Source organism: Eschrichtius robustus, chromosome 4 (genome assembly GCF_028021215.1).
Source record: "Eschrichtius robustus isolate mEscRob2 chromosome 4, mEscRob2.pri, whole genome shotgun sequence".
Lineage (NCBI taxonomy): Eukaryota > Metazoa > Chordata > Mammalia > Artiodactyla > Eschrichtiidae > Eschrichtius > Eschrichtius robustus.
In genome coordinates this window covers 129910469-130049607 of record NC_090827.1, presented here as the reverse complement: position 1 = coordinate 130049607, position 139139 = coordinate 129910469, and the positions used below count along the sequence as shown (strand labels likewise).

Here is a 139139-nt window from a genome sequence, read left to right as displayed (position 1 = left end):
CACTGATGGCCTTATTGAATGAAGTCTGTGTTTCTTTTATCACTTTGCGTTATTACTCTGTTTCACAATTATTATCTTTTTGCACTTGACCAGGTGGAGTTATTTGTTTACTTCAACTACCCCCACTTAAAGGTGGGCAGTGGCCCACCTTTATCAGAGCAGTGGCCTTGCCTTTCATATTCACCACATCTCAAACATCAAGCACATAGGGGTCATTCAAATACTATTTATTAAATGTTTAATATTTCCTTTTTTTTTTTGAGTATTCGACTACTGGTACATTCAGTATGTCCTCAAAAAGGACTATTTATAATATAATGTTTTTAATTAATTACAGAAACAAAGAAGGTGAGTTCTGGTTTCTGATAATTTCAACTCATGCTATCTACCACTAAGTCATGTCCTTTATTCATGTTTCATGAAGTAAATTAAAAATGTAGAACAATATATAACTCAAACATATCTTGATTCTAACTGCAAGACAGGATACTGTTATTGTGTTTCACAAGTTTCAGAAACCATGGAAATTTTTATCCTTTGACTTCACCAGTAATTCTGTGATTTAACCTAGGCAAGTCTGAACAGGTCTTTACGGCTTAGTGTCTTGCTGTGTTAAAAGGATATAACACAAGCTTACCTCATCAAGATGCTATGTAAAACAGTTTCTATTTATTCCAAGTACTGTATGATTTTGTGTCTATATTTGTGTGGAACAGCACGTTTATTACACAATGGCGTCAAAAGAGTTATGCCACAAAGGATGCCACATTCTTAGAGATACTAGTGGGATTATATTACATCTGTTAAGTTAATTTTGGAGATTGTGTTGCAGTTAAATCTAAAGATAAATTTGGAATTTAGCTAGGCTGAAAAATTGTCTCGGATCATTTTAACTTGTGTTTTTAGAATAAGACTCTTAGATATCTCAGGATAGCCTCAAAACTTTAGTAGAAAATCAGTGAAATATATCTTATAAACTTATAATTTTATAAAGTTTATGTGTGTGTTTATTATATAATTAGAACATTGAAGACACATTCCTTATTTTGAAATGGAAAAACTTTCTGATATTATTAGTATTCATTTACTTGAAACCCTGTGGAACTCAACACAATAATAGAACACAGGGATAGAAAAAAAAACTGTCAACTTATCCAAGATGTAAGTCTGATTCTGAAAGGACTTTCAAAGAAACTGAAACTTGAAATATACTCTACAGTTTCATAAAATGCATTGTGTAGAGTTTTTAAAAGAATTTTAAAATGTCAAGAGTCTTTTAGTCACCTTAATATAACTAGCAGTAATATTGTAATAGAATTCAGCAAAATAACAAATGTAATTTAATCTATAAAATTAGAATTTTTATTTATAAATGTAAAGTAGGCTTTTTTTAATTAATTAATTAATTAATTTATTTATTTATTTATGGCTGTGTTGGGTCTTCGTTTCTGTGCGAGGGCTTTCTCTAGTTGTGGCAAGTGGGGGCCACTCTTCATCGCGGTGCGCGGGCCTCTCACTATCGTGGCCTCTCCTGTTGCGGAGCACAGGCTCCAGACGCGCAGGCTCAGTAATTGTGGCTCATGGGCCCAGCTGCTCTGCGGCATGTGGGATCCTCCCAGACAAGGGCTTGAACCCGTGTCCCCTGCATTAGCAGGCAGACTCTCAACCACTGCACCACCAGGGAAGCCCTAAAGTAGGCTTTTAAAATTCTGGAGCCATGAAGATGAACTAGCTTTATGACTTGGATCAAGTGATCTAACCATTTTGTATCCCAGGTTCCTCAACTGTAATTCAAAGGGAATGAAATAATTCAGTGGTTCTCAAAGATTTTGGTCAAGGATCCCTTTACTCTCTTAAAACTGAGGACCTTAATGAGCTCAATTTATGTTTGTGAGGATTATATCAATCATTATTTACAATATTAGAAATTAAGACAGAAAAACTTAAGAATTTTAAAATAACTATTTCACTATATGTTAGCATAAACAATATATTTTATGAAAAATAACTATATTTTCCAAAAGAAAAGATTTTTTTGAGAAGAGTGGCATTGTTTGACATTATAGAAAAATTGTTTAATGTCTGACTTAATAAAGAATGGCTGGATTCTTATATTTTTTCCTGCATTAATTTTGCTGTCATATGTTGTTTTGGTTAAAGTATATGAAGAAAATCTGGCCTCATGCAGGTATTTGGAAAGGGATTTAAGCCTTTAAAACTTTAATATTCTTTTAAGATAACTATGGATATTTTTCTTCATACTGCATGGAAACTTGACATGTGATCATTTTTTAAAGCCTAGTTGCTATGTGAAATCTGAAATCATAGCAATGAATTTTTCATATCAAAGAGTAATAATAACTTTTTGGAGAATGGCTTGAAAAATGAATAGAAATTATGCCACCCTTTAGCATACCACTGAAGAGTGATGTGATGAGAGCTTTTTATTCCTTTATCTTTATTTGACTACTTTTCATTATTGAATATTCTTTCATTGTTTTAAAAAATATTTATTTTTGGTGAATTTTCTTAAGGCTAGATAATAGTTAAATAATCTCTCTGTATAGATGGGTAGTTAAATAGGTAACACAGTAAAATGACAAATACTGAATATCATTAATTTAATCAGAAATTCTGTGAGTCTCTCTCAACTGAAAGATAGAAGTAGATTGGTGGGAGAGGAGAGAAGGTAGAACAGTGTTAGTGGCTAAGTACAGTCACAGTAATAGTAATAATAGAATAATTCTCTGATTCAATTCTACCAGCAGAATCAAGGGAACCTAACTCCTAAATCTTTTGTTCAGGATCGAGAAGTGCCCAAAATGTCTCTTAGATCTATTTACAATCTGAGTCTTCTTAGTCTTCTCTTAGCAGCCTCCCTTTCTGCTGCTGATAATGGCCTCATGGGTCCTATATCACCAGATCTCTGATCATCTGTTCTTCCCTGAATTGAAGACACACCCTGCTCCTCATCTGTCTGTGCCATTAGGACAGACATAATGTAACTCTCCTCAAAATGGCTTTATTCCATTCTTCGTTTTATTTTGAGAGTTTCTTTCCATCTGACACTCTGGGTGAGAGGTTAAAGATTAGATCCTGTTCTCTAATGATTTAGGGACCTTATACCTGAGCCAGGGAACAGCTACCAAAAGTAGCTAAGCCAGCCATTACCCTTCTCATGAATTTTACAGTTCTTCAAGGAAATAGACCCAGCAAGTCCACCTGCTTTCACCATAAAAGTAGCTGGTGGATACACAAGTGGTACATGCTTTGGACCTCATTCTGGGAAACTTCCTACCCAGAATTTTGGTCTACCTTGCTCTCTCTCTTGATTTAATTTTCTCTCAGTCTCAGATACTCCTGTGCCTGCATTCTCTCACTCTCTCTAGCCCAATTATTACTTGCTTAATCATGAGCAAATAAATTTGATCCATGCTCCAAAGGTTTAAATACTTCTCTGTGTCTAAGAATCATCTGAGGATATTTACAAAAGTTTTATTCTAAGGCTGTGTCTACCTCTTTTGAGATACAAAGGCTGTGTGTATGTGTCTGGAAGAGGAAGGAGGTGATGACAGGGAATGGTGACCTACAGATGAAGAGAGCTAGGCATTAGGAATGGAAGTTGGTTGGAGGAAAAGTTGCCCTTTTCTCTCTCCTACATTGTTCTGGCCAATTATTCCCCATCCCATTGCCTCTTCAGGGCCTGAAAACAGTGGCATCAGCTCAGGGCCAGCCCAGGGTAATGACGTGGTAGCATATAACAGCTAATGCAGGCAAGCTGGCTATGCCCTGAGCATTCATTCTACCCCTTCATCCCCTTCACCCCAACTCTTTGGCCAGATAATTACAGCTGAAGGAAACAGTTGCTGGAAAGAGCAGTGACCAGGTTGGTAAAGGTGTTAGAAGGTCTCCTAAGGGATAGGATTACCTGGTAGATCATGGAAAGGGTGGGGATGGGGAGTGGTCAATCCACATTGCAACATCAAAGACAAAGAAAACATTTTAGAAGATTTCTGACAGACAATGCATATCACCTATAAAGAAACAAAAATCAGATTGACATCAACCTTTCATTAGCAACTCTAGATGCAGGAAGATAATGTAGTAATATTTTCTTTCAAAGGATTTTAGCAAAACAACTTTTAGCCTAGATTTTCACTTCTAGGTAAACTACATTTTGTTTGGTTGGTTTTTCCCGAGTTTTTTTTTTTTTAACGTCTTTATTGGGGTATAATTGCTTTACAATGTTGTGTTAGTTTCTGCTGTACAATGTAGGTAAACTACATTTGTGTGTAAGGGCTTGATAATACAAGGAGGCAAAAGTGTATCCCTCAAAATTCTTCTTTGAGAGCACTGTTGGAATACTCCATCAAGAGAGAAATAAATCCTAGAGAAAACAACTATATATTTATATTTATATTTAAAGTTGAACAATTAAGTTGATTAAGCATTGACTCAAGGAAAAGAACACAAAATAAACACTTAAAAGATATTCATATCAATTCGGAACAAAAATGCTAGATGGCACCAATATGGCCTGGTGAAGGGCTGGGGAAGAACAGAAAGAAATGGGCTGATGCTAAGGTCCTTATCTTGTTTGAGGCAAGACATACTTATTGATAAGCTTAACCGATTTATAGGAAAAATTGATTCTAACCCTTTGGGTTTTAGGCAGAGATAATAAAGAACAAAAATAACACAATACATAACTTTTAAATTAGCAAAAGATAGTATGCATTATCCTACGGGAAGTAGGAAAGGAAGAAAAGGATATGGCAATTGCAAAACTCTAAATAAGGGATCAGAAAAGATTCCAAATATTACAATAATTTAAATCAATGTCAGTGGGTTAAATTTACAGATTACAAGGCAGAAATGTTCAGATTGGATTAAAAATATAACAATTTCTGAAAAAAAAATATATTTCCTAAAAGAGACTCTTTTTTTTCTCAGAGAGATACATGGGTGAGCTTTGTATCCTCATTGGAATCTGCAGTACTGTCCTCCCTCATTACTGGACATCAAGAACCTACAGCCAGATCTTCACCATATCTGTTGTCAAGATCATTGCCAAAGCTTCCTAGAAAGCTTGGTGTTGAGGTTAAGCTTTATATCAGAAAATTTCTCTTCAGAGCTCTTCTAATAGCATGTCAATCAGTGTATATAAGGCCCTCAAGCTCTGGGAAACAATGAGGAAAAGTGCCACAAAAGCTGTCAAACACATCAATGAAACTATTGGGACTGCCTAGTAAATGAGGGACTGAGTGTTATGAATAGGAGATTGACAAACTGATGACAAATTGGCACTGAAAAGGAACTTAAATAGAAAAATTGTCAAAGTAGGCATTCCCCTTGCTGTCAAGGCTGAAACTGCTGAAAAAGGGGCTCCCTCTCCTATCTCATTACCAACTAATCTGGCCATTCAGATGTCATCTAGTCAGTTCCAGTTTTCAGTGTGCTCAAGAATGGATCTTACACCAGCAACAAGCTCACAATGCAGCATTTCATAATCCTTCCCTATCGGTGCTGCAAACTTCAGATAATCCACATGCACCAGGGCTGAGGTCTAACAAAACAAAAGAATGTCATCAAGGGGGAATAAGGAAAGATGCTGCCAATTTGGGGCATGAGGGGTTTTTCTCTAAATGTCCTAGAGAATAATGAAACCCTGGAGCTGCTAAAGAATATCATTGGAAAGGCTGCATACATGGATAAAGTTGTTGACATAGATGAAAGTACCTCTGGTTCTTCCAGAGTTGGAAATATGACCTGGATTTCAAGTCCTCTGTTAACTCTAGCTGGCATATCATATCTGACTAGCTATCAAACATGTACAAGTTTTTCATCAAGGATGATTTGGTGGTGTAGTGCTGTTATGTATTTAACATCCTTTTGACAAGGATGACTGGTAAACTTGAAAGAAGTTCCCCAGCATAAAGTGGTAAGGGTTGATCTCATAGTGACCAACCCAAAGCAAATTTCCAAGGTTATGATGAGAAGTCATGCCGTTGCATTTTTTAAAAAAATAAATTTATTTATTTATTTTTGGCTGCCTTGGGTCTTCATTGCTGTGCGTGGGCTTTTCTCTAGTTGCAGCGAGGGGGGCTACTCTTGGTTGCAGTGCACGGGCTTCTCACTGCGGTGGCTTCTCTTGTTGTGGAGCACGGGCTCTAGGCGTGAGGGCTTCAGTAGTTGTGGCACACGGGCTCAGTAGTTGTGGCCATGGGCTTAGTTGTTCCACGGCATGTGGAATCTTCCCAGACCAGGGCTCAAACCCATGTCCCTGCATTGGCAGGCGTATTCTTAACCACTGCGCCACCAGGGAAGCCCCATGCCATTGCCTTCTGCTCACAGTGAGCCAGATCAGCTCTGCAACTGAGTCTTTTCAGGTGTGGTATCTGGTTCAGTCCAAAAGGTAAATTCTCACTGTTTCCCATAATTCTATAGATACTGAGATGTTATTATTGTCAACATGGACAAAACAAGACCATCCCTGTTCCAATCTAAGTGCTTGGCCAAGTACAATCAGGCAACAAAGAAACCAAAAATTCCTTAGACAAGCATTACTGAGCTGAGGAGGACCTCTGCTCCTATTCTAAAAGCAGGCAGCCCAAGATAGTATAAATACCTCTTTTGCCCATTTACCTTTTGATATGCCCACTGCTAAACTGGAAACTAAGCTTGCATCTGGAACATGTTAGAAGAATGTAGATTTTGTGTCTGGCTCAGAATTATCATGTAATCTCATCTTTCTCTATGAAGCTGTATACTTACAATGTAGACCTTAAGGTGTTTGTAAGCAAGACCTCCTGTGGCTTTATGTGGTGGGAATAAATTCAGTAACATACCTGAAATATTTTATAAAGGTCATATGTTAAGGGATAGAAAAAGAGATATCAGGTAAATATGAACAAATCTCTTTAAAGAAGCCATGATAGCAAAATAGAATTTAAGGCTAAAATTAATCTTTAAATAATCATATACCAGTAAACTATAATGATACGAATATATTAGCAACAAACAATATGGCTTTGAATTATATAAGGAAGCAGAAAGTACTACTGAGAGAAATTCATAAGTCAATTTAAGCTGGAGATTTTGTCATCCCTCTAAAAAAACTGATTGAAGAAGCTTTCAAAAAAATCAAAATTATACAAAATTATAACATGATTTATAAACTGAAATGAAGAAATGAAGATGTAGAATCTTACACTCAACAGAGTATACATATTATTTTCAAATACATATGGAACACCCACAAAAATTAACCAGGAATTAAGTCATAAAGATAGCTTTATATATTTCAAAGAATCCATGGAATATAGATTATTTTCTTTCATCATTTAACAATTTAATTAAGAATAAATACTAATAAGATGTCTGGAAAAAAGTCCTATAAGTCTAGAAACTAAAAATGATTAATAGCCCCTGGATTAAAAAGAAGAGGAAAAAATTTAAAGGAAATTTAAAAACTCTTTTAGGGAATGAATAACTTTAAATACATTTATCAGAAAACAAGAAAGATTGAGAAAAATAAAGCAAGAATTAAGCTCAAAGAACTGGAAAAGGAAACAATAGAAAACATACAGAAATAAGGGAGGAGATAATACAAATGAGGAAAAATCAATAAGAAAGAAACAAATCAATAGAGATGACAAACAATCAAAACCTATTTCTTTGAAGAGATAAAGTACAAATATCTGACAAAGCTGATCAACCAAATAAAAGAGAGTATAAATTAAATTTAACCCCCCAAAGAGAATTAATTATAGAAATAATAGAGATTTTAAAAACAACAAAAACTATGAACTATACAACAATAATATCAAAAATCTAAATTAAAAAAATAATTTTCAGGAAATAAAGTTTCCTGAGAAGAAATAGAAAACTTGGATAATGCGCTAACCATGAAAGAGATTTCTAATCATTCACCAGGACTCCAGTCTAAGTAAAATTTATGGTCAAGCTTCTTAATTTTAGTTAAGCAAATACACTGTAGCTAATATACTCTGTAAAGGGTTTATTAAAGAATGTATAAATCACAGAATTGTTGGAAAGACTGAAGTAACAGACTATGGCTGAGCTTTCAAGAATGATCTCCAAAACCCAGCAGAACTGAGCCACCAGAAGAACTCTGGCCACTATTATGATCGGGAATTTGTTGCCAGCACTGCTGGTTTTAGTCTAGTACCACCACTGCCAAAATTTATACCATAAAAGTAAATGTACAAAATTACAGCTATAAGATAAAATAAGTACTAGGGACATAATGTACAACATGATAAACATAATTAACACTGCTATATGTTATATATGAAAATTGTTAAGAGAATAAATCCTGACTTATCACAAGGAAAAAAAAGTTTTTTCTATTTCTTTAATTTTGTATCTGTATGAGATGATGGGTGTCACTAAACTTATTGTGGTCATCATTTCATGATGTATTTAAGTTGAATCATTATGCTGTATACCTTAAACTTACAGTGCTGTATGTCAATTATATCCCAGCAAAACTGGAAGAAAAAGAAATGAATGCACTGTACCCTGTTTCCACGTGACTCAATCTTGAATCAAAATCTCCCACGAGTGAATCTTATTGCCAGACCTTAAATCACATTCAGAATTCTGTCAGGGAATTTGAAACATGTAGATTTTACTTTCAGTTTCTGCATGTTATAAAAGGGTTAGAATGAGATTGAAAAATTAATCCATAGGATCATATAATTTTTTGAGTTCTTCAAAACTTTAAAAGTAAAAATAATTCCAACTGATATAAAGTGTTCCAGAAAAAAGAAAATGAGGGAAAGCTGTGCAACTCATTTTAGGTCTCAATTCAAATTAACTTATTAATTATAATCTTCGACCAATACTAGATTAGGTCAGTACAAGAAAATAATCTATTAGCCCATTTCACTTATGAACAAAATGTGAAATCCTAAATAAATATTAGTTGAGTTCAACAGTGTTTTAATAAATAAAACATGGTGATGTAAATTTCATTCTAGAAATGTAAGGATGTTCATCACCAGAAAAGATAGCAATACAATTTAGCACATTAATGACCTAAAGGGGAAAAAATTACTTCAACATATGCAGAAAGAATATTTGGTAAAGTTTAAAACTTATTTATGATATTTTTAAGTGTTAAAAAATTAGGGGGGCTTCCCTGGTGGCGCAGTGGTTGAGAATCTGCCTGCTAGTGCAGGGGACACGGGTTCGAGCCCTGGTCTGGGAAGATCCCACATGCCGCAGAGCAACTAGGCCCGTGAGCCACAACTACTGAGCCTGCGCGTCTGGAGCCTGTGCTCCGCAGCAAGAGAGGCCACGATGGTGAGAGGCCAGCGCACCGTGATGAAGAGTGGCCCCCGCTTGCCGCAATTGGAGAAAGCCCTAGCACAGAAACGAAGACCCAACATAGCAATCAATCAATCAATCAATAAATAAATCTTAAAAAAAAAAAAAATTAGGAATGAAGGATACTTTCTTTAACTTGATAAAAGCTTTTAACAAAAACCTATGAAAAGATTATGACACATTATGAACAGGGAAGAAAGGCTTGTTATCACAGCTCCCATAGTGAGGAGTTCTTAGCCAATACAATAAGACGAGAAAAAAGTAGGATGTATAAGGATAGGATAGAATGGATAACTGTCACTGCAGATTATGGGGTGATCTTCTATTAGAAGACCTAACTGAATCAATAGACAAACTATTAGAACTAATAGGAGAGGGACTTCCCTGGTGGCACAGTGGTTGGGAATCCACCTGCCAATGCAGGGGACACAGGTTCGAGTCCTGGTCTGGGAAGATCCCACATGCCACAGAGCAACTAAGCCCATGCGCCACAAATACTGAGCCTGCGCTCTACAGCCCGTGGGCCACAACTACTGAGCCCGTGTGCCACAACTACTGAAGCCCACTCTGCTAGAGCCTGTGCTCTGCAACAAGAGAAGCCACCTCAATGAGAAGCCCGTGCACTGCAACGAAGAGTAGCCCCCACTCGATGCAATTAGAGAAAGCCTGCGTGCAGCAACGAAGATCCAATGCAACCAAAAATAAATAAATTAATTAATTAATTAAAATTTATAAAAAAAAAGAAATAATAGAGTTCAGAAAGATTGTGCAGTTGCAGGATCAATAATAGGCAACAACAATAATAATAGCAAATACTAAGTAACATGTAAGCACTTACTAAGTACTATATAAGAAACTTTATAAATATTTTACTTATACTAATTTATTTAGGTTTCATGTAAATATCAAAACAGTCTTCTGTATCAGCAGCACCCAACTAGAAATAAGTATGGAGAATATGGCTTCACTCACATTAGCAACAAAAACTGCAAAGTACATAAGATATAACCTAATGAAGAAGTACTAATCCTTTACAAAGTACTTTTCAAATTGTATTAAATGACATAAAATAAGATTTGGGTAAAAAGAGAAAAGTAACATGTTCATGGATGGGAAAAACTACACTGTAAAAATATCATTCTCCATAAATGAACTTATAAATTCAATGCAGTTTTGATGAAAATTTTAGCAGGGTTTTGTGAGGAACTAGAAAAATAGTTTCCGTGCATGGAAGAATAATGGACTAAAGAAAGGGAACTTGTCTTATTGGATATATTAAGACATCTTATAAAACCATAGCAATAAAAACAGTATTGTACTGGTATAGGAACAGATAAAAAAAAATAGATGCAACAGAATACAAAAGCAATGAACAGCACCTGTTATATATGAGGATGTGGAATGTAGCAGAAATTAGCATCACAAATCAGAGGGGAAAAGAGGAATTATTTAGTATATGGCTCAATATATAGGGAAAAGTAAATTTAGATTCTTACCTCACTCCAAATACAGAAATAAATTCCAAATAGATTAAAAACCTAATTATAAAAGGCAGTATATAAAGTAATAAAATATATGAGGCTATGTTTGTGAACTTAGGATGGGAAAGGATGTTTAAAGACTAAAAAAGTATAAACTTTAAGGGTGGGTGGTAGAAATTGATGGATGTGTTCATATTAAGATTAAGTATTTCTATACGAAGAGGACATGATAGACATACTTAACTGGCTGGTGGCAGATTAAAAGATGTTTTCAAAATTTAAATCTGAAAACTGATTATTAACAAATAGAGTACATAAGGAACTACTAAAATCTACAGGGCAGGGAAACAAAAATTGGACAGGAGTAAAAATAGACAATTCATGGAAGAGGAATTCTAAATAGCCAAAATGTGTATGAAGAGATGCTCAACTTCACATGAAGTCAGAGAAATTCAAATTAAATCAACATAGTATTGGGAAAAATTTTAAAGTCAGCTAATACCAAGTGTTGGCTAGAATGAGGAGGCATGAGAAACTTTATGCACTATTGGTGGGAGAGCAAACTCATAACACTGAGTGAAATTAATTAGCCATATATTTTGTATACATCATTCCTTCCTCTGGGTTTATATTATGTACAAGTTTTTAAGGGGACATTTATGAGGTTAATATCATTGCATTATTTGTGTTATCAAGAAGTTACAAGAAGCCTTGATATCTGTCCCTAGAGAAATGAATAACCAGAATGTGTGGTGTATACATGCAATGGAATACAATACAGCAATAAGAAGTAGTTAATCATTTTAAGGTATAGCAATATAGATAGATCTTAGAAATATAGAATGAATTCTATAGGGCAAAACAATTTATGTACATTCAAAACATACATGCATAGAAAATAATATATTATTTCTCAGGGTTATATTTTCAGATGCCTAAGGACATATATTGAATATACTATTGTAAACATCTCTGATGGGAAGGACAATGTAAATGAGAATGGGTAGGACAAAGGGGAAAGAATAATGAAATAAAATGAGAAGGGTGTTGCATGGACTTATAATAGCAGAAAATGAAATCTGTGTATTTGAGAGCCATATGACTCATGGATAATTAGCATGTTTGTCCTAATTTGGGAGAGGAATAAGTAATGTTCCCAGCAAAAGGATGCACATGTTTAAAAACAGATTCTTGGAAGATTTGTATGGTCTTATGTGGAAGACAGCTGGATATCTGATTAGTATAAATTCTTGCTTTAAATATATTCCTCCATCAAAAGTGTTAGAAATTAATCTGAAATTTGCCTCCAGCAATCAATCTGGGAAAGGAGTGGAAATTTGAACATGTGATTTTTTAGTATTCAAAGAGCATTGCTCTGTAAACTGGAAAATGCAAAATACTCTGTAAAAAGTTTGCCTTTTGTTGAGTTTCATGTAATCTGTCAGGTAGTTTAAAAAGCATCAGTTTGTTTTCTTCTGATGGTATTATCTCATTCCACATACTCATTGACTAAACCTTTTATCCATCAATAAAATTTTCCCTATCATTTATTCTTGTGTGAACAATATACTACAAATTATAGCTTGTAGATGCTGCTCTGTCATGCTTAGCATATTGCATTATTCAATTGCTTTGGTATTCTTGGTATTAATCTTGGACTCTTTAATGTCTTCTGGGTATAGTGTCACTTCTGTCCACATTGTACTTAATAAATCATAGCCATGTCCTCTATATAATGAAATGAAGGTTAAATTCTATGGACTGTAATATTCAAAGAGCTCTACTTTTTGATAGTCCAACCTCATTTAGAAGCTTTCATGGATGTTTTTCTTGGTTAAATAGAAAGTGTTCAATATAACCATCTTTTCCTATGACTCTTTCACATTTTAGAAATAATATGATTTTCATTATTAATATTTTAAACAATATTCTTTAATCATAGTTAAATATCTCTACTAAAATGTCTTGGAGCTTGTCAAAAATATTCCTAATAATGTTATATATATATATTTCTTATTGTTTCAGAATTTTGTGATTCTTATTCAAGATTTCATGTTCTTTTCTAGATCACTGAAAAGTGGGTCAGTGTACAAATGTTCTGAGCATATTAATGTTCTTCTTTCCAATGTTTTTCATGCCATGGCAACATAAAATATGATAATATTTATAAAACACCCAGAGAAAGCCCTGTGAAGCTGCTTGTAGCCAGAGGTAACTGCCCTGCCCTGTAGGTCTTGCCCCACCACACTGAAGCTGAAGGGGGAGCTATTTCCTACACACTTAACACCTATTTGTGCTCCAGCAACCCAATTGGAAAGCTCTGAATTAATGCTTTGAAATTTTTCAAAAGAAAGAACTTCTTTTCCAGCTTCCAGAGGTAAGATTAGTTCTAGAGGGCTTCCCTGGTGGCGCAGTGGTTAAGAATCCGCCTGCCAATGCAGGGAACACGGGTTCGAGCCCTGGTCCGGGAAGATCCCACATGCCGCGGAGCAACTAAGCCCGTGCGCCACAACTACTGAGTCTGCACTTTAGAGTCCATGAGCCACAACTGCTGAGCCTGCATGCCACAACTACTGAAGCCCATGCGCCCTAGAGCCCGTGCTCTGCAACAACAGAAGCCACCGCGATGAGAAGCCCATGCACCACAACAAAGAGTAGCCCCCGCTCACCACAACTAGAGAAAGCCTGCACAGCAATGAAGACCCAATGCAGCCAAAAATAAATAAATAAATTTATTTAAAAAAGAAAAAAAGATTACTTCTAGAACATAGTGAGACCTACTCTTTTATACAGAAAGGAGGAATAAAAGATGATAAGTTGTATGGCCCCTCAAAGAGTAGGGAAGACTCAGGGAAAATCTCTGGAGACTACTTACTAGCAGTAGTAGTAGTAGTAGTAGTAGTAGTAGTAGTAGTAGTAGTAGTAATGATTTATATTTGGAATCATGACATCAATGTCTGTCTAGATTTATTAGTATTTAATGGATGCTAGTAATGGGGCAGGCATAGAAAGGTGACAGGCAAGCAGGAGAGGACACTTGGAGTAACAATGGGGTGGACAAAAGGAGACTACGTTGCAGGTGAGACAAGGTTATTTGAGAACAATGATCCACAAACTGCTCAATCTTTTAATGTCCAAGATAATCGGATGAAACCCTGAGTAGGTAATGATTGGACTGTCTGCATTTCCCAAACTGGATGCTGCAGGATATCTTTGTGAGATATTCAGAAGTGTTTGGAGGTGGAAAAAGATGAATCTCTTTATCAAATAAATGTGAGAAGTTCTGAAATAACAAAGTTACACTTGATGCTTGATTTCTGAGTCTTTAATATGCTGCCATTATTTGTATGCTTCTAGGAAGAAACAGTAATAAATACCCTTTCTCAGATGAGCAAACTACAATATAAAGCCTTTCTCAAATGTGTTTGGCCATGTGCACTTTATTTTTTCTCAGACATATTATTAACCCCTTCAGAACACTAGGGTTTTTTCTAAGATAAGAGTAGACCTATCTTACTGCCTTAAAGTGTGTTATTAGGAACAGTATGTACCAATTTTGAAGACTAAACTGGTGGTAGTAACCTGTACTTCAGTTGGATCAATAGAAGTGTTCTTCTTTTCTTACCTTTGTCTTCTATATCTAGTCAATATCTTTTAATAAACACTGTTGTAATATAAATCGATCTGTGACACATTTCTCAATTTGTATAGCTGATTTCATCCAATCAATCTTTCAAGTAGTTGCAATTTTTCCCTACTCCGGAAAAATGTGAGGGAAAGTTATACATGGCTTTTATAGCCTTTTAGTATTAATTTTACATGCAATATTAATTTTTTTCTAATATGGTTAACAAAATGTAGAAAATTAGACATTAATAAAACTGATTAGGTTAATTTTAGTTTATAGTAAATTTTATTTCAGTCATTAACCCAATTGTTTTGTTTTTTTTTGAATTTTTGAATTTTATTTTATTTATTTTTTTATACAGCAGGTTCTTATTAGTTATCCATTTTATACATATCAGTGTATATATGTCAATCCCAATCTCCCAATTGATCACACCACCCCCAACTCCCCCACCACTTTCCCCCCGTGGTGTCCATACGTTTGTTCTCTACATCTGTGTCTCAATTTCTGCCCTGCACACCGGTTCATCTGTACCATTTTTCTAGGTTCCACATATATGCGTTAATATACGATATTTGTTTTTCTCTTTCTGACTTACTTCACTCTGTATCACAGTCTCTAGATCCATCCACGTCTCTACAAATGACCCAATTTTGTTCCTTTTTATGGTTGAGTAATATTCCATTGTATATATGTACCACGTCTTCTTTATCCATTCATCTGTCGATGGGCATTTAGGTTGCTTCCATGACCTGGCTATTGTAAATAGTGCTGCAATGAACATTGGGGTGCATGTGTCTTTTTGAATTATGGTTTTCTCTGGGTATATGCCCAGTAGTGGGATTGCTGGGTCGTATGGTAGTTCTATTTTTAGTTTTTTAAGGAACCTCCATACTGTTCTCCATAGTGGTTGTATCAAATTACATTCTCACCAACAGTGCAAGAGGGTTCCCTTTTCTCCACACCCTCTCCAGCATTTGTTGTTTGTAGATTTTCTGATGATGCCCATTCTAACTGGTGTGAGGTGATACCTCATTGTAGTTTTGATTTGCATTAATTTAATCCATTTACATTTAAGGTAGTTATCAATATGTATGTTCCTATTACCATTTTCTTAAATGTTTTGAGTTTGTTATTGTAAGTCTTTTCCTTCTCTTGTGTTTCCTGCCTAGAGAAGTTCCTTTAGCATTTGTTGTAGAGCTGGTTTGGTGGTGCAGAATTCTCTTAGTTTTTGCTTGCCTGTAAAGTTTTCATTTCTCTGTAGAATCTGAATGAGATCCTTGCTGGGTAGAGTAATCTTGGTTGTAGGTTTTTCCCTTTCATCACTTTAAATATGTCCTACCACTCCCTTCTGGCTTGCAGAGTTTCTGCTGAAAGATCAGCTGTTAACCTTATGGGGATTCCCTTGTATGTTAATTGTTGCTTTTCCCTTGCTGCTTTTAATATTTTTTCTTTGTATTTCATTTTTGATAGTTTGATTAATATGTGTCTTGGCGTGTTTCTCCTTGGATTTATCCTGTATGGGACCCTCTGTGCTTCCTGGACTTGATTGACTATTCCTTTTCCCTTATTAGGGAAGCTTTCAACTATAATCTCTTCAAATATTTTCTCAGTCCCTTTTTTTTTTCTCTTCTTCTTCTGGGACCCCTATAATTCAAACATTCGTGTGTTTAATGTTGTCCCAGAGATCTCTGAAGCTGTCCTCAATTCTTTTCATTCTTTTTTCTTTATTCTGCTCTGTGGTAGTTGTTTCCACTATTTTATCTTCCAGGTCATTTATCCGTTCTTCTGCCTCAATTATTCTGCTATTGATTCCTTCTAGAGAGTTTCTAATTGCATTTATTGTGTTGTTCATCATTGTTTGTTTGCTCTTTAGTTCTTCTACGTCCTTGTTAAACGTTTCTTGTATTTTCTCCATTCTATTTCCAAGATTTTGGATCATCTTTACTGTCATTATTCTGAATTCTTTTTCAGGTAGACTGCCTATTTCCTCTTCATTTGTTAGGTCTGGTGAGTTTTTGCCTTGCTCCTTCATCTGCTGTGTGTTTCTCTGTCTTCTCATTTTGCTTAACTTACTGTGTTTGGGGTCTCCTTTTCACAGGCTTCAGGTTCGTAGTTCCCGTTGTTTTTGGTGTCTGCTCCCAGTGGGTAAGGTTGGTTCAGTGGGTTGTGTAGGCTTCCTGGTAGAGGGGACTGGTGCCTGTGTTCTGGTGGATGAGGCTGGATCTTGCCTTTCTGGTGGGCAAGACCACGTCCGGTGGTGTGTTTTGGGGTGTCTGTGAACTTATTATGATTTTAGGCAGCCTCTCTGCTAATGGGTGGGGTTGTGTTCCTGTCTTGCTAGTTGTTTGGCATAGGGTGTCCAGCATTGTAGCTTGCTGGTCGTTGAATGGAGCTGGGTCTTAGCATTGAGATGGAGATCTCTGGGAGAGCTTTTGCTGTTAGATATTATGTGGGGCCAGGAGGTCTCTGGTGGACCAATGTCCTGAACTCGGCTCTCCCACCTCAGAGGGCCTCAGGCCTGACACCTGGCCAGAGCACCAAGACCCTGTCAGCCACATGGCTCAGAAGAAAAGGGAGGGAAAAAAAAAAGAAGGAAAGAAAGAAGAAAAAAATAAAATAAAATAAATAACGTTACTAAAATAAAAAAAATTTTAATTATTAAAAATTAAAAAAATAAAAAAGAAAGAAAGAAGAGAGCAACCAAACCAAAAAACAAATCCACCAGTGATGACAAGTGCTAAAAACTGTACAAAACAAAACACAACGGACAGACAGAAACCCAGGACAAATGGCAAAAGCAAAGCTATACAGACAAAATCACACAAAGAAGCATACACACACACTCTCACAAAAAGAGAAAACGGAAAAAAATTTACATATATTAAAAAAAAAAGGAAGAGAGTGACCAAATCAGTAAACAAATCTACCAATGATAGTAAGCTCTAAATACTAAACTAAGATAAACATAAAACCAGAAGCAAACTAGAGGCAGAAAGCAAACCCCAAGTCTACAGTTGCTCCCAAAGTCCACCATCTCAATTTTGGGATGATTCGTTGTCTCTTCAGGTATTCCAGAGATTCAGGGTACGCCAATTTGATCGTGGAGATCTAATCTGCTGCTCCTGAGGCTGCTGGGAGAGATTTCCCTTTCTCTTCTTTGTTTGCACAGCTCCTGGGGTTCAGCTTTGGATCTGGCCCCGCCTCTGCATGTAGGTCGCCTGAGGGCGTCTGTTCTTCACTCAGACAGGAGGGGGTTAAAGGAGCAGCTGATTAGGGGGCTCTGGCTTGCTCAGGCCAGGGGGAGGGAGTGATACGGAATGCGGGGCGAGCCTGTGGCGGCAGAGGCCAGAGTGACATTGCAACAGCCTGAGGCGCACCATGTGTTCTCCCAGGGAAGTTGTCCCTGGATCACGGGACCCTGGCAGTGACGGGCTGCACAGGCTCTCGGGAGGGAAAGTGTGGATGGTGACCTGTGCTTGCACACAGGCTTCTTGGTGGTGGCAGCAGCAGCCTTAGCGTCTCATGCCTGTCTCTGGGGTCCGCGCTGATAGCCGCGACTCACACTCGTCTCTGGAGCTCATTTAGGCGGTGCTCTGAATCTCCCTTCCTCGCACACCCCGAAACAATGGTCTCTTGCCTCTTAGGCAGGTCCAGACTTTTTCCCAGACTGTCTCCTGGCTAGCTGTGGTGCACTAGCCCCCTTCAGGCTGTGTTCACTCAGCCAACCCCAGTCCTCTCCCTGGGGTCTGACCTCCGAAGCCCGAGCCTCAGCTCCCAGCCCCGCCTGCCCCTGTGGTGGAGCAGACAAGCCTCTCGGGCTGGTGAGTGCTGGTTGGCACTGATCCTCTGTGCAGGAATCTCTCTGCTTTGCCCTCCGCACCCCTGTTGCTGTGCTCTCCTCCGTGGCTCCCCAGCTCCGCCACCTGCAGTCTCCGGCCGCGAAGGGGCTTCCTAGTGTGTGGAAACCTTTCCTCCTTCACAGCTCCCTCCCACTGGTTCAGGTCCCGTCCCTATTTTTTTGTCTCTGTTTTTCCTCTTTTCTTTTGCCCTATGCAGGTACGTGGGGAGTTTCTTGCCTTTTGGGAAGTCTGTGGTCTTTTTTTTTTTTTTTTTTTTTAATTTTTATTTATTTATTTATGGCTGTGTTGGGTCTTCGTTTCTGTGCAAGGGCTTTCTCTAGTTGCGGCAAGTGGGGGCCACTCTTCATCGCGGTGCGCGGGCCTCTCACTGTCGCGGCCTCTCTTGTTGTGGAGCACAGGCTCCAGACGCGCAGGCTCAGTAATTGTGGCTCACCAGCCTAGTTGCTCTACGGCATGTGGGATCTTCCCAGACCAGGGCTCGAACCCGTGTCCCCTGCATTGGCAGGCAGATTCTCAACCTCTGCGCCACCAGGGAAGCCCATCTGAGGTCTTCTGCCAGCATTCAGTAGGTGTTCTGCAGGAGTTGTTCCACATGTTGATATATTTTTGATGTATTTGTGGGTGGGAAGGTGATCTCCACATCTTACTCCTCCACCATCTTGAAGGTCTAGGGTATTGTTTTTAATCGTGAAAGGGTGTTGAATTTTGTCAAATGCTTTCTTTTGCATATATTGAGATGATCATGTGGTTTTTTTCCTTCACTCTGTTAATGTGGTGTATTACATTGATTGATTTGTTGAACTAGCCTTACATTCTAGGAATAAATCCCACTTGGTCATGGTGTAAAATCTTTTTCATATGCTGCTGAATTCTGTTTGCTTGTATTTTGTTGAGGATTTTTGCATCAGTGCTCATAAGGGATATTGGTCTGTAGTTTTCTTTTCTTGCTGTGTCTTTGGCTTTGGTAGTGCTGGCCTGATAGAATGAGTTAGAAAGTGTTCCATCCTCTTCAATTTCTTGGAAGTGTTTGAGAAGCAGTGGTGTTAGTTCTTTAAATGTTTGTTAGAATTCTCCAGTGAAGCTATGGTCCAGGGCTTTTCTTTGTCAGGAGAACTTTGATTGCTGATTCAATCTCGTTACCAGTTAGTGGTCACTTCAGATCTTCTATTTCTTTCTTATATTTCAGCCTTGGTAGGTTTTGTGTTTCTAGGAATTTATCCATTTCATCTAAGTTATCTAATTTGTTGGCATACAATTGTTCATAGAACTCTCATAATCCTTTTTATTTCTGTAGAATTGGTAGTAATGGTCCCATTTTTATTTATTTTAGTTATGTTTTTTCTCTGCTTTTTCCTTTGTCAATCTAGCTTCAGATTTGTCAATTTTGCTCTTTTCAAAGATCCTACTTTTGGTTTTGTTTATTTTCTCTATTGTTTTTCTAGTCTCTATTTTATTTATCTCTGCTCTAATCTTTATTATTTTCCTTCTTTCACTGTTGAGTGTGCCAACCTTATCCCCAATTGAAATCCTTTACACTAGTTTTTGTTTTTTTGGCTTAAGATACTCTTCACCAGGTATTTTCTGACTAGCCCTTTCTTTTCTTTAGGACTCAATTCCTCTGGAATCCTTTATTGGCCACCCAATCTAAAGTAGCTTACAGCTATTTTCTATTACAGCATCATTTATTCTTCACAGCCCTTGTTACTCTATGATATTTTCTTCTTTGTGTTTTTGTTTGCCCTACCACCACACATGCATGCACACGCACATATGCATATGTACATACCGATGCATGCACACTCCTTAGAATATAAGTTCTCTAAAGGGAGACATTTTCTTTGTCTTGTTTAACCACTGCATCCCCACCACCTAGAACAGTCTCTGGCCCAACAGGAAAAGATGTTCAGTAAATATTATTGACTCCTCTAAGATGTTACAAAGGCTATTATTTTGAAAACGAGTGATTGATTTAAAAACTTGTTACCTCTTGCTCCTAGAAGATTACTGAAACACAAGAAATTTATAAAGTAGTTTTAAATTTTAAGATGGCCATAACCCAAATCATTGCTATCTAATGTACTTTACTAACATAGTTGGTTTGATTAGGTAAATAACCATGTTTTATATGCTATCTTTATAATATATCAGCATCTAGTTATTCATCTATTCTTCCATTTATTTTTGAGGCTAATGGATTTTTGGAATATAAATTATACACTACTCATTCAGGGAGTCAGTACGTGGCACTGAAATGAGCATCAAACTGGGAGTCTGGTATCTTGGTTTCTAGCTCCATCATTGCCACTATATAATTGTATAGCTTTGGAAAGAATCATTTAACTTGTTTGTACCTCAGTTTTTTCATTTGTAAAATAAGGGAATTAAGTTAGATACACTGACAAAGTCCCTTCCAAGAATCAAATCATAATTCCATAATTTAGGGTCCAACTTTACTGGTTTAACATGTTTACAAATGTTACATATTCATAACACATTTTTCTTTAAAATGCTAAGTTCTTTAATATAACTTAAGTTATAACATTGTAACCCCCAATTTGATCATGCAGACTCCTCTACGGATTTCCACTTTAAAATGGAGTTTCTAGAACTGAAGTATATGAAGTTTTCCCTACTCAAGGCAAGATGTGTAGCTGGCTCTCAGTAAATTTTGTTGAATTTTTATGTTGAGTCTGATAAAGATAAAGGAAAGATAATATAGCAATGATTGATTTCTAAAAAAAAAATAAATAAAGCTGGATATATAGTAGAGTAAAAGGAAATGATTTTGAAAGGTAAATAATTAGGTCAATTTAAAACTGCTATGTTTAATTAGGAGTTAACCAAGTGTCTAAAATATACAAATCAACCTCATTGTTTATGCTGAACGTTGTCAATGATCCTGCTGCTGCTCAGAGTTTGGATGTTATTAATTACACTCCAAAAGTATGTAACACTTTAAGTCAAGGCATCACAACTAAAATTATAAGTTAAAATACGTCATAGTTTAATGAGAAGATGAAATATTTTCAGACACTATGCTATCTATAAAATAAATTTTATCTAAATTGGCAATTGCCTTTAAACATAAAAGACATGAATCCTGGTATAAAAAGTAATATCAAAAGGACAATGTTGGGCTTCCCTGGTGGCGCAGTGGTCGAGAATCTGCCTGCTAATGCAGGGGACACGGGTTCGTGCCCTGGTCTGGGAAGATCCCACATGCCGCGGAGCAACTGGGCCCGTGAGCCGCAATTACTGAGCCTGCGCGTCTGGAGCCCGTGCTCCCCAACAAGAGAGGCCACGATAATGAGAGGCCCGCACAATGCGATGAAGAGTGGCCCCCGCTTGCCACAACTAGAGAAAGCCCTCGCACAGAAACGAAGACCCAACACAGCCATAAATAAATAAATAAATACATACATACATACATACATAAATTAAAAAATAAAAAAAAAAGGACAATGTTGATTTCTTCTCATAAACTTTGGGATCTTGAATGTAAACATCCGTCATATGTTAGAGGAAATAGATCTTAGAAGTTAAGGTAAGTTTACTTTTCCAGCTTCCTGACCCATTCCTGGACTGTCACACCTCTTCTCTCTCTCTCTCCCTCTCTCACACACCACACAAGTAAAAATATTTTGGATATATTTAAAGTAAAAGTTTTAGAAAATGTAGTAGTAAATTGTTAGTGGGCTAACAATGAACATTTCATGTCTTCAGAGATTCAAAGTAGGAGGACTAGCTATAAAGACCCAAAAGGCAGCCCTGCTCATTAAGAAAACAGTGAGTTGTGAGGCTTCCCTGGTGGCTCAGTGGTTAAGAATCTGCTTGCCAATGCAGGGGACATGGGTTCAAGCCCTAGTCCAGGAAGATCCCACATGCTGCGGAGCAACTAAGCCCATGCGCCACAACTACTGAGCCTGCTCTCTAGAGCCCGCAAGCCACAACTACTGAGCCCATGCAACAGAACTACTGAAGACCGCGTGCCTAGAGCCCGTGCTCCGCAACAATGAGAAGCCTGCACACCGCAACCAAGAGTAGCCCCCGCTCTCCGCAACTAGAGAAAGCCCGTGCACAGCAATGAAGACCCAACTCAGCCAAAAATTAATTAATTAATTAATTAATTAATTAAAAAAAGAAAATAGTCAGTTGTGACTCTGAGGTAAAAAGCTTTATTTCACCTAAGTTGCCATTTAGGGACACTTGAGTGATTGTAAAATGCCTTCCGTGGATGTAGCTAGTCTATTTGATTTGCTACCATTTCTCTATAGGGATAAAGATAACATAAAGGGAGTCTCTCAAGAGATATTAGAGACTTCAGTACTGGCCAACCATTTGGCATCTTTCTTTTTTTTTTTTAATTTAATTTTATTATTTTTTAGACAGCAGGTTCTTATTAGTTATCTATTTTATACATTATTAGTGTATATATGTCAATCCCAATCTCCCAATTCATCACACCACCCCTCTTCCCCGCCACTTTCCCCCCTTTGGCATCTTTCTAATTATCTTTTTTTCTCTTCTCTGTATTAGACCATTTAATTCATTTAGAGCCCCCACTGAAACTCTAGTACATCCTCTACTGTGAAGCATTTGTGGAAAGACTTCCTCTATACAACCCATTTTACATGATATAATGAAAGGGCTGAGCAGAAGGGATTTGTTAGGCATAATTTACATCTACTGCATAGTCAAACCTTAATTATTTAGTGGCTGATTTTCCTTTTAGGGGATTATACAAGCATTTTGTTTCTACTCTGTCTCACTGTTGTTAACTGCTTAGCCATTTCACTAATCAGCATGTCTACTAAGAGTAGTTTGGGGGTAGAGTACAGCAGAGGATCACACTGTGATCCATCATTTTGCTATTTCTTAGAAGATTTAATAAAATCTTTAATGATGGGGGGGATTGAAGCTTGTGTGTAAATCAGTGGACTTTAATGTTTTCATTATCCATCTTATTCTCTGTCTCCTGAGGACAATTAGAAGTTCTCTCTATATGTTTTGAAAACCTTAAGAATAAGAGCATGTATCTTACTTCGTTTGGGCTGCTATGATAAAATACCACAGACTAGGTGGCTTATAAACAGCAGAAATTTATTGCTCACAGTTCTGGAGGCTAGAAGTCCAAGATCAGTGCGACAGCTCTCTCTGGAGTGCAGACTTCTCATTGTATCCTCATGTGGCAGAAGCGGCTGGGGAGCTCAGTAAGATGTCTTTTATAAAAGCACTAATTCCATCCATGAGGGATCCACCCTCATGACCTCATCAACTCCAAAGGGCCCCACCTACTAATACCATCACCTCTGGGGGTTAGGATTTCAATATATGAATTTTGTTGGAACACAAACTTTCAGCCCATAGCAACATGGTTACGCACGTTTAAAATTTTAATGGTATTGATATGTTGTCCTATAAGAAAGTTATACCGGGCTTCCCTGGTGGCGCAGTGGTTGGGAGTCTGCCTGCCAATGCAGGGCACACGGGTTCGAGCCCTGGTCTGGGAGGATCCCACATGCCGCAGAGCGACTGAGCTCGTGAGCCACAACTACTGAGCCTGCGCGTCTGGAGCCTGTGCTTCACAACGGGAGAGGCCACGACGGTGAGAGGCCCGCGCACCGCGTTGAAGAGTGGTCCCCTCTCGCCGCAACTGGAGAAAGCCCTCGCACAGCAACGAAGACCTAACACAGCCAAAAATAAAATATAAAAAAAAAAAAAAAAGTTATACCAATTTATACTTCCCATAAATGGTGTAAGAGAGTGGTTTCCCTCTCTAAACTTCTCCAAACAACACTATGTTTTTCCCCAAGAGGATAAGTGAAATTATCTTTAACTGTTAAATCTTTCAGGTAATTTATCTTTCAGATATACTTACATAAATGCACAAAGACATTTCCATTTAAAGGGATAAAACCCACAGTAGAGAAGTTTGGGGGGGGAAGGTTAGAGGGAGAGGGATTTTAGTAATACAAAATGTTTCCTTTGAAATGCATTTTACATTAAAATTTCCTTTCAGAAGTTGAAAAATCAAGTGAAGAACTATCCTTTCACATTATTGCAAATATTTAATATTAATATATAAGTTTAATTAAGTTATATTATTATTTCAATATAAAATGCCACTAGTAGTTAATTCAGTAAAACCATTTAGGTATGTAACAGGATTATAAACTAACTGGAAAATTAGATAAGGGTTACATGCTATGCTATAAAATGAGTGAAAGGAGTATATCAAAAGCTCACCTATTTTCAAACTAACAGTAACATTTTCTTTCACCATTCAGACCCTTTTTCTCTGAATCATTTCCTTATTATAATTATTCGTAATAGACAATATTTGGAAATGGTCAAAATCTTCAACAATGTAATTGAATACTATGCAACCATTAAAATGGATGTTTCAAAGAAATTTTAATGGCAAGGAAAAGACTCTACAATGATATAATGGACTGGAAAAGTCAGAGAACAAAACTGGAAATACAATGTGACTTGAATTTAGTACTTCCATCCTCCTCATCCTGGAAAGAGAGAGATCTGGAGAGCATGAGACAGAGAGGGAGAGAGAGGAGAGAAAGGAAGGAAAGAAGGAAGGAAGATATCTATAATGCATAGAAAAGGGATTGAAGGAAATCCAATCAGCAAAATATTAACAAAATTATCTGTGGGCAATGGCATATAAGAATTTTAATTTTCTAAGTTTTTCTTTATTTTTGATATTTTCTATAATGATATAATTTTTATTAACAAAATTCCCTCCTGATTTTCTGTGTATTTTTTTACATCTATATTCATGTATTTATCATCATATACTACAGAAATTTGAGCATGTCATCTCTTCCACAAAACTAGGATTTCCTTGGGGAAGAGATCCTTGTTTATCTTTATACTCTCAGTACACGGTGCTTAACAAATGTTTCTTAAATTTCAAACCTTCAGAAACAATGGAAAAAACCTCACAATACAATTAACACGCAACTACCAGGTACTCATCCCTTAGTCCAAGTGGTAACATCTACCACATTTGTTCTATCTATCTATCTATCTATCTATCTATCTATCTATCTATCTATCTATCTATATCTATCTATCTATCTATCTATCTATCTATCTATCTATCTACATCATTGATGATGTCATGACACGCCACCCCTACAGAACAAAAATACTCTTCTACACAAACATAATACCATTATCACAATCAAGATATTTAATTCTATATAGTAATATTATATTCAAATTTCCCCAATTGTCTAAATAATTTTTATAGCTTTTTTTGTTTGTTTAATTCAAGACCCAAACAAGGATCAGGCATTGCATTTAGGTGATAGGTTTCCCTAGCCTCTTTAACTCTAGGAGCGTTCTGAGTTTTTCTTCTTTGACTTTCATGACCGACATTTTTAAGCATCCAGGCCAGGTGTTTTGTAGAATGTCCACAATTTCAATTTGTCTGATTGTTTCCTCACAATTAGATGCAGTTGAAATATTTTTGACAAATACTAAAAAGAGGATATAATGTCTTTCTCAAATGCAGCACATCAGGTGGCACAGAATATCAATTAGTCCCATTATATTTATGTTATTTCTAATATATGCCTTTAAAGTTCTGTAATTCCTTCCAACTACCATCATGGCTGTATCCCACAAATTTAGATGCGTAAATTCATTTCATTCAGTCCTAAATATCAACTCCCATTGTAACTTCTTTAACCCATAAATTACATAGATATGTGTTTTGACATTCCAAACAAATTTTCCCCTTTGTTTTTGTTATTTTTAAACTTCGTATTTTGAAATAATTGGAATTACTGGAAATTTACCTAAAAGTTTCAGAAATGTATGCAAACATCCCATATACCTACAGTTTTTGAGCACTTCCTTACTGACACATCAAAGTATTTCAAGCTTGTACTTTCCTAATCCTGTCCCTGAAATAGACAATATTCCAAGGATCTTGGTCCCTTTTATAAGGTAATGGAATTTAAAAACAGGATCTGGGCACTACATGTTTTTTAAATGAATATAATGAGGCGGCATAAGATGGAGATGAGTGCATGAATTTATAAGTCAAAGCACAAGCTTCCAATTTTGAGCAGCTATGTTGCCAGATGTGTAACCTAGGGGCATTATCCTCTCTGATGTTTGGTTTCCTCATCTTTAAAAAAAATAGTAACAACAAAAACAATAATGATAACAAAGAAGAGAAGGATAATGATATATGGTTATTGTAATTTGATGGGTACTGTTCTAAGTTCTTTTTTTTTTTCTTTTTTTTTTTCACACACACACACTGTATTTTATTTTTACAAGAGATAAATAGACTGACACCAAGCATTGTACATGGATGACCACAACAAAAGCAACAATGATTGCAATTACCAAACATGAAACACACTCATACTATGTCATAATATTGACATTCAGTCCAGTAATCCTCCACTGTAACAGCTCCTTTACTTTGCAGTGAAAATTGATTTGTATATTCTTTGCCTATGAGTCCTTGTGGGATTTTTTTTTTTTTAAATTCAGACAGAAAGTCACAAAAATTATACTCATCCTCATCAGTTCACTCAGTCCCATGTAATTAATTTTTTTTTTCATCTTGATCTTTTGTTAGCACTTTTATGAGTTCATCAGTTTTTCATTAGAGTTCTGAAAATGCTTATTCATTCAGTTCAGCAGTACAGTCAGTTACCAGAAACCTGTACTTGTCAGAGTCTTTTCCATGAATTTCTTGAAGATGAAACCCTTTTATAGGAACATATTTGCAAAATCATCAGAGTACACCCAGAACTGTCTGTAAATGACAAAAGACTTAAAAATGACCACAGTTAAAGATTTGATGAAAGTTCATAATAATGCAGTTGACAAGAAAATTAGTTATTTCTGAGATATACATTTTAAAGTAATAACTAGGATTATTACTTATAACATTATACCAGAACATATAAGATTTTTAGAAATTTCATGTAATGTCTGAAACATTTATATTAACATATTTCCATACATATTTCCATACAAATACAAATATAAGATTTTTAGAAATTTCATGTAATGTCTGAAACATTTATGTTAACATATTTCCATACAAATAACCCAATGAAAGTTTAGTATTAGTTGTTTTGTTTGTTTTTTTATACTGCAGGTTCTTATTAGGCAACAATTTTATACACATCAGTGTATACATGTCAATCCCAATCGCCCAATTCAGCACACCACCATCCCCACCTCACCGCAGTTTTCCCCCCTTGGTGTCCATATGTCCATTCTCCACATCTGTGTCTCAACTTCTGCCCTGCAAACTGGCTCATCTGTACCATTTTTCTAGGTTCCACATACATGCATTAATACACGATATTTGTTTTTCTCTTTCTGACTTACTTCACTCTGTATGACAGTCTCTAGATCCATCCACATCTCAAAAATGACTCAATTTCGTTCCTTTTTATGGCTGAGTAATATTCCATTGTATATATGTACCACAACTTCTTTATCCATTCGTCTGTTGATGGGCATTTAGGTTGCTTCCATGACTGGGCTATTGTAAATAGTGCTGCAATGAACATTCGGGTGCATGTGTCTTTTTGAATTACGGTTTTCTCTGGGTATATGCCCAGTAGTGGGATTGCTGGGTCATATGGTAATTCTATTTTTAGTTTTTTAAGGAACCTCCATATTGTTCTCCATAGTGGCTGTATCAATTTACATTCCCACCAACAGTGCAAGAGGTTTCCCTTTTCTCCACACCCTCTCCAGCACTTGTTGTTTGTAGATTTTCTGATGATGCCCATTCTAACAGGAGTGAGGTGATACCTCATTGTAGTTTTGATTTGCATTTCTCTAATAATTAGTGATGTTGAGCATCTTTTCATGTGCTTCTTGGCCATCTGTATGTCTTCTTTGGAGAAATGTCTATTTAGGTCTTCTGCCCATTTTTGGATTGGGGTGTTTGTTTCTTTAATATTGAGCTGAATGAGCTGTTTATATATTTTGGAGATTAATCCTTTGTCCGTTGATTCATTTGCAAATATTTTCTCCCATTCTGAGGGTTGTCTTTTCGTCTTGTTTATGGTTTCCTTTGCTGTGCAAAAGTTTGAAGTTTCATTAGGTCCCACTTGTTTATTTTTGTTTTTATTTCCATTACTCTAGGAGGTGGATCAAAAAAGATCTTGCTGTGATTTATGTCAAAGAGTGTTCTTCCTATGTTTTCCTCTAAGAGTTTTATAGTGTCCAGTCTTATATTTAGGTCTCTAATCCATTTTGAGTTTATTTTTGTGTATGGTGTTAGGGAGTATTCTAATTTCATTCTTTTACATGTAGCTGTCCAGTTTTCCCAGCACCACTTATTGAAGAGACTATCTTTTCTCCATTGTATATCCTTGCCTCCTTTGTCATAGATTAGTTGACCATAGGTGCGTGGGTTAATCTCTGGGCTTTCTATCTTGTTCCATTGATCTATGCTTCTGTTTTTGTGCCAGTACCATATTGTCTTGATTACTGTAGCTTTGTAGTATAATCTGAAGTCAGGGAGTCTGATTCCTCCAGCTCCATTTTTTTCCCGCAAGACTGCTTTGGCTATTCGGGGTCTTTTGTGTCTCCATACAAATTTTAAGATGATTTGTTCTAGCTCCGTAAAAAATGCCATTGGTAATTTGATAGGCATTGCATTGAATCTTTAGATTGCTTTGGGTAGTATAGTCATTTTCACAATGTTGATTCTTCCAATCCAAGAACATGGTATATCTCTCCATCTGTTGGTATCATCTTTAATTTCTTTCATCAGTGTCTTACAGTTTTCTGCATACAGGTCTTTTGTCTCCCTAGGTAGGTTTATTCCTAGGTATTTTATTCTTTTTGTTGCAATGGTAAATGGGAGTGTTTCCATAATTTCTCTTTCAGATTTTTCATCATTAGTGTATAGGAATGCAAGAGATTTCTGTGCATTAATTTTGTATCCTGCAACTTTACCATATTCATTAATTAGCTCTAGCAGTTTTCTGGTGGCAGTTTTAGGATTCTCTATGTATAGTATCATGTCATGTGCAAACAGTGACAGTTTTACTTCTTCTTTTCCAATTTGTATTCCTTTTATTTCTTTTTCTTCTCTGATTACCGTGGCTAGGACTTCCAGAACTATGTTGAATAAGAGTGGTGAGAGTGGACATCCTTGTCTCGTTCCTGATCTTAGAGGAAATGCTTTCAGTTTTTCACCATTGAGAATGATGTTTGCTGTGGGTTTGTCATATATGGCCTTTATTATGTTGAGGTAGGTTCCCTCTATGCCCACTTTCTGGAGAGTTTTTATCAGAAATGGGTGTTGAATTTTGTCAAAAGCTTTTTCTGCATCTATTGAGATGATCATATGGTTTTTATTCTTCAATTTGTTAATATGGTGTATCACACTGATTGATTTGCATATATTGAAGAATCCTTGCATCCCTGGGATAAATCCCACTTGATCGTGGTGTATGATCCTTTTAACGTGTTGTTGGATTCTGTTTGCTAGTATTTTGTTGAGGATTTTTGCATCTATATTCATCAGTGATATTGGTCTGTAATTTTCTTTTTTTGTAGTGTCTTTGTCTGGCTTTGGTATCAGGGTGATGGTGGCCTCATAGAATGAGTTTGGGAGTGTTCCTTCCTCTGCAATTTTTTGGAAGAGTTTGAGAAGGATGGGTGTTAGCTCTTCTCTAAATGTTTGATAGAATTCACCTGTGAAGCCATCTGGTCCTGGACTTTTGTTTGTTGGAAGATTTTTAATCACAGTTTCAATTTCATTATTTGTGATTGGTCTGTTCATATTTTCTGTTTCTTCCTGGTTCAGTCTTGGAAGGTTATACCTTTCTAAGAATTTGTCCATTTCTTCCAGGTTGTCCATTTTATTGGCATAAAGTTGCTTGTAGTAGTCTCTTAGGATGCTTTGTATTTCTGCGGTGTCTGTTGTAACTTCTCCTTTTTCATTTCTGATTTTATTGATTTGAGTCCTCTCCCTCTTTTTCTTGATGAGTCTGGCTAATGGCTTATCAATTTTGTTTATCTTCTCAAAGAACCAACTTTTAGTTTTATTGATCTTTGCTATTGTTTTCTTTCTTTCTATTTCATTTATTTCTGCTCTGATCTTTATGATTTCTTTCCTTCTGCTAACTTTGGGTTTTGTTTGTTCTTCTTTCTCTAGTTTCTTTAGGTGTAAGGTTAGATTGTTTACTTGAGATTTTTCTTGTTTCTTTAGGTAGGCTTGTATAGCTATAAACTTCCCTCTTAGAACTGCTTTTGCTGCATCCCATAGGTTTTGGGTCGTCGTGTTTTCATTGTCATTTGCTTCTAGGTATTTTTTTATTTCCTCTTTGATTTCTTCAGTGATCTCTTGGTTATTTAGTAACGTATTGTTTAGCCTCCATGTGTTTGTCTTTTTTACGTTTTTTTCCCTGTAATTCATTTCTAATCTCATAGCGTTGTGGTCAGAAAAGATGCTTGATATGATTTCAATTTTCTTAAATTTACTGAGGCTTGATTTGTGACCCAAGATGTGATCTATCCTGGAGAATGTTCCGTGCGCACTTGAGAAGAACGTGTAATCTGCTGTTTTTGGATGGAATGTCCTATATATATCAATTAAATCTATCTGGTCTATTGTGTCATTTAAAGCTTCTGTTTCCTTATTTATTTTCATTTTGGATGATCTGTCCATTGGTGTAAGTGAGGTGTTAAAGTCCCCCACTATTATTGTGTTACTGTCGATTTCCTCTTTTATAGCTGTTAGCAGTTGCCTTATGTATTGAGGTACTCCTATGGTGGGTGCATATATATTTTTAATTGTTATATCTTCTTCTTGGATTGATCCCTGGATCATTATGTAGTGTCCTTCCTTGTCTCTTGTAACATTCTTTATTTTAAAGTCTATTTTATCTGATATGAGTATAGCTACTCCAGCTTTCTTTTGATTTCCATTTGCATGGAATATCTTTTTCCATCCCCTCACTTTCAGTCTGTATGTGTCCCTAGGTCTAAAGTGGGTCTCTTGTAGACAGCATATATATGGGTCCTGTTTTTGTATCCATTCAGCCAGTCTATGTCTTTTGGTTGGGGCATTTAATCCATTCACGTTTAAGGTAATTATCGATATGTATGTTCCTATGACCATTTTCTTAATTGTTTTGGGTTTGTTTTTGTAGGTCCTTTTCTTCTCTTGTGTTTCCCACTTAGAGAAGTTCCTTTAGCATTTGTTGTAGAGCTGGTTTGGTGGTGCTGAATTCTCTTAGCTTTTGCTTGTCTGTAAAGCTTTTGATTTCTCCATCAAATCTAAATGAGATCCTTGCCGGGTAGAGTAATCTTGGTTGTAGATTCTTCCCTTTCATCGCTTTAAGTAAATCATGCCACTCCCTTCTGGCTTGCAGAGTTTCTGCTGAGAAATCAGCTGTTAACCTTATGGGAGTTCCCTTGTATGTTATTTGTCGTTTTTCCCTTGCTGCTTTCAATAATTTTTCTTTGTCTTTAATTTTTGCCACTTTGATTACTATGTGTCTCGGCGTGTTTCTCCTTGGGTTTATTCTGTATGGGACTCTCTGCGCTTCCTGGACGTGGGTGGCTATTTCCTTTCCCATGTTAGGGAAGTTTTCGACCATAATCTCTTCAAATATTTTCTCTGGTCCTTTCTCTCTCTCTTCTCCTTCTGGGACCCCTATAATGCGAATGTTGTTGCGTTTAATGTTGTCCCAGAGGTCTCTTAGGCTGTCTTCATTTCTTTTCATTCTTTTTTCTTTAGTCTGTTCCGCAGCAGTGAATTCCACCATTCTGTCTTCCAGGTCACTTCTCCGTTCTTCTGCCTCAGTTATTCTGCTATTGATTCCTTCTAGTGTAGTTTTCATTTCAGTTATTGTATTGGTCATCTCTGTTTGTTTGTTCTTTAATTCTTCTAGGTCTTTGTTAATCATTTCTTGCATCTTCTCAATCTTTGCCTCCATTCTTATTCCGAGGTCCTGGATCATCTTCACTATCATTATTCTGAATTCTTTTTCTGGAAGGTTGCCTATCTCCACTTCATTTAGTTGTTTTTCTGGGGTTTTTTCTTGTTCCTTCATCTGGTACATAGCCCTCTGCCTTCATCTTCTCTATCTTTCTGTAACTGTGGTTTTTGGTCCACAGGCTGCAGGATTGTAGTTTTTCTTGCTTCTGCTGTCTGCCCTCTGGTGGTTGAGGCTATCTAAGAGGCTTGATGGGAGGCTCTGGTGGTGGGTAGAGCTGACTGTTGCTGTGGCGGTCAGAGCTCAGTAAAACCTTAATCCACTTGACTGTTGATGGGTGGGGCTGGGTTCCCTCCCTGTTGGTTGTTTTGCCTGAGGCAACCCAACACTGGAGCCTACCCGTGCTCTTTGGTGGGGTTAATGGCAGACTCTGGGAGGGCTCACGCCAAGGAGAACTTCCCAGAACCTCTGCTGCCAGTGTCCTTATCCCCACGGTGAAACAGAGCCACCACCTGCCTCTGCAGGAGACCCCCCAGCACCAGCAGGTAGGTCTGGTTCAGTCTCCCCCAGGGTTACTGCTCCTTCCCCTGGGTCCCGATGCACACATTACTTTGTGTGTGCCCTCCAAGAGTGGGGTCTCTGTTTCCCCCAGTCCTGTCAAAGTCCTGCAATCAATTCGCACTAGGCTTCAAAGTCTGATTCTCTAGGAATTCCTCCTCCCGTTGCCGGAACCCCAGGTTGGGAAGCCTGACGTGGGGCTCAGAACCTTCACTCCGGTGGGTGGACTTCTGCGGTATGAGTGTTTGCCAGTCTGTGAGTCACCCACGCAGCAGTTATGGGATTTGATTTTACTCTGATTGCGCCCCTCCTACCGTCTCACTGTGGCTTCTCCTCTGTCCTTGGACGTGGGGTATCCTCCTTGGTGAAGTCCAGGGTCTTCCTGTCAATGATTGTCCAGCAGCCAGTTGTGATTCTGGTGCTCTCGCAAGAGGGAGTGAGAGCACGTCCTTCTACTCCGCCATCTTGGTTCTAAAGGTCTAAGTTCTTATATAAATACATTTAATTTTCAAACAATATTATTATTATACCCATTTTACAGATGAGATAAATGAGGATCATAATAAAATATTTGTATCATGAGGTTATGAGGATCAGATAAAATGAGGTATGTGAAAGTCCTATGTAAAAAGCACTACAAATGTATATGATAGGTATGTATGTGAATATTTATACAGTTGACCCTTGAACGACATGGATTTGAACTGTTCGGGTTCACTTATATGCTGATTTTTTTCAACAGTAAATACTACATTACTACACAATGCAAAGCTGGTTTCATCTGGGGATTTGGAACCTCAGATTCAGAGGAACAGCATATTTGGAGGGCCAACTATAAATTATACACAGATTTTGGACTAAATCCCCATGTTGTTCAAGAGTCAACTGTATATGTATACATATAATCACTCGATTACTTATTGATTCAATCAGTGAGCATCTACTAAGTACCATACGCGATGTTTATGCTAAGTATAAAATAAAACAATATATATGTATTAAGTTTAACATTATATATACATATTTTTATGTTTATAACCCCATGGAATATTTATTTTAAAGTGCTGTTCAACAGAAATATAATGTAAGTCACAGATGTAATTTTGAATTTCCCAGTAGCCATAGTAAAATGGCTTTATTAAAGGATTAATTAATTTTAATTACATATTTTATTTTATCTAATATATCCAAGATATTGTCATTCTTACATGTTAATGTAAAGCAGTTATTAATGATATATTTTACACTTTCTTTATTGTCTTCAAAATCCATTGTGTATTTTATACTTAGCACATCTCAGTTAGAACAAGCCACATCTTAAGTTTACAATAGTCACATGTAGCTAGGGGCATCCACTGGACATCTAGGGTCTAGAATAATATACAAAAAACTGGGCGGGAGATGGGAGCGGGAAAGAGATTTATCTTTTACTATATATACTTTTGTAATTTTGATTCTTGTGTTCTGTGTACTTGTTGCCTACACAAAGAAAATTGAAAAAATGAATTAATAAATTAAAAGCATCATGTTTTTATCTGTGCATGTGTGTGCATTCTTCCACGTCAGTGGTTTTCAACTGGGGGTGATTCCCCCCTCCCCAGGGAACATTTGACAATGTCTGGAGATATTTTGGGTAGGTGGTTGGGGACGACTGGCATCTAGTGAGTAGACGTCAGGAGTGCTAGTATAGATCCTACTATTTATGGCAGGGGTCCCCAACCCCCGGACGGCAGACCAGGCCACAGAGCAGGAGGTGAGCGGCAGGCGAGGGAGCGAAGCTTCATCTCGCTCCCCATCACTCGCATTACCGCCTGAACCATCCTCCCCCAACACCCCCCAACCCCATTTGTGGAAAAATTGTCTTCCATGAAACCGGCCCCTGGTGCCAAAAAGGTTGGGGACCACTGATGTATGGTAGAGTCCACATCCCCCAGTTAAGGATTATATGACCCAAAATGTCAATAGTGTTGAGGCTGAGAAATTCCATTCTATGCATGTGCTTTAAAAAGTAAAAATTTTGTTACTAGGCATTACCAAGGCCCTGGGTATACAAAGAGGGCTCACACACAGCACCTGCACCTCAATGCCTCACAGTCTAGTGAGGGAGAGAGAGTAGGCAAATAATTGCAGGGATGTGATCAATTCTAGAATAGAGTAGAAACAAGGCATTAAGCAAGAATTAAAGTATCTGTAAACATATTCACTGGCTAGAAAGTCACTTGTTTGAAACATCAATTTGGATTGAATAGTTGAAGTTGAAACATCAATTCCAGAAGTTATTTTCCACCAAATCCTCTAGGTTGACAGTGTAGTACTTTATTCAAAGGCTTTAATGTGCCTCTGTACCAATCTACTATCCATAAAAGATGTCTGAGAAGAGCCCTTAATTAGGTTATAACATCTGTTATTATATTTCTGTGCTGAGTACCACATTTTGGAACTTTAAATGGACTCTAATATATTTTAAAAAGAATGTGTAAGTCATGACTAATTTTGTTGCTGTCTGAAAGAGATGGCTATATTTTATAAGAACAACAGTTCAAGGGATTATCATGTTTTGCATATTTTCTCCCACGAACGTCTCCATTTTTCTGAGAGGCTCACAAGTTCAACCATATTTCATCACCAATCAAAGAAACCAGACAAAGCTCAGACTCTGAAATCCACGGGCTTTGTTTAGGTTTTCTTAAACCTTAGGGCTGTCATATTTTTGCTTTGGTTTAGTTTTTCACTAGTGAGCTCACAAAGTACTGTACATATCTGTTTGAAAGTCAGAAGAAATCTTGTGTCCTTCTCACTGCCTGCAAGCTACCAACACAAGAGGCTGCACAGGGCAGTGGTGAAGGGCAAGTGCTTTGGCATCTGATAAGACCTGGGTCACCTCTTAAGGTGCAGCACATTACTTAACCTCACTAAACCTTGGTATCCTCATGTAAAATGTCTATCATGCAAGGGTTGCCAGATTGATTAAACTGAGATAGCATATTAAATTCATTTATCACTGCTAGGAATTAATCAAGTTATGGGAACTGTTACTATCCAAATGGCACAAAACAAAAAGCAGACAAAAAGCCACAAGTCAGAATAGAGTGCATGTGATTTCTCCACTAGAATTTATTTATGTATTCATAGTCATTATTTTTCTAAAAAATAAGTGATTCCCTATCTTTTTAGTTGATACCTTAATTAAAAGGAGAAATTTTAGTACTGTTTTGACACTCTGGGTTGAATTGGTTTACATTTGTGTGTTCATTATTCGTTTCTTGCTACCTTTCACCACTGTGCTGTTAGAACACAATACTAGCTCCTGTTTTTTGATGCCTGCCTCTTCCCAGCTAAGTTCACGTTGTCTATTTAAAACGCAACTTTTTTTGAAAATCTCCCTTGTGCCCTCATTATCACACTAACTAAACCTCACTAAATAGTAACCTAAATCTCTTTAGCAGCAAGCCCATCCTCCATAGCTTGAAGAAATACACTGCAGCTTTACAGAGTTCATTTATAGACAGAGACAAAAGGCTTCTTCCTGATTGTAATTTCAACAGACCTAGTGATTGTAATGTTACTGTGGTAAAAAATGCAGCTGCATTTTTTCATGCTTTCTAGAAAAGTTGAGGTAAAATCTTATAGTCACACCACTCATATTTTATAATTTAAATCTCAGAGAGGTTTTGTTTCATTCAAAAAGCTGAAATTGTAAATTTCATTTTGTTTGTGTGAAAAGTTATACTGTAATTAATTAATTTTATAGAAAATCTTATATTTCTCTTCTATTATGGTAAAATATCCACTGGATGCTTAATTAAAAGATGCAATAGTTTTCTTAATCTTTTAATATGTTGATATTTTACACTACCCTATTTTAATGATAGCAAAAAATTAATGACTGAATTAGATATTAGACAAGGTTAAATAACAAAGAATATAGGTAATTTCATTGTTTTTCTTATGATCAATATTAATAATGATAATATTAATTGAGTTGAGCATAAATAAAAGGCAAAATAATTATTTAGTAGCCTAATGACTTGAGACAGATGATTGTTTCAATCCAACAAGGGAGATGAAGAAACCTCCAAGGTTAGCAGGTTTTTTGTAGAGAGGGAGGGCCTGGATTCTGTCTTTCCCTTTGCCCCACAGAGGAAGATGAGAAACTGATCCAGGCTTCTTTCATCTTTCTTCCTTCTGTTTTTCCCTTTATTCCATTCCTGAGGGGAAAATTTCAGAGCTGGTATGTCCATTATACATGTAACAGATTCCAAAAGAGGGATTTTTTTTTTTTTTTTTTTTTTAATGATAGAGCTTATATAGGAATGAGGAAAATATAAACAGGGCAGGGAGAGAAAAATTTCAGGCTGAGTAAGCTATGGAGAAAAAAAAAATCACAGAAATGGGCATGGGAAGAGACAAAGAGAACATTCAGGGGGGAAATGGCTGAAAAAATGAGGGGAGAACAATTGGGAATGTAGATGTTTAGAAATTACCATAGAAAATCTAAAGCATCAAGTGGATCATTTTATTTTTTCCCCAAAGAATGTGCTCAGGTTGATTCTTTATCCAGTTCTGGAAGGCTGTGAGAGAAAGTCGTTGGCCACATACCCAGCAGAATCTGAGCTGTTCAACAAGCTACTCATCAGAAGCACCTGTCTCAACCTGTTACTTGCCTTCGCCTCTTACCTGGTCTAGAATTTTAACCTCTTCTCTCATTCCTTTAGGTGACACACCAAAGTGGATGGTTATCTTAAAAAGCTACAATTAAGATTGCTGGAGGTGGAGAAGAGGCCCTGAGGGTTCTTTGAGTCTAGCACAAAGGAATGTATCAAATCAACAGCAGGCAAACACTGAGGGCCTGATGTTGTCCATAAGACAGTGTTTTTGATAGGGGACTTGCAGGGAGAGGAGAGTTTGCAGCTTGTACACCTCTGGGTACGAATAGCTGGAAAGTGCCAGACCTGGGAAAGCAGGCCCTGGGATCCCGTTCAGGAGGCGTACTCCTACAGAGGGCAGAGAGTGCCCAAAGTGAAGAATATGGAAAAACAAGAAGTACAGGGTTTAGTTATTTCTTTTTAACTTATCTATTTTATATAGGGCTTAACTTGGTTTGCTGTCAGTTAACAACCAACATTGGAATGGGCCTCGGTGGGGTCCTTACCGTCTTGAGCAGGGTGGTATGAAAAAGCAGGGATTATACTGCTCTTCTTCCTAAAATTTACTGTCTGGAATAGGAATAGTGTCTGGGGGCAGTCTTGAGAATCCTAAGCTAAGAATCCTGGGCTAATGCCTTCAGGGGTTACAGACTCACCAAACAGTCTCCCAGAACTGATTGGGATGAAAACTGATCGATTCCAACCTAAATCAAGGGCAATCATTCGGGTGAGTCGACTAGCCATTGAAACTTAGGGCAGAGTGGTGGGGAATTCTAACAGGTAGTCTAATACTATTAAAATGAAGGCCATTGTTTTAATCAACATTGTGGACTAGAGTCCTCTGAAAGGATATTTGTAGTGAAAAAAATGGACCTTGATTTTTTTTTAATAAATTTATTTATTTCATTTATTTATTGTTGGCTGCGTTGGGTCTTCATTGCTGCGCATGGGCTTTCTCTAGTTGCACCGAGTGGGGGTTACTCTTCGTTGTGGTGTGCGTGTTCTCATTGCGGTGGCTTCTCTTGTTGCAGAGCATGGGCTCTAGGTGCGTGGGCTTCATTCGTTGTGGCACACAGGCTCAGTACCTGTGGCGCACGGGCTTAGTTGCTCTTCAGCATGTGGGGTCTTCCCAGACCAGGAATCGAACCCGTGTCCCATGCATTGGCAGGTGGGTTCTTAACCACTGTGCCACCAGGGAAGTCCCAGGACCTTGATTATTTGGCAACATTAAATAGGTGGAGAAGAGGATGAAGACAGTCATAAATTCGTTCATCTATTCCTTCAAGAAATTATTCATGAAGCCTCTATGGGAACTGTGCGAAACACCAGGGGTTTTGTGGAGAGCAAAAGCGACAGGGTTCCTGCCTTATATGGAGCTGACCTTCCAGCGTGTGGAGTCAGACAACAAACATAGTAAAAGATAAAGATCACTTCAGATAGTAGTAGGTGCTGTGGAGGAAGGGGAACAGTTTAATGGGATGGAGAGTGACCTGGGGGGAGGTTGACGGCGAGTGTTTTAGGTACGGAGGGCAGAGACTACCTGGGCAGGTAGATTTGATTGAGATCTAAGAGTTGAAGAGTGGCCCTGTGAAGACCCAGAGGAGGGGCATTCTTTGAAGAGGGAGTAGCAAGTACAAGAGGCCTGAAATAGCGATGAACTTGATACACTGGAGGACAAAATCAGCAACACCAACAATAAAAACAAAAACAGAAACAAAACAAAAAACAGTGTGGCCAAAGAAAGTAAACAAAGGACAAAAAGTCCAAGACAAAATTAGTAGGATAGGCCACAAGGAAACAGTTCCTTTTAATCGCAAAGAGAATTTAAAAGGAAGATTAAAGTACAGGACAATTTTGGTCCCGAGAAGACTCAGGAAAAGTAAGACTCCATTAAAACAGCATTTTTGAGGATATAGAGTAAAGAGGGTAACCCTGGGTGTAGCGCCCCTATGCTAGTAAAGACAAGATCTAAAACCTGGTTGACACTCAATATCAGAAAGCTTTGGTTTACAAATGTGTGCTCCAGAAGGAAAGACAAAACCCTCACTGCTGCTGTTGGCAGTACGTAAGGATCAGTGATCAACCCAAACTACAATGTTGTAGCTGCCACAGTTGGTATTTGAAATCCAGAGGGAAATGGAGATGATTACCACTGATACCTTCATTAAACAACAAACTACATAGGTAAAATTTAATGGCCTAAGTGCTTTAGATTTTTAATAAAGTAAAAATGTTAAAACTCCTGTGTGAGAACCCAAAAAATTATCAGTGCATAATTTAGCCCTTAGAGGTAATATTTCATTTGTTTTATGTTTCAAAGGCTTAACAACACTTTAGTTTGGTCTGAATTCCTTTGTCTACCAATCTGAAAGGCAAAGAAAGTTCACTTCTTTCCCAAAGAAGCTGAGATTTTAATTAACTACACATTATTTACTGGACTTTGGGGCCCCAAATACAGACTGGATGAGATTTTTTAAAGGTTAGCATGTTCTCGAGGATCTGTAGCAACTTTTCCTGACGAGTTCTACTTCAGCCTGGATTGTGAAACTGCATCTTGATTCAACATGCTTTGGTAGGAAAAAACTGTTAGCCTTTCAATAATATGGAACAAACACTGAGCTTAGACAAAGGGGAAAAAAATGAAACAGAAAACATACCATCTGTTGAGTGGCCATGAAGTAGCCAACACAGCATTTTTCACATCCGTGCACAACAGCTCTCTGGGGTGGCACTCCCAGATGCAACTTGGAGAGAAACTAGCAAACGTCTGAGCTATTAAATGGCTGAGGAGAATTTGCTATAACATCCTTTGGTTGACAGTCTATGTGCTGTCCACCAGACAATACGGTATCCCCTATTTAGATGTAGCAGTGATGATAAGAAGAATTTGTTTACTAATGTTAAGAAAAAATGAATAAATCCAACTTATGAATGGTCACCTTAATTGTAACACACCCCTTTTCTGATGGAAAAGTTACCTATTAGAAATTTGCCCAGCAAAGTGGTAAGAATCCGCCTGCCAATGCAGGGGACACGGGTTCAAGCCCTGGTCCGGGAAGATCCCACATGCCGCAGAGCAACTAAGCCCATGCGCCACAGCTACTAAGCCTGCGCTCTAGAGCCTGCGAGCCACAACTACTGAAGCCCGTGTGCCTAGAGCCCGTGCTCAGCAACAAGAGAAGTCACCGCAATAAGAGAAGCCACTGCAATGAGAAGCCCGCGCACCACAACGAAGAGTAGCTCCCGCTCGCCGCAGCTAGAGAAAGCCGGAGCATGGTGACAAAGACCCAATGCAGCCAAAAATAAATAAATAAAATTTATTAAAAAAAAATAAAAACACCTGGTTTAATTTTGGTATGCTACTTGGTAGTTAAAAAATTGATTATATATTTTTGAAAAATAAGACACATGAGAATGCAGTAGGTTAGCTGTATATATAGTCTCAGGGAAGAGATCAATAGAGAACTTTTATAAAATATACATTAAGGTTGGCAAAGTATATCTAGGAGAGATTGGTAGGGGGAAGGTGGCTTTACTTCCTTGGCATCAAGTCTGTTCATGTTTATATGAATACGTAATAAATATCAGACAAAACGTATACTTGATATTCTCCCATGAGATTTATAGCAAAAATTGGACCGAAATTTTGTACCTAAGACTTGAACTTGAGGTGGTATCATTAAGCCTTTCAAAACAAATAGAAGTCATCCAACCTGGAAGAAATGGACAAATTCTTAGGAAAGCACAACCTTCCAAGACTGAACCAGGAAGAAATAGAAAATATAAACAGACCAATCACAAGCACTGAAATTGAAACCATGATTTAAAATCTTCCAACAAACAAAAGCCCAGGACCTGATGGCTTCACAGGTGACTTCTATCAAACATTTAGAGAAGAGCTAACACCTATCCTTCTTAAACTCTTCCAAAATATAGCAGAGGGGGGAACACTCCCAAACTCATTCTACAAGGCCACCATCACCCTGATACCAAAACCAAAGATGTCACAAAAAAAGAAAACAACAGGCCAATATCACTGATGAACATAGATGTAAAAATCCTCAACAAAATACTAGCAAATAGAATCCAACAGCACATTAAAAGGATCATACACCATGATCAAGTGGGGTTTACCCCAGGAATGCAACGATTCTTCAATATATGCAAATCAATCAATGTGATACACCATATTAACAAGTTGAAGGATAAAAACCATATGATAACCTCAATAGATGCAGAGAAAGCTTTCGACAAAATTCAACACGCATTTATTATAACAACCCTCCAGTAAGTAGGCATAGAGGGAACTTACCTCAACATAATAAAGGCCATATATGACAAACCCACAGCCAACATCGTTCTCAATGGTGAAAAACTGAAAGCAATTCCACTAAGATCAGGAACAAGACAAGGTTGCCCACTCTCACCACTATTATTCAACATAGTTTTGGAAGTTTTAGCCACAGCAATCAGAGAAGAAAAAGAAATAAAAGGAATCCAAATTGGAAAAGAAGAAGTAAAGCTGTCACTGTTTGCAGATGACATGATACCAAACAGAGAGAATCCTGAAGATGCTACCAGAAAACTACTAGAGCTAATCAATGAATTTGGTAAAGTAGCAGGATTAAGTAAAGTAGCAGGATTAGGATTAGACCACCCTACAGGGTGGGAGGGAGATGCAAGAGGGGATATGGGGATATATGTATACAGATAGCTGACTCACTTTGTTATACAGCAGAAACTAACACAACATTGTAAAGCAATTATACTCCAATAAAGATGTTTAAAAAAAAAAAAAGAAACTTGCCCAGGATACAGGTACCTTTCAAAGAGTGTCTGTGTTGGAAGAGGCCTGGGGAAAGGAGGGAGAAGTTAAGTACAGCCTGCATGGGAGCCTTGGAAGCTTTATCCATCAGAGTTTGAGGAAAGGGAATTCTTCCAATTCCTTTGGCCTGTTACTATTCAGGAATTCAGGCAGAAGCCTAGGGTGAGCACCTTAAAATTTCCAGAAACCAGCAATCTATTTTTCCTTTCTTAACAGAAAATTAAGTACAGAAGTGTAGGAGTTCTTTCAGGTAACATTTAGGTTTATGGATCAGTATTTTCACTTGGCGGAAGATTGCTATACTTGCTCTTAAGCATCAACCACTTTAGACCAGGGAGCCTAATGTTTACCCGGCTCCTGGGCAGGCTGAGTCTAACTGTTATTGAACTTGTGACTTCTCTAAACCACGTCCAAAGTTCCCTCCTACCCCTTCCTCAGAAGACAGTCTAGTGGCCTAGTCTGGGGCCAAATGCAAATGAAAGTAGTACAGAAAAGCCAATGTTCTTTTCATCTCCCCTCACCTGAGCTTTAGATGTCCTATTTTGTACTTGTTTTTTAAGAATAATAATTTTAGCAATAATATTAATAGCCATCATTTATCCAGAACTTACTGTATACCAGGTATTATGCTGTTATTGCATTATTTTATTTAATCATCAAAGAATGATTGTCCCTAGTGTATTAGAGTTATCCTAATTTTACAAATGAGTAAACTGAGCTAAAAGAAGTAAGCAACTTGCCTTATATGATACTAAGTATATAATTTCTTCAGAAATGTTTTTGTTAATGAATAGCAGTTTTCAAATACCTATTATTATTATTATTATTTTTGGCTGCATCGTGCAGCTTGCGGGATCTCAGCTCCCTGACCAGGGATTGAACCTGAGCCACGGCAGAAAGCTCCAAATCCTAATCACTAGACCACCAGGGAACTCCCTCACATGCCTATTTTAATTATTTTTAATAAGAGCAGTTTATGAATTAAATACTTCTCACTTTCTCTTTGATTAATACTCTTTTAATCCCTCCCTCTCTCTCTCTCAAAGAACCAGACCCAAATAAGTGCTTTACAAAAATTATCCCACTTAATTCTCATAACAATTTTAGAACGCTTATAGAAGTTATGTAACTTGCCCAATTGATCAAATTGACAGTAAACTACTGAGACAGATTTGAACCCAAGCTGTCTGAGTCAAGAGCATGCATTGATAACAGCCAAATTATGCCATTAAAACTCACCTATGTGATTAAATCCTAACCAGGTCAGGCACTCAGTTCTGTGGCAAGCAGTGTTCTCTCATCAACTGTAATCTTCTCATTTGATTTTTCAGCTTTTCAACAGGTCAGATCTATATATGCAGCTGGTGCTAAAGTGTGAAGATCTACCTAATAAATTCAGTCCCTGAACTCAAATAAGTCAAGTCCCTGAAATCTGCTTTTCTATGGCTGCACAGCTGCAGTTAACTGAAGCCTGATTCAAGCCTTCAGTTTAATATAGCTTTGTAGTTTAATGAAGTCTCCTGGATCTTTGCTTTGCCTTTGAGAAATGGTGAATTGAATGTCTGTACTGAAATTTATAGTTGAAGATAACAATTAGGATAATTCAGTTGAAAATAAAACTTTTCTATAATGTAGTCATTAAAGGCCTGCTTAGGGATTTTTATCTTAGTTGCTTACAACCTGTGTAGATTTAGACAAGTTAATTAAACTTGCTAAGCCTCAGTTTTCTCCCCTCTTCTCTTTTCAATGGGGTAATAATGCCTATATTATGGAATTTAGGAAATATTAGGGAATATTTAGGAAATATTATAGGAAATATTAATAAATATGTATTAAATGAATGGTTGATAATGTGGTTAGTGCAGGAACTTGAGCATAATAAGTGTTCAATTAATGTCAACTCATTATTTAACCTAGAATGTCAAGACAGTTACGTTGGCTTTTCTCCTGCTCTATAAATTGTATGCTGCTGACATAAACTTTGAATATGAGTGTTCAATAGGCAGACAATTCTGAAGGAATAAGTATGTACTTTTTAATCTAGTATTTATTAGATTAAATTTATTAGATTAAAGAAATATATTTATAATTCTTCTTCATACTTTGCTCCTTAATTGTTCATTTAGGGACTTCCCTCATGGCGCAGTGGTTAAGAATCCACCTGCCAATGCAGGGGACATGGGTTTGATCCCTGGTCCAGGAATATCCCACATGCCGCAGAGCAACTAAGCCCGTGCACCACAACTACTGAAGCCCGTGCACCTAGAGCCAGTGCTCCGCAACAAGAGAAGCCACTGCAATGAGAAGCCCGAGCACTGCAACCGAGTACGCCCTGCTCGCTGCAACTAGAGAAAGCCCGCGCGCAGCATCGAAAACCCAACGCGGCCAAAAAATAAATAATTTTTTTAAAAAAGTTCATTTAAAGATTGAGTTGGCATTCATAACACAGTTCAGTTTGGAACAAATCATGGTAGATACTTAGTGAGTTATACAAAAAGAGAAAATCTCGGCTCTATTATTTGCAAATAAAAAGTAAGCAATCATAAAAATTCTCAACACCTACAGAGTTACTTAGGTTTAGGAATAGTCAGGTCTACAGAATGAGAGTTTCCTTTTGAAACACAGATCTTCCTTGACTTACCTTGGGGCTATATCCCGATAAATGTAAGTTGAAAATACCGTATGTCGAAAATGCATTGAATACATCAAACCTAGTGAATATCATAGCTTAGCCTCAGCTACCTTAAACGTGCTCAGAACACTTACATTAGCCCACAGCTCTATACAGAGCCTATTTTATAATAAAGTGTTGAATAGTGCATGTATATGAATACTGTACTGAATGTCAGAAACAGAATGGTTGTGTGGAGACAGAATGGTTAAGTGTGTTTTCTTGTTTACTGCTGTGATCGTGCGGCTGATTGGGAGCTGTGGCAGCTGCTGCTACCCAGTATCATGAGATCATACCACATAACGCTAGCCCAGAAAAAGGTCAAAGTTCAAAATTTGAAGTATGGTTTCTACTGAATGCATATTGCACCGCCATAAAGTCGAAAAATCAAGTTGAACCATTAAGTCAGCGACCATCTACAGCAGCATTGTTAATACCATCTCTTTCTTTAAATACAGCAGTGTTGTAAATAACATTCCTTTTTTCAACTTTATAACTTCCCAAAATATCAGAATCCATTTATTTGTTTTTCCTGAACATAGCATATGTTCATTTTTGCTGATTTAAATAGGACAACTTATTTTTCATTCAGAATTGTTTATAAGATTAATATCTTGCAACTTCACGAGCCCTGCGAGCTAGAGTGAAGCTATATACAAAAACAGTGAAATCTCAGCATTCTCCAGTATTTGCAAAAGAGAAATACAATGTGGTTGTGTGAGTTCCCTGATTGATTTTGCAGTTGTATGATTTACTGTGACCACCAAAAGCACTTAAAAAATTTTTTGTTGTTGCTCCAAATTCATCTCCAGACACTTACAAATTGTGTAGGTTACAATCCCTCTAGAACTGCTAATCCAATCCATTTTCTGAGGGAGTCAAAAAGAAAATGTAATGGGAAAATACATATTTGTAGCAAAATAAAATGTTCTAAATAAGGTCAGTTTTCTTTGTTTTATTTTTTACACATTTTCCATAAAACCCATTTAATTTGCAGAGAAAAAACTCTGCATTCCACTGCCTTCAATGCATTTAACTCCAGCCAACCATCTCACAAAGGTAAGCCACTGACCATCAAGAGAACGAGATAAGGGCTTCCCTGGTGGCACAGTGGTTAAGAATCTGCCTGCCAATGCAGGGGACACAGGTTCGAGCCCTGGTCTGGGAAGATCCCACATGCCACAGAGCAACTAAGCCCGTGAGCCACAGCTACTGAGCCTGTGCTCTGGAGCCCACGATCCACAACTACTGAAGCCCGCACGCCAAGAGTCTGTGCTTCACAACAAGAGAAGCCAGTGCAATGAAAAGCCCACGCACCGCAACGAAGAGTAGCCCCCGCCCGCTGCAACTAGAGAAAAGCCCACATGCAGCAACGAAGACCCAATGCAGCCAAAAATAAAGAAAATTTAAAAAAATAAATTAATTTAAAAAAAGAGAGAGAACTAGATCAGAGACTGGAGATAGAGTCAGTGAAAAATATTTATTGAGAAACTTGTAGTAAGTAATGAGGATCCGGAAATGAATAAGATCCAATAGCTCACTCAAGAGCTTTCTTAAGGAGAGCACAAATCCATCCAACCACTTGAGTAAAAGTCCTCATTATGAAAAAGTCAGTATATCTTTAAGTGATCATTTGGATGCCACTAAATGGGTGTACATTAAAAGATCCTCGTATTACTTTTTGTGCTCTTTCTTTCTAAATATTTATCAAACATTTTGAAAATGAAAGAATATAGAAAATTATAAAGTATAACATCATAGCTTCAAATTATAGTTACACATACTATTATGTATCACAATCAAAAATAAAAATCATGGCATTATCTATATTCTTAAAACTGATGTTATTGTTCAGGTTTTTGTGCTGATGTTCAGGGTTTAAAACATTTTAACCTCTTCAGGAGATCTATGTCTTAACACGTTTCTTCCTTCTGCCTTTATTATTATATGCCCTGTTGAGCTAGTTAAGTTCCAAAGGTTAAAATTATTCAAGTTATTGTTGAGTCTCTGAAATAATTTACCTAAAGCATTTCTGAAGACAAGCATTCCACAAGACACATGCCATTACATTAACAGCCTTCTGTCACAGAACAAAAACTTACTAATTAACATGTCTTATTTCAGGCTCCTAGATGGAACCCAGCATCTTCCATAAAGTTGCCTTTGCTTAGACTCAGCTGTGAGCTGCAACAGAACTGATACTGTGTGCCAAGTATTGTTTTTCTTGTTCTGACCATATTTCATTTTTCTGATGACCATTATTTCATTTTTCTGATGACCATTTGATAGCAAGGATTATTTAGTCCTATGTAGGGCCTTTGTACACTGGGTGGAGGTTTTCTAAGCCTTCTAAAAATAAAGACTAGTCTAGAGTAGCATCATATTTTTATTTTTATTTATTATTATTATTTAATTTATTTATTTTTGGCTGCGTTGGGTCTTCGTTGCTGCACGCGGGCTTCCTCTAGCTGCGGTGAGCGGGGGCTACTCTTCGTTGCGGTGCACGTGCTTCTCATTGCGGTGGCTTCTCTTGTTGGGGAGCACAGGCTCTAGGCATGCGGGCTCAGTAGTTGTGGCTTGCCGGCTCTAGAGCGCAGACTCAGTAGTTGTGGCTGTGGCGCACGGGCTTAGTTGCTCTGCAGCATATGAGATCTTCCTGGACCAGGGCTCGAACCCGTGTGCCCTGTATTGGCAGGCAGATTCTTAACCACTGCGCCACCAGGGAAGCCCATAGAGTAGTACCATTTTTTTAATGCCCTGAATTTGTTTTACTACACAACTCAGCTATAATTACTGCCAATGAGTCTCTGTTTCAAAACTGTATCTATCTTTCAGTCCCCAGATGAGGGCAAAATATCCTTCACAATGTAACTGTTTCATGGAAGGGTGGGGGGAAAAGAAATTCTTTCTGATTTCAGCTCCACTAGCAAATTTTGTTTCCAGTTGTTTTAGCAGTGTTATACATAAATAAGCCTTTTGATGCTTTAGGGTTTTTTTTTTTTTTTTTTTTTTTTTGAATGAGGGTGTGTAGGAAAGCAACAGTAATGTACATAGCTTAATTTCTTAGATAAGAAACTCTGTTGCATTACAGAATGCCGGGTGTTGTTTTACAGATGGTGAATATAATTTAGCTGAAAAGGTTTGTAATCTTCTCATCAAATTAAACCATGGCTATTTTTGTTGTGTTTTATCTTTCTTTTTCTTTAGCAATATTCTAATATGGACAGCCTTACACGTGATACAATTGCAGGAGGCATCTTCCTTATCCAAATTCCTGCTCTCCTGGGACTCAGTTCAGGGGATGCCTGAAAGCCCATAATTCCTCTGACCATTCCATGCATTCTTTGGTCCCTGTTAAAATGTTAATAACTCCAGACTGGTTGACACATTAAGTCTTATCAGGCAGCTGGTACACTTGGGAGTCTTTTACTAGGAGTCTAGATACCTGATTCATTGAAACAATCTTTTTTTTTTTCTTGCAAACAGATAAAAAACAAGACTGAGTCTGCTTATAATGTAGCATGGGAGATGCAATTCTGGGGAAATTAAGACACCTTTGCTTACAACTGACCCTGTGTTTCATGTAAAGTGATTGTTTAATTGACAATGCACTCCCAAAATATTTAGCATTTGGAAAATTCATGTAGTCACACTACAAATAAGTATCTGTTTAAATTCCCTGTCAACACATCAATTTTGCAGAATGTAACTATGGTAGCCAGCCTCAAAGACGGCCCCCAGCGATCTCTACCTCCTGGAACTCACACCTGTCCTGCACTGTACCAGGGTTAGTTTACTTTGTGAGCAATAGAATATGGCAGAAGTGATGGTATGTCAGTTCTGAGATTAGGTTATAAGAGTCTTTGTGATTTCTGTTTTGGTCACTCTCTTGCTCTCTTGGATCACTGGCCCCAGGGGAAGCCAATACCATGCTGTGAGTGGCCTTATAGAGAATTCCATGTGGTGATGAACTGAGGCCTCCAGCCAACAACCTATGAGTGAGCTTGGAAGCAGATCCTTTAGCCCACGCAGGTCTTCAGATGCCTGCAGCCCCATCACCACTTGGACTGCAACTTCATAAGACACCTTGAGTCAGAACCACCCAGCTTAGCCACTCGCAGATTCCTGACTCCCAGAAACTCTGTGAGATAATAAATGCTTGTTGTTTTAAGCCACTAAGTTGTGGGACAAAAACTTATGTCTCTATAGATACTAACATAATTACCCATTCATCATTAGTCTCCAGAATCCATAGGCTGAAATACCTATGAAATATCATAATTTAGCATAAAACTCCTGCCAGATAAAAAAGTATAAACTAGGTGTAGTAAACTCAAATGCTCAAAAAGTCCAGGCAGGTAGTGATCATGGTGAACTGAGGACTGTTCCCTAAGTCTAAGGATGGAAACAGCAATAGACATTTGTTGCCATGTGGGAATTAGGGTTGCAATGTTGCCAGATCTTTTGATTGTTCAAGGTATACATAGGTTGATCTCTTCCCAAGCTCCCAGATAATTAGTTCAAGCTAATCACAGTAAGTCTATCTTCCAGTCAGTGAATGTTTCAGGAACAGGCATGTGACCCAATAATGGCCTATAAGGTGTGAGGGGAAACCTCCTCAGAAGCTTCTGGGAAAGATGACTTCACTCCTGAAAAAGAGGCACAGAAAGAACAAGTCTCTTTTCTTCTTCTGAACATGGACTCTATCTAGATGTAATGTCTTATTCTTTGCTGGTAGTCTGAAGATGAAGCCAACCCTAAGATGACCAAGTAGAGGTATACAGAGCCTGGCACCTCAAAGACATGGTTAGGCACTGAAGCAATCAACCTGGATTGGTTGGTACTTCCTATTGTATGAGATCATATAATCCTTTAAAATACCTGATTTTAAGCCAGTTTGATTTGAAGTGTCTTTTACTTGCAGCCAAAAGCTTTCTAACAGATACACAAGGGAGGCGGGTAGTCCATAATTTTATGGATGAGCTATTGATTTTAAATAATGCATAAAGTTCAATTATTAAAATGATTCTCTACCAAACAAAATATTGTTATATCTGGATGGCATGTCAATCTTGCTGGCTGCTAGTTTGTGACATCTCTTGTAGACACTACACTACCATATTATAAAAAAATTTTAAAAGCTTGTTTGCATTTTATTTGAGGATCTCACTTGTTCACTGTTTATTGGCTGACATTTTAAAAAAATTAAATTTTTTACAGCAGTTTTAGGTTTGCAGCAAAATTGAGGGGAAGGTACACAGATTTCCCGTATATCCTCTGCGCCTCTCATGCATAGCCTCCTCCATTATCAACATACCCCACCAGAGTGATTATATTTGCTACAATTGATGAACCTACATTGACACATCATCATCACCAAAAGTCCACAGTTTGCATTACAGTTTGCTCTTGGTGTCGTACACTCTATGTGTTTGGACAAATGTATAAGGACATGTATCCATCATTATAGTATCATACAAAGTATTGTTACTGTCCTAAAAATTCTCTGTGCTCTGCCTGTTCCTTCCTGTTCCCACACCTCGACCACTGGCAACCACTGATCTTTTTACTGTCTCAGTAGTTTTGCCTTTTCCAGAATGTCATACAGTTGAAATCATACAGTATACAGTCTTTTCAGATTGGCTTCTTTCACTTAGGTGATATGCATTTAAGATCCCTCCATGTCTTTTCATGCTGAGTAATTCTTCTTAGTGCTGAATAATTCTCCACTGCCTATTGGCTGCCATTTAAGGGCCAATCACTATGGAATGCACAATTCTTTCCACTGGGGATTTTATAATGAAGACAAGTCTGGAACAATGTGATTGTGATTGTAGAAATTCTGTGGGTACAGCATGCCAGGCTAACACATATTGCAAGAGCGGAATTTGGTTAGGGAAGATTTCATAGTTTGAACAGGGCTTTAAAGGATATGGGGAATTTTGTCAGACTGACAAGAGTTTAGGTAACTTTGTTGTATAAGAGCCAGAAATTATGTGGCTGTGGAAAAGTTAATGCAATCATAGTGTGGTATTTGAAAGAAGGGTGACATTTTATTTTTCCACTGAAATCTGCAATGGGCAAATAATATCTGAGGTACTGTTTTTAATTCTATGAGCTGCAGTTTACTGCCACACTTGTCCTGGTAACTGTCTTCACATGCTTAAATGATAGTCATTTGCTCATTGTCCAGCACTTAACATACTGCTTCTAATTCTTACAACTTTGTAAAATAGAATTATATCCATATTACAGACGGGCAAACTATATTTTAAAAGAGGTTAGCAGTGACTGATGGATGACGGGAAGCCAGGATCCCTAAATCCCATCTCCACCCCCCCACCCACAGGCCCCACCCCCCCATCCTCAGGCAATGAGTTCCCCAGAGGCCATTTATGCACAGGATGCAAGCCCAGGCAAATGTGGACTTTTACAATTAGCGAAGGCTTTGATCCCAAACCCCAAAGCAGTTTCCTAGTAGTAGGCCAATGACCACACAGCTAAACAGCTTCTCTCCCTCCCTTTCTGCCTCAACCTATGCCCAAATCTCAACTTTATGGTCCTTAAGATTCCAGTGATGAAGTAGAAAAAACACTAAGCAAAAGGAGGGAAAATAGGGCATTGATCGTCTATGCTTATACAGGCTTATATTTATATCTCCCATGATAATACTATTAAGGGAGTCTAGCAGTGTGAATCAATTGCTGTTCTTGGATCTGCACAAACCCAATCGGGACGTCTCTTTCTTTTCTTTCTTTCTTTCTTTTTAATGTTTATTTATTTATTTGGTTGCACTTGGTCGCATTGCAGCTTACCAGCTCCTTAGTTGTGGCATGCAAACTCTTGGTTGTGGAACGCATGTGGGATCTAGTTCCCTGACCAGGGATCGAACCCAGGCCCCTTGTACTGGGAGCGTGGAGTCTTAATCGCTGCGCCACCAGGGAAGTCTCAGGACGTCTCTTTCTTGAAGGTGAAAAGAAGGGGCCGAGAAAGGAGTCTTTAGTGTCCCCTGGAGGTCAAGAAGCTAATGAATAATTTAACAGGGATTTGAACCCAGGTCTGCTAGACTCTGACACCAAATCAGTAGGAGAGTAGAACCAGAATCACAGCTGGATAAAGTAGGTTTCCACCTGGAGGCAACTTCTGGCTTAGTAGATGGGGAGATTTTCCTAACAATTTGGATTTTCTAGAGGTGGAGTGTGCTGGCTTCCAAGTAGAAATTTCCTCCACCCATAGTTTTCAAGAAATACTTGGAAGTCCACTTGTCAGGAGGTTCTGAAAAGGATTCCTGCATTTCACAGAAAGTAGGAGCTCTAAGTCCTTTTCAACACGAAGATTCTGTGCTTCCCAGATCACAGGCAAGCAGTTCTAGCCAGGCTTTTCTTTCAATCTGTTTACTTTTTTCATCTGTGGCCACAGCCCACCTGCAACTGAGGGATTTGAAAACCGCTCATTATCCTTAGGCAGACTCCTCACGAAAAGTGTTTTAACTCAAAATAGCTAGTAGTTCATTGACTTTCAGGGACCAAACCTGTTGAGAGCAGGAGAGAGAAAACCCATCAGCAAGAACTAGTCCTCAAGTGAGCAGAGCTGGGGCAGCCGCATGTCTGTCATCCTTCTTAAATGGGGTGCGGCAAGAGGCAGAAGCATGATAGGGAGGGGATTTCCTGCTTCACTGAGGCAGGCTTTCACAGGGTGACTTAGTTTGTGGGGTTAAGAATTCAAAGGCAGGGCTTCCCTGGCGGCGCAGTGGTTGAGAATCTGCCTGCCAATGCTGGGGACGTGGGTTCAAGTCCTGGTCCGGAAAGATCCCACATGCTGCGGAGCAACTAAGCCCGCGAGCCACAACGACTGAGCCTGTGTGCTGCAACTACTGAAGCCCGCGTGCCTAGAGCCCGTGCTCTGCAACAAGAGAAGCCACCGCGACGAGAAGCCCGCGCACCGCAACAAAGAGTAGCCCCCGCTCTCTGCAACTAGAGAAAGCCTGTGCGCAGCAACGAAGACCCAACACAGCCAAAAATAATTAAATTTAAAAAGGAAAAAAAATAGAATTCAAAGGCAGTTACTGAGGCAAATCGACCATGTTGCAGTGGGCGCTTTCTGAGTACTCTGTTCAACAGTTCACATGTATCATCTCAATTACCCCTCCCAGAGATCTGTCCTGCAAACAGGATTGCCGTCCCTTTTTCACAGATGTTGAGCCTTTGGCTTAGAGCACTAAGGGAACTTGCCTACGATCCCACAGTGAATAGGAGCTAGAGCCAGCGTGAGCACCAGTTTGATTTCAAGGCCAAATTAACCTTTTTTCTTTTCCGTTTTTGGGAGCTATCTATATATTTACATCTATATTCGTCATATACAGTATGTATAATTTGGGTAAGCCTGGAAATGAGTCTGTAGAATTAATTTCCATATAGGGATTACACTGTTAGATGAGTTTTTTAAAATAAATGGAGGGCTTCCCTGGTGGCACAGTGGTTAGGAGTCCGCCTGCCAATGTAGGGGAAAACGGGTTCAAGCCCTGGTCTGGGAAGATCCTACATGCCATGGAGCAACTAAGCTCGTAAGCTACAACTACTGAGCCCGTGAGCCACAACTACTGAGCCTGTGTGCCACAACTACTGAAGCCTGTGTGCCTAAAGCCGGTGCTCCGCAGAAAGATAAGCCACCGCAATGAGAAGCCCACGCACGGCAACTAAGAGTAGTCCCCGCTCGCCGCAACTAAAGAAAAGCCCACGCGCAGCAACGAAGACCCAATGCAGCCAAAAATAAATAAGTTAATTAAAAAAAAAAATGGAAACAAAAAAGTGTTCAGTTTTATAAAATTTCATTTTGAAAAATGAGAAAAATGGAGATAAAATGCCTCTTAGAAGCATTATGAATACGATGAGTCAAGCAGAACTTTTCTTTTGCTCTTGGCCACTGTATGTAAGGTCAACAGCCCTTACACATGGTTATATATGGTTAAATATAGAACAGCTGTTGCAATTGTGGGTCCTCAGACATCTTCATGGTGGAGGGCTGGCAAAGAAGAGTGTGGCTGATACAAGGCAGAGGTATAAACTTTACCTCTGCTGCCAGAGACGTCCTGCCAACACAGGCCCTTGGCCCAAATCACTGTATCATTCATTTAGCAATTCATTTCTTATTTTCTGGATCTTTCTTTTATTTTCTTGTACTTTTAACTAAATACTATATGTTCTTTTATTGTATTCCCCGCCACCAAGACCTGATAATGTCTTATAATTTTAAATTTCCCACAGTCCCTAGACAGGGACTTATATTATTGGTATTATTTAATATATTTTTTCTTTTATGTGATAGAGCAATGCTCAGTGTTCTCTTAACAATTTTTTTTTTTGCACTTGGAATTGTCCAAGTAAATACTGCTTTTATGCCATACGTCTGAACGCTCTTAGCTTTTCCAAATACCGGCAGTACCCAAATTGTACATGGAACTTTTCCAAAAGTTATTTGATGTATTGGTTCTGGAACTCTGTAAAATTAAAATGTACAATATATTGGTTGTATTTCTAAATCGAACTACACTATTCAGCCCATCATGTATGTAAAGTAAAAGGATCCCCCAAAACCACCATAAAATCAAATGTTCTTATGTAACATAGTCACCACAGGAAAGTACAGATATGCACATGTATTCGTGCCCCACCTCCACCCCACAAGGCTGCACCTCCTCCCTGCTGTGATATGGGCTGGGAGACTCTCCTCTTCACTTCCAGTTTTAGGTTTTAGGCTGACAGGCTGGGGAGAGTTGAACTCTTGGGCCCCATGTCTCCGAGGTTGCTTGATGGAATTGGAGGTTGTAGAGGTGACAAGAGAGATTGGGGGGCCTTGTGGGGCTTTCTAAGTGTTGTGATGGGAAATGCCTGCAAGATGTCACTTGTTTCTTTCTGTTCCCTCTCCTTGCTCCTTTGTTGCTGCTGAAGGGATTGGAAAGCAGAGAAAGAACTGGCAGTGGGGTTCTTGCGGTTGTAACACAATGGAGTTGAGTTGCCTCCCCTTCTCCTTTGGCTCTGATGTGTGTGATAGAGGGTCAGGAGCGTCTGAGGAGGGAGTTGTGGCTAGGTGGCACCTAATGGAGGTGGAAGGAGGGGACTTCTCCCCCTTCCCCCAACACACATGATGTGATGGAGGAGGGAGGGAGAATTGGAAATCCTAAACATCTGCATGTTGGTAGCAGCGAGGAGAAATGAAAGAAGAGATTAGCAGAGGAGGGGAGTAATATATAAAGAGCAGGTCTGTTTAAGTCATACTCTGCCTGTAAAGTAGAGGACAAAACCCAAAGTGAGGCCCCTGACTTCACAGTCCAATTACAGACATGCTATTTTATATTCTCAGAAAGATATGCTCTAAAATTGAAGCGATTAAATCCAGATGTGGAATTTTCTGTGGGTAACTCCACTTTGTATGTGTCAGCTTTATAATCTGTTAAATGTTAAGTAGACCTTGGGAAATCTTCAGCTCCTCTTAGGTGTATAGGGAGCTGGAGGAGAGGCCAGACCAGGGTCCCTCCTCTTTGGAGCTCAGTTCCAACCATCTTCTCTTCTACTTCTTTCTCATTATTTTCCCCTCTCCAAGGTACACAGGTGTGTCAGAATTGGGTCTGCCTCCAGACCCCCAGGAAGTGTGAAAGCCACGGGTGTAGGAGCCGTGCAGGGAAGGGAGGGCAGCAGGGTCTAAGCAAGCCAACCAGAATCCCAAGATGAGCCTTCCTTGGGCCATGATGTGAGTGGCAGAAGGTGGAGAGCCAGGTCTGAAGGAAAAGGGTGACTCCTTTCAGAATTGTCACCTATTATATCAAGAATCTGTGATTGGTGAACTCTGTCGACCCTACTAAAATAAGTAAATCAACCTCCCCCAGAGAAGGATTTTACCTTCACTCTCTTCCCCAAGTACAGTTTTAACTATGCTTTTGGAGTCAGAAAACTATTAGTTAAAAAAAAAAAAATGAAATAGTGGGTAAAAACATCTTGAATAAAGATTTGATAAATACATTCTTGGATTCCTAATATCATTCACTTGCCCAGTTCTCTCTGAAGTCAAATCAAATGTTTCATTAATAGGAGTGAACAAAATTAAAAAACAAAACAAAACAGATGATTCGAAAAGGTTAAACTAAGATAGATTATTATTTGAACTGGGGGAAGGAAATTAATTCAGTTTCTAACTGAAATCTAGGTTTTAACAATAAACGTTTTAAGTCATGCTCAAGTTTTCTTCAGAGTGCAGTATATACTATGGGACAGTAGTTCTACCCCACACTGAAACACGATTATGCCAGAAAGTAAAATATTGCCTTCTTTACGGCCTTCCTATTTCTGGTTTAACTTCAGTGGCATAGTCAGGAACAACTGAAAGGGGAAATCCTAAAACATCCAGCTCCAGTGATTTTTTAAAAATTCTAAACCAACTTTTTTTTTTTTTTTTTGGGCGGCGGGAAGCAGGGGGAGCTGTGGAAAGGGGGCTTTGCTAAGGTCGAGCTAACAGCTACAAAATTGCCGGCAGGCAGAGCCCACTTTGGAGAGGCGAAAGAGTAGGCTCAACTCAAGTCCCTTGCCGGGCAAAAACGAGGCAGGTGTTAGACGGATGGCCGTTTTGGATAGGATGGAGACCCGGACGGATGAAGTCTTCTCTGGTTAGAGAGGAACTTTGGTATTAAGAGGGCCTCACGGAATCCCAATAATAACCAAACAACTGGTGGTGTTCAGGGCACCGGGTGGAAAGTGGGTGGCAGGAAGTAGAAAGGCTCAAGCTGCTTTCCCTGGGTCGGTTCAGGAATTTAATTTCAGCAAATGTTTACTGGAGCCTAATAAGTGTTGGACACGATGTTAAGCACTGGGATATAAAGCGGAACGGAACGTGGTCTTGTCCTTGAGGAGCTCACAGCTCTGGAAAATGGCTTCAGCATTCCAAGTAGGCTTTGATAACTTTCACCCCGGGACTTATCAAGGGAGAGTTGCAACTAAACCCATCCACACTTTCAAAGATTTCAGAATAGAGGAAACGAGGCGCGGCAAGGGGATGGAGGAGAGATGGCTGCAGGGGCTGGTGGCAGGCTTGGCAGCCGCCAGACGCGGGGCTATAGTGGTGTCGCCTGCTGGCAAGGAGCGGCCAAGACCGTCCCCCTCGTTGGCACCCTCGGGCTTGGCTCGGGCACACTGAGGCCGCAGCGGTGCCAGCAGCTGGTCCGACCCGGCCGGGCGGGCTGACAGCCGGGAGCCAGGCAGCGGCCGCGCGGAGGTCCGGCTCCGGGGCGAGACTGCGCGCCCCGTGCTGGCAGCCAGGGGGCAGAGTTCCCGGGGCCGTGTCACTGCAGGCTACCTGGGGCCCCGGCCCCGCCACTGTCCGCCGGGTCCGCGTCTTCTCTTGGCGGGTCCTCTCCACCAGGCGGGGCTCCGCGGAGCGCAAGATTTCCCCGCCCGCGATCGCTCCCGAGGCGCAGGAGCAGAGGCACGGCCGGGGCTCCGCGGCGGGAGGCGAAGGCGGCCCGCGCGCGGGGGACGGGAGGGGGCTCGAGCAGGGGATTCCAGGGACGCGCAGCCCCGCCCTCGCCCCCTCCTCGCTTACCCTTCAGAACCCGCGGAGCAGAGGGAGTATGGAGCAAACGCCGCAGCTCTGGCACCATGACGCTCGCCCGCTTCGCGGTGGCTCTGATTTTCGGGGCGCTCCCCGGAGTGGTCAGCTTTGATCCGGTCCTCAGTTATCCCCTCCACCACCGCCATCGCCATTCGCCCCCTCCGGGTCCCCAGTACCCTTATTACCTTCCTACCCAGCAGCGTCCACAGAGGACGCCTGGGCCGCGCGTCCCGCGCCCCCCGGCGGCGCTCCGGGCCCCGCGCCTGCACGCCCTCCACGCCCGGCACACGCCCGGGCCGCGCGCCGGGGACTGCCCCGCCGGCGAGCCCTGGGTCAACGTGACGGACTTCGGCGCCTCTTGTCTGCGCTGGGCAGAGGTGCCACCGTTCCTCGAGCGGTCGCCCCCAGCGGGCTGGGCTCAACTGCGAGGGCAGCGCCACAACTTTTGCCGGAGCCCCGACGGCGCGGGCAGACCCTGGTGCTTCTATGGGAACGCCCACGGCAAGGTGGACTGGGGCTACTGCGACTGCAGACACGGTGAGTGGCCTCGGGGCAGCTGCGGCGACCCGGACTGGCGGGGAGCCACCCTAGGTAGGCGAGGGCATTAGGTGTTCCTCTCCTAGCTAGAGAGAGAGTGAGAGGGGGTGGGATTGCGGGTTTGCCTCGCTCAGTGTGCTGGTGGGCTGCCACTGAGTTACCATCCAAGTACCTCGGTACCTTGACTTTGAATTAGCAAGGCGGGCTTCGTGTGTGAAGGTTATTTGGGGTGATAGTTTCTCTGGAAAGTGCTGCGCTCTGGGTTCCTGGATAAGGTCTTGCTTGTCTCTGCCGTGTGTGTGTGTGTGTGTGTGTGTGTGTGTGTGTGCGCGCGCATGCGTTGGGTGGATGTGTGTTTTCTGGATCATCTTGCCTTCAGAATGTTACCATATTTACGTAGAAGAGGCAAAGCAAAGGAGGAGATAGTTTCTAATCACTTGTTTTGGAAAGGGAAATATTAAATCTAATATGACAATCAATAACCTTCCCCCCACCCCCCCGACCCGATTTGGGAAAACGTGGTAAAATTTCTGCCTTGCTCCCACCATTGACATATATTTGAAAAAGTTTGGCAAAATTTCCCGGCCAAAATACGACTAGCCAAAAGGATGTTCATGTTCTGGGGCACAGTGTGTGATAAATATCATCAGTGAGTGAAGACAAAAGAAAGGGAAAAGAGAACGGAATAGTAACTATCTTAGGGAAGAAGCAACTTGATAGAGTCAAGTGCGGTTTTCAAGAGTGCCAGTATTCAGCTGTATACGTTGTTTGTGGAAAATCGGGATCAGTTGGTAAAGAGATAAAGTTGGTAAGATGTTTTGGTTTTGTGGTAATAAAAGCATCACATTAATAGATTTAATGTAAGTGAATAATCGGCCTTTGAACAGTGTTTGTTTTGAGTTGGTGTTTTGTTTAACATTAGGGCTTTTTTGTTTCTTTAATAGTTGTGGGGAAAAAAACCTTACATGTCCTTCAAAGTTTGGATTTTCTTTAAACATTCTTTTTTTTGGCAGCTCTCCATTCAAGCTGTGGGGCAGCAGTTTCACTGATTGTGATTCTGAGATATGTTGTACTTTGTACCTTTTGGAGGTAATTTGGAGGTTAACTTTCACAGGGCCATTCTTTCCCTTCAGAAATTTTTATTTATCTGTGCCTTCAATTGCATTAGTGCTTTGAGTTAAAGGAAAGTGACAGGAAGGTTAAGATCAATTAATCTTTATCCTAGAGAATGAAGTCATCGCTATACTTGTGTTTCACAGACAGAATGCCAATGTGGCTGTAAAAAATTTGAGGTGATATCAAGCAGAGAGCCCTAGCATTGTTTCACTATTTACTGTAAGAGATTACTTGTAGTAAAATCTCGTGTTTAGCAAACACTGACAGTTTTTTCATCTTTCTATTATTATATTTCATATTTCCTATTGTATATACATATACATAAATAAATGGATTTCAGAGTTAAAACAGTAGATCTGTTGTTCTCTTTCTGACACATAATTCTTTTCACTTTATACTCCAAATGAGGAGAGTAGCTTGTTCATTGATTCTCCCCACCCTCTTGTGTTGAAAAGAAATGTAAACCTAACAGCAACACACTCTTTGTGATTCCTTTATGTTCATAGTCAATTCTCACTAGACAGAACTCTGAACACTGTGTAATAGTGTGTGTACTTCCTGGAGTAAAGTGGTTGAACACAAGAGAAACAAAAGAAACCACCCAAGATGGGAGATAAATTCTCCCCTGCACCCCCACCAAAAAAAGAAAAAAGAAAAAGAAAAAAAACAGGACAGCAATCTGCTGGCTATGTAATAATCTAATTACTCTCACAGGCTTAGTCTTGATAACCCATTGTGTCACTTACTCCTCACATTCTGATTGGATGTAACTCATACCTTCAAAATGACTGGCATATTCTGAACCTATGACTTTTTTCGTTCCACATTTCAGTTAAAGAGTGTGAACAAAGCTGTCATGGAGTGGTGAAAAGAATATGGAATTGTGCTTTAGAAAACACTGGTGTCCGCTTTGGCTCTGCCAGTAGCTATGTAGTGTTGAGTAAGACTCAACCCCCAGAGCTTTAGTTTCCTTATCCGGAGGAAGGCAGCTTTGAAACAGATTTATTCAAAGGACTTTCCCGGCACTGAGCATGTACCAAAACACCCCGGCCTGATAATAACAGGTAGGATTTATTGAGCATTCACTCTTTGTTGGATGCTGAGCTAAGCATTTTATACGTTAGTTTTCTCATTTAATTCTTTTTTTTTTTTTTAAACTATTTATTTATGTATTTATTTACTTGGCTGTGCCAGGTCTTGGTTGTGGCACACGGGATCTTTGTTGTGGCATGCGGCATCTTTTTTTTTTTTAGTTGCGGCATGTGGGCTTCTTAGTTGTAGCATGCACGTGGTTTCTAGTTCCCCGACCAGGGATCGAACCCGGGCCCCCTGCATTGGGAGCGCAGAGTCTTACCCACTGGACCACCAGAGAAGTCCCTCATTTAATTCTTATAGCAACATTATAAGATAGTGCACATTTCACTCCACGGCTCATTTTATTCTTTAATTATATAAACATGTAGAAATATCTGTACTGTCTAATGATCCTATTCTTGTAGTTTAAAGACTAGTTTAAAAAGAAAGAGAAAGGAAATTATGTTTGGTCCAATGTACATGATTTCCAGTCTCTTCTGACTTGAGAATATCCAGGGTTTTCTTTTTCTTTTCTTTCTTTCTTTCTCTTTTTTAACCAAAAAAAAAAAATAGGCCCAAAGGAAAGAAAATTTATTGTAATGAAATCCCTCCTTTAAAAAATAAACCGGAGGCCAGAGTCATGTACCTGTTTGCATCGAGAGTAATGAGGAAGTTGGTGCCCCTGAGGTGGAGAGTTGGTTGAAACCAAGTTGAAGGGGTGGCAGGGGGATATCAGGTGAGCCAGGGCAGGGCGTGGACACTCCAGTGGCTCAAATATCTCAGAACAAGAAAGATGATGCCTGGGCCCTGGTTGTGTGAAACTTGCAAATTAGTAATAAAGAATCATTTGGGGGATTCACCCTGAATCAGCCCTGGGAGTTAGTTCTTACAATGAGCCTTAGAATCACGCACGTGGGGGCTTATTCAAATGCAGATACCTGGACTCTAGCCTTCAGAGACCCTGATTAAGTAAGCTAAGGAATTCGGCTCAGGAATGTGCATTTCTAATGAGCAGTCAAGGTGATTTGGAGGCTGAAGACCCTTTGTCACAGTCAGGGAAAACCATGGGAGGGCATCAGAACCCACCTAAGCTGTGTAGCGGTGGGTGATCATGTCAGCTGAGTCTACCATTCTGTGACTTAATCCTGCTAGATTTAGGATCAAGCATGAGGCAGGCCTATGGTAACTTTTTGTGTGGTTTTAGAAAATGGTTTTGTTTGACCAGTGTGGGATAATAACAACTTAGTTCACCAGAATATGATTATTAACTGAATGTGAGCCAGATTATTTTCACATTTCTATAGGAAGAATTAATAGGCAATTGATTCCCCCCAACAATACCTTGCAATAATTTGGAGCTTCCTGACTAGAAAGAGGGATCCCTTTTCCAGTCTCCAGTTGGTGTGGCAGGTGGGGCAACTTGCTTGCACTGTGCTAGGAGCTCCTCTTTGTTACAAGCAGCCAAGTGGAACTCAACCATAGGTGACTGATGACTGATGGGTAAAACAGGTATAATAAACGATAATGCTCTAATGATTGAGATTTTGAAACAGGAGGGAAGGGGCAGGGCACAACCTTTAAAAGAATGACGTAGCCATAGGACATGACAAAAACTGGGTAGAACCAACTAGGTCCAAGATGGCGGAAGATTTCACTTCCAGTGGACCTTGAGCCTCATTATATGCTCACTGTAATATATTAGCACGCTAAATGATACACCCACCAGTGCCTTGGCAGTTCTGAGGCTGATCAAAGATCAAAAAGTGGGCAGTGGGGCTTCCCTGGTGGCGCAGTGGTTGAGAGTCTGCCTGCCAATGCAGAGGACACGGGTTCGAGCCCTGGTCTCGGAAGATCCCACGTGCCGCGGAGCAGCTGCGCCCGTGAGCCACAACTACTGAGCCTGCGCGTCTGGAGCCTGTGCTCCGCAAGGAGAGGCCGCGATAGTGAGAGGCCCGCGCACCGCGATGAAGAGTGGCCCCCGCTTGCCGCAACTAGAGAAAGCCCTCGCACAGAAACGAAGACCCAACACAGCCATAAGTAAATAAAAACAAACAAACAAAAAAACAAATACTTAAAAAAAAAAAAAAAAAGTAAAAGTCTATAAAAAAAAAAAAAAAAAGTGGGCAGTGGCCCAATTCCTGGAAATCCCATCCTCCCACTCATTAGCCTATGAAATTACCCAGCCCATAAAAACTAACCACACCATATTTCAGGGCCTCTCACCTTCTGAGATGGCCCACACTCTATCTGTGGAATGTGTTTCTCTCTAAATAAATCCACTTCTTATCTATTACTTTGTCTCTCACTGAATTCTTTCTGTGACTAGACGTCAAGAACCTGAGCTTCAATAAGTCCTGAGACCAGGTGTGTGATCTCAATTAAAAGACCATGGGTTCAAGTCCCAATCTGGGTTTTGGCCGGGTTTGAGTCCCGGCATGTGGGTTCAAGTCCCAATCTGAGTTGAATGGTTTCAGTTTTACCAGAAAGAGTGATTCATAGATCTGAGTTTTTGTCATGTCATGCAGATTAGTTCACCCAAGTCTCCTGATTCAGATAGAGATAGCGGACTTATGGGATGATACAGGCTGTACTCTTTGAAGTCCATCTGGTGTTTGAAGTGAAGGTTAATTTAAAAAGTTGGTAGAAAGCAGTCCCTTTTAAAACTTTTTTAATGCTGCATCTTGATTCTATGTAGCAGGTGCTGAAAAACGTTTATTAGCAATAACAGATTTGATACATTTCCTGGCTGGATTTTAAATATTGAGCTCACTCTGCTTTTCAGGCTAAGGCAGATATAAAATACTTTGATTTGGGGCATTATCTGACTTTTTACTAGTGTGAATTTTTTTTTTTAAGAAGAAAATTAGATAACCACTTACTACTGCCTTTTATGAGTGATTTTCCTGGACTCACAAATACTCTCTCTCTCTGCATATATATGCAGTCCTTGGGGTGTGTATGTGTGTGTGTGTGTGTGTGGTGTGTGTGTGTGTATGTGTGTGGTGTGTGTGTGTGTATGTGTGTGTGTTGTGTGTGTGTGTATGTGTGTGTGTTGTGTGTGTGTGTGTGTTGTGTGTGTGTGTGTTGTGTGTGTGTGTGTGTGGTGTGTGTGTGTGTATGTGTGTGTTGTGTGTGTGTGTGTGTGTTGTGTGTGTGTGTGTGTGTGTGTGTTGTGTGTGTGTGTGTGTGTTGTGTGTGTGTATGTGTGTGTGTTGTGTGTGTGTGTGTTGTGTGTGTGTATGTGTGTGTGTTGTGTGTGTGTATGTGTGTGTGTTGTGTGTGTATGTGTGTGTGTTGTGTGTGTGTGTTGTGTGTGTGTTGTGTGTGTGTGTTGTGTGTGTGTGTATGTGTGTGTGTATGTGTGTGTGTGTTGTGTGTGTGTGTATGTGTGTGTGTTGTGTGTGTGTATGTGTGTGTGTTGTGTGTGTGTGTATGTGTGTGTGTTGTGTGTGTGTGTATGTGTGTGTGTTGTGTGTGTTGTGTGTGTGTTGTGTGTGTGTGTTGTGTGTGTGTGTGGTGTGTGTGTGTGTGTATGTGTGTGTGTTGTGTGTGTGTGTGTATGTGTGTGTGTTGTGTGTGTATGTGTGTGTGTTGTGTGTGTGTGTATGTGTGTGTGTTGTGTGTGTTGTGTGTGTGTGTGTGTTGTGTGTGTGTGTGTGTGTGTGTGTGTATAGGGGTCTGGGAGGGTGGGAGGAATAGGAGTGAGGGTGGGGGATGAGGGGATAGAGAGGGAGGTTACCAGTCACAGAGGGAATTGACATCAGGTTGGCTCATTGGTTACCAGGGAAACCAGCAGGGGAGCACAGCCCCTCACCACCCCTTTGATAAGCTATCATAGTGGAGATGTTCTGATCTAAAAATTAAAACAGGCTCTTGCTGGAGCTGGGGCAAGTGTGTAGGCGTTTACTGTTAGGCTCGATGATGAAGAGGGAAGGTCAGTCACGTGAGTAGGGTGTAGGTGAAGCAGGGGCTGGTTGAGCGGGGGATGTACAGAGAGCCCGAGAACTGCCGTCTTGGGGGGCCCGACCATACAGTCCTTATACAGGTATCCCCCGCTTCGTGAAAGTTTGCTTTATGCACTTCACTTTTACAGAAGACCTACATTAGTACCTGTTTCTGCTAGAAAAGAAATCCAAAGAGAATTTTTGCTCTTATGAAAGAGCAAAAGGTGAAAGGTGAAAAGTGAAAAGAGCGTTCCGTGTTTGTTCTGCAGTGAGCCATTACAGAGGCAGCGCACACCCAGAGCGGTGAGAGTGGCGCCCCTAAGCTCCTTCTCCAGGAACTACGCTCAGTATCTCAGCGTCAGGCTGCTGCCAGGCTTTGAGCTGTGTCTGTGAGCATCTGTGCTTTTTCTCAATTTATTTTGTACATCTCTTTTTTGTGTGTGCATCTCTTAGCAAGATATGTCCTAAGGTTAGTTGCTTCTTGGCTTTATGCCATTTTGGCTTACAAAAGGTTTCATAGGAAAATTCTACTTTTGGATAGCGGGGAAAACATGCATTGGGGAAGCTTGATGCAATTAGAAAATAGTTATAAGTAATGTAAAAAAATTACACTGTGAAACGCTTCACGCATTTTTTTCGCCGTATGTAGATGAATAACATTTAGACATGGATTTAATTGGTAGAGCATATTTACTTCTTTTAAGATGCTATTTGCAGCTCTAGCAATTTATGTCTGCGATGAATAATTCCAGTGTTAAGAATATGGAAGTTTGGTTCAGTTGTTAGGTAAACAGTGTTTAGTTCTAATTTTTAAACTTTTTCCCCCCTTGAATTAACCTGTAAAGAAAGAAATCCTCTGAAGCCTGTCCCTTTAGTCTGCATAGCAGACGAGAGTTTAGTTGTGCGCTATATGAACAATTGTTGTAGACTGCCTTCTACATGGTTGACATGCTGTTGTTAGAAGATCAGGAAATGTTGATTTTTGCCTCCTTTGCATCTAACTTTTCCAGAGCAGTCACCTCCTCTCACCTCTTCTTCCTCTTCCTGAAAATTAGCACAACAATATTAATAAAAATTTTATTGTTTGCAAAACACTGAAGGAGTGAGATTTGCCCCCAGAAGCCATGTATGCACATTCAGCTTCATACTTTTTATTAGGATCACCAGAGAGACACAAAGACTGAGAAATGCTGATTCTTGTAGAAAGGCAAGAGTAGATTTCATTAAACAGTTCACACTCGGGGCAGAATTTACAAAGATGAATAAGAAATCACCTGTGTCCTCTAGTTGAGGATGGCCACTCTCTGGTTGAGATGTCAGGAGAGCACTACGCATTTTTATTACCCTTCCTGTGATATGTGCTTTGGGAGACAGCCACGATTACTATTAAGTGTAGTTTAATTTCATCATTCAGAGTTGTACAATAAAATGGTAATACCCTTACCATGTGTTTATGTGTGGATAGTTCAGAGACAAACAATTTGTGGAATTTTCTGCTCCAGTTATTTAAATGCATGTATTGTTAGTGTACCATAACTTAACCTTGCATAGAGTCTTCTTTTATATAATATTATATAATGTTTTAAACCCACAAATAATCGATAAGATTTATAAATTTCTAATAAGCCCACTGTAAATGGGTAGAATTGCTTACAGAGGATATGCTCTCACTTTGAACCAGACCAGTTCCTATTTTTTCTCAGTACTAAAGGTATCTACATGAATAATAAATGAACAATTAATATGAATTACAGATGTGAACTAATGGAGGCAAATATAGTTCAGTTGGGTAATAGTTCAGGGGAATGCTTCGTACATTAAAAGATGATTTGATTTCATTTTGACATGGCATGATTTGCATAAAATCTATTTCGCAATGCTAAACTGGTTTCAGTTATGGGTAAATGTAATCATACACAAAATAGAATACCTCAGTACCATCAAATAAGGTGTAGGAAAAAAGAAACATAAAAATTAACGTAACCTCCCCTACTGTACTTGAAAAATTCAGCTAACTGCTGCCCAATTCAGTTGTTTCTAGGGAGTGTGATTTTTTTGTCTGTATTTCATAATTAAGATAGGAAATGATCATTTAGTATATTTTTCCAGTGTTGCCTTTGGTATAAGACAAAAGATTGTTTCATTGTCAAATATGTGTACTAAATTGTCCAACATGTAATGGGCTTTTTTCTATTCTTTTAAATAGTTCATAAACTGAAATTTCTGCATCATTTTCAGCTTCAAGTATACTTTTTGTCAAGGATCTGAACAATAGCTTGATGTCACCAGCATGGATTCTTTCTGATTCCACCAGAACAATAGAAATGACTAAAATTAATTATTTTGTGCCTCTCTGAAGTTCAGTAATAGGTGAGAAAGGATCTGTGGGATAACATTAATTTTCTTTTACTCATTTATCAAACTGTGACTTTAAAAGATTTTAAAAATATTTATTATTAATTCTATTCAGAAAACACTACTGGGATGGATCTTTGTTTTTGCTGTTTTTCTTTGTCTTCAAGTGAGTGCTATTCTATAAATATATTTTAAGGAGTTAACTAGATAGGCATGTCTTTTCATTTGGTTTATTTTGGAATGAGCTGGATTTAGAGAACAAAGATAGCTGACCTATTTGGTTCCTTTCCTAATATTTCTGTTAGGCCTCCTTGAAGTATGGAGTATGAGAAGGGAGGTTTTGCCAGCTGTCCAAGAGGGGTAATACCATAATGGCTCTATTAGTTTGCTAGGGCTGCTGTAATGAGTACCACAAACTGAGTGGCTTAAACAAAGAAACTTATTATTTCCCAGTTCTGGAGACTAGAAGTCCAAGATCAGTGTCAGCAGAGCCATGCTTCCTCTCAAGGCACTAGGGAAGGATCTGTTCCAGGGCTGCCTCCTAGCTTCTGATAGTTCCTTGGCTTGTGGAACTTAGCTGCAACCTTCAGGTGGCGTTCTCCCTATATGTGGCTCTGTCCAGATTTCTACTTTTTATGAGAATATAGTCATGTTGGATTAGAGCCCTCCCTAATGATCTCATCTTATCTTGATCATCTGCAAAGACCCTATTTCCAAATAAAGTCACGAGTATTCATAGGCACTGGAAGTCAGTACTTCCACATCTTTTGGGGGAATAGTATTCAGCCCATCACAATAGCCTTAAAAACTATAAAACCAATGAGACTTGTGAAGACAATTTTAATCTAGTTAGCTGTCCTTCTCTAGATTACCTTGTATCGAGAGAGGCTGATAACATGGTTAAAGAGAACCCCTTGGAATGTCTCTTTGTTTTGGGAATTCCTGTTTTTTAGCAACGTTGTCCACAAAGCAAATTTCTGTAACAAAAATCTTTTATGTTCCTTTTCCTTTATAAAACTGGAGATACATTTATATAGAAGAAAAATAATAGTAAACTAAAATGACAGTAAGCTCAACATTTTTGGCAGGGAATTAAGGTAGTAGAATTCTTATCATTGTTGTGCACTGGCATGTTTTGCCTTTAGGTAGCTGTAATAGCAGCAGACTGGTACAGCTGAACTGGTTTTTGTTGTTGTCGTTGTTGTTTTTTGCAACAATTCATTTCATGAACTCTGGGGCTCCTCTCCATGACGTACCATCATGCATAGCTTCATAGTTCCAGACTTTCTTCTGTTACTGGTTTAGTCTATAAATTTGCAATGCTTATTATAGTTGACCTAAAACCTCTGTTTGAGACTTCGACTTTTAAATTATTGTTATTACCACATTTTAAAAATAGGAATACTTAGAATAGAATATTTTCCATCAAATTGGCACATGAGAGACTTTAAGACTGTGCAGCCCTGGATTCACCGGGGTGCGGCCCAGAGGCATTAGCAGAGACTATGAGGAACGTCGCAAAGTGCTGGGCTGGAGTAGGAGAGTGTGAGCGAAGGAGGACGGACGGATCAATTTTTGATAATAAGAGACTGTGACAGTGGAGCAATGTCGCCAAAGAATTGGTCTAGAATTTATCTGAAGAACTTTATTATTAGTAAGGTAGCAATAGAAATGAGTTTACCAGGCTATGAGCTTTGTGGATTGCTTTATTGTTTCATCCTCTCTCTCTCTCTCTCTCGCTCTCTTTTTTTTTTTCCCATTGAGCTAAGGGTATTTCCTCTTGTAATTGTGCACCTATAAATTTGTGCAAATGTATAGTTCTCCTACAAATTTGTACAGCCGATGGGACAAATCAGCCTCCACTGGAGGATCAGCCTCAGATGTAGATCACCAGAAAGCTACTTCTCTCCTGTTGTGCAGTGTAGAGAAACTCTTCAGGCTGTCTTGTGCTTCTGCCTGGCTAGTTTATCCCCGTGTAATGTTTGGTAGATTAGTGTAATACTTCAAATGGAATGGTGAAAACCAACATGTCAGAATGCATAAAGTGGTAGCTGAGGTATTGAAAGGTGCTTATTACATCACAGGATCTTTGCTCAGATTGAGAGACAAGGGGACCATAGCAAGGGTGGGAATCTAGGAGGTCATGGCTCTGCAACTGCTCAGTTGATTGGGTCCATAGCTTACACATCCATAAATGAAGGGAAATGAATTACAGTTCAACCATCTCAACCATTCTAAGAGAATCAGTGAAGCAAGAACAAAGTAAAACCAAAACCAAACAAAAACTACTGCCTGTCTTAAATGTGCGTAGTGTCAATTGTGTGTTCATGCTTTTATTATTTTAGGCATATTATTAACCTGATATTTTTTTTAAAAACCTCTTTCAAAAAATTATTAGAAGAATTGTGAACTTCACAGAATTACATACCAGTAAGAAATACTCACTTTGAGTTCAAGGTAGATGATTACTCAGAATATTTTGGAAATTTTTATGGCCTTAAGGAAAGGATAAACTGTGTGGAGGGGCGCTGCTAGGAAGGTGTGTGCCTTGGGGATGTTGGTGTTGGGAATGGATTCTGATAGAGGATTAATTAGTCATTGACATGCAAATTGCCTTTCCAGAATTGCAAATATTTGTCTTCATTTGTTAAAGGAAAATTGGATGAGCACTCCACCTTTCTTGCCATATAGCAGATGCAGCTAAATGAATCCAGGCTTTCACAGCATGTTGGGAGCATCTGAGAAATGATGGTGGAACTGATAGTTGACCTGGAAATTATTTCCAGTGTTATCATTTTCATTATAATGATGTTATGGTAACAATTATACTTTATGCAGAGTCTTCGCCTTCTCATTTGTAGATGCCTTAATCATTTAGATGATATGCATGCATCATTTCTTCTTGATAGTTTTTTAGTGATTTAGGCAATATTTTACATTTTATTATGATTGCTTAACATGCATAAGTAGAGTTCCAGTTTGTTTTCATGACTAGAAATTTCTTCCACCGCTTTCACATGAATAATTTGGTGGTGGTGGTGGGGAATTAATAAACAGATAATAGATTAAATATCATTTCAAATAAACATTTGTTTCAGGTGAACAAATGAATTCTTTGAAATAAACTGCTGGCATTTGTACTGTGCATAATATTATGTGGGTCTCTATAGAAGACATTTTGTGATTAAAAAAATCATTAAAGTTCGTTAAACTCTTCAGACATATTTCTTTAAAAATATTCTGCAGTTCACAGTTTTCCCCGAGCTAGTTAGGGCTTCCTCTTGCTTGGTTGAATTAAAGAAGTTTAGAATATATGAATGATTTTTAGATTATCTGCCATATGAATGACCCACACCCATGTTCCCTCCTGAATAATCAGGATTTGGCAGTGCAGTGTTTGCCTCCATTTATTATTGCCTTTTGTTTGAATTAATTGACACTTTGTATTTGTCATGAGAAATAGGATATGTTTCTCTTAAATAGTTACTTTTTTTTTTTTTTTTTAAATTTATGGCTGTGTTGGGTCTTCGTTTCAGTGCGAGGGCTTTCTCCAGTTGCGACAAGCGGGGGCCACTCTTCATCGCGGTGAGCGGACCTCTCACTATCGCGGCCTCTCCTGTTGCGGAGCACAGGCTCCAGACGCGCAGGCTCAGCAACTGTGGCTCACGGGCCCAGCCGCTCCGCGGCATGTGGGATCTTCCGGGACCAGGGCTCGAACCCGTGTCCCCTGCATTGGCAGGCGAATTCTCAACCACTGCGCCACCAGGGAAGCCCAATAGTTACATTTTTTTAAGGATGATTATGTGGAAAGTAATAATGGTAGATGACTATGCTAGTGCAAATGAAACGTATGGATGATTTGTGAATCTGATGTTTTCGGAAAATCATTCTAAAGCCATACATAATGACTTTGAAATATGCAAAACATGCCAGAAAATTTTGGTAGAATTTAATTTCTTAATTTCTTTACCTATGAAATAAAGGCCATCCTAAGCGACTTTTCACAGAATTTTATGAAATTTTTAAGTTGTCTGAGTTTGATTCTATCTCTGCAAGTGTCCCAATTGCTGCCCGTCCGTACCCACTCTGAAAACCAATGCCAATGAGAAGAGAAATGTAGGCCTTTGATCCACACTTCTTTAAAAACACTGAAATATATTTGATGTATGATATTATGTTAGTTTCAGATGTACAGCATAGTGATTGGATAGTTGCATACGTTTTGAAATGATCACCACGGTAAGTCTAGTAACCACTTTGATCCACACTTAAGGGATAAGACTTAACATATTATTTTCCCCAGGGGTGCTGGAATTTAAATTTTGACTCTTTTAAGACTGAGAAGAATGACTCAAACCGTGGACTGTGGAGCAGCTGAGTGGGATGGTATGTAAGGCGAAGTGAAGTTCCAGGGCCATTCATTCAGTTACACCAAACTACTCTACCTAGCGGCAGTTTCCCTAAGACTAACATTAGGCAATGTTTTCAACACTTAACATCTTTCTGAACTTATAGACATAAGCTTTAGACTTGTCACGACTAGTGCTGGAGGCTAAAAAGGGGAAAAGCATTTTATTCTTCTTTAGTGGAAGAACAAATCAGATAGAAGAAAGATATAACAGCCAATAACAGGTAATTTATAAACAGAACATTGAATTTAGTTTCTCTGTTTTTTTTTAATCTATGACCTCATGTGAAGATGGAAAGTGATCCATAAATGATAAGAACTTAATATGTAATGTAATCTAATACTTGGGATGCAATTATCAGCCATTAGTCATAGTCTTCCAATTTTTCCCTTTGAAAATCATAATTGGACTTTGCCTAGATAAAAGAAAGTATCATTAGCATTGACATCAGGATGTTAATTACCAAAAAAAAAAAAAAAAAAGAGCCTGCTAAATCCTCATTTAAAGAAAGAAGCAGGCTAGGGTTGTCGTGAGTGCCTCTGAGGAAGGCAGGGTTTTGGGGGCGTCTTGCGCTCGCTGAGGGGGCACCTCGGGAACAATGGCGGAAGGAGATAATCGCAGCACCAACCTGCTGGCTGCAGAGACTGCAAGTCTGGAAGAGCAGCTGCAAGGATGGGGAGAAGTGATGCTGATGGCAGATAAAGTCCTCCGATGGGAAAGAGCCTGGTTTCCACCTGCCATCATGGGTGTGGTTTCTTTGGTGTTTCTGACTATCTACTATCTAGATCCATCCGTTCTATCAGGTGTTTCCTGTTTTGTTATGTTTTTGTGCTTGGCTGACTACCTCGTTCCCATTCTAGCGCCTAGAATTTTTGGCTCCAATAAATGGACCACTGAGCAACAGCAGAGATTCCATGAAATTTGCAGCAATCTAGTAAAAACTCGACGCAGAGCTGTGGGCTGGTGGAAACGCCTCTTTACGCTAAAGGAAGAAAAGCCTAAAATGTACTTCATGACCATGATCATTTCTCTTGCTGCGGTTGCTTGGGTAGGACAGCAAGTCCACAACCTCCTTCTCACCTACCTGATAGTGACTTTCTTACTCTTGCTTCCTGGACTAAACCAACATGGAATCATCTCGAAGTACATTGGAATGGCCAAAAGAGAGATAAACAAGCTTCTCAAACAAAAAGAAAAGAAAAATGAATAATACATCTGCTTTATTCAGTGTGATTAATGGCGTATACATTGTCCTTGGGGACAGTGTCTGTTATGCTGTCTGGATGCTAAAATGTTACAGATGTAGCTCTTTGCTGTCCCTCATTCTGCCCTTAGTTAGTAGAAACTCCGAATTGCCAAGTAAGGCTTTATGCCCAGTGTGTCCAAGGGTGTGTTGTCATCAGCTGGCCTTATATGGACAACTCATTCATCATTACCACTTGTCTTGGTTTTTCTCACCCAGGGTTAATTTAACTCTTACTTTTAAAATAATATGGTGGTGAACTTCATCCTTTAGTACAGTTAACAGTGGCTTGGGAGAACTGTGCAAGTTGATCTTCGCTTTAGCTTGATACAAGATCGTGGTCTGTGGCTACAGGAAGCTGGTTCTACTGTCTGCTTCCACAGTCTGCTTAAACAACTGCCTGGCTTCGTGAATATAGAAACCAAGTTTGCCACTTCTGATGAAGAGACCAGTTAAGATTCATTCCTCATTCTGTTTCGATACTGTGGGAGAAGAATCCTCGTGGAATAAAATGAAAGTAATTCCATGGCCTAGTATGTGTTGGCTTCTCCCTTGTGCAGAATTTAGCAATTTGTTGGAAACATTGATCCTTCCTCCCAAATGGGGAATCTGACAGGCTTAGAACTCTTGTTCCCGTGCACTTAAACTTGAAGTTAGTACATCCTTAAGGGCTTTTTAGTAGCAGGCTTACGCAAGATGGTATTTAGGATTTTTAGCATACTTTTAATTTCAGATTTTCAGCTCACTGAAACTAAAGTACATAATAGGTTAAGAGTCATGTCTATGACCTTCACTCCAAGACCAGCCAATAAAGAACAAAACTCATCCTGTGTTTTAGTCAAGATTCATTTCAGTAGAAAATCCTACTAGTTTTTCAAGACCAGAATAAGCCTTTAAAGGTAAGCCTCAAGATTCTCATTTTATGGTAACACTGGCTGCTTTTGGTCCCCATAGATGGAGTAGTTGAAATCTGTAGGAATGAACCTCTGAGGGCTGGAAATGTGACATATTTGGGAACAATTCTTAAACTGATTAACTAGCTGTAATATAGTTTTGTGAATTTATTGCACTGATGCTGTAAAACCTGGACCTTGTGGTATATCTGTTCCTAAATAAGTGTTGTTTTCTCCCCTTCAATATTGCTGTAAACAGTGGCACCCATGTAGCATATGTTTGACTTTTCTTTTTTAATGTTTCGTATACAAACTACCGTAATTTACGTGTGTTTCCTCATTGTAAATAAGCTTGTCTTCCTAGATTTTTGTGTGTATGTGTGTTCTACCAATTAACTACTTTTGCAGTTTTAATCCTGTATTATTTCTTCTACTTTGTTTTGTGTAAAAGGGGAAAAATAAAAAAGCTGGAAGCCCCCCCCCCCAAAAAAAAAAGAAAGAAAGAAGCACATGCTGTGAACAGTGAGAGACTAGATCTCTCACCACTTCAGTGGAAAAATCATGTTATCAGTATGTTCAGTATGTTCAAATGATTATTTGCTATTAAAGGATTTTGGGATTCTTTTCCACTTTAGGGTCAGTCCGACTTCATGGTGGCAAAAACGAGTTTGAAGGCACAGTGGAAGTCTATGCACATGGAGTTTGGGGCACAGTCTGTAGCAGCCACTGGGATGACTCTGATGCATCAGTTGTTTGTCACCAGCTGCAGCTGGGGTGAGTTCGCCCATCCTTGACCAAATCTGTCTGCTGATACCCGAGAGGAACGCTGGGCACCCGTCGTTACTGTGGAGAGGTTACATCTTCCTTCCTCATTCTCACTTTCCTCACTCTCATTTTTCTCAGAAGAGATGTAAAGAAAGGTCCCCAAAAGGAAGGAGTGAGTTCTTTTACATACAAATGCACTTCACTTGTTACTAGCCCTACTGACTAGGAAATGGGCAAATGCTAAGTGGTCCAAAGTTCAAAGCAGCTTGTGGTCTTTGACTTTAACAAAGTAATTGTTCAGTGCTGGGAAGCAAGGAATTTGGTCCTAAGAGTTTTACTTTCTCAGCAGCCTGTGCAGCCTGAGGTTGCTATCATTTGCTTTTAACTTTCTACCTTGAGCCACCCACAAATTCCATTTGTGTGTACGTGAAGGAGGTGAGGTTCACTCGTGCTTTCATCCCGAGCTGGGTAAGGGGTGATATCCTGGGACATAGGTTTCTGTGCCGAGGAGGTCCTGTAATAGATGGCAGCTTCCCTCAGCCCCGGCAGCATCCACTGTCCTGAGAAGCTGCCGGCCCTTCCACGACTGTAGGCGCTCTTCTTAAAATAGATTGGTGTATGCTGATGCCCACCAGGCCCTGCACCTTTATGCCTCGTTTCAAGGGGTTTCCCAGGGGCAGAAGTTTCCATTTTGGAACAAACGTTTTTGGTTTTTGTTGTTATTCTTCTGTTTTTGTGTCTCATTTATTTTTTCTGAGTATACATGCCCTATATTTTTCTTGGTCTTTATCACCAGAGATCTTTAGAAAGCATGGAAAAGATCTTGTTATGAAGGTAAAAAGGACTGAAAGAAAAGTTTTCAATTTGCAAATATTTTGGATTAATAATCAGTGAGTGGTAATATCTAATGTGATGACACAAATGAAAAGGTTAGTCAACTCCAGTCAAATCAGTAAGAATTAAATTAATTAATTATTTATTTTTGGCTGCTTTGGGTCCTCGTTGCTGCACGCAGGCTTTTCTCTAGTTGCAGCAAACGGGGGCTACTCTTTGTTGCGGTGCAGAGCCCTCTCATTGTGGTGGCTTCTCTTGTTGCGGAGCATGGGCTCTAAGCGAGCGGGATTCAGTAGTTGTGGCACACGGGCTCAGTAGTTGTGGCTCGCGGACTCTAGAGCACAGGCTCAGTAGTTGTGGCGCACGGGCATATTTGCTTTGCGGCATGTGGGATCTTCCCGGAACAGGGCTCGAACCCGTGTCCCCTGCATTGGCAGGCGGATTCTTAACCACTGCGCCACTAGGGAAGTCCCAGTAAGAATTTTTATTTGCCAACTTCCTGTCTTCCCACTAGGAAGGTGGGGAATGAGTATTTAGTAAAGGCAAACCTTGAGGGCTTAAGTTTTGTTCAGACTTTTTTTTGTTGTTGTTGTTCAGACTTTTGATGCTATTAGCGTAACAAATAGGGTTAATGTACTTGATTAGTTAACTAATCTTAAAAAATGAGTGTTGGAATAAATCAGGATAAAAGAAGGAAGAAGGGGAAAGACTACAAAGTGTTAATGGTGTTTAGGATGTTAATTACTGATTTTATCCATGAGTATTTTGTCTGGTAAACAGTCACTGGCAGGTGGGCAAGTCATGAAGAATGTTGACTTGCTGCTTTTTCTTTTGCCGGCCTGGAGATGTAACAAATTTGTAGGCTGGTGTCAGTATCTTCCTTTATGTACATTTCTACCCGTGCTTTTATTACCCCTGAAAATCAGGGTAGAATAAAATTTTCTATGAGATTCTGACATAAAACAAAAAAAAGTACAAATGAACTTATTTACAATACAAAACAGAAATAGAGTTACAGATGTAGAAAACAATCTTATGGTTACCAGGGGGTACAAGGGGGAGGGATAAATTGAGAGACTGGGATGGACATATACACACTACTATATATAAAATAGGTAACTAATAAGGACCTTGTATAGCACAGGGAACTCTACTCAGTACTCGGTAATGACCTACATGGGAAAAGAATCTAAAAAAGAGTGGATATATTTATATATATATAACTGATTCACTCTGCTGTACGGCAGAAACTAACACAACATTGTAAATCAACTATACTCCATTAAAAATTAAAAAAAAATAAAAAAAATAAAACAAGAACATTGCAATGGAGATGTGAATTACAGTGGTAGGTTACTAGTCTCTTGATTGATGAAAGAATGTAAACTACCTTTCTGCAAACATAGACTTCAGGTAAGCTGATCTGATTCCTTCTATCATCTCTTAGTAGTCCATTAATGAAAAAGGACTGCACAATAAGAGCAGGGCAACCCAGCTTTACTGCTGTTAAGACACATTCATATTTTAGATAAACCCCAAATATTTACTGTTTGGTTAATGGAAGCTGTTGCATGAAGACAGTTCTAGAGATTATCATGTTATTTGGATAAGCATTTAATCTTTTAAAAACATAATACCAATTTTGTACATATCAGAGTTAAAAATATGTAGATTATATGGGTTATTATCTTATTAATTGGTTTCAAAGTCTTGCTAGCAAATACTATATATAAAGTTTAAAAAAATGTGAATGGATTGCCTCACTTGCTATTATCTTGCTTAGACGTGGTAATAATAATCGTTTTGAAAATAAGAGCCTGAAATATTGGAGTAGGAAAGACTCTTCAAGCATCCAGACTTCTTTTACATATCAGAAGGTGGAGCTTAGAGAGACTTTAGAGTGATTTGCAGCTGAGTTCAGACTAGAATCCAAGTCCCACTGGGCCACATGACACACTTCTTCCACAAAGCCACCCAGACTCCCTTTTTATTTATATCTCTAGTATTTGCCCATTTTCTTCTAAAATCAACCATAGATAGTAAAGGCACATGCCTACCATTAGTTATTCAAGATTAATTTAAAATATTACCATAGGTAATCAATCCAAGTTCTGATCTGATGTTTTGATTTGCTTGAAATTTACATAATGCATTGTTTTTCTTTTTCTTCCATATCTGTCTTTATTGATTTCTTCCATTTTTAAAAGTCCTAGTGCTTTGATAAAAATTAGCCTACATTTGATAAACCTAACCTTGATCATTGTACTTACAGAGGTAAAGGAGTAGCAAGACAAACCCCGTTTTCTGGACTGGGCCTTATTCCCATTTATTGGAGCAATGTCCGTTGCCGAGGAGATGAAGAAAATATACTGCTTTGTGAAAAAGACATCTGGCAGGGTGGGGCGTGTCCTCAGAAGATGGCAGCTGCTGTCACGTGTAGCTTTTCCCATGGTAAAACAAAATATTTATTCTCTTACTTTCCTGTTATTGTGGTTTCAGCATGATTCCAGATAATAAAAGTGTCTCAGTTAAATCATTTCCTAAAAGAGTTTAAATACAGACTTGAGTCTGAATCATCATAGTCTATCTACAGTCTAATTAAATAGTCTTCAATAGGATTTCATCTAACAATTAGTTTTCCATTTGACCTCACTTTTTACGTATTTTCTGTTTTATCTAATTTGCTTATAGAAATATTATATACTGTATATGAAAACAGTTATTTTAGTAATGGAAAATTGGGACGGAATCAAGTTAAAAATCATCATGAAACCAAATATAAAATACAGCAACTACAACAAAATATTTTCACTTTATAGAATGGAATAGAATCATGGTACCAGTGTTCTCTTTTGAGTTGTAGATGGCACATTTCATAAAACAAATTGCTACCTTGGATAAGGGCTCCTTCTAAGCACCATATACTAGGCATGAGGTGATTAGAGTATGGTTTCAGTATGCAGGTATGCATATGTTCATGAGAAAGGAAGCAGAGGAGGGAATAGTTGCCTTTCACAATGGCGGATGGGTTTTCTGGGGTCCATGGTTGTTTTAATGTGTGACCACAGCCTGAGGCTACCACACTGTCACAGTATCCCTTTTGCATTTTCCTTGGAGACAGCAGCCTGACCAGATGTCCCAGGTCTTAGAATGCCAGCAGCCAGCGCAGGGCAGTGGTTTCTGTTTGAGTGCAAGTATCAGGGGAGGAATTGAAAAGTTTCCACTGCAAAACATACAGAGACCCAATTTAGGGTCATTCCTGTGAATTGGCTGAAAGAGCCAGTGGAAATGGTACAGGATATGGTACAGGTGTGTGCTCGGAGAGCTACAATCCTTTTGTGGGTAGGCAAGGTGCATGTTACATCTTTTTTTTTTTTTTTTTTTTTGCATGTTACATCTTGATATTTTGTAAGTTTTTCCTTTTCTTCCTTTGCCTCTCCACCTTTGGGTAATGCTACTTTTGGCAAATACGTGTTTACACATTGCTACATCAGGGATGCTGTGAATTGGGCTAAACAGTGCACTGCGTTTTGTAGATATTGCTTGTATTCTATGTTCAACCCAATTGATAAAATATGTTTAACATTTTTCAAGTAGTGAAGTAAGTAAAATCTTGAAAACAATCTTTTTTTCCCAAGATCTCTATCTACTTTAAAAAAAAACTAAGTCTACTCTCTGTGATCTATCCACTTGTTTATTCTCTGGTTGCAAAGATAAATTTAAGGTCGGTTGTAAGCATATATAAAACATAGAAGGTTGAGATAAATTAGAAGTGAGAGTGAAAAAAGATGCTTTTATGGTAAATTAAATGAGAATGTGAAAGCAAATAGCTCAGCAAACATGGAGTCCATCTTAAGGCATAGCGGTGGACTTTTAATACATTCTTTTAGTTTGGAATTTACATTTGGCGTCTTGGCATCTAGTACTTTTCCAATGCTTACAAAGTAGAAGATCGTGTGTGAGTACTGGACATAGGAAATAGCAATCTAAATGAAACGTCTGGGAGTTTTATTTATCCGTAAGTTAAATATGAGTCAATTACTTCACTGAAATCTTTTTCAAATGCTTTTTTTGTGTGCGTGTATTTGTTGGGAGGATGTGAGATGTTGACTAAATTTTGTCTTTGAGCTTCTCTATATTTTCACAATTACTTATACAACCAGTGGAAAAACTATATGTTTTAAAGTAAAACACGACCTTAAAAAAATGTAAGGTAATATGCGATAATGTTTCTAGGTTGTAGGTGATTTTAAATTTCCTCTTAAAAATTTTTTTTTCTGTTTTCTCCAAGCTTACCATGGAGATGGGGGGAGGGGAGGTAGAGGAGAATATAATAATTTAAGAAATTTATACATTTTTTCCATCATTTTTTCTATATTTTCCAAGCTTCTTAAAGGAAAAATAAACATAATAACACACAAATTTAAGTTTATTAGCATAATTCAGTGATCAGTCATTATAAGAAGCTAATATACAATATTGAGACCAGTTATGTTTATTAAACCTGTCTTTTATCCTTTTACAAATTACAAGTGCTAGTTGACTTATGTAAGAAAACTATATTACAAGTATTAGTATATGAGTAGATGCAAATGTTCACTATTCTAAATCCCTCCTCGAGTGTGATATTTGAATATAAATATGAATGTCCAAATACCATTTATTGACGCCACTAACACTGTGGAAGAATTAGCATATTCCATGTGGATAAATGATGAGCATTTGGCAAAAGACGCAACTAAATTTCCTAATAGGGACCCAGCCTGTTCTGAATCTTTTACCATCTCACATCCTTTATTCCAGAAAAATTAGACTGCCATACTGTTTCCCCAATACATACAGCTTTGTGCTTCTATGTTTTTGTTCATACTGTTCGTTTTGCCTGAACTGCACTTCCCTCATGTCTGACTTCTGAACTCCCATCCATCGTCTTGGCCCTCTTTAGCTACCAACTTCTTCAGAAGAGATTCTCTAATTACCCCCACTGGTGAGCAAGCAGCCCTTGCACCTGAACCCCTGCAGGGTCTTCTCGATGCTGTCTCGTTCTGTACTCATGTTGTCCGTGTCCTGAGGCAGTATACTTCTTGAGGGTAGTGTCTGTGCAGTGCCTTTCTGCCTAATACCTGTTTAATAAACTGAATTGAATGAACAGATATTGCTAATTATTTTTCCTTGTTTGGGATATCGTTTCTAGGCTTTTAGTTATCACTTGCCAATCCACTCAGTCAACAAATATTTATTACGTGCCTCTGTATAGCTGGGTATCTGAGGTACATGGGCAAAAGGGAAGGGCATTCCCTGTGTCCTCAATTCTAGACCAGGATAAAGAGGGAGAAATTCAGGGACTTCCCTGGTGGTCCAGTGGTTAAGGCTCCATGCTCCCAATGCAGGGGTCCCGGGTTCGATCCCTGGTCAGGGAACTAGATCCCGTATACCACAACTAAAAGATCCCGCACACCACAAGAGAGACCTGGCGCAGCCAAATAAATATTAAAAAAAAAAAAAAAGAGGGAGAGAGAAATTCAGAAACTGATGAAGCTAGATAAGGGCACTGTAGACTACAGTACGGAATTTGCAGTGGGAAGCCTCTGGTGGTTCTTCACAGAGTATGAACTGATTCATACCCAAATGAATTTTCAATATTGTTTTTTGAAGGTGCTGGTTGTGATGTCCACCAACTTGTTATAATGTGTTAGATGTTAACTTTGTCTTGATTTCTACAAATGTAAAAATATTTCTATGCTGAAGACAAGTATCTTATAGACATAAGTGCCATTCTTAATAATTACATATTGGTAATGCTCAAGTTACTGCAAATAAAAAACCAATGCCACCACCACAATGGTGGCAGCAACCCCGTAAAAATCAAATGGGTTTCCAATAACTGCAGTTTTGAGTGTGTCTTTTCTGGTTTCTGAGGTCCTTGGGGGAAAGTGAATTTAGACTATTTCCTCTTGAGAGCTATTTGTATGAGCGTAATTCAAGTTGGAGTATTTTAATTGGTAGAGAGTACCATAAAATATATTAGACATGCGTGTGTATGTCCATATCACTTAATAAATATAACTTAATTATAGAGGATGGCAAAGAAATAAACTATACCTGATCTTCTCACCCAGTGTGAATCCATAGGTTTACTTTGTTGTTAATTTCACGTTGTGCAGGCCCTGCGTTCCCCGTCCTACGCCTTGCTGGGGGGAGCAGTGCGCGTGAGGGCCGAGTGGAGCTCTACCACGCGGGTCAGTGGGGGACTGTCTGTGACGACCAGTGGGATGATGCAGATGCAGAAGTGGTCTGCAGGCAGCTGGGCCTGAGGTTGGTCTTTCTTGTTCTTGTTTTGTTTTGCTTGAATTTTTGAGTTTAGTATTTCCATACCCAAAGGTAGGTGTGTTTAAATTGCAGATTTCTTTGAACAAATGGAAAAAGCCACCTTTTGATCTTTGTATTAGGCTGTAGGCTCCCTGAAGAGAACGGTTATGTACTCTTAGGTCTAACCTATTTGTACCTGAATTCAGCTGATTTTATATCCCGAAGAATCTAAGCCTTTTACCACTTTTCATCAGGAGCCTTTACGTTACTCCCAGGTAATGACTAACACTGTCAGCTGCAGCGACTTATCAGTCATATGATGAAACTAGTTGTTAGGCTTTAACTGAAGTTCAATTCCTTTCCCCCAGATACTGTCTAAACTTTTGACCTTCGCCTCCTTATTTGTGAGGTATGTGCTTAGAACAAAGGATGTTTATTAAAGTACAAAGGAAATAATTCCTATGCAGGATATGGCAATGAAGCATGTGCGATAAAAAAAGCAATATGAAAACCAACATTAAATGTTGCTTTAGTTGTGATTATTTTGGAATAGTATGTTATAATTTTGGATCCTCTAACCCCTGTCTTTAGTGATTTTGAACATTGATATAGCAAGCCTAAAAGTTTCTCTAAAATTATATCAGGGAATCTTTTGAAAGTTGATATTTTATTTTAAATTAGAAAAAAAAAATTATTTAGCATGTTGTGGCAGGTTGGGGTGGGTGGATGTGGAGGCTTCTAAAGCTTCTCTGTCCATGTATCATTTTGTCCATTTAAGCATAATCTTTGACACTAGAGCATGAATTTTGCACCTTGAACCATCTACAGTAATTTTTTTGCAATTGTTTTTGCAGCTGACCCCCCTATTTTTCAAAACTGTATGTTAATATTGAAGTATTTTAAAGCAAAATAAAGACGTTTCAACATTTTACCTCTAAATACTTCAGTGTGCATCTCTTAAAAATAAGAACATTGTCCTACATAGCCAAATTATCATTATCACAACTAATATAAATGGTAATCATTCTTAAATTGTCTAATACCCTGTCATACTCAAATTCCTATAGTTGTTCCCACCATGTCCTTGACAGATGGTTTGTCCGCAGCAGAATTTAGTCCAGGACCTTGCAGTACATCTGGATGTTATGTCCCTGAAATCTCTTTTAATCTAGAACAGCCTCTTGTTTTTCATGACACTGTCTTGTTGAAGAGACCAAAAACCAAGCCAGTTGTTTTGGAGACTAAACTACCATCTGGATTTGTCTCATTTCTTCCTCCTGGTGTCATTTAGCCTACTCCTCTGGTTCTTGTAACTCCTGAAATGGGAGGCAAGGTCCAACAGCTTGATTAGATCAAATCAATCAAGTATTTTGGCTAGAAACCATCACAGGTGATATGTTCTCATCTTGCACCCCATTAGGAGTCACAGAACAGCTCTGGTTTTCCCTACTGATAAGGATAAGGTTAAGCACTGGATTAAGGTGGCATCAGCCTAATCCTTCACTGTAGGTTACATTTTCCCCCTGTAACTGATTCTGCAACCTAAATGCTCTTTCACAGTTTATGCATGGGAAAGGAATAAGCATGCAAAGTCCTGTGTCCATAGGGCTTATAATTACTGGTGGTGTATGATCTGACTGGTATGATCATTTTCTTTGGATGGGTCAGGAATAGGGCCAACTAGCTCTTTTTGAGAAAAAGTGTTATTAGTCATTAAATTTTGAGACTAGATTTTCAAAACGTTCTGACTGGGTATCAATTTCAAGACCAATTTTTCTCAAAATTTTAGATGGTGTCAGAGTCAGCATAGCATACGATTATGAGCATGTGCCCTGTACTCAGAAAGACCTGAATTTGAGTTGTATTTCTGGAGATAAGAAAAATTGCAGAATATCTCTTAGTTGCAGTTTCCTCATCTATAACACATTTCCTGATGTAGAGAGTTTAGTGGTTATAAAGCAGTTAGCACACATAATAGGTATACAGTATACATTGACTATAATTGGGGACTGTTATAGCTGAAAGATGTTATTAAACATTCAAAGAAAAATGTTATTAAACATTTCAAAGTAAGCTGGACATTTGGTAGGAGATCATCAAACACCATTCCTCTATCTAGAACTTCTATTTAGTTAGCTGTATCTATGAATTTCGTATTTGTAAAAGACTCTAGTGTGGGTATATGTGTATTTACTGTGTTACCAATTATGGTATCAGTGGTATGCTAATTGATTTTCATGTTAGTTACTAAGAAATCAATGTCTTTGCCAAAAATACAAGAATTTTAAGGGCATAGTAATAGCATATTTAACATTACAAGTTGCAGTATAGATTACTCTAAATTTAAGGTATAAGGCATTTATTATTATTTATATATTTCTGTGGGAAAAGGCAAGCTTTTGTTGCTTAGAAAAATGTGTAGAAAATTTAAATGACACTGTAAATTTTAGTTACATTTATAGTTATTCTAAAAATTCATGTTTTAACGTAGAGTTCTTTCTTGAGAGCCAAAATTTTTTTTTTCACTCATATAAACTGTTGTTAAACAAAGACCGTGTTGCAAACAGTAGTCTACTACATGGAAAGAATATAGAGATAGAATCACAAGGAAGACTATATTAATGTTGAACACATGCGTGGGTTGAGTAAAGTGTTTACATCTTTCTCAAGCATTGGCTCACTGCTATCTTTTGTATGAGGAGATTTGTGTTCAGAAAAGTGATTAAAAGGAAAAATATCTTCAAATATTCAAGGCAGCAAAGATCCTCCACAACCCTATGTAATAACCAACAATCCAGCTTGGCGGAGATTTGTTTTTATTATAAGTACTCTAGGCTCGAGCTGACGTTGTTCGTTTGCTTTTCTTTCCCTTGATTTTATACTTCTCTCATAAGCTTGCAACAAAGCAATATCCTGCAACTGCTCTTCTCCTAGAATTTGTTTTGCTCACTTAAAGACACAGTACTTTCAGATGAAATAATTTTTAATGTTACAAGTTTGATAGCAGACAGCATAATCATAGCTTATCTCAATTTATGATTTGTTCTTAAGCAAATTTCATCTCAGTCATACTTGCCTTGTCGAATTCCCAAAGGGAAACTACACCATGCCTCTCTGGAGTGCTAGTTACAATTTCTTTGTGAGATGCTGTCTTTGTTGACCCGCGCCTTTTAATGGTGTCTGTAGATTCTGGTAGCTGGCAAGCTTCCTACAACACAAAAGGAATTACTGGACTTAAGATACTTAAATTTGATTGGCCTAGAACTCAGAGAAAGATGAGGAGCAGGACAGGAGGCAGCCCAATGTTAGAAAATTGAACTTGAGAATGCATATGTACACAGTGAAGTTTCAGGTAGAGACATTTTAATTGGAGTTCCTTTTGTGCACTTAACATTGAAGCATTTCCTATGTCTTTTAGAACTCTTAAAAGCGTAGCGTAGAACTGTGACATCATATTTTATTGTGTGGATATGCCATAATTTACATAAGAATTTAAAATTTTTTAACACTTTTTCTTCCTAGGGTTTTTTTTTGGTATAAAATTATCATATAGAACCATACTATTGAGTGGTCAGAATAAAAATTCTTCTGGTACAATTAAAAATGTTTCTTTGTTCTCTTATTTTACTGTTTATTAATTTCTAAAATACTTTATAAACATTAATGGTATGTGGAATTACTGAGCAGGACGGAGGCCTTATATAACAGATAAGAAAGTTAGGCCCTCTGAGATTACTCAAAGCCCCTAAATCATACTGTGAGTGAGGGCCAGAATCTTGAGATTTATGGCTTCCAGTGTAGGATTTTTTTTCTTTCATGTTACACTGTTTGCAAAATAGACAGGTGTTAATAAGAATAAATATGAATATAGGGCTGAAAGAAATAGGTAAGTCAAGAGAGAAAAGTTAATTGTAGGAAGAAACAATGATGAACATGTTTTAGACAGACTGTATTTGCGGTGCCATAGCCACCTTAACTGAAGATGCCCCAGGAGACTGCAAGAAAGCCAAGTGTTTCAGGGTCAGCTCTGTAGCCAGACAAGCCTTACCATCTCGTGGTGGTGTAATGCTGGGCTAATTATTAACTTCTCGACCTCAGTTTCCTCATTTGTAATTAGGGATAATAACATCATGGGGTTGTAGGGAGGATTAAAAGAGTTAAATACATATAAAGCTGTTAGACCAGTGTCTGGCATGCAGTAATCATTCCGTGTATTTCAAATATCATAATTAGAGATGGAGGGGGTTGTTTTCCAGGGAGAAACATAGGCTATTGATCATTAAAAATGAGCTTTTTTCATCCATATGTTACAAGTGCCGCAAACTGATATTTGCAGTCAAAGGACCAGTCTTTTATAACCTAACAAGTAATTATCTTGCGCGATAGAATTGCCTAACTCTATTGTGTCTATTCAAAGTAGTGGCTAAGCCTGGGGATTGAGTTAGTCAGATGGTACTATTTATTTGCTTTTTTTTCCTATGGAGAACAAACAAACTTTATATGAATACAGTCAGATTAGCTAAGTAGGTTTAGGAATGTTTTGAATAAAGATCAGACATAGAATCAATTCAGTGTTTATTGGGGATTGCTGCTATGTAGGTCAAACAGCTTTACAGAAAATAACCTAATAAATCAGTGTATTATATCAGAGAACCCCACAAATTTATTCTGTGGTCAGAGGGTAAGAGAGTAGGTAACACTGGGACTATTACTACAAATGAACTGCCAGGGCTGGTGTGGACATAACTTCCATAAAGGAAGGGCAGAGAACACACAGCTTTATCGAATTCACATAGCACTTATTTGCCTTTAACAAGCCATGAGTTTTATGTTGCTTTCCCTAGTATTGCACAGTCTCTTGAAGGGCAGAGTCATCAATTTCTTTGGTGTTCCCCTGAGAGCCAGCACAGTCCAGGGCACCAGGAAATACTAGTGACTGGCTGAAGGAATGTGTATATTTATAAATATTATAATCTTAATTTTAATAGACTCAAAAATTAGCTAAGAAACCTAGTTTGTTTTACATCATAGTTTCCTAGTTAGTTTCTTTTTTGGTTCTTGAATTTATTATATTAGTTTTTCTGATTAGTTTATTTTAATTAAACATTTTTGTGATCATTAAAATAATGTTTGTAAACAATGGAAAATATATATAATGTTTTAAACAATGGAAAATATAAAAATATATATAAGGAAGAAAATAAAACACCCAAATGGTGTTTTAAGACTGCATTATAGGACTTCCCTGGTGGCACAGTGGTTAAGAATCCGCCTGCCAATGCAGGGGACACGGGTTCGAGCCCTGGTCCGGGAAGATCCCACATGCTGCGGAGCAACTAAACCCATGCTCCACAACTACTGAGCCTGGGCTCTAGAGCCCGCAAGCCAGAACTATGGAGGCCGTGTGCCACAACTACTGAAGCCCGCACGCCTAGAGCCCATGCTCTGCAGCAAGAGAAGCCACTGCAATGAGAAGCCCACGCACTGCAACGGAGTAGCCCCCGCTCGCTGCAACTAGAGAAAAGCCTAGGTGCAGCAAGGAAGACCCAATGCAGCCAAATATTTAAAAAAAAAAAAAGAAAAAAAGACTGCATTATAACATAGATGACTTTCCCCAGAGTCACTGTTTGGGGCTTCTGCTCTCCCATCCTGTGTCCTCCCTTAAGGGAGGGACACAGTTCAGAGGCAGTTAATCAGGCCTTTTGCTTTTTCCTAGGACCTCTATCACATAATCTTTAACATATTTGAAATACAATATATTTCAGTTACTCTGTCCAGCCCATCTCAAGTCACTCCCAACTAACGAATATTTTAGGCTTGGTTTGTTATTGTTTTCTGGGGAATAAAAAGGCTTTAGTTTGTAAACTTTTAGCCTAAATATTTAATGAAAATGATATTAAGGATATGTAAGAATGCATTCTTATTGTTTTAATTTGACCATTGTAAGGTTGAGCATCTTACCATATGGTCAGTGGCCATGGGCATTTCTTCTTCTGTAAATAGCCTGTTCCTCTCCTTTGCCCTGTTTTTTTAAATTTTATTTATTTATTTATTTATTTTTGGCTGTGTTGGGTCTTCGTTTCTGTGCGAGGGCTTTCTCTAGTTGCGGCAAGAGGGGGCCACTCTTCATCGCGGTGCACGGGCCTCTCACTATCGCAGCCTCTCTTGTTGCGGAGCACAGGCTCCGGATGCACAGGCTCCGTAGTTGTGGCTCACGGGCCTAGTTGCTCCGCGGCATGTGGGATCTTCCCAGACCAGGGATTGAACCCGTGTCCCCTGCATTGGCAGGCAGATTGTCAACCACTGGGTCACCAGGGAAGCCCCCTGCCCTGTTTATGTTGGTCATTTTGTCTTTCATTATGATAATAATAAGTTATTATTTATTTCTAGGAGTGTTTTTTTTCTTTGATTGTGGTTACGTTTTACAAATATATCCTCCAGTTTGTTTGCCTTTTGACTGATTATGGTGTATTTTGCTATACAGTAGTCCAAATTTATATGTGATTAAATTTAACTTTTTTAGTCTTTGTTTTCTGACTTCTGGGTGTTATTTTTTTTTTATCTTGCTCAGGAAATTCTCTTATTACCAAGGTTATAAGAACTATGTTCTTATTATTTCATTACATTAACTTTTTAGTCATCTTCCTTCCTTCCTCCTTCCCTCCCCTCCCCTCCCCTCCCTTCCCCTTCCCTTCCCTTCCCTTCCCTTCCCTTCCCTTCCCTTCCCTTCCCTTCCCTTCCCTTCCCTTCCCTTCCCTTCCCGTCCCTTCCCTTTACTTTAGGTCTTTAAACCATCTGGAGTTTATTTTTTGTTTCTGTTATGAGTTTAGGATCAAATTTTATATTCTCTCATATTGGTCCCTGGTTTTCTTATAGCACCTAATCTTGGCTCAATGAATTATACCCACTGAAGTTTTCTTTAACAGATCTTTTTCTTTCCTAGCATTTATCCCAGGGCAAAGATCCAAGAAGGCTGTTAATCTGCCTTTCTCCAAAGCTTTCCTATCTGGCTTCCCCATGACCTGCATTAGTCATCCTGTCTCCTCCTCCTCTGTTCTCCAACTTTCAGTGTTCTCTAAATCAGTTTCCATATTTGCTTTCATTAATCTCTTTCCTCTAGAGCGAGGGTCAACAAACTTTTTCTGTAAAGGGCCAGATAGTGAGTATTTTAGACTTTCCAACTACTCAACTGAGCTTTTGTGTAGTGCAAAAGCAGCCACAGACAATAAGTTGGGAAACAGTGTGCCCTTGTTCCAATAAAACCTTATTTCTGGACAGTAAAATTTGAATTACATATATAAAAATTATATTCTTGTTTTGGTTGTAAATTCTTAAGATAGTTATAATGTTATAAGAAAAGGGCAACTTAAATAACGGGGAATAGATGCAGAATCATTGAAAAATAAACTGCAAGTATAAATGCTCTAGTCTAAAAATTAAAAGGCTAAAAGGGGCTGAAGATGCAATTTCTGAAGTCATTAACCATTTTGATAGGCAATCGTGATCTTCTTCATTTAAATATGGGGTTCTAGAAGATGGTGTCACGTTGAATTGTGGGAGAAGTAAATTTAGTCAAATAAATTTAAGTGAAGAGATATTTGGCCACGAGTAACAGAGAACTGAAGATAACAGTGGATTAAACAAGACAAGAGTTTACTTCTCTCTCAAGAGACCAGAGATAGCTCAAGGCTAGTATGGTGGTTCCACAGTCATCAGGGCCCCAGGCTCTTTCTTGCTTGCAGTTCTTTCATTCTTAGTGTGGCACCTTATGGACCAAGATAGCTTCTCAAGCTCCAGCCATCACCTCTGCCTAACAGTCAGCAGGAAGGAGGAAGTGGGACAAGGATACTTCCTGGAAGTGATACATGACACTTTTACCTAAATGTTATTGGTCAAAACTTAGTCATATAAAATGAGTACAGAGCTTCAATTTGGGATGATTAAAAAGTTCTGGAGATGGATGCTAGTAATAGTTGCACAACAAGGTGAATGTACTTAGTGCCACTGAATTGTACACTTAAAAATGGTTAAAGTGGTAAATTTTATGTTATGCATATTTTAAAACAAACAAACAAACAAACAAACTTCACTGTAAGGAAGGGAGGGTGGGAAATGTGGTCTTTATTCTGGATAGCCATTGTCCTCCTAAAACTCTGAGGTTCCATTACTAACGAAGAAAAGGGGAGTAAATATTGGAGAGTAACTAGCAGTCTTGGAAAGATTTGTGATAGCTGAAAATATAAAGATCAACAAACAAGCAAACAAAAAAGAAATAGAGCAAGTCATGTGTGACCTATGGAGTGAATTGATAAGGGAAATTATGAATTAATCATAATTTTACCTTTGCCAGGAGCAAAAGAAAAAAGTCAGACCAACCTGTGGTCTGACTTATGTTCTTATGTTTGTTCAGCGGCATTGCCAAAGCATGGAATCAGGCATATTTTGGGGAAGGATCTGGCCCAGTAATGTTGGATGAAGTACGCTGCACTGGGAATGAGCTTTCTATTGAGCAGTGTCCAAAGAGTTCCTGGGGAGAGCATAATTGTGGCCATAAAGAAGATGCTGGAGTGTCCTGTACCCCTCTAACAGGTAAGAGCTTCACCCCATTAATCTTAACCAACTCTTGCCCCCAGCACCATTTGGGCTTACCTTCCCTTCTCCTCAATTTAGCTGATATTACTAAATGAGCTTACAAATAAAGCCCCCAAATAAAACTTAAAAAAAAAAAAGTAATACAAATGATATATTAAAATGCTATCTCCTTATTCATAGATATTTCTGAATTTTTCAGTTGCAAGCTATACAGTCCTATAAAGCTAGGTCAGAAAATATGATCTTGTTGCAATGTATAGTACCCAATAGTCAAAATCAGTGTGCAATGATAAATTTCGTGTGTTAGGTATTAGAATTCTATATTTAGTCCATTCATATATTAACCTATCTTGATTCTAGGAATGTGTTTGTAGCTGGTAAAACCATATTGATGGGATTGTTGATTAAATCACACTATTAAAGAACCAAGTTACCTTTGCTGTGCTCAATATTCAGACTATTCCAAATCACAGCATGCTTGTCAAGATATATCTTGTGTTGCAAGAAGGATATTTCTGAGTGCAAATGAGTGTATGTATATGTACTTATATGTTTGCAGGGAAGAAGAGGGAAATGGAGAGGCAAGAGAAGTTGGGTCATCACAAATCTGTTGTTTCTATAGTAAAAAGAGCTTGAAGAAAAAAATTGGGGGCTTTAATCTTTCTTTAAAAAAATCAAGTGAAACACTTCTGAGGGACTGTGAAATGCTGAAGTTCTACTTTTTTATTTACAGAGTTCTATACACACTGTTGTTTTTATTAGAATAACACATTTATACACAATAGAAATATAAAATTTATACCAGATTGTAAGCCAGAGCACTTCATTCTCTTGATCCTCCATTTTTTCCTCTTTCAAATGAGGATAGTCTTGTAATGTTGCTGAGATGGTCAAATGAGATACTAGGTGTAACAGTGCTTTGCAGACAGTGAAGTTTTACATTTGTAAGTGATTCTGTTGCTAGGAGACCTTCATTTGCTTTAAAAGATCCCAGAAAGTCATGAGAAGTATGACTTTTACCCACGATTATTTATGTTTCATTTGGTCGGGGGGGGGGTGTTTGGATTATTTTGGACGGAAATAGCTTTTTAATATACTTTTTTGGGAATAAATTTATTGTATTGTGTATCTGCTTAGAAGCTTTTTATGGAATTCTCTGGGAATTAATTATTCATTGAATTCACGAGATTCAAATTCAGATTTGTATTATTGATAAAAGAACAAAGGGAAAACATGAACCCCAGTTTTGTAACCTATGAATGCCCAAGGAATAATAAATACCTTGACATGATAGATCACTCTTTAACCAGAATAGCTTTTTCTGTCTCCATATTGCAATATTTTTCATTCACAGTTAAATTTTTGAACTATTTCCGAGTTACTATTTTTTTTAACTTTTTAAATTTAAATGACTAATACTGCTCATACTTAAGGAGATTGAAGCCGTAGGAAATTTCCCAAATATTATTTAATCTGGAAAAATCTAAATAACTACTTTGGAGTTATATCAGAATATGTTTTTCTACTTAGAAATAGGAGTACAAATAAAACGGAAAGACTATTTTGTTAGGACAGATATGTGTTATGACTTTTATGACTTTTATGACTCCAGAAACAATCCAGTGACCTCAGGTCATTGAGCACAGTTCTAATGGAAGTTTAACAAAAGGCCTAGAGAGAGATCTGAGTAGGGTGATATTTCTCGTGCAATTAAAATGTTGTTCTACCTTTTTTGATAATTATTTGCTTAGTCTCTATGTCTCCTTCTTGTCACAGATGGGGTCATCAGACTTGCAGGTGGTAAAGGCAACCATGAGGGTCGCCTGGAGGTGTATTACAGGGGACAGTGGGGCACTGTCTGTGACGACGGCTGGACTGAGCTGAATACATATGTGGTTTGCCGACAGCTGGGATTTAAGTAAGATCCATTGACAGGAGGCAGCTAAATGCCAAGTGATATTTTTAAGAGTCTCATTTTGTAATCCTTACTTGTAATTTCTATAATACTAAAAATACATGTTCACAATCATTATCTACCTATCTATTCTACCTACCTTCCTACCTACCTTATCTACCTTCTCTATATGGAAATTGAACAACAAAAAAACCAATAACATTTTCTTTGATGATGAATAACCATATCTTGCTGTTTATCTCATTTGCCTTTCCTGCCACCACCCCTCTTCTTTTTTTTATAAATTTATTTATTTATTTGGCTGCATTGGGTCTTCGTTGCTGAGCATGGGCTTTTCTCTAGTTGCAGCGAGCGGGGGCTACTCTTTGTTGTGGGGCGCGGGCTTCTTATTGCTGTGGCTTCTCTTGTTGCAGAGCACAGGCTCTAGGCGCGCGGACTTCCATAGTTGTGGCACGTGGGCTCAGCAGTTGTGGCTCGCGGGCTTAGTTGCTCCGCGGCATGTGGGATCTTCCCGGTCCAGGACTCAAACCTGTGCCCCCTGCACTGGCAGGTGGATTCTTAACCACTGCGCCACCAGGGAAGTCCCACCCCTCTTCTTGAATAATGGAGCCATGGATGACTTTTAGGTCTCATTGTGTCTGTTCAAGTAAGACTGTATGCTTTGAATGCTCAGTTTTATTCTGATGCTTCACTACTATTGGATGTTGTTAGTACTGACGTCACTGTATCTAAAATTGCAGAGAAGTCCAGTGTCAAATGCTTTGGTATTACATTATTTCCTTTCTCAGAATGTGATGATAATTATCACTTTTATTTGAGAAAAACAGCTTTCTTGTCATGAGATGACCTTTAGAACTCACTCTTGACCTCACTCTCTTAAAAACTGAGTATCACGCTTTGGGCGATATATTTCATGTCACACACATAATGCATTCCAGAGTAAGGACTTAAGTTGGTTGAAATAACTGCAAATGATGCCTTTGAGCTAATATCTGAATGAAACCCATGAATGCCCATTCTTTCTTGTTTTCCATACTTCTATGTCATGCTTGAAGTAATTGTCTCATGCTTGAAAAAACGAGCAAAATTATTTCATTTCAGCTTGAGATAGAGCTAATTGCAAATATTTATTAAACCTTAAAAATATGCTTTCATTCAAGCTAGGTATGACCATGTTTAAGCATATATTTTTAAGTTTGTAAAAGTAATATAAAATTTTAGATAAAGTTTGGAAAATAAAGAAAATAAAAAACTACCCCTAATTTTTCCATTCTTACACCATCATTATTATAACTTGTGTGTAAACTTTATAACAGCTCTAGTAGTAGATATGTAATTTTTCTATTCATGTTTTTTACTTTTATATTATTACACAGTCACAATTTTTAATAACATAATAACTATTGAATGTTCATACTATAATTTACTTAATATTTAGATTAGTTTAGTTTTTCCTGTTATAAATAATGATATCATAAAGATATAGATGCATGTTATTGACTAATATTTTGAATTTTCATGGGCAGTGCAGTCATTATTATATAATCGTCAGGTCAAGGGGTATGATATGCCAGCCAAATAAATATTGTTGTTTAATTAATAAGAATTACTTAAAAATATCATTTCATCTGAGTAAATCTCTGTTAGTCTGAGAACTGTATCCTGTTTTCACAAACTTAGAAAGATTCAAAAATACTATTATTTACTATTTTCGTATTTTTCCTTATTAATTAAAACAATTGAGTGACTGATTTTTTTTCCATATTTTATTTATTTTGTTTCACAAATACATTCAGTTTTTCTTGCATATACAGAGTATCAGAACTTAATGGTTTTAAAAGTGTTCTCAATATTTGTTAAAAGTTCTAAATGACTATGTTAGAAGGTAGAATAGGCATGTGCTACATTTACATTTTAGTTTATGGAGGAGTTTCTGAAAGAGAATACTCTTTTGGAATGAGAAAGGGTGAACTCTGGGTTTCCTCATACAAATGATATCCTAAAGTAAAATGATCTGCTGTCTGTTATATAGTTGATATGGACAGATGATAATCAGATTGATGCATTTTGTGGAAACATGGTATAAGTTGAAAGTGATAGCAATATGGGATTCGGGATAATTACTTTTCTATCTAAGATTTGATTAGTCAGCACAATAGAAGTCTTAGAATGACTCATTCAAAGTTGCATTGTTTTAATTTATTGAAATGTTTATCTTGTTAAATAAATTTAATAAATAAGTGCATGGTAAAACAATTAGGAAAATTCATGGGGAAACAATTAGGAAAATTCATCTTCCAAACAGAAAGATCTCTTCATATTCTTAGTACAGAAATAATAAAAACATTCAGTGATGGAAGTGACTGACATAAAATTTATGAGTAAGAGTTTAATTATATAGACCGAGAACTGAAAGACACTTCAAATATCTTTTAGCCCAGGAATTTCTGGAGGTTTGTTTGTATTCTACAGAACAAAAGAAAACAAAATTGAGGGGAGGATGAATGAAGGTAGAGACTGACTTGGTTACCAATTTTAAATTTTGCAGATCTTTCCTATTTCTATTAATACATTTAGGATTTTTTGTAGTGCAGTGTTACAAATGAAGTTAATTAAAACACAAATATAATTTATAAAAATCTTAAAAATCAGATTTATGTAACGTTATGAAAAGCTAAGAACATTGTCATTAATCTGATTTTGATGGACTGAAATCCAAGTTTCATCATGGTTTGGAAATGGTCCTTGAGAAATCACTGAACTAATACACACTTTTTATTTTGGAAGAGAGGATCCCAAAGAGGCCTAGAGAAGCTAATGAAATCAAATGGGCTTTGATGGCTCTTCAGAGGCTGATATAAGACACACGTTCTTACTTTCTGGTCCACTGTGTTATTTCCATGGTCAGGAATTTGAGGTTTATCTCTTTGTCTGCGTTCTCTCTGGTTGGTGGGTTAAATTGTAGACAAAACACAAGAATGGTTGGGAAAAAAGGATTAATTTTCCACTAGTTAACCAAACATTGTTGGTTAACTAGTGGATTAGTTAACCAACATTGTTAAGATGATCAAAATATGTGATGGAGCAGAACATTGGTCTGAGAACTGAGTTCTCAAGATAGGAGAAAGAACAAATACTTACCCTCTGAAGTCATGCCGCTTAATTAGGTGGTTTGTTTTATGTTTTGTGGTTCCTTGAAACAAGAGACAAAAGTTCTATGCACAGTGTTTATTTTATTGCCACAGATATGGCAAACAAGCCTCTGCAAACCACTTTGAAGAAAGCACAGGGCCCATATGGTTGGATGATGTCAACTGCTCAGGAAAGGAAACCAGTTTCCTTCAGTGTTCTCGGAGACCCTGGGGAAGGCATGACTGCAGCCATTGGGAAGATGTTGCTATCTCCTGCTACCCTGGCAGGGATGGACACAGACTGTCTCTGGGTGAGGTCCTGCCACAGCTCTTGAGTATCCGTATTTCAGTAGCCACTGCACCTCTATCCACTGGTCTGGAATGTGAAGCATTTCTCATCTTTGGCTTTTTTTTTTTGTCTGTTTCCCCAAATGCTCTAATTTTTAATAATTTGCATTCAGAGAAAAATAGTCTTTTGAGTCTTTCTGCCAATGTTATAAATTTCTACTCCTAATTTTTCTTTACCTGTAAGCCTAAATTTCTCATGTATCTGAAAGATGGATTAAAGAAGCCACAATATCCATTCCCCAACTGATTAGTCACCTATTCTGCTTCTCATTTACCTTGAATTCTAATGAACTACTTGAGAAAGGATTAAAAATAAATCAGAACAAAACAATAGCTCTCTTTCCCACCTTCCATGATTTATTTCTTCTTTAGTCCTGAGGCCTTGTCAATCATTGGTTACCAACCAGCCTTTGCTCTGTTCTAACCTAGATCTTTCAAGTTTCTCACTGGGCTCCTAGGTGGATTCATTGGAGTAAATAGCCCACCTATCTTTCTAAGATACCCTGTTACTAAAAATCCATTAGTGTCCTTTATTACTCCCTAGTTCCAAATTTCTTCAGCCTTACGGTCGGATAAAAGGTACCTAGCTCATCTAACAGTCTTAAATATTTGTAGATGAAGGTCCTTTTGTGAGCAGAGAGCAAATAACTATATATCCTTGACAGACTTAACATCCAACAAGGAGGGCAGAATAAATATGAATGAAAAATATAGAGGGACATATTCAAAAGACATGCCAGGACTCTACCATAGCTCTATTTGTATCTATACATGTATTTTTTGGTGCATAGATGTTAAAATAACCACAGGTGGTTCTTAAGTTTCACCTCAGGCTTGAATCAGCCCTTTTTGTATCCTCCTGTTTTGAGACCGTGAAGCTGGAATCTTCACATTATAAAATAATGGAACGTGTTTAATCCCACAGTATTAACTGTTTTGTATACTTAAGTTTGTCAAAGTACGTGGTTGATTCCTCATTGTACTCTATCCTGTGAGATCATAGTGACTCACTGCACTAATCTAGCATTATACCAGGTAGAAATACAGCCTTTTACCCCATCCCTTATGGGTCATATTTTCAATTTTGTTTCTTTTTGTTTATTCTTTTCCCTTGCTCCTTTCTTCTTATAAAGGATTTATGATTCTCCCAGGATTATGTGATGAATGATTGCATGTGGTTGGGGGAGATAGAGCCTATTTGCTAGAACTGGATCCTCTTAGCCCCAGATAGTGGGTATTTGGATCATGGAGTGATATGTTCAGGCACATTCCATCAGTGTTCCAGGTGATGAAATATTATAAATACAAAATACTATAATCTGAGTTATCTGAAGACCTGTGTGGTTAAATATACACGTACAGTTAGGACATCTAATCCTTTCAGTTCCCCTAAAAATCTTTAATTTTCTAGGATTATAGATATATTTTTTAAAAATTTAAAAAGCTGAGGGTGATAATTATTAATAAAATATGGGATCATTATTATGAATTCTTTGGTCCTAATTTTGGTAATATGTCTATTAACCATTCATTTGTCCAAAGGACATTATATCTGAGCCAAATTATCCTTTTGGAATAGAATCAGATTACCATTTATTCATCCAAAGAGATCATTACTTTCCCACTTAACAAAAAGGACTGCATAATGAAAAAAGAAGGAGATCATGGAATAGTGGTATAAACAACATCATTTTAAAAGCAACTGAGATTTTTTACTTCCTTGGCACTGTGATAAGAGCTGTTAGACTATTACAGTTTTCAACTATTTGAAGGGTAACTTGTGGACCTTAACTTTAAATGTGAATGAAACTTTTCTCAAAATTAGTAGTAGTTCAATAGACACTTTCTAATTTTGGGTGTGTGGTAGATGGAATGCTCAAAAGCAATATTCTAGGTCAGTAAAAGTAATTTTAGTAAGAATGCAGTTAATGCCTATGTGAATTGGGGGAAATTTGTGGGATGGTCAATATGTAGATTTCTCATTTTAATACTGCTTTAATTCTAAAGTTTAGAGTATTAAATCTTAGCAGAGATTTCTTTCACAGTGAGAGTGTCTCTTACTCAAAGTTTGATTTTTAATTTACATTTATGCTAGATTTTATCTTTTTTTCTAGGAAAAATATTATTTTCTTAAGATAATGTATTAAATCAGTGTTACAGGAAAATTGAAATAAAGAAAACTCTACTGTAATCAGAGTTTGAGGTATATAATTAAAGATGCTGTATACCCACAGGACTGTTTAGTTTTCCCAAGCATTTTATATTTATTTAAGATTTTAGAAATAAAACATGTATATTATTATTGCCATAACAGATAGAACTTAAGCGGTGGGGTGGTATTGATAGAATGGCTTATGTCATTCAGTTTCCCTTCAGGCATTGAAAATCCAGTGATTTTATAAAATGGATGGCTAAAATTAGGTTCAGAATATTGCATTATTATTTTTATAAAGTATGCAACTTAGGCTTTAAAAACACTTTATCATTTTTATTTTTATGGTATGTGAAAAGCTACCCATAAAACAACTAGGGTGGAATATGGAGGTCTAATTCCATGTACATATGATTTCTTAATTTTGCACCAAAGATCTAAAAAATGTAAAAATTGAAAATTTTAAGAATTTCATCTGTTTAAATTTTTTCGTTGAGGATCACTTTTTTGCCTTGCTCCTCTTGCAAAGAATCCCCAAATTTCAGATACAATAATAAGAAATGTTAAGTTTCAAATACACTGTGTTTTGTGACACACCTAAAACGCCAAGATTTTCAGCTAATGTAAGCAGTGCATAGAGTAGGCACTCCACAAACATTTGTTGATTTTGACTTTGCTGTGTTGATTCTACTGTGATGCCTGTTCCATGAAGTATGATCAGGGACAGAAATTAGGGAGCCAGCAACTCTGGGGGCAACAAAGAAGAATCAGAGGAATCAAAGTAGGATGTGTCCATCTTGCCATCAGTATTTTCCTTCAGTTAACAAATGTCTAGTGATTACATATGTTGGTTTAAACACATATAGAATGATACTCTGTTCATTAGCTGCTTACTTCACCTCCTTGGTTCTGCTAATTTCACTATGTTTGATGGTATTCCCTAATCCTTATCAGTCAATCTTAGGGGCCCCGAAGCTGGAGACCCTTCTAGTAACTAGGTAATCTAAAGTATGTATATTACTGTAATCAAGTATCACATACTGGGTGGCTTAAACAACAGATATTTTATTGTCTCACACTTCTGGAATCTAGAAGTCCAAAACTGAGGTTGTCCACAGAGGTTGGGTCCTTCTGAGGGCTGGGAGGGAAAGTTCTGTTCGAGACCTCTCTCCTTGGCTTACAGGTGGCCATTTTCTCCTATGTCTCTTCACTCTGTCTTCCTTCTGTATATCTCTGTGCACACATTGGATTAGAACCCCCTCTAATGACTTCACAATTCAACCCCTGGCAGTATGCAAGCCATAGTGAGGGCTTTTGATTAAACAAAACCATATTTATTGGTGTTGATAGAGATGTGTGAAAGACTCTATAAACCACTTTATTTGCATAATTTAGATAAATCCCAATTTGCTAGAGGTCAGTTTCTCAACTTTTACATCTTAATTTTTATGATTTAAGCCCTTCCTTTGGAATCCATAGTAAATAGGAGGGCTGAGATAGAAATTGTCCTTGTGCTTGCCTTTTTTTTTTTTTTTCCTCTTCCATCATTCAAGTTACTCATGCATGCAAGGGTATATCTAAAAATCCTAGCTTTGGAATATAAATTTCTAGGTGTGTTCATGGATAAGTGAGTAGATGTAGAACAAAAACAACTCCAAGTTAATGTCTTTTACTAAGTAAGAGTTAGTGGTAATAAAATAATCCACGATTTTACAGTGATATATATTCATTTATTCAAGAAACAGCTATTACGTGTACTCTCTAGACTATAATGCCAGGCACCGCTCCAAGGGCTGGGAATACAAAGTTGAGCAAGATCAGCATTCTGACTTCAAGGCTACAGAAGATATTGCAGAAGTAGATACAGTTTTTTAAAAAATTGGTATCTCTCCTCTCTTCTCTCTCTCTCTCTCATTGCCCAGCTGATTTTTAGCTCCTTTTACAAACAGATAGTACTTTATAAAGTCTCTCATGCTTTAGTATCAGTTTGCTTGTTTTGGCTTTTCTAATACTTTTGAATCATGACTTAGGTTTTCCAATCAGACTGATGGATGGAGAAAATAAGAAAGAAGGACGAGTGGAGGTTTTTATCCATGGCCAGTGGGGAACAATTTGTGATGATGGGTGGACTGATAAGGACGCAACTGTGATCTGTCGACAGCTTGGCTACAAGTAAGGAAAACCTAACTATTTGGGATGTTCATCTGATGAAAATTTCTGATTTTTTATCCTTGTTCTTGCCTAAGATTAACTTCTATGATTCAATTGAAAATACTGGCAGCATGCTTATTTGATTCAGAATTATAAAGAAATACGAAGTAGAGTCTCTTTAAAATTTTCTATTTTCTCACAAGAAATATACATTATGTTACTTAAGAAATGTAGCTTTTATCTAGTAACAAATAGTCTAATAACTCTTGACTATTCATACTACTGCTTCTGTCAGCCAAAGATGTTAACCTTTTCTCTGTGATTTATGTCGTAAGACAGTAGCCTTATAAGGGATTCTACTGTTACTGAAATTACAGTTGGTTCTTGTTATTTGCAGTAGTTACATTCTGTAAAGTCACTGTGAACATCGAGTTAGAAAATACTGAGCCATTACTTCTAGAGCTGAGGTTGAACCAAGCCATGTTCTGCCTTCTTGTTTTAGCTCTTGTGCTTGCAAACGACTGCCCTTTTTGCAGTCTCCTAGTGCTTTTTTTTTCCTTCCATTTCTGTACCTTTTTGTTGATGATTTCCCTGTTTAAAATGGTCCCCAAGAATTTTGCTGAAGTGCTGTCTAACATTCTTGAATGAAGGAATGCTGTGATACTCCTTACAGAGAAAATAAGTGTGTTAAATGGGCTTCATTAAGGCATGAGTTATAGCATGAAAAATGTGGCACTAAATGAGGTGAGAAAGGACACTTATTTCCAGTTTGAGAGCTGAACTAGAAAGGCAGTTTATCTCCTTGTGAGACCTCAGCGGGGCAACTCAAATTTTTTGAGACTTTACGCATGTCTGCAAATGACTGTGAAAGGGCTGATTGATTTTGGAGTTGCAAATATATGGAACATGTTACAGTTTAGAGGGTCATGAAATTTAAGCTAATATACATAATTTGCCTAGCTTATATTGGATTACTAATAGTGGTTTGGATTTTAAAATATATCCTTAATTACACATCTATGTGTATCTTAAATATTGATCAATTTAACTGGTTATCCCTATGCAGAATACATTTTTATTTTTAAAATTATTTCTATTTTGATAAAATTTCAAAAATTTTTTTTTTTTTTTTTTCCCTAAAGTTTTAAGTCAGAGTTTGTTTTTGGTTACTCAGATACTACTTCAATTTACGGTTCAGTTTTGGACCTAGTTGCAATTCCAATTGTCCTATGGTCAGTGGGTCCATTATTTGTAATATAGATTTTCAGTATTCAAAATTGGTGGTGTGTGACATATTTTCAGCTTTCAAAATATGGGGTAGTAGAGGAAGGGAGGAAGCATCTACATTAGATGCCTAGATGAATTCAGTCAACTATTTAAGTTTCCTTTGCTCACTACATTTCTAACATTTCGTTCTCCATATATACATTATTGTTCTTACATTACATGCCCAGTGAATTTCCTTACCTAAAATCAGCCATTAAAGTATATACTGCTTGAGACTGGTTTTTTGGCTTACTTTTATTTTTTTGGTAGAGGTGATCCAAGAAACCTAGTGTTACCTTTGGAAATATGAAAGAAAATATGAAAGAAAAAGTCAAATTTGATCCTTGAATTGTGTGTCTAAGTCATGTTTAAGGAGAAAAAAATTTGTAAGAATATTCATCAATGCATTTTCACTTTGATTTCTTTCTAAATTTTTCATTGCTTTTTACTTATCATTTAGTCCATTTTGCATTCAACTCAAATGGTGAATTTAGGTAAGAGCAATCTAGATTAAGTGAACAAAGTTTGTAGCAATTTTCAATACTATTTCTGTAACAATTATCAAGAAAAGCATTGAAGGAAGATCATACTTCATAATTATTTTTAAAATAAAGCCTCTTAACATATAATTCAGTAATTTAATGTAACTATGACAAATTGGATAGACATCTTCTAGTGCACAAGCTACAATTTGCCATCAAATAGTATTTAAAAGAAAATCATTTCGATATTTGATCAATCTAAATATACTTGAACGTTTTTATAATTTTTCACCAAGGGGAGATGGAATTTCATATAAAACATATATATAATTGTAAATAGGTATGTGATTAGAACAGAATGTTACTTCGAATTAATAAAAGTCTTTAATAAAGCAATTTATTTGTAGAAGTCAATCCAGAAAACTTTGAAACTGTCAAAAGGCTTGAGTTTTATTAATAAGAATTCCAGAGACCTGTCCCCCAGCCAGCTATATCACACTTGAGGATTAGTCCTTGGAAACACTGAGAATCAAAATAACATTAGAAAGCTTTTTCATAATGGGAGAAACAGAAATGAAGTAACAAAAACCAGGAACGTGAATGGTAACTAATATAGATATGCTTAGAGTGAACAGAAAGTAAAAGGCACTCTTTAATGATGTATTACGTAATGTCTGACAAAGTCTAGCATATGAGCACATTGTTTTTAGAGGGTTGAATGTGAAATGTGTTGCTATCAGTTAGCCTCGTTAAGAAAGACTAAATAGCCATGATGGAAATTCCATTCTATTTGAACTTTGTGTGAATCCATTAACATATATTTCAATATGACATTGTTTTTGAACTGTGTATTTATTAGAGTAGTATCCCTTAAAAGAATTTAAAAAATGATGTACCCCTATTGTCTTAGTAGAGACCTAAAGTTAAGTATATCTAATTTTTATCTTACATTTAAATAGCTGCAAAGGATTTAATTTCTGGCATATTTGTATATGACATTTAAAAATAGAACAGTTACTTTACTCTTAATTATATCCAATAAAATATAAATATAGTGCTTTGATACTCTGTCATTCATTTAAAAAACACATGAGCAAGCTCTTTTTTGACCTTCACAAATTTTACATAGTTTCTTTTTCTCCTTGAAATTGTAGTTTAAATTTTCTTTCCCCACAGAATCCTAATGTCCTGTGTTTTTAAAAATGTGTGTGTTTGTACACACATGGAGAGAGCGAGAAAGAGAGAAATTAAATTCTTCTAACAAGTTCCTCTCAGGATTTTATGATTTCTAGTACACAACTAATTAAAAACAACAACAACAAAAAATAAATTTTGATAAATAAGTATTAAACATAGGAAAGAAAAGTTGACCAAAGCTTCCATTTCCTAGACTGATGGGTTGGGTTTTTGGTCCTTGGATAAAATTTATTTTGAATTGTTCTTTTGGCCACTTTAGAGTCTTTTAAATCTTGGAGCAATGCACTGTGATTGGATTTGGAATGAGTGAAAGACATGCCTTTGTTTTGCTCAGTGGGAAAAGGGAAATTTTGAAAGAGAAGTTGACCTTGACTTTAGCAAGACCAGTTTTAGGAGAGAATACACGTGGATTTTGATGATCTGCATATCAGTTCCCATAAAGTCCTTATATCCCTTGGAAAGTCATCACCTACTCCCAGGAGCACTTGATACTCAGTTTAAAGACTAATGTATTAGAGCCTATTGTCTCATCGGAATTCTTAGCTATGAATTACTGCATGCTTGTAGTCCAGTGAGAAGTCTCTGTAGGTGACACAGTCCTTAATTATTTTTTAAAAAGTCAAAGAAAAATTTATTAGATTTCACTATATCATTGAAAATGTCTTTAATTATGTACTTTCATTAGTTAAAATGTTCTCTAATTCTACTTGTTGATATATCTAAAATGGTGCATTCTCTTTAGTTTGTGCATTGATTGGTAAATTGCTAAGGAGTCATCCTTTTGTTTTATTTAATGAGTCTAATTTTATTTTCTACATGTTTACTTCCACCTGTCATCTACTTTTATGCTATTTATCATGCTTTATTGTCTGTTCTTTGTGTAATCTTCGGTTTTTTGATTTGCAGGCAATCCAGTTTTCTTTCTTTCCTTTCTCTAGTTGTCTGGAATTTCAACATTCTTGTTGTTTTACTAGAAATTTGAAAAAATTTTTAGCAAACATACTGGCATATTTTCTTACCAATTTCAAAAATTATTTGTAACTTCCCCTTCCTGAAAAACATCAAGAGATTTAGCATACTGTTATTTACCTTCTACCTCTACTCATCCTCACACCCAAAACTGATGGGAATCATCTGGGATATTAGTTTCAGGATGCTATTAGTTTTTAAGTTTCTTCAAAGTATTCCTATTTGAATTTTAAGTTGCTCTACATGACACATGTACATATCAGCAATTATTTCCATTTTTTAAAAAGATTAATAAAATAATTCCTGACAATTCTGATTAAGAAAAAGGAGAGAATACAAGTAAACATTAGAGAAAAGGAATATAAGCACAGATACACAGAGGGTTAAAAATTGTAGAATACTATGAACTACTTTTAGCTAATGAATTTGGAAATCTAGATGAAATGAACAATTATCTAGGCAACTGTACATTTTCAACAAAAATATAATTATCAAAATTGATACAAAAGATAGAAAGCCCAATTTTTTTTTTTAAATTGAAGTGTAGTTGATTTACAATGTTGTGTAAATCTCTGCTGTGCAGCACAGTGACTCAGTGATACACATAGAGATATTCTTTTCTTTTATATTCTTTTCCATTATGGTTTTTCCCAGGAGATTGTATATAGTTCCCTGTGCTATACAGTAGGACCTTGTTGTTTATCCATCATATATATAATAGCTTACATATGCTAATCCTAAACTCCCAGTCCCTCCCTCCCTCCCCGCCCTCCCCCTTGGGAACCACAAGTCTGTTCTCTTTGCCTGTGAGTCTGTTTCTGTTTTGTAGATAGGTTCATTTGTGCCATATTTTAGATTCCACATATAAGTGATATCATATGATATTTGTCTTTCTCTTTCTGACTTACTTCACTTAGTATGATAACCTCTAGTTGCATCCATGTTGCTGCAAATGGCATTATTTCATTCTTTTTATGGCTGAGTAGTATTCCATTGTATATATGTACCACATCTTCCTTATCCATTCATCTGTTGATGGACATTTAGGTTGTTTCCATGTTTTGGCTATTGTATTCCATTGTATATATGTACCACATCTTCCTTATCCATTCATCTGTTGATGGACATTTAGGTTGTTTCCATGTTTTGGCTATTGCAAACAGTGCTGCTATGAACATAGGGGTGCATGTATCTCTTTGAATTATAATTTTGTCCGGGTATATGCCCAGGAGTGGGATTGCTGGATCATATGGTAATTCTATTTTTAGTTTTCTGAGGAACCTCCATACTGTTTTCCATAGCGGCTGTACCAACTTACATTCCCACCAACAGTGTAGGAGGGTTCCCTTTTCTCCACACCCTCTCCAGCATTTGTTATTTGTAGACTTTTTAATGATGGCCATTCTGACTGGTGTGAGGTGGTACCTCATTGTAGTTTTGATTTGCATTTCTCTAATAATTAGTGATGCTGAGCATCTAGAAAAGCCAAATAAATTAACGATGACAGAAGAAGTGACTCTGACTTTTTGACCAAGAGTTTTGACCAATCTTTAAGACACAGATGACTCCTGAGTTATGTAAATTATTGTAGAGCAAAAAAAAAAAAAAATGATGAAAATCTTTCCATTCATTTTATGAGGCTAATATAACTTGATTTCAAGACTAGACAAGATAAGTACACATACACAAAAGAAAACTCATGAATCTACATTAAATATTCTAAACAAAATATTAGCAAATTTAATTCGGCAGTGTATTAAAAGAATAATATCCCACAAAGAGAGTCTATTGTAAGACTATGAGAGTGGTTCAACTGAGGCATTCAATCAGTGTATTTTAGTTTGTTGTCTATAAGTGAAAACAAATATGATCATCTTAATAATGTTGAGAAGTTACATGATAAAAATCAACACTCCTTCCTCATATCTCTTAGGAAGCTGAGGATAAAATAAAACTACCTTAACTTTATATCACAAACAAGCATGAAATAGGAACAAATAAGGGTGCCTGCTATTTCTGCAATGACTCAATATTGTCTGGAGTTTCCACTAATCATTAAGAATTGAGGTATTGGTATTGAAAAAAAAGTCAGAATTGTTATATGAATAATATGATGTCTACCTATAAAACCCAAGAGAATCAACTGGAAAGACACTAGAACTAGTGTTTATTAATGTAACAGTATGAAGTATAAATATTTTTTAAAAAGCAATAGTGGGCTTCCCTGGTGGCACAGTGGTTGAGACTCCGCCTGCCAATGCAGGGGACACGGGTTCGAGCCCTGGGCTGGGAAGATCCCACGTGCCGCGGAGCAACTAGGCCCGTGAGCCACAATTACTGAGCCTGTGAGTCTGGAGCCTGTGCTCCGCAACAAGAGAGGCCGCGATAATGAGAGGCCTGCACACCGCGATGAAGAGTGGCCCCCACTTGCCGCAACTAGAGAAAGCCCTCGCACAGAAACAAAGACCCAACACAGCCATAAATAAATAAATAAAATAAATTAAAAAAAAAAAAGCAATAGTGTTCCTATATGCTAGATTGAAAATTTTTAAAAATCTCATTTATAGAAAGTACAAAACTGAAAAAAAAAATCAAGGAATAAACTTCACAAGAATTGAGGTCTTTGTGAAGAAAACTAAACCTTTACAAAAGCTAGAAGACTTCATAAGTGATACTCTACAACCCTGAATGGGAAGACAAAATAGAAATTAATCTATACATTAAATGCTATCCTCATAAAAATATTTTGTTTTTCTTGGTGTGTGCGTTGGTTGAGGAGGGGGACTTCCAAATTTATCTGAAATCAAGTCCATGGGATATTGGCACAGGAATAGGCAAAGAGGTCAGTGATACCAACTACCGCAGTGGTTAACAGCCTTGGCTGTGCATTGAAATCACTTTGGGACTTAAAAAGTATTACCCCTGCCTCTCCCCACTCCCATTTTACTTGATGTCTTAATTCTACTTTAATTGACATCAGGTGGGGTTCAGGTGGTGCTATACTTTAAAAGCACCCAAAGGTAATTCTAATGTGTAGCCAATTATTGAACTATAAAGACCAAGAAATGGCTTGTGTACTTATAAGCATGATAAGTAAATTAAAAAGCCCTTTAAATCAGCAGGAAGAGTTATTGGGACAGTTACTTTAGCGACAGAACTAAAACTAGATCCCTTACTAATACTAAACAGAAATAAATTCCAGACACATCAGAACTGTGATATGCAAAGTAAAACAGAAAAATACCTTTTCTTTAAATGGTTACATTTTAATTATACATATTTTAAATGCATAACTTGCTTTCCAAAGATTTGTTCTGTATTCAGCAACACATATCCAGAATCTTAAAAAATGTTTATACCTGTTGAATAAAAATTTCACTTCTGGGAAGAAATCTAAGCTGCCCACAAAGATTTACGTATAAGGATGTATATAATTATAAAAAAGTCTAAAATTCTTAAAATAAATGTGCAACAATAGGGAAATGAATTCTGTTTTTTTTCTACACTAACGTTTGATGCAGAACCACCTGCATAAGACTCACCCACTTAGTTTGAGATCCACTAATCTGTGCAATGAATATTTTTAACCATTAAAAATTGTAGTTAGTATGCAATATTTTCCCCATAAATGTGTACCAAATGCTAGCAGTGTGTTGTTGAGATTTTTTATACTTTTATTTTGCAAACTTGATACAATGAGCATTTATTACTTATACAACTATTAAAAGTTTTGTATGTTAAAAAAGAGTAACTTTATTTTTTTCACCAACACTTTTTTTTTTTTTAAATAAATTTATTTATTTATTTATTTATTATTTTTGGCTGTGTTGGGTCTTCGTTTCTGTGCGAGGGCTTTCTCTAGTTGTGGCAAGCGGGGGCCACTCTTCATCGCGGTGCGCGGGCCTCTCACTATCGCGGCCTCTCTTGTTGCGGAGCACAGGCTCCAGACGCGCAGGCTCAGTAGTTGTGGCTCACGGGCCTAGTTGCTCCGCGGCATGTGGGATCTTCCCAGCCCAGGGCTCGAACCCGTGTCCCCTTCATTGGCAAGCAGACTCTCAACCACTGCGCCACCAGGGAAGCCCTCACCAACACTCTTTATTGTCCATCTCTTTGACGATGGCCATCCTAGTAGGCGTGAGTGGTGTCTCACTGTGGTTTTGATTTGCATTTCCCTGATAATCAGTGATGCTGAGCATCTTTTCATGTGCTTGTTGGACATGAGTATATCTTCTTTGAAGAAATGTCGATTCAGATTCAAAAAAGAGTAACTTTAGAGTTACCTGTTTGAGCTTCCATGACTGTAAGCATTTCTAATGGGTTAAATCTTATTTTTATTTGCAATTTATGTCAGAGTAGCCATTATCAGTACAGAAGAAATGATGGGGTATATTTCTGAAATGAGTGTACTGCCAACCACAAGCATGTGAGGTCAGGTCTCATTGCTGAAAGAGGATTATTCAAGCAAATTCCTCAGATAATTCATATCAGTAAACTACTTTGCCTGAGTTCCTTGCATAACTATAAGGAAAGTATAATAACCTTATCTTAACTAAGTAGAATATTTTAATGTTAGAAATCTGGTCCAAATTGTCATTTTTAATAAGACAGTTTCTTTTGATTTAAAACCTGTCTTTTGCCTGTTTTTCTATTGGGTTGTTGGTTTTTTATTTTAAAATGAAATTTGAGAGTTATTTGTATAGTGTATGCTATGTCCCTCTATTAGAGAATGCATCCACCAACATAAATATATATATATATATATATATATATATATATATATATATATATATATATATATATATATATATATATATATATGTATTGCAAGTATATTCGTCAACTTTAAAACTTATCTTTTCACTTTCCTGTGGGTGGTTTTTAGTAAACTGGCATTCTTAATCTAATTTTTGTTGAATTTATCAATCTTTTAATTTAAGGTATACATCTGTGTCTTGTTTAATAAGTCTTTCCCTAACTTGAGGTTATAAGGATAATTTTCCTATAATTCAAACTTTAAAACTTTTCCGTTCTTATGTCACTAATTTAGCAGGAACTGAGTTTTGAATATGGTGTTAGTTTGAAATATTTCACTAAAAAGATTTTGTATTTGGATATTTAAAAAGAAGTAATATATTATTTAAAAAAACAGAAACCAAAGAAAAGTGATATACCAAAAGTAAGTCTGCCTTCTATTCATGATTCCTGGTGTTCTCTTTCTCAGTTAAAAATTGTGCTTTTGTACTTCTAAAGTAGACTTTAAAAATTCTTAGCTCCCTAGGTAATTATTTAATTCTCGTAATTTTCTTGGAAATACTATACCAATTTCTTTTTTTATTAATTTTTATTTATTTTTGGCTGCGTTGGGTCTTCATTGCTGCGTGCGGGCTTTCTCTAGTTGCGGTGAGCGGGGGCTACTCTTCGTTGTGGTGCGCGGGCTTCTCATTGAGGTGGCTTCTCTTGCTGTGGAGCACAGGCTCTAGGCGCGCAGTCTTCAGTAGTTGTGGCACGCAGGCTCAGGAGTTGTGGCTTGCAGGCTCTAGAGCACAGGCTCAGTAATTGTGGCGCACAGGCTTAGTTGCTCCGCGGCATGTGGGATCTTCCCAGACCAGGGCTCAAACCCGTGTCCCCTGCATTGGCAGGCAGATTCTTAAGCCCTGCACCACCAGTGAAGTCTTACTATACCAATTTTAAGAGAGTATTATGCTCTGGAAGGGAGTAGAAAATTTTGAGATGATTTTTTTTCCTGATTAAACTAGAGTTTAAGACTACCATAAATTTTTGACATGCCATTAAATGTCACTTTCTTAGTAGGAGCTAAGATGTAATCAAGAAGTTCTGAGATATGAAAACAAAGAATGTATAGTTATTACTTCTCAAGCTTTTTTGTTTTTTTGACAGAGTCATGAAATAAGTGTTTTAATGTATGAGTTAAGGAATATAATTGAATGAGGGTATATGTTGTGATTTATTCAACTGTATGTTTGACTGATTCTCCACATCCTCAAGAATGCTCTGTTTCCAGGGGTCCTGCCAGAGCAAGAACCATGGCTTATTTTGGGGAAGGAAAAGGACCCATCCACATGGATAATGTGAAGTGCACAGGAAATGAGAGGTCCCTGGCTGACTGTATCAAACAAGATATCGGAAGACACAACTGCCGCCATGGTGAAGATGCAGGAGTTATTTGTGATTATTTTGGCAAAAAGGCATCAGGTAACAGTAATAAAGGTAAGTCACCTTCTGGGCCCTATAGAAGTCAAAGAATACTAAGCCACACTTCATTATTCTAAGCAGTACTTTGATAATGAAACTCCCCTCCATAAGAATATACTCAATCCCTTCTTCTGCTAGTATTTAGAGGCAGTGGTTCTTGACAAACTTTACTGGATGGGACTCACAAGGGAGAGCAGGGTTCAGGGGCAGGAGTGGATTTACAGGATTTTGTAATCTCTGAGATTGTCCCCTTTTGACATTCTTAGCCATTTCTAACCGTTCCTTCTCTGGTTGTAATAAAACTATCAAACTTGCTGGTATTCTTGAAGATTCAGAATTTATATTTGCTTCATAAAAAGAAGAAATGAAAATTTAAAGATGAATCAGAGAAGGGCACTTCTTCCACTCTTATTAATATCTTAAACAGCAGGGATAATTTTTAAAATTAATTGCAAAAAGAAAATTATCTTTTGTAGATTCTACTCTCTGAAATTTAAAAATGTAAGGGGGGACTTCCCTGGTGGCGCAGTGGATGGAACTCCGCGCTCCCAATGTGGGGGGCCTGGGTTCGATCCCTGGTCAGTGAACTAGATCCCACATGCATGCTGCAAGTAAGAGTTCGCATGCCGTAACTAAGGAGTCTGCGAGCTGCAGCTGAGGAGCCCGTCTGCTGCAATTAGGGAGCCCGTGAGCTGCAACTAAGGAGACCGCCTGCTGCAGCTAAGACCTGGCACAACCAAATAAATAAAATTTAAATAAAAATAAAAATGTAAGGACAATGACAAGTAATCTTCTAGTATAATACAGTAATGGATGTGTCATACAGATATAAATAGAAGAGTTCTTAAAAGCTCTGAGTTTAATTTTTATGAAACAAATACTGCTTTAAATGAATAAGGGGGAAAACTAGCTCTTTTGGAGAAAACTATGGTTATGTTTTATGAAAAGAACAGTCATTTATTTATGTGGATTAAGAATCCATGGTTTTGTTACTTAAGATTTTCTTAAAATCAAGTGCATCTATATCTGAGCATTCTCTTTTTCTAACATCTTTTAATAACCATTAAAGACAATGCAATAAATAAATTGGATGTTGTTAATATGATTCTTCACTATCTGAGGGTCTTTTGAGTGTGGAGAAGAATATTTATAACCCTTTGTGCTTTGTTTTATATATATATATATATATATATATATATATATATATATATATATATATATATATATATACACACACATATATATTACCTGAAATAAATATGATTTGGTAAGCCAATTTTTCCTAAGTATTAACTATAATTTAATTTATTAAATTCCCTCCAGTAATTTAAACTGCAGTTACAAAGTGAACATAATTAATTCTTTGGATTATGGACAATTTCTTAAGTAGCAGAAAAGCATAAACATTCAGTAATTGTAAAATGTTCTACCATATTTCTATGTAAACCTATTTTAAAATATCAAATACCATATTTATTTCTTCATTATTAATACATTTGTTTTAATGCCTTCCAAAGGTGTAGCACTGCTTATTTTGATACCTTTCCATGGTCTTAATGCTAACATATTTGAAATAAAAAAATTTCATCTTAGACCAGCTGGATTACTGAATCTGGTTTATTATTAACCTGTTGACTTTGTGTGGAGGCTCAAGACCTAATAACTTCTATAAGGTGATTCAAACCCAAGCCATTGGTTATTGGTCATCTGATGGGATCCGTTTATAAATGAATTTCATTTTACTTTATAATTTTTTTATAATAGTGGGTTTTATGGCTTTAAATAGACTTTACTTTCTTGCAATCTGGTTCTTTGCCCCAGAATGATGTAAACTTCCAGTTTTGCTTGCTTAGTATTACATCATTCCTTGTCATGGCATTATATACATTGACCTGACTTGGAACATTACTGGAAACTTCTGTTCTTCTGGTATCTTATAATTTGCAGTGTCATGTAGAGGACTCATATCCTAAGAGATGAGGATTAAGGTTTGACAGCATGTCTCTGAGATCCTTTGACAAATTAATGATCTTGGTACACATTGTTGAACCTCTCTCTCCATGAAGAAATAACTAGTACTGATTCCATATTGGGCTCCCTTCTACCTGGTTATTATGGAAGAACATTAGTGCTGACTAGACTTTCATGGTCTTGGCACAATTCCTACCCTCCTATTCTTACACAGATAGAAAAACAGTATATATCTATACTTTATACACATGTACTTAACCAAAGAAACAGCGTATCCCCATATAGATTCTCCTACTTTCTAAAATTATTTTTAAAGCTAGTCATAGTTTATTTACTCTTCTTTTATACACTACCTTTTCATACATTTTTAGTTTAATTCTTTTTTTTTTATGCTTTGACAGAAATCTGTTATCTTTTTTTTTTTTAATAAATTTATTTATTTATTTATTTATTTTTGGCTGTGTTGGGTCTTCGTTTCTGTGCGAGGGCTTTCTCCAGTTGCGGCGAGCGGGGGCCACTCTTCATCGCGGTGTGCAGGCCTCTCACTGTCACTGCCTCTCGTTGCGGAGCACAGGCTCCGGATGCGCAGGCTCAGTAGTTGTGGCTCACGGGCCCAGTTGCTCCGCGGCATGTGGGATCCTCCCAGACCAGGGCTCGAACCTGTGTCCCCTGCATTAGCAGGCGGATTCTCAACCACTGCGCCACCAGGGAAGCCCGAAATCTGTTATCTTGAGAAGTTTGACTATATATATCCTTAAATACAATTTGCCACTTAAATTGGCTTAGTAAATCCTTTCCATATATTAACATGCTATATGAGTAAATGTAAATTTATATCAGAATTTCATCCTGGGAATGTGCTTTGCTCTTATGAGTTATATTTGTGTATGTGGCTTGGAAGAGTGTTGTCTGTGAAAATCAAATAATTCAGAGCATTGTTGCCTTTTGTAGTTCTCTCATTTAATATTTCTGAACTCCCGAACAATCTCTATAATCAGCAGAGGAGGAGATGTGGGTACCACAAGGATGATGTACTAGACAGGGCCAAATCATTCAGCAGCCTGTGAAACCTCTTCAGAGCTGATTGTAGGAAACCTCATAAAGTTCCTTGTCTACTTGTGAATTATTGTTGCCTTGGTTACATGAGAAAACAACTTTCAATTTTTATTATAAGATAGGACTCCCCTGGTGGCACAGTGGTTAAGAATCCGCCTGCCAATGCAGGGGACACAGGTTCGATCCCTGGTCCGGGAAGATCCCACATGCTGCGGAGCAACTAAGCCCATGTGCCACAACTACTGAGCCCACGAACCACAACTACTGAAGCCTGTGTGCCTAGAGCCCACGCTCCACAACAAGAGAAGCCACCGCAATGAGAAGCCTGCACACCGCAACAATAGCCCCTGCTCGCCGCAACTACAGAAAGCCCATGTGCAGCAATGAAGACCCAATGCAGCCAAAAATAAATAATTTATATAAATAAAATAAATAAATTTTAAAAAAATTTTAATTTTTATTATAAGAAAAATAGCCTACAAGTTGAAGAGAAAAAGCACTTTAAAACAGAGGAAGAAGCATCAGGGCAATGTGTCACTTGTGTCTTTACCCCACTATCAGCAATATGATAGTTTAATTAAAAATCTCTTTCTGCTTCAGAGTCTCTCTCATCTGTTTGTGGTTTGAGATTACTGCACCGTCGGCAGAAGCGGATCATTGGTGGGAAAAATTCTTTAAGGTAAAAAGGTTCTTCAAATACAGATTACACTGATAATTTCACTGTCCTTTGACTTATATTCACTTTATACAGACCGTGTTCTTCAAATCACTATCCCCTGATTTATGAGATAGATGGGTTGCTGAAAAGTTATGTGGCAGAAACAAACTAATTTAACAGGAAATCTGAAAAAAATGTATAACTACAAATTCGTTTAATTTAGAAAATATTTGTTTTGGACTTGACTCATTTTAATATAATTTTTTTATTTGTTGAATTTACTAGTGGAAAACCAGTGCTTTGCTTATTAAATACTTCTTCCGGGGAACTCCCTGGCGGTCCAGTGGTTAGGACTCAGCGCTTTCTCTGCCGTGGCCTGGGTTCAATCCCTGGTCGGGGAACTAAGATTTCAGAAGCCAAAACAAAAAACAACTTCTTCAGGCTGCTTAGGTGAGGGAGAAAATATGCTTCAAATCATGAAATATAAAGAAGACATAGATTGTTTCCAAGAACGTCAGAATTTGGTGGGATGCATACAGACGCTATAGGCAAGTCTTCGGGGTGGTCTGCTCAAAATTGTAGGAATATTCATTCTCAAAGTAGGAAAGGAGTCTACATCCTAGAGTCCCCTTTTTACTTCTTTCCTCCCACCTGCAAGCCTTCTAAGTCCTTGTTTTGCTGGATGACTGTCCTTGCCTTTCGGCCTTTTATGGATATTGATGAGTGGCTTACTTTCTTCTTAGGGGTGGTTGGCCTTGGCAAGTGTCCCTCCGGCTCAAGTCATCCCATGGAGACGGCAGACTCCTTTGCGGGGCCACACTCCTGAGTAGCTGCTGGGTCCTTACAGCAGCACACTGCTTCAAGAGGTATGTGTCCGCCTTTCCAAACAACTCGGTGTGGCTCTTATTTGCCAGCTCTTCCAATCCCTTCCTGCTCTACAGCGTGCTAGAAACTTGGGGTGTCAGAGCCAGGCTATAGGCCTTCCTTGTCTCCACCAGCGGCACTGTGGAAGTGAGGGGGTAACATCAGGAGCAAACAGAGCTCTCAGGAAGTTACTTGCTACCTGGTGTTAAAGCAAACTCTAGAGTTAAGGAGAAGACAAGATCGGTTTTTGAAGGGGAGGCGGCTGTGTTAGTGCTTCCCCCAAGGACATATCTGAGGATGAAATCATATCCTGATATCGCTAGAAGAGACCTCAGATTATTTGATTATGAATGGTAAGGAATAGGGAGTCCAGGTTTAGTGTTTTGACTTGGTGTTTTGATTTGAATTTTAGAACCTTTGGGTCTTCTTGCTGTTCTGTGTCTTTTAGATTTCTCTATTTGTACCTGTCAGGTTGCATCCTGATTATTTCCGTTTGTCCCAGGAATTTTATCAGCCCAATCTGAAGTTTTCCCAGTTCAGAGGGGAAGCCATGCAGAGAGATTCAGTGTGCCAGAGTCACACTGCTTATGGTGACAGCACCTGCACTAGAACCTAGTGGTCCTTTCTCCTTGTCCTGTGCTCTTTTGTGGGCCCTGGCTAATGGCCATTTCCTCAGCATGAATTTTAGTGTTTAAAGATGTATACCATTGCTTAGCAAATTTTGATAGTTATTGAATCAAGGTGATGAGTACAAGGGGTTTCATTATTCTGTGTACTTAAAAATACTCATAAAATGTTTTAAGTAAAACATGTACCATAGTGTTGAAAAATTGTTACAACCAAAAATTTGTTTTGTATTTTTTCATCTGTGAAAATATATGGCCTCATTGTGTACTTACAATCCATCCATGTAGATTTTAACTGCCATATGAGTGTTAACTCCTATTGTAAGATGAAACCAACCTCAGTTTACTTATTCTCCTACTGGTGGTTAGTTAGGTGGTTTCCATTCTTTCATTATTAAACAACAATGTTGCATTAGATATCCATTACATGTCTCACTGGTACAGCCATGTGGGAGCATTGTGCTGGGTCCTGGAGTATGGGTGCCATTCAATTTTACTAGACACTACTAACTTACGTTCTAAAGTAACTGTATCAGTTTATATCAGAGCAATGTGTAAGTTCCTGTTTCCTCACATCCCTACCCCAACTTGATACCATCAACATTTTCAATTTTTGCCAGTCTTAGAGTTTTTGGATTTCTTTTTAATTCTATTTTCCTGATTAGTGTCTTCCTCTTTCATGAATTATTTGTTCACATCCTTTGCTTATTTTTCTATTCGATTGTCTTTTGTAATTGATTTAAACATTTTTTTGGATATATTCTTTGTACAGAATCTTTGTTATTATGTGTTACAAATAACTTTTCTCAATCTGGGGCATGTCCTTTCACTAGTTTAAGGTCTTTTTCTTATGAAGATGTTTTAATTTTAATATATTTAAATGTGTCATTTTTTAAAGTCGTATAAAAGCTTTGTATATCTTATTTTAAAAATTCTTCTTTAGCCCCATATGAAGATAGTAGTTTTTTACAAAAAAAATTTACAATTTTGCTTTTCCTATTTAGATTTTTAATCTGTTTACAGTTTTTGTGTGTGTGTGTATGGTATACGGTATAAGGAAGGGACCTAATTTTATATTTTTCTTTATGGATAGTTAGTTTTCCCAGTACTTTTTAAAATTAAACATTCCATTCTTTACCAGCTGATTTATGTCAACTGTGTTGTTTGCCAAGTTCTCATGTATCTTTGTTTCTAGAATCTCTATTCACTTCCTCTTATCTATTTTGATAAATATTATGGAGTAATATTCCATGTTCAAGGTGATGCAGAAGACACAAATCTGTATTTTACATAGCCTTTGTCATTTCTGCAGTAATAATTGAGTTTGAGAGTTCACCTATATACCAGTGGGTTTAATATAGTCCTGTGTTACATGAATGGCACAGACAATAAATATTCATTTATTAACTTAACAAAAAGTTATTGAGCCTGTAATGTTCCCAGGAATGTGCCATGCGCTAGAAATATCTTGGAGGGTAAGACGGATAGGACCCTTGGTACCATGAGTTTTTAATGCAGCTATAGGAACCCAGAGGAGGGAGACATATAGGATCAAAAAAAGTTTAGAGCACCATTTTAAAAGTGTGGTCTTTTCACCACAATATTAGGTATTGGGTTGGCCAAAAAGTTCGTTTGGGTGTTTCTGTAAGATGTTACAGGAAACCCCGAATGAACCTTTTGGCCAACCCAATACATTCAGCTTATTAAAAATCTAGATTTCTGGGCCCCTATCCCAGATCTACTGAATCTTTGGCGCTATGACCCAGGAGTTCACATTTTTATCAAGCATCTTTGATGATTCTCATGAACATTTAATGTTAAGACCCTCTTGCTCCTGGATAGAATAGAATGTGGTCTGGACTTTTGAAGACTGATTATGAGGAAGAATATAATGGAGTTAACAGGATACTTATCCTTGCCCTATTCAACATATTAATCACTAAACTGAAACAGGACACTGATGATAAATTAATCATATTTTTTGATGCCAGGAGATTGGGAGGGACACGTAATATGTTAGAAGATAGGATCCATGGTGGCAAAGAATATTGGTAGGGTGATTCTAATAAAAAGTAATGTGGAATAAAGAGGAAGTAAAATGCTGCCTTTAGTTCAGGAAACCTGGCTTGAATGCAGCACACGTGAAAAAGACCTTATGGGTTTTAGCATCCTGCAACCTTAATAGAGTCAGTGATGCCATGTGGTTGCCCACAAAGTTAATCAGCCTTGGGCAGCCCTGACAGGATAGCGCCAACATAACAAGATGCTTGCTCTTCCGTCCTGTGCTCAAGCTGTTGTCAGGGGCAAAAGCACTGTCGCTATCAAACAGAGAGAACTGTGCTCAGTTCTGAGTGCCATCCTCTGAAAAAGTGATATGGTGCACTAAGGAAGGCAAGCAGAAAGGGGAGAGTGTGTGGAATCAGATTAAATTCATTACCTGTTACTTCAAATTCCACAAATGCTAATGGGAGGTAATTTTCATTTTAACATAGGAAAGAGGTCTGTTGTTTCCTTTTTATTACTTTAACACAAGACAAAGCTGGGATGGGCTGTATGTGGGAGGAGTGAGTTCTGTTACGAAGTCTGTTCAAGCAGAGAGGCTGGATTCGTGTATTGGTAGAGGCTGGAGGTAGATAACGTTTCGTGTTGAGAGCACAGTGGTGAGAAAGAAAGCATAAAGCATATTTGAAGGATGCCAGTTATTAGGATCGTGGATCTGGAATTTGTATAGCGGACTTACAGTAAAGAAGCAGGAAAGGTCTGGAATGCCAGGGTACTGAATCTCTGTTTCATTCACTAGGCAGTGGGAAACCACTAAAGGTTTTTGAGCCTTGAAATATGATCAAAGAGGAGTTTTAGGAGATGTATGGGATAGATCTGGGGTGGCGGGGGGAAGCAAAGTTATTAATCTAGGGGTCTGTGAACAAGCTTCAAATTATATGAAAAATATTTGCATACATGCTTCTGTGCCTTTTTCTGGAGTGACTCAAATTGGTCCATGTTACGAAGTGATTAAACCCACTGTGGTAGGAACTGGAGGGAGACTGGTTATAAGGCTATTGTAATAAAGATAGAAGGTAGAAAAGAAAAGGAGGGAGAGAAGGTAGAGACCCTGATAGAAATCAGTAGAACTTGGTACTGTGTAACCAGTGACTTGGATCTGGCCGTCAAGACCAAGGTTACAGTTCCAGCTCCTCCAACTGTTAATTGTTTCACTTTGTGGAGATTATTTTAACCTCTGGGAGCCTCAATTTTCTCATCTGTAAAATGAAGGCAATAACGTTCTACAGTGAGGAACAAATGATCTGCAAAGTATGTGAAAGTATTCTATAAACTGTAAAATTCAAAATGAATGTTGTCTATTATTATGTTGGGGTTCACAAAAAGGAATCAAAGATTATTATGAGCAAAAGTAGAGAATTCAGGATGATTTTATCCCACTGACTAGTGGAGAAAAACGAGGTAGGAAACTGCAGAGAAACTGGAGAAGCCTGTCTTGGGCTTAGAATCTAAGCAAAATAATTCAGTACGTTCCGTTTAGATTTTTCTCCTCTTGTTCAAGACTCCTTCTCTTTCAAGTAAATCTTTCTCTGCTAAAAGTTATAGACTTAGGGGTTCAAGGCTTAAAGTATTAAAGTCGGGAAATTGCCCAAAAATTCCACTTGAGGTTGAAAACTTTGATCTGACTTTTGAGTTCCCTCAAAGGTCTTTTTTTTTTTTAAGGTACATGTTTGGGTTTGTTTGTTTACATGTCATTATTCCTCCCTTGGCTTGCTCCTTCTAGATTATTGCTTCAAGTCAGTAATGGTCTCATTTGTGTTTATAAACCAAGTGTCTCGTATATTACTTGGCACATACTAGACCCTCCTAAATGATGGATGCAGGATGAAAGTGGGGGCTCGGTTGCCAGGTAGTGGGTATATTTAAGGATGTTGGACTCTTTAGAGAATGGTGGTATTTTAAACCTAGATCAACAGATAACTCCTTCCATACGTCATTCTGAGTTTCTTCCCATTATCTGTGCGGTATAAAAGACAGCTGATTAAAAAACAGAGGAGCAGATTATGATATGCAACTTTTTGATGTGCTTTGGATAGACCGCAAGACTCTTTTAATGTGAGTAGGGAGAAAATTGTTTTGCAAAGGTGTTACAAATTCATCTGACTTGGTTTGTAACCTTTACCGGATTTCATAGACTTGTTCTGAAGTGCCCAAGGAGGCTACAACTCACGTCTTTATTACAGTAAGTTTATTGACAGCCATAAGGACAGTTACCAGTGATTAGAACAAACTCCAAATTTTGTCTTCTGGGTTCAGGGACTTTGGATTAAAACAACCCTCCTTTAATCATCAGAAACTCTGAAGTTTGCAAAAAATAGTTTTCCTCTGGAATTGTAGACACTGTAGTACAGAAGCAATGTGGTCAGGTTCTGAGAGGTTACCTTTCTTTTAGATTTCTTGGGAGTCTAACTTAAGACCCACTGGCAGGGGACCTAGATTTCATATTTTGAAATTATCTCTCTCACCCCAATTTCCTTTCTGTTTGTATCTCTGTTGCTTTAACTACTGGACTTCAATATATAAGATAGTTTCTTGTTCATGGGGCCTCCTTTGGTGCCTAATTCTTGCAGTGATGATGTAGGCCAGTGCTCTTGAACAGCCATTCTGAACAACAGGCATAGATTGCTATCACCGTCTGTGTTACTTTATTCTATGGGATGACAGTTTTTTATGTTTATTTGTTTTGCCTCCACAGAGTAGTCATTCTTTTATGTAATCCTTAATCAGAATAATCTAGGGATGATGGCCTGGGGATGATGAGATGAGAACACAGTTACTCACGTCCACCATCCTGTTACACTCATTTCCTATAGAGTTGTTTGTCTCTGTATGATGAGGGTACCTTACTGGAAGGCTGACAGAGTTCTAGTAATCCAGCTCTACATTCATATCTTTCACGTACTGTGAGGTGTCCAAAACATTCTTTTATGCCAACGTTAACAAGGGTAACTGAGGTAGTTGGTGAATCACCATTTAAAGGCCTTCTATCCCATTTTTTACATTTTTCCTAGTGTTAATACAGACTTTGGAATGCAGTATCGCATTGGCAGTTTGAAGCAGAAACTTGGATAAATTAAGTTTTTCTGCAGTTGCCCTATGAATTTTACACAATATAAATTGCTTGCTTTTGCTATTTTCTACTTTTTTTTTTTTTTGCCACGCTATATGGCTTGCAGGATCTTAGTTCCCTGACCAGGGACTGAACCCCTGACCCCTGCAGTGGAAGCATGAAGTCCTAACCACTGGACCGCCAGTGAACTCCCACTATTTTCTACTTTAAATCATTACTACAACTACTGTAAGATGACCCTCTCTCTATGGTGGTATGGCAATATAATTGAGAGAAAAATTCCTGAATGTTAAACTAATTTCTTTTAATTGCTTGTTCTGATAACAAACACCACTTTGGAGGAAAGAATGTACCCAAAACAAGGATTCTTTCATTTCTGTAATTCTTCTGCAAATTTGATTTGATCAGAATATAGCTTTACCTGATTTTATCTATTTGACTTTTTTGCCTAGAATCACCACAGAAGCTGGAAATTCAGAGACTGCTGCTCTGAAAATCAGAAATATCTAAATTATTAGACATTATAATTAGAAAGATGAGCCACAGAGTAATGGGACTTGTTTTTAAGAACAAAATGTGTGCGGTACTTAACATAGGTTCCACCATGACCTAGTATATGGTAGAGTTCTTAAGAACATGGTCTTTGGTGATATACACAATACCATCAACTATGCTAAAACCATTTCCTGAACACACACTACATGTATGTAAGGGACAGTGCGAGGTTCTACAGAGGTTTCTTATCCATAAGCAACTGGAACCATTTACACAAGCAATTTCAGTCAACTACTTTTTGAGTTTCATCCAGACAACAGAGAAAAAAAGATTCTAGAAGTAGCAGATGTGTACCGGCTGATGTAAAATACTGTCTTTTTGAAGAGATGAATCTATAAAGAAAGAAAATGACCGTCATAAAGAAAATGACCGTCACCTGAATTAACTCTTCTAATTCTAGAAAATCTTAATTGTAGTTTATTTTAATTCCAGAATCTCAGAGAAATTGGAGTAGTGGATTTTACTAACTGCCCTGTCTCACATCCTCTCTTGCTCAAACTTGTCCAGGAATTTCATCCAATTTTTATTTGAGGGGGAGTTGAAAGCATTTCAGCAAAGCAAACAACTGAATGGCGCGTCAGCCAAAACCTGAAATGTTTGTTTTAGAAGCATTTTTGAATAAAGTGTATCAAAATAACAAAAGCTCAACTAGAAAGACCTTAAAATGCATTGAAAAAGAATTCCTTGATACATTTTTCTTGAGAAGCCTAGAACCATAGAAAATGATTTCAAAGTCCAAAATCATACTGGTAACCTCAGCCAAAGTGTTATCCCTGAAGTATATAATCACACTCACTAGGAGAGGTGACACTGGAAGACAAATATTTGGTTAGAAAACTAATCCAGTCTTGTGTCGGATGCTCTTCAAATTCCAAGCATAAATCTATTCTAAGAACAACTGGAGTGAAAGGAGTGTGGGAATCACTGCTTGGGTTTAGCTGGTCCATTTCTTAAATCAGGATGACTTTAAAAGTATAGATTCTAATAAGGAACTTCATTTTAACAAGAATGATGCATTTTTCCTTCTTGTCAGGTAAATATTTTGTTTTTATTCTCAGGTTAATATCAACTCCTGCTTGGTGAGCATATTAATTTGGGAGTATACTCAAAAATACCTGCTGAAATCTACCTGATCTGAGAACACAGTATAAGTATGGAATGTGTACGTGTTTGTGTTATGGCAGTCTGTTAGTCATCTCTTAGGATGCTCACTTCACCCAGTGAAATTCCAGGCATGAAGAGGCGGGCGTTATGCCCGTGCCTTTAAGTCTTTGGTTCAGTGGTTCTCCAGACTGACTGTGAATTTGGATCACCCATGGTCCTTCATCAGCCCTATTAATTTAATGTTCTCAGAGTTTGTGTGACCTGGACATCTGTATTCTTAAAAGTGGTACAGGTGATTCTGATGAACAGCCAGTATTAATGAGAACATTAGATCTTTGTGGAGACTTTTTTTAAAAAGTAACTTTTGTGATGGTGTTGTTATAACATAGGAATTGGTGAGAGGAGGTCTCATTTCAGTAAGTTCGGGATCAGAGTGTATGTATGTGAACAGAACGTGTCTTCCAAAAGAAGTCTTTTAACATATATTTATTAAGAGCTTTCTCTGTGCAAACCACTTTGCTTGGTGCTGAGGATACAAAAGTGAGCATGACATGGTCTTTACACTTAAGGAGCCTTTAACTGGGGAGACCTGACATCTTAACAAGTTGTAGAAGCTGTTATAAACGCTCTGACAGTGCTATTGGGAGTATTCAAAAGAAGGATTGGCTAGCTTTCAGGGAGGGCAGGAAGAGCTTCCTAGGAGATCTTGAGACTTGAAAGATAAAATCAGTTTTTGCCATATTAGGATGAGGGGTGGAGGGAATGATATTGCAAATAGTCTGAATAAAGACAGGTTTGTCAGATACCTCTTCAAGCGGCCAGAATGACAGGGACACAGACACGAGGACGAGGGTGGTATCAGAGAGGTGGACAAGGGCCATTCTTGGATGGGTTTGTATATCATTTAAGGAATTTGAACTTTATTATGTAGACAGTGAAGGGTATCTATCTGGAAGGGCATCCAGAAGAGTAGTTATATTATCAGATAGAAACATTGCTCTGGCTGCAATGTGAAGGATGGCTTGAAAAAGTTGAAACTTGAAGCAGCAAGGCCATTTAGCAGACTGCTATAGTAATCCAGGCATGAAGTGACGCACTAAGGCAAGATTTCCCAAGACTTTAAAATGGGGATATTTAAAAAATAAATTTCCTTGCTGAGTAATGTCCTGTTTCTTTGTTCACTGGCTGAAGACTCAATTTTTAGATAATGTAGGATATATTTATATAGCCAGTTTAGATGCAAGGATTATCTTAGCTAAGTGTCACAGCTCTTTTTCAAAGAGTGGAAAAGATTGTTGCAATAAAACTTTTTTTTTTTGGTTGAACAGTAATGTAATTATCTTAAATATAAAAAGTTGACATATGAAGGGAACGTCTCATAACTCGAGCTTAAAAGTTATAAGCAACACAAGAAACTGCATTAAAGAAAAATTAAAAAATAGGATGCCTTCTTTATGCCATAGTATTTCTCTAGACCAGTGCTATCTACTAGAAATATAACGTGAGCCACAAATACAAATCATATATATATATGTTTAAATTTTCTAGTAGCCACATTAAAAGATTAAAAAACCAAATGGGTGAAATTAACTTCATCCATATGTATATTGGTTATATAATGATATATTGATATATATATATCATTATATATAATGATATATTTCATTTAACTCAGTATATCCAAAATATCATTGCAAAATAGGATATAAAATTGAGATATTTGATAGTCTTATTATCTAGAGAAACAATATATTTTATATTCTTTTTTCATAGTAAATACTTGAAATCTTGTGCATATTTTTGTACTTTTAGCACATCTCATTTTGGACCAACTGCATTTCAAGCGCTTCATTAGCCACATGTGGCTACTGTACTGGACAGTGAAGCTTGAGATAATTTCTTAAATTCCATTCCAAAGATATATGAAACATTTCAGCAGCACTTTCAAGGATGCGTTGACAGTTATTCTTGTTAGAAACATAAATCACTTGGGATTTTGCTTTAAAACCTGAACATATTAATGAGTCATATTGAATTTTTATAATACATTAGTATCAATACACAGAAAGTAGAAGTGAGAGTTATTTAAATATCTGATTATTCTTCATGACTATTACTTTTTAGAGTTTCAGGATATGAAATAATCCTAAACTTAAAGTTTGAAGTGGAACCCATAAGAAGATAGTCTCTAGGTACAATATATGAAAAGCCTTCTGAACTTTAAAGATATGTGATAATTTAAGGTTGAAAATGGAGAATTTCAAGGAACCACAGGAAATTATTAGTTTCATAGATCACTAGTAGGTGGTTGTATAAGCTAAATCATCTTTGTTGCATTGTTCAGTTTTTTGAGCTGACATAGTTAAGAAAATCACTTTATACATTGCAATGTTGTCAGAGACCTACTTAGGGCTATTAGAATCTTTGAGCAACTTATAACTTCCAGAAATTTTATAGGAATAAATGAAAGGTTATTTCAAATAGGCAGTCACTAGAAAGTTCCAGTTTTTGAATACCACTTCTCTAAATTCACATTCAAGTACAGGCCCCGTTTCCAGTGGAAGATATTGAAGTTTTGATTAAAAAAAAAAAATTAAGGTGAGAGCTGTTAAAGTATGTTTTTCCCTTTGAACAGTCAGATGCTAGCGGAAAGTAGGTGGTTAGTTGATGAAACCAGAGTTGGAGTTTTGGCAGATCAGGGAAAGAAGGATTGAGAGTTTTTGCAAAAGAGTGATGATGGAATCCAAGCCTTGTAAGAAGTCATAAGCAGAGTGAGAATGACATGAAAAAACTAGTGGGGCCGACGGATTGAAGTCCAGTGGGGGTGAAGAGCTGCGGATGGAGCTGTAAAACTGTAAAGATAGGAGGTACTTAAGTATGAGTAGAGATGTCGAACTGTCAAGATGAGATGCTTGAAACCAAGACTTCAAAAATGTGTAATATTTGGTGAGTATGAGCTGTAGGTGGGGGGCTGAGATCAAGTAGAGAAAACACTCTCTGCAGGTGAGGAGGTTAGGGAACTAAAAGGGAAAGGTGCTGGGAATTAAGTCATTGAGAATGTTTTAAGTAGCTCTGGAAGCGAGCAAGGTGCTATACTCTTCAGTGAGAAAGAGGAAGTGATCAGGAGGTGGGTTGGATGATGTATTTTAGGTCGGCGGTTCTCAAGTGGGGACAATTTGCACCCTAGGGAATATTTGGCAATGTCTGGAGACATTTTTGGTTGTCAAACTGGGGTGTGTGTATGCGAGTGTGCATGCTACTGGCATCTAGGGAATAGAGGCCAGGGATGCTTCTAAACATCCTACAGTGCACAGCACAGCCCCTTACAACAAACGATAATCTGGTCCCAAATGTCAGGAGTGCTGAGGTTGAGAAACTGCTTTAGGCAGATGTATCAGAATCAAGGTATGTTGGCTGAAAAACAGGCTGAGAACTGTCAATCAAGTAAATATTGTATTTGTTTTAATTGAATAGTTCCTATGGAAAAAAGACACATTCATTAAAAATAAACATTCATTCATTTACTAGATCAACAAACATATGCTGCATTCCTACTTAACTGGCATCACTATTCTCAATGTGTAAGATTCATCAGTGAACACAAAGATCCCTGCCCTTGAGTACCTTTTGTTCAAGCGGGGGGCGGGGGGGGCGGAGACAGAGAACAATAAATATAATAACAGTAAATTGAATACTTTGTTAGAAAGTAGTGTATAATAAAAAAGGAAAAGTAAAGCAGATTAAGGATATTGGGAGTGCTGGGGGATGGGAGCACAAGCAAGGGTGGGTTGCAATCTTAGATGTCAAGGTAGGTCTTACTGAGGTGATGTCTGAACAAAGATTTAAGAGATGAGAGCATATAATGAATGTATGTTGCCCTGAAGATAGTTTTGGTTTGCATTCAGTTCACAGAAAAGGGGAGTAAAGTGGATTGTGCTAAGTGCTTTGGGGGATACAGAGTTAAATCAGACATAGTTTCTGCCCTCGTGGAACTAACAATCTTGGAAATGATAGAAAAATGACGACAGCAAACACAGGATGGTAATTTTGCCCTGTACTATTTGTTCCTGTTTTGATCCTTTTTCATGGTGGGGAAATGACAGGTTAGTGATTAGCCCTTACTTTCCACATTTGCTCTTTCTCAGAAAACAGTTAGATGGTAACCTGGGTTAAATAGTGAAATGGATGAAGAAAAAAAGTGATGACAGTGGGTTTAGAGTGTGAGACCGAGAGCAGTGGGATCAGAGAAATGGAAAGGAAGGTTAAACTTATAAAAGGGATTAATGATTTGGAAGAAAGGCTTACAAGCATCTCTGTTAACCTTCCTGGCTGACAGTTACCAATTTACAACACTTGAAACAAGCCTCCCATTAGCTCTCTCTGCCTCCCAGGTATGGTAACAGCACTAGGAACTATGCTGTTCGGGTTGGGGATTATCATACTCTGGTGCCGGAGGAGTTTGAAGAAGAAATTGGAGTTCAGCAGATTGTGATTCACCGGGAGTATCGGCCAGACAGCAGCGACTACGACATCGCCCTGGTTAGGTTACAAGGACCAGAAGAACAATGTGCCAGATTCAGCAGCCACGTTCTGCCAGCCTGTTTGCCACTCCGGAGGGAGAGGCCACAGAAAACAGCCTCCAATTGTTACATAACAGGATGGGGAGACACAGGTAACAAATAACCCAAAGAAACAATTAAAATCTGGGCACCTGCTTGTGTCTGGGATTATCCACACATTTGGGTGTACAGTGGGTAGCAAAATCTTAAAGGGGGTTCAGGCTTAGTTGTTTGGAAATTCCGCCAAGTGTGAGATGCATGCATGTAATCTGGATTCATACCCTGAGCGTACTGTGGTTCCCATTAGAACTTGGACCCTACTCAGGACTTGGGCCTAGCTGTCTCTATTTTAAAAAGTTTTCCTAATGACTTTGATGTAGCTACCCCAGCAAAGGGCTTTGGTGTTTGATGGTTTCTTTGTAATGGAGCCCTTTATCAAAATAAATCTTATGCAGAATTCCTAAATGAAGAACAAAAATCAGAGCTGCTGAGGTTCAAGTGGAGGGATCCAGCTCACTTGGGTTTCTCCTTCCACAACCCCCTTCTATTCTTCCCACCTCCCCGTCCCCGAGCAGGATAGTGTTCAGCTTGTGCTCTTCTCAGGCAAACAGCTTTCTGTATTGTCTTGCTCGAGTTAACATCAGCTAGTGCTTGCTCAGGATGGTCTTCGAAACATCTAGGTCTCACCTGGATTAGGTGCTCGACTCACAAATGACTACTGAGTAAGGAGAAATGATTGGGTTAACTGCTCTCCATTAAAAGTAATTAACACTGAAAAGAACATCAGATAAGTATTTCTACAGGTGATAATTTCAATAAGGTTATATTTAGTAAATATAAGTATTTGTTTTCATTTTATCCCATGCTACATTAAATCTGGGCTTTAAACTTACTTACATTATTTCATAGCAGCAAAATGTAGAACATCTGTAGCAGATACACAGTACTGAAAAAGCTCTGTGACCAATCCTGAGATAAACCTTAAAAAGTGGAAACATTTCCTGGATGATATAATAGAATCAGGGCAGAGTACATGCCTTCTCACGACGCTATGCTGATCTGTGAGACAAACTGAAGGCTGGAGTACAGCTGCTGGAATTATTACTTCATCAGGGAAGTGAATCAATCACCTCCCTTTAGACACTACATCTGAATAGAGATGACAAAGAAAGTACATTTTACGGAATGTTTTATTATGGATGAATCACTCCAGTTGAGTAAATTGGATTGGAGAATAATGTGGAGTTTAGATCCAAGAAAAGGCTATCATGGAGAACCTATCAATTATACATTTTAGCCACTAAACAGAGAATGAGTGGCTTACTAGTAAATAGAATACGTTAACAAGTGGTTAAACTTCAGCCCGTTTCTATGTAAGAACGTTGTTTCTGAATCATCTTTATGAAATACCATGTTTCTCTTGAGGATAGTAATTGCCACCTTATGTGCTTATATAGAATTGTTATAATTAATCCTCAAAAGTCAGTGAAGTAGATAAGTCCTAGAGCAGTGGATTTGCTAATACAGAACCAGCATGAATACACCCTCACTGTTTTAATACAGAGAATTCAAATTCTAAAGCCTGCACAAATGTGCTTTCTGTAGGTTACCTTTTTCTACTGGGCAAGTCCGTAAGCATTACTAAAGTATTCTTCAAAAAATGCAGTACTGAGAAACAGAATAGTGAAGGGTTAGAGTATGGTTAAGTGCAAACAATAAAAAAAGTACCATTTATAGTTATCACTCACTTAAACTACACTAATGCCACAATAGGGCTTTTTAATAGGGCTATTAAATGTTCATTAAACTGTTACATGTAGCTCTTTTCGCTATGATCTTTACCTGGAATCTAATTCAATTATTTGGCCTGCATAGGACGAGCCTACTCAAGAACTCTACAACAAGCAGCCATCCCCTTACTTCCCAAGAGGTTTTGTGAAGACCGTTATAAGGGTCGATTTACAGGAAGGATGCTCTGTGCTGGAAACCTCCACGAACACAAACGTGTGGACAGCTGCCAGGGAGACAGCGGAGGACCACTCATGTGTGAACGGCCAGGAGAGAGCTGGGTTGTATATGGGGTGACCTCCTGGGGATATGGCTGTGGAGTCAAGGATTCCCCTGGTGTTTATACCAAAGTCTCAGCCTTTGTACCTTGGATAAAAAGTGTCACCAAACTGTAATCCTTCATGGAAACCTCAAGAAAATAATATTTAAAGAATCTGTTGGAAACCTTCCAACATTAGCATTTAGCCAGAGATGCCAACTAATGGGAGTGGAGATCCATATTTCTGTGTTTTGTGTTGTGATAAGAACTGTGTACCCCTTTGCTGCTTGAGAATTTGTGATGTGAACATTTTGGCTACAGATACCTCAGTGTAGTAATGATTATCCTTATTTAGCATTGTCGCCTACCCAAATTAGTTTAATGGACACTAAATTCATTATTCTCACGAGTCTTGTCTCTGCCTATTTCTCAGCATTCTCCAGAGATTTCTGTATATTGATTGTGCAGTCAGGCTGTTTTTACATTTATTTGGATTGAGAACTCCTTTATAACTGAATCAATATGGTATATATTCATATAAAGAGCCTACATTTGACACACAAAGAAAATACTCTTTACTATACTCAAAATAAGAGTGGCATTGTTTTCTGTTCATGTAATTTCTTAAGCTCAGATTTTTTTCCTTAGGCTGATAAAAAAAAATCAGACCACATCTTTCTGGCCTTTCGTGAGAAAACTGAAGGCCAAAAAAGATAAAGGAATTCTATTATAAACAGACTGGAAAGGAATATCATTGTCACAATACATTCCTGAATGAAGCCTTTGTACCAAGCACTATGGCAACTAAAGAGAAAAACATTCTAGCTACCTTGTATGTTGTTAGCACAATTCTGCATTCCTGATAACATAATAAAGAATGCCTTCAAATTGTTTAATGCACAACCTAATTCAATCTGCTTGATTACTTTTAATCACTTCAAATTTACAGCTTGGTAAAACAAAAATGTTTTTTTCCTTAGCATCACACTGTTTTCCCAACCATGATTTAAGAGTGCCACCTATTGCAACTTTCTGGTAACTAACTTAAACCTGCAGACTATCCTGATACAGTCCCATCTAATAAAAATAGACTTAAAAATGCTTTCCCTGTCAATAGTATGGGAAAGTCTAAAATAACTGTTATGTTTAATCCATATACCACTTATGTGCTAGGTGGCTATGCACCTCATTGACAATTTATAAAAGGTAGGTAAGATTTTATAGTATTTCTAGTTTTCAAATGGGTTAACAGGCAGAGGCCAAGATGAGACAGCTGTTGAAAGGCTTTGAATCCAAACTCCAGAACAGGAAGAGTCCCAATGCAGACAAGAGCATCTCCTCCCACCCCTCTAACCCACGGTTCTCCTGTCTAAAGGTAAGTTTTCCCTCTGGCTGTTTCCCAAAGGAGTAAGGGATAGCTGCTTATTATGTATCCTACAGGGCATTCTTGGTAGCAGCACAAAATCTTTGCCCAAATATAAAAGCTAAGCCCTCAGGATACTTGAGTAATCCTTATCAGAGGTGACATGACTGCTATCATGAGTCCTTCCCAAAATCCCAGGTAGTAAAAAAAGGTGAAGTGCAAACTATAGGATTAAGAATGCTTAAGTAATCCTCTTAAATGGCTAACTCACCATGGAGGGACTTCACCCCCATCCCTTTCCCTTCTGTATCATATTGCATCCCTTTTATAAATTCTGAGCTATGTAAAAAAACTGGTGCTAACCTGAAAGTGCTTTATAGTTTACTACTTTGCAGAACTGCAATGCAGTTCAAGTAGAATAGCATTAAAACGTTTTCTAAACACTCATGACTTTGATAACGGAAAAACTCTGCATTTACATATAGAGATGACAGCTATAGATGGTGCACACATGCACAAGGGCTTGGGAAAAACCAGAAAATTTATCTTCCTGAAAGTTTCTCATGGGCCATCCTTGTAATTGAACTACAGTGCTGATGCAAACATTTATATTGGCTTTTTAACTAGACCAGAGGCTGGCAAACTTAAAGAACAGATAGTTAACAGATGGCCTGCAGTTTGCTCAACCTTGAGGTAGAATGCTCGGTTCATAAAATATGCCTTTATTATAGCTTAATGTTTTTTCTTGTTAAATGTTAAGTGTGAGTTTTAAAGATGCAAGTGTTCAGTGCACATCTGTGTAAATAAAGTGCATAGCTTTTCACCGTGCAGTTTCCTTAATCTTCTGTGTGGTATTAAATGACCCTGCTCTCTTCCTCAGGGGTAAACTGGTTTTTACGTGTAAGAGTTTTCCCCAAATAATACCTTACACAACAATATTAATTCATGTTACTTCCGCTCAAGCTCCACAGCAGTGGAACAGGAGACAGCCTGTTCACTACTTGTAGTTACCTTTGCACTTATTGGTCATTCAGTCAGGGAACACTGACATCTGTACAAATCAAGCATTTTATTGATATAGCAAGGAAGCACTTATTCTCCATTTAAATACCATACTTGAGATTTAAAATCACATTTGGCAGTGTACTTCAGGATGCTAAGTGAGACTTCACCCATATCGCTTTGGATTTCTTGACTTCTGCAAGAGAAGAAAACCAGCTTTATAAAACTCTAATTTGTGTACTTACCTCATGGTGCTGAGTCTTAGCAGCTACTTCAGTTACTTTCTATTCAGTTGGCTATTTACTCTTTTAAATTACAAAATGCCAGCAAAATATGCCAATTTTGGCCTTCCAAATCCTTAGCACTAAGGGTTTCAGATTCAGAAATATATATATATATATAAAGACAGGAACGTACCTTGTTATGTTTTCCATCATCCATTGGAACAATTAGCTCAGCTTCCTAAAAACATTTGAACAATAGTTAGATGTTTGCCCAATAACCCAGTACCCTCCAGATTTTTAAAGTGAAGAATGTTACTTGTGCAAGTCAGAATCTGATACCAATTAAATGGTGACAGCTTTGCCAATAAACAAGAATATGCTCTTCCATGGCTAGGAAGGGAGACTGCCACAGCTGACAGGTCCCAAAGATACATGGAGATTCACGATCCCAGAAAAGACCAGCAAGGACAATTACAGATACTACTCACCACCTGGATCAAACTGGCGGGTTATCAGGATGCGGTGTTACTATTTAATAGTGGCGGAGTAGATTCAAGATGGCCACATGACACCAACAGCTGAACTAATGACCTTCTTCACCGGAGTCATCAGCTGCATTTAAACTTTGCCGGAAGGCCCACGGCCCACGCGCGCTAGTTTTCCGACTCAGCGCCCCCGGCTGAACGTGGCTGCCCCGAGAATCAATGAACATTTAAGTCCACTCAGGCGTTTGAACCTAGAGGTTTTCCAAGCTGACGTCGATCTACTTCTACAAGACTGTTGCATCTCCTGCATTTTAAACCTGGCCGAAAAGTTCTGTCTCAAGTATTTTAGCGCACGAAACACGACGCCGTACCTTAACCTAAACTCGACGCTTCCCGGATGTAAAAGGCCGAATCCTTTGCCACACGCTCTCTTATAGAGCGGGTGACGCTATTCCGGGGAAGCGCCGCGAGGGGCGGGGCCTACGCGCTTTCTCCCTCCGCCCCGCCCTCCCAGCTCCGCTGAGGTTCCACCCCATCCGTTGGCCACCGCCTTCCTGATGGCCCCTCCCCTTCCTAAGCTTCTCCACCCCGCCTCGCCCCGCCCCGCGCTAGATCTGGGCTGCTCACGTGGCCTCCGACTCTGATGCGTGCGCATTCAGAGCTGCCAAAAGTTCTCGCGAAACCAGGAAATCTTGCCGGACTCGCGCGTCCGCTGAGTGAAGAAGGCGGAAGGGCTGTCTTGTTAGAGAGTTACTTTAGAAGTCACCCTTGTTACCAAAGCACCAGGTTCGATAGTTCTCTGCTTCTTAACCTTTTGGTTGGTTGATTTTCATGGAACTAGCTGACTTTTTTTTTTTTGGTCTCTCTGCTAAAAAACTCCGTATCTTCCCGTGTTCCGCCGACATTGCTGTTCCTGAAGCGCAGGTGTCAGTGGTCTGCAATCAGTTTTTGTTTTGTTTTGAGGGAGTCTAATCTCTTAGGAGTATTTGCACTCTGCTGAAAGCCTTGCCAAACGATTTTGTAAACACAAGATTAGGAAAAGGAAAGGGTATTAGACCGGACGAGCGTGCGGGAGACCCTTTTACATGCGTGTGTGAACGTTTCCCGTGTTGCCTTCGGACCTGTGGTTTGTGGTCCACAATGTAGCCGCTCCAGAGCTTCTGTTGACTATTGCAAGTGGACACCTGGGTTTTAACTTCCCTGCTGTACGTTTCTTTGGGGGTGCAGCTAAATAAATGGTAGGTCTATTTCTTTAAAAGGGGAGTTACAGACTTTTAGGAATACTTTTAGTCCTAGATACGTGCTTGTTAAATGCCATTTAAATTTATTTTCTATTTCCCTTTTAATTTTCCTACGGTATGAGACAAAAAGGTGGATCGAGGTGAAGCTTTTACTTAGTAGTGGACCATTTGGGGCCCTGTGTTGCAGCAGTTGCTGTCAGGGATAATGTTATCAAGCGATCTGGTGAATACAGTGCTACAAGAGAGATCTGTGAAGCTTCATGAACACTACAAACTTTTCTAGGGGAAAGAATTTAGGGCAAAAATTTCTGTTATGGTTAGGGTTGGAATGGACAAGTTTATAGGGCATAAAATTTGAAAGAACTAAAGTTGTTTTTAAGGCTCACTTTTTCCTTTCTTCACCTTACTTTACTCTCTTCATGATACTACTGAATGGAAAGAACTACTCAATAATAAGGTTTAAATAACAAATCACAGTGGGGAATTTTGCCACATTAGATTTGATTTAGAATCTCTAACTGAGCATGTGTTGTTTTGCTAGGCTGGTCTAGCAAAATACCACAGACAGGATGTCTTAAACAACAGTAATTTATTTTCTCATAATTTTGGAGACTGGAAGTCTGAGATCAAGGTGTCCACAGGTGTGTTTCTTCAGAGACCTCTTCTTGGCCTGTAGATGGGCCTGTTTCTTCACATCCTCTTCTCTCTGTGCCTATCTATAACTTAATATCTTCTTATAAGGACACCGGTCATATTGTCCTAATGACCTCTTTTAACCTTACTTATTTTTTTAAAGACCTTATCTCCAAATATAGTCACATTTTGAGGTACTGGGGGGTTAGGACTTAAGCATAATGAATTTCGAGGGGACTCAGTATAGCCCCTAACCCCATTCACTTATGCTAACCTAGTAAGACTTAGTGAAGATCTTAAAATGAATGTGTTGGGTTAAAGTGCTAAAACACTGGATGAATGAGAGAGGGAGAGAGAGAGAACCCTCATATTTTGTTTATGCTCTTTTCTTCATCTTGAATGTCTTTCCATCTATTTTCTTTTTTTCTTCCTGTAGTTGACATAATGTTAGATTAGTTTCAGGTGTACAACATAATGATCTGATATTTGTATATATTGTGAAATGATCACCACAGTAAGTCTAGTTAACCTCCATCCTCATACATAGTTACATTTCTTTTTTCTTGCGGTGAGAATTAAGATTTACTCTCTTAGTAACTTTCAAATGTGCAATACACTGTTATTAACTATAGTCACTATGTTGTATATTACATCTCCAGGAGTTACTTATTTTATAACTGGCAGTTTATATTATGAGTCTATGAGTGGTGGTGGTGGTTGTTTTTTTGATTCCACATATAAGTGAGATCATACAGTGTTTGTCTTTCTCTGTCCAATGTACTGCATTTAGCATAATACCCTCAAGATCCATCCATGTTGTCACAAATGGCAAGATTTCATCCTTTTTTTGGCTTAATAATATTCCTTTTTGTGTGTGTGTGTGTGTGTGTGTACCACATCTTCTTTTTTCATTCATCCATCAGTGGACACTTAGGTTGTTTCCATATCTTGGCTGTTGAAAATAACCCTGCAGTGAACATGGGGGTGCATATATCTTTTTGAGTTAGTGTTTTGTTTTCTTTGAGTAAATACCAAGGAGTGGAATTGCTGGATCACCCTCTAGTTCTACTTTTAATTTTTTTGAAGAACCCTCATACTGTTCTCCATAGTGGCTGCACACCAATTACATTCCCACCAACAGTGCATGAGGGTTCCCTTTTCTCCACATTCTTACCAACACTTGTTATTCCTTGTCTTTTTGATAATAGCCATACTAACATGTGTGAGGTGATATCTCATTATATTTTTGATGTACATTTCCTGATGATTAGTGACATTGAGCATCCTTTCAAGTGCCTCTTGGCTGTTTGTATGTCTTTGGAAAAATGTCTATTTAGATCTTCTGCCTATTTTTTTTTAAATTGTATTGTTTGTTTTTGCTATTGAGTTGTATGAGTTTTTATATATTTTGGATATTAGCTCCTTAGCAGGATATATGATTTGCAAATATTTTCTCCCATTCAGTAGGCTGCCTTTTCATTTTGTTGATGGTTTTCTTTGCTGTGCCAAAACTTGTTAGTTTGATGTAGCCCCACTTGTTTATTTGTGCTTTTGTTGCCTGTACTTTTGGGGTCAGGTTCAAAAAATCATCTCCAAGGGACTTCCTTGGTGGTCTAGTGGTTAAAACTATGTGCTTCCAATGCAGGGGGCATGTGTTCAACCCCTGGTCAGGGAACTAAGTTCCCACATGCTATACGGCACTGAAAAAAAAAAAAAATCATCACCAAGACTGATGTCACGGAGCTTACCACCTATGTTTTCTCCTAGGAGTTTTATGGTTTCAGGTCTTACATTCAAGTCTTTAATCCATTTTGAGTTCATTTTTGTGTATGGTGTAAGATAGTGGCCTATTTTTAATCTTTTGCATGTGGTTTTCCAGTTTTCCCAACACCATTTATTGAAGAGACTGTCCTTTCCCTATTGTATATTCTTGGCTCCTGTGTCATAAATTAACTCATTGCATATGTGTGGGTTTATTTCTGGGATCTGTATTCTGTTCCGTTGATCTATGTGTCTCTTTCTGTGCCAACACCATGCTGTTTTGATCACTCGAGCTTTGTAGTATAGTTTGAAATCAGGGCGCATGATGCCTTCAGCTTTGTTCATCTTTCTCAAGATTGCTCTGGCTATTTGGGGTCTTTTGTGATTTCATACAAATTTTAGGTTTGTTGTTCTATTTCTGTGAAAAATGCCATTGGAATTTTGGTAAGGATTGCATTGAATCTGTAGATTGCTTTGCATAGTATGGATGTTATAACAATATTCTTCCAATCCATGAGCATGGATAATCTTTCCATTTGTTGTGTCTTCAGCTTCTTTCATCAGTGTATTATAGTTTTCAGTGTACAGGTCTTTCACCTCCTTGTTGAATTTATTCCTAGGTATTTTATTCTTTTTGATACAGTTGTAAATGGGATTGTTTTCTTAATTTCTTTTTCCAATAGTTTGTTATTAACGTATAGAAATGTAACAGATTTTTGTATATTGATTTTGTATTCTGCAAGTTTACTGAATTCGTTTATTAGTTCTAACAGTTTTTTGGAGGAATCTTTAGGTTTTCTATATATTAAATCATGTCGTCTAAAATAGTGACAGTTTTACTTCTCTCCAATTTGGATACCTTTTATTTCTTTTTCTTGCCTAATTGCTCTGACTAGGACTTCAAATACTATGTTGAACAAAAGTGGTGAGAGTGGGCATCCTTGTCTTGTTCCTGATATTAGATGAAAAGTTTTTAGCTTTTCACTGTATGATGTTAAGTATGGGATTGATATATATGGCTTTTATTATATTGAGGTACATTCCCTCTATATGCACTTTTTTGAGATTTTTAAAATCATAAATGGTTGTTGAATTTCCATCTGTCAAAATTATAGTCAGCTTTAAATACTTTGCTTAAATATCTCTTGTTCTATGAAACTTTTCATAACTCCAACTGAATTTGATTTTTCCCTTTTTGTGACTTAACTAGCATTATAGTACTTAACTAACATTTTTCTTGTGGTATATTTTCTTCACTATATTGTAAACTCCTCATGATGCAGGTCTGTTTCTAACCGTTATTTGAAGTGCCTAGCAGAGTGATTCACATTAAATGGGCACTAAATTGCATTAGCAGATGCTTTGAGGTACTCAGTATGTACTTCAGGAATTGAGTAAATTTTATGTTTATTTTAAAAAGTCACTTCTCTCCAGGAGATAAAGTTTAATCCCCCTTTCCTACCCCAACACCATCTTGAGTATGGGCTGTGCTTAGTGACTTGCTTTCAAAGGGTAGGGTAAGGCAAGAGGGGGAAAGCATAACTTTACAGTAGAGAAATCTAGCAAATACTACCTAAGCCAGGTAATCAATATCAACATCAGTGGTAAGTCATATTGATAGTGTGTACCCTGATAAGATGTGATGAGAAGAACACTTCACCTCCTTCTGTGTTATTCTTACGCAAAGCTCTAACCCCAGTCTACTCAGGAGAAAAACATCAGACAAAATCAAATTGGTGGACGTTCTACTGATTCCCTAAACTGTACTCAAACTGTTGTGGTCATGAAAAACAAAGTTTGTGAAACTGTCACACCAGAGGAGATGAGACATAATGACTAAATGTAATGTTGTATCCTGGCTGGGATCCTCAAGCAGAAAAAGGACATTAATGGAAAACTGGTGAAATTTTAATAAAGTGTGGAATTTAGTTAATAGTGATGTGCCAGTGTTGGTTTCTTAGTTGTGACAGATGTACACGGTATTATAAGATGTTAACAATAGGGGAAGTTGGATGACAGGTGTCTGGGAACTCCCTGTACCATTTTTGCAACTTTTCTGTAAATCTGAAACTATTTAAAAATAAAGCTTAATAAAAGTCATAACTTTATAGTCTGTTTTCATTTTAACAAGTGGTGCTTTAGTGATGGTTTTTGTCTACTGTTAGTGTGCAATTTGTGGCTAAGATGGCAATATTTCTAAATTTGGGGGGATTCCGAGATCATACCTAATGGATTTAGCCACTGTTCAAGCCAAATCTTTGAGGCTTAGAGTGAGTTCTCAGGAGAGATAATGTGGTAATAGATAGAAGGATTAAAAATTGATTGTAAATAAAGGTTAGTTTAAGGATTTTAAAGGTAGACTGTGAGGTGAAGCTGTTAGACTGATAAAACGATGGCTGGAAAATATTTCAATTCTGCATTTGATACATGAACTGAAACCGTTCATTATAGAATACTCATTCTTCAACTATACTACTTCTCCCTTTTTCCTTTTAGGGTTTTAGTGTAGAAACTATGGTAATCATCAGGGAAACAAAAGTAGCATAACTGCACATCTCTCATATGACTGTTGAGATAAGTGGGAGGAAATATAGTCAGGAAATCGCCTGTGGGCTTACTTTCATCTTAAAATACTTTGGGAACTTAAGCTTGCAGTTGGTGTGTACTAGCAATGTGATACTACTGGGAACAAAATTGTAATAGAAGTATAGTGTCTAGACAAGAGGAGATGAGAGTTCTCCCCTGTCTGTAGTGGAATATTTTTTTCAGTTCTGAACACTTTTTTCAGTTGTTAAACATTTACAAGACTCCAGCAAATGTTTATTGAGCAGACATGGCCCTTGCCTCAAAAATACAATGGAATTGAGTAACTTACAGTCAGTGATACCACAATTTTTCCAGACTTTTCAAAGCTCAAAGCCTAGGAGCTACCTTTGATTTCATTCTATCCTCAATGTTCAATTTTTAGTGTGTTTCTATATCATTCAATGTATTTGTTATCTATTGCTGTGTATCAAATTAGCCTAAAGCATGGTGGATTAAGACAGTAAGCATTTATCATCTTGTACAATTTCTGCAGATCAGGAATCCAAGAGCAGCTAAGCTGTCATAGTGTATCTCTTGAGGTTGCATTCAGGATGTTGCCTGGGGCTGTAGGATCCTCTTCCAAGGTGGCTCACTCCTGAGCTTGGCAAGCTAATGCTAATAGTTGGCAGGAGGCCTCAACTCCTCAGCATGTGGATCTCCATAGGTCTGCTCGAGTGTCCTCAAGTTACAGCAGTTTGGTTTTCCCCAAAGTGAGTGATCCAAGAGACAGTCCTAATGTTTTTCTCAGACCTAGTCTGAGAAGTTACATGCCATCACTTGTTAGAAATGAGTTATTAACTTCAGCTCACACAAAAAGGGAGGGAAATTAAGCTCCATCTCTTAAAGAGGGGAATGTAAATATTTGTCGACACCAGTTAAAACTGCCACAATCAGAATGGGTGAGGTTGTGTTGCAGTTACGAACAATCCAAAGTCTTTGTGGCTTAAAACCACGAAGGTTTGTTTCTTGTAATGCTCTTGGCCATTTAGAGACTCAGACTAATGAAACTTTCACCATTTGTAATATTTCTAGGCAACATGAAGGGAGAAGGGAAGGTAGAGAATCACACTTGTTATTAAAGTCTTCCATTTTGAAGTGGCACTTGTCATGTTGCTTCATATTTCTGGGACTAAAGCAGGTTTCATGGCCATGCATAACTTCGAAAAGGTGGGAAAATGGAACCCTACTATGTGTTTAGGAGGAGAATCAGAAATATCAATAAACAGCACTAATGATTTCTACAGTTGCCATGTTATAACCTTTTAACAATTATTTTTATATTTACCTTTTCCTTTTCTCTATTATCATACTAGTAATCTAAGACAGCATGTGTGATTTGTATCCCTACTTTTCTGATTCTCCCTTTCCAATCACCTGAGTATATTCCTGGAAGACAAATTTCCTGAAATAGCATTTTCTCCAGGTTAGTCACTTGCTACAGAAATGATAATGGCTTCCCCAGGTCAAATTCCTCATCCCTGGACAACATACAGTGTATGTTACACTTAGCATGCTCATATCGATTTTTTTCATGCTATTTCATAGTGTAAACTGTATTTCCTTCCTATCCATCCATTAAGACACATTCCAGTTTTTAATTTTTACAGGAACCTTTCTTCTAGAACATCTATTAGTCTTTTCCTTTTCTTGCCACCCTTAATATTTATTCTTGTGCCTTATGTTTTAAAAAGTTGTACTATGTACCAGGCCCTGTTCTAGGTACTGGGGAAAGAGCAGTAAACAAAACAGACAATACTTTTTACTCACAGAGCTTATGTTTTAATGGCAGAAAAC

General features: G+C 38.0%; 2 protein-coding genes, 1 long non-coding RNA gene and 1 other non-coding gene across 5 annotated transcripts; 2 read left to right on the top strand and 2 right to left on the bottom strand.

Moving 5' to 3' along the window:
* The first annotated feature begins 57307 nt into the window (after positions 1–57307).
* On the top strand, positions 57308–130236 carry PRSS12 (serine protease 12). 2 transcript variants are annotated; one of them, XM_068543353.1, is made up of 13 exons: positions 57309–58121; positions 73791–73929; positions 77027–77205; positions 80919–81069; positions 89474–89652; positions 91432–91573; positions 94816–95012; positions 99232–99373; positions 109289–109494; positions 113107–113185; positions 113908–114030; positions 125836–126116; positions 127879–130236. In XM_068543353.1, the coding sequence occupies exons 1-13, from the start codon at positions 57632–57634 to the stop codon at positions 128184–128186; spliced, it is 2616 nt and encodes an 871-aa protein (XP_068399454.1). In that variant the 5' UTR covers positions 57309–57631; the 3' UTR covers positions 128187–130236. The 2 variants fall into 2 exon arrangements, with proteins under 2 accessions (XP_068399455.1, XP_068399454.1); XM_068543354.1 differs by lacking the exons at positions 125836–126116; positions 127879–130236 and adding an exon at positions 114531–114668 and having other exon boundaries at positions 57308–58121.
* LOC137763866 (ADP-ribosylation factor-like protein 6-interacting protein 1) lies at positions 71554–72391 on the top strand. The gene has a single exon (XM_068542325.1). It carries the CDS (start codon positions 71618–71620, stop codon positions 72227–72229), a length of 612 nt encoding a protein of 203 aa, XP_068398426.1. The 5' UTR covers positions 71554–71617; the 3' UTR covers positions 72230–72391.
* A 227-nt stretch (positions 130237–130463) lies between the features above and the next one.
* Positions 130464–131526, bottom strand: LOC137764316 (uncharacterized). Its single transcript, XR_011073959.1, has 3 exons — positions 131128–131526; positions 130833–130877; positions 130464–130611 (listed from the first exon to the last, which is right to left on the bottom strand). It is a non-coding gene; the product is annotated as an uncharacterized lncRNA (long non-coding RNA).
* On the bottom strand, positions 130947–131077 carry LOC137764479 (small nucleolar RNA SNORA24). Its single transcript, XR_011073984.1, has one exon. It is a non-coding gene; the product is annotated as a small nucleolar RNA SNORA24 (small nucleolar RNA).
* Positions 131527–139139: the final 7613 nt, after the last annotated feature.

Coding starts and splice junctions, on each gene's coding strand:
- PRSS12 (XM_068543353.1), top strand. CDS start 57,632: ATGACGCTCGCCCGCTTCGCGGTGGCTCTGATTTTCGGGGCGCTCCCC. Junction 91,574..94,815: donor TGCCGACAGCTGGGATTTAA/GTAAGATCCATT, acceptor TTATTGCCACAG/ATATGGCAAACAAGCCTCTG. Junction 99,374..109,288: donor TGTCGACAGCTTGGCTACAA/GTAAGGAAAACC, acceptor CTCTGTTTCCAG/GGGTCCTGCCAGAGCAAGAA.
- LOC137763866 (XM_068542325.1), top strand. CDS start 71,618: ATGGCGGAAGGAGATAATCGCAGCACCAACCTGCTGGCTGCAGAGACT.